This window comes from Cherax quadricarinatus, chromosome 72, assembly GCF_038502225.1.
Source record: "Cherax quadricarinatus isolate ZL_2023a chromosome 72, ASM3850222v1, whole genome shotgun sequence".
NCBI lineage: Eukaryota > Metazoa > Arthropoda > Malacostraca > Decapoda > Parastacidae > Cherax > Cherax quadricarinatus.
In genome coordinates, this window is record NC_091363.1 from 2,317,428 (window position 1) to 2,461,606 (window position 144,179).

The 144,179-nt window shown below is 40.6% G+C and overlaps 3 protein-coding genes across 13 annotated transcripts in view; 2 read left to right on the plus strand and 1 right to left on the minus strand.

The window, feature by feature from the left end:
• Nucleotides 1-18,262: 18,262 nt before the first annotated feature.
• Nucleotides 18,263-24,518, plus strand: LOC128701265 (phosphatidylinositol-glycan biosynthesis class X protein). 4 transcript variants are annotated; one of them, XM_053794897.2, is made up of 6 exons: nucleotides 18,263-18,307; nucleotides 18,472-18,633; nucleotides 18,801-18,954; nucleotides 20,838-20,968; nucleotides 21,276-21,450; nucleotides 22,301-24,518. In XM_053794897.2, exons 2-6 carry the CDS (start codon nucleotides 18,500-18,502, stop codon nucleotides 22,427-22,429), a joined length of 723 nt encoding a protein of 240 aa, XP_053650872.2. In that variant the 5' UTR covers nucleotides 18,263-18,307; nucleotides 18,472-18,499; the 3' UTR covers nucleotides 22,430-24,518. The 4 variants fall into 4 exon arrangements, with proteins under 4 accessions (XP_053650872.2, XP_053650870.2, XP_053650871.2 ...); XM_053794895.2 differs by having other exon boundaries at nucleotides 18,264-18,326; XM_053794896.2 differs by having other exon boundaries at nucleotides 18,266-18,348.
• Nucleotides 24,519-34,372: 9,854 nt separating this feature from the next.
• On the plus strand, nucleotides 34,373-109,925 carry LOC128705978 (eukaryotic translation initiation factor 4B). Of its 8 annotated transcripts, none has more exons than XM_070100288.1 (15): nucleotides 34,373-34,441; nucleotides 36,567-36,698; nucleotides 39,729-39,904; nucleotides 41,386-41,502; nucleotides 41,627-41,793; nucleotides 43,490-43,543; nucleotides 43,968-44,269; nucleotides 58,025-58,105; nucleotides 73,516-73,614; nucleotides 77,796-77,949; nucleotides 83,186-83,359; nucleotides 100,754-100,954; nucleotides 102,403-102,538; nucleotides 107,404-107,532; nucleotides 107,776-109,925. In XM_070100288.1, the coding sequence occupies exons 1-15, from the start codon at nucleotides 34,432-34,434 to the stop codon at nucleotides 107,827-107,829; spliced, it is 1,986 nt and encodes a 661-aa protein (XP_069956389.1). In that variant the 5' UTR covers nucleotides 34,373-34,431; the 3' UTR covers nucleotides 107,830-109,925. The 8 variants fall into 8 exon arrangements, with proteins under 8 accessions (XP_069956389.1, XP_069956391.1, XP_069956392.1 ...); XM_070100290.1 differs by having other exon boundaries at nucleotides 100,766-100,954; XM_070100291.1 differs by having other exon boundaries at nucleotides 100,778-100,954.
• Nucleotides 109,926-139,225: 29,300 nt separating this feature from the next.
• Nucleotides 139,226-144,179, minus strand: part of Glut1 (Glucose transporter 1) — a gene marked incomplete in the record, with an annotated part of 492,009 nt that continues 487,055 nt past the window's right edge. Inside the window, 1 exon segment of the mRNA XM_070100219.1 lies at nucleotides 139,226-144,179. This exon segment is cut by the window's right edge and continues 2,305 nt beyond it.

Below are 144,179 nucleotides of genomic sequence, written 5' to 3' on the forward strand. Positions count from 1 at the left end.
GATAGGCAAAAGTACCAGGACTTCATCCCCTACTTTAAAACTTCTCCTCTGACTTTTGGAATCAAAATAGGTTTTGTACTGGTCCATTGACAAGTGTAAGTTTTTCGAAACTATGTCAGAGGTCTCCTCAAGTTTGGATCTAAGGTCAAGGAGAAACTGGTAAGAAGACTGAACCTCAGCATTTACCTCCTAATTAGTCCATAAGTCATGAAGGATGGCCAATGGACCTCTGGCCTGTCTACCATAGAGAAGTTCAGAAGGTGAAAACCCCAGGGAGTCACTGGGAACTTCCCTCATGGCAAACAAAGCACAGGGTAGGTAACGATGCCACTCCTTAGGTTTAAGGCAGCAAAGTTTCCTTAAAATGGACTTGAGAATCGAATGCTGGCGCTCAATCCTCCCATTACAGCTGGGATGATAGGGTGTGGTGAAGAGAGGCTTCACTCCCAGAAGTTGGAAGGAACCTTCCTTGAGGGGGGGGGGAAGGTTCCTTCCCCTCAAGGAAGGTTCCTTGATGTTGGTGAAGGGCTCTTGATTTAGGGAATTGGATCTGTGCACCAGTTCCCCGAATTAAGCCTGAATGCCTTCCACATCCCCCCCCCCAGGCGCTGTATAATCCTCCGGGTTTAGCGCTTCCCCTTGATTATAATAATAATAATAATAATCCCAGAAGTTGGTATAGATGTTGCATTAAGTCAGATGTGAATTGTGTCCCACAGTCAGACAAGATTTCCCTAGGAATGCCCACTCTAGAGAAGATGGACAAAAGGGCTTCAGCCACCTCTGTAGTAGTTATGGTCTTTAAGGGTACGGCTTCAGGGAAACTCGAAGCATAATCAACTAATGTTAATATATATCTATGTCCCCCAGATGAAAGTGGAGATAAAGGACCAACGATGTCAATAGCTACTCTTTCAAAAGGTACCGTAAAGACTGGCATTTTGACCATAGGTACTCACCGGGTACCTCGGGAGGATGACAGTTGGCAAACTTTGCCCGATCTACAATAGGTAGTGACATCTGAGGACATTTTTGGCCAAAAATAGGTTTCCCTAATTTTATTTAAGGTTTTACGATGCGAGAAATGTCTGGCAGGTCATGAGCCATTTTAAGAACAGTCTCTCTGCATTGACTTGTAACAACTAAGATGGAATAGTCTATCTCATCTGAATTTAATTTGAATACTGACTTGTACAAGATACCTTTTATATATTCAAATTTATATGAAAAGTTTTTCCTTTGGGTAACTTGATTTTGTTTAACGGCATTATGGCAATTCTGAAGAGAAGGGCAATTACGTTGTAAATTGACAAAGGAGTCCTTCGATATATCTAAAGGCTTAAAGTCAGGGAAAATCAAAGTATGGACAGTAGGAGAAGCCTGGGCTTTGGTCTGAGCCCTAGTCAAGACATTTATGGTATAGGAGACGATATCTTCACTTTCATCTAACAAGTGAACCGGTGATCCTACTACCTCGCTTTCGAGAGTAGCATCACTGGTTTTTAATCCCACATGAATCTCACGAGACATTGTCTCATCTGAGCTTTCGAGGGGCTTCTCTGACTCTACAGGAAGAGGATCTGAAACACTTATGTCCATCTTTGGTGATGAAAGGTCAACCTCAGAAGGAAGAATGGCACCTTTTACATTACCTATTAGTACGGAGCAAGAAGTGATGGGAGCTAGTACGGCTTCAGACCAACCTGTGAACCATTTAGACCTAATGTAACAACGGATGGTAGGAAAAGCGTCCGTACGGCCCAAATAGTCTGAAAGAATAGCAGAGGAATGAGTTTCTTTAAGATTAGGGAACAGCTTATCAGAAATGACTATACATGTGCATCCAGTGTCTCGTAAAATGGTAGATACATTAAGTCCATTAACTGTTCCTGAACAGAAGGGTGCTTGGTCATTACAGTCTTTAAAACATCTTCCAACTTTTTGGACCTTCATTGAAGGACAATCTGGACGTTTATGTCCCTTAACACCACACAAATGACAAACAGGAATAAAAGAAGTCACTTTACTTTCCACTAGAGGCTTTGATTTCTTAAGGTCTGATGAACCCTTGCCCTTAGGGTTCGATCCCTTTAGGTCTTTATAGGAATTGTGAGCCTAGCATACAAGTCAGCGGCCTCAGCAACTTCCTCAGCTTTAATCAGGTTATGTTTTCTAATGAATGTTCTTATCTGGTGGGGAAGAGCTGTCAGGAACTGGTCAGCAACCACGAAGTCTCTAAGAGATTCATAACTGATCAATTCCTGAATTCTCTATCCAAAAGTCGAACAAACGAAACAGTGTTACTTGTAACTGCTGAAAGTTTTGGCCAGGCTGTAAGGTGGCATACCTGAAATCTTTCTTGTGAGAATTTGTGGTTTTTTGATATGCTCTAAGGATTGCCTCCTTCAGTAGGTTATAATTACATATATCCTGCGACAAAGTTGCATAGATATTCAAAGCTGTACCGGAAAATAACATTCCTAACCTGGTAGCCCAGGTGTCAGCAGGCCATTCACAGAGGGTAGCAGTATTTTCGAACCTGATAATGTATGAAGTTATGTCGTCCCCCTCTGTGAAGAGAGGTAAATTAGGTGTTGGAATATGTGCACTAGCTGCATGATGTTCAATTACTCCTTCCTCTAATTGTTGTTGTGTAAAAGTTAACTTTTTATTCTCTAATTCAAGGCGAGATTTTTCGAGCTCGCGATCCTTTTCTCTCTCTATTAACTCATGTTCTCTATCCTTTGCTCTTTCCTCAAGTTCTCTTAATTTAACTTGTTCCTCATGTATCTTAGCTTGTTCCTCACGTATTTTAGCTTGTTCCTCACGTTCTCTAGCTCTTTCCTCACAATCAAGTCTATCACGCTCTTTTTTGTCTTCTCGCTCTCTTTCTAACTGTCTTTCTTTGCTTTCTCTTTCAATTCTCTCTCTCTCCTTTTTCTCCTGTCTTTCCCTTTCTGTTTCTTTTCTCTCTCAATTCTCTCTCTTTCAATTCTTTCCTGGATCTTAGCACTAATGAAAGATTCTAAATTTTTCCCTGTTATTCCTAACTTGCTTCCAGCGTTCATCCAAAACTGGTATTCCTCCATACTTGCAAGAACTTAAACTACCAGGGGGGAAATGAAACGGGTCTCAAAGAAAACAGAGGGTTCAATTCCTGCTCCGCTCAAATGGTAAATAAACCAGAGGGCTCGATCCCTGCTTCAATTAAACAATATGTATTAATGAAAACGAAGGGTTCTATGCCGGCTCCGAGCAAACAGTAAGTAGAATGGGGTCACTTGACCATCCAATCTTCTCAACAATAGATCTACAGTGTCCCACGACAGTTCCCTTGATAAAATAAAGAGCTCAATGAAACAAATTGTCACTGGAAAATCTTGGGTCCCTAGAGTCTAATCCTCCAAAGTGTTTCAAGCTCGAACAAAAAGGTGGCAGAATTAAATATTATATCCTGCCTGACTTGACTTACAATAAACTGAGACTATAACAATCACCAAATCTTTTAAATACCTGTGCAGTAGTCCTACCATAGAGAATGATTACTCATGGCTGGTGGTAACCGTCTGTGGTATGCGGCATTGAAGTTCCAATGGTAGATTCGAGATGGAATTGAATCTTGATTCAGTAGAGTTGATCCTGGCAAGGTCGCCACTTGTGAAGGCTTACTCAGCCCTGTAGCAACTTCAGACAGAATTAACAAGGCTGGCTCCTCCTCAGGAAAATTAATGAATAGAAAAAGAAATAATAACAGACAAACATAAACACTTTATTATATAGAAAATATAAAATATAAAACACTTAAATATGAAATATTAATCCTACATTAAAGAAAATGAAAAATTAAAATATAAATGATAACTGAATTCAGAGCTAATATGTATATATAAAACTTGGGTGTCTGGTGTTGGTGACACTGCGTGTTATTGAAATCGTAGCCGTTGCTGATGATGGGGGACGGAGTCGCAGGTGTGGGTGACAACCCACCGGCTCATTCTTCACAGATTTTATAGCCGTCAATAATCCGTCCAGCTGACAGGAAAGCAGGTTCTTTACCACTGCAATGATGAGGGGTTATATCCTGCTACTTGCATACACAAACAGGTAAGTGGATCAAAAATTTGGGACGTCTCAGAACGTTAGTCCATCTCCTTCAGTTCTACTCGTTGATTAGCAGGTGACCCTCTCTGTCCTTTCAAGAGTAGTGTTGGGAGCTGCGAGTCGAGTGATTTACTTTTTGACCGGAGCCCCACATGTCTCCTTTCGGGGGGGGGGGGTGGAAGAGGGAGGGGAAGGGATAGCGGGAGCTAGACTGACCCTACCATAACAAGCAGCCGGCAATCAAACTATCACTTTCGGGGAGGGGGAAAAAGGGGGGGGGGGAAAAGTGGGAGCGGGACTTACCCTACCTTAACAAGTAGCCGGCAATGAAACTATTGTTACTATACACTGTATACATTGTATACATTGTATACTATACACTCCCTCGCTACTCCTATCTATTGAACTTTTCCCTCACAATAAACAATGGCTCTGTTGAAATCAACGAAAACATGGAACACCGGAAAGAGGGTGCCAAATACACAAAGCCCTCTTGTAAATTGTAAAATATGAAATGACTACTATATATTTCTAGTGATGTAACACTGTAGTCCTCTATAATCCTGATTTTTTGTGCTAACCATTCAGGATAAACTGCATGGGCACAATAAACTAGCCGTTCAGGTGGCACGACTAACTACATCATCTGTACCTCTCTATTACTGCTGCCTTGATATTTTCAACCTCTGTATTCGACTGATATAGCCAGCTGTGCAAGCGAAATGTTTAGGAACAGATACATAACTATTGCACATGCCTAATTTAGATGGTTTTATTGAGTTACTGAATACCTTCAATCAGGGCCAGATTTATAAGGGAGCAACTGCCCGGGTTACCCTGCCAGAGGGGCCCCCAGATGAAGGACTTCCTTTAAAACAAAATATAATAATAAAAAAATTAGTTTAATAAAAGGAATTAACAAATAGTGTGTGTTGGGGACAGAAAATAGAAAGAAAGGGTGCCTCCCACTCCCCTCTCCCTTTGAATAACTTGATTTAACTATTTCTGGTTAGTGTCAGTCTAGAGGTAAATGACCAGACCATAAAGTCAGAGGTGACCAGGGTGCGCTCGCATGTGTGTGTACTCACCTATTTGTACTCACCTATTTGTGGTTGCAGGGGTCGAGTCCTAGCTCCTGGCCCCGCCTCTTCACCGGTTGCTACTAGACCCTCTCTCTCCCCGCTCCATGAGCTTTATCAAACCTCGTCTTAAAACTGTGTATGGTTCCTGCCTCCACTACGTCATTTTCTAGGCTATTCCACTGCCTTACAACTCTATGACTGAAGAAATACTTCCTACTATCTCTCTGACTCATTTGTGTCTTCAACTTCCAATTGTGGCCTCTTGTTTCTGTGTCCCCTCCCTGGAACATCCTGTCCTTGTCCACCTTGTCTATTCCACGCAGTATTTTATATGTCGTTATCATGTCTCCCCTGACCCTCCTGTCCTCCAGTGTCGTCAGGCCGATTTCCCTTAATCTTTCTTCATAGGACATTCCCCTTAGCTCTGGAACTAACCTTGTTGCAAACCTTTGTACTTTCTCTAGTTTCTTGACGTGCTTTATCAAGTGCGGGTTCCAAACAGGTGCTGTGTGTGTCTGTGTCTGTGTGTACGAGGTAGCTATTGTGTGTATGGCTTTGATCGGCTATGACGACCTCAGAAGGGCTATTTCTGGTTAGTGTCATTATAGAGGTCAATGACCAATGAGTCAATTGGTGGCCTGGAGCTATGTGTGTGTCTGTGTGTGTTTGTCGACCGCTTTTAGCGATAGGCAATGGTGTGAGGCAGTGGTGTCCGTGTTTTAGATGTGTGTTGCTTGCAAAGGTTTGCGATATATCATCATTTTGCAGTTACATCTTACACACGCATACACATTTACAAACACACACACATGCACACACACACACACACACATACTGTTGAAATTTATTTGGTCCCTAAAGTTCCACAGGACAGATATGGAGTACGAAGGGGTCCCAGCATGGCCGTAATGGAACGGCTGAGCTGGGTGCCCCTTACACCCACCCATAAACAAAAACACATTCTCTCCCGGTTTGGCGTGGTTGGATGGTAAGCACTTATTAACTTATAGATTTACCCTTCAGGGAAGAAGTAGGTAGTTTACTGTTAGTACACTAATATTAGGATTATTGAGGCAACTGTAGATAATAATAATATAGACCTAAGACCTTAACATAGGTAGTAATAGGTCGATAATGTAGGCAAACACTAGGTTAAGTTAGCTAGGGAGAACTGGCAGCCCTAGTTCGAATGACGAGGCGTGGGTCTGGGAGGGATCAGCTCATTCTTCTATGACCATACACCACCTGGACAAGACGTGCCGTGATCAGCAGATGGCGCCCCCCACGTGTCTTCACATATGAGACCTGGGGAAATCTGGTAGAGGCACCTCGATGTACCGTAGATGACCTCCTCCATCAGGCCCATACAGTAAGACAAAACCTCCACTTTCTCTTAGGATTTCTGGCCAGTGTCTGGGGAAAATTGTGAGTGAGTTGATCTGTAGGCCTGTGTGTAGCTGGCAGTGCATGTCCAGTATGTACCAGCAACTTTTGTCAGTCTAGAAGCTAGTGTCCGTGTCTGCATAGTTATACTAGGGGATACACACCCCCTTGGATATAGGAATTTCTGAGGTGCAGGCAGGTCACTAATAACGATTGAATATTGCAGGAATTAAGGCTCCCGGTTGCATGTGGTTTCTGAGGGGAAGTCCAAAGGGGCTAAGCTTAGGAAGGTTGAAGATCAGGATATATGCTGCTAAACCAAGTAAGTTAGTCCTTTATACGTGCATGCAGGCGAGTTTCTTGCAACATCAATCATTTGTGAAAATCTGTCCTGTAAGCCACTTGTGAGGCTGGGGTACCGACCTCAGAGCTCGGTGTCAACAGAGTTTGCCAGGGTAGACGACTCACTTGGAGGCAGTCCAGACAAGTTTTCACACATACATATATGCAGAGTAACCACTGAGTTTAAGTTTAATATGTTTATTATGCACCCCATACCCATCCTGTGGGCGGTAGTCAAAAGATTACAGAGGTACATAATGGGTCCAGGGACTGGGCCTCAGTGTGTGTGTGTACTCACCTATTTGTACTCACCTATTTGTGGTTGCAGGGGTCGAGTCACAGCTCCTGGCCCCGCCTCTTCGCTGATTGCTACTAGGTCCTCTCTCTCCCTGCCCCATGAGCTCTATCATACCTCGCCTTAAAACTATGTATGGTTCCTGCCTCCACCACATCACTTTCTAGGCTATTCCATGGCCTGACTACTCTATGACTGAAGAAATACTTCCTAACATCCCTTTGATTCATCTGAGTCTTCAACTTCCAATTGTGACCTCTTGTGTCTGTGTTCCATCTCTGGAACATCCCGTCTTTGTCCACCTCGTCTATTCCGCGCAGTATTTTATATGTCGTTATCATGTCTCCCCTGACCCTCCTGGCCTCCAGTGTCGTCAGGCCGATTTCCCTCAACCTTTCTTCATAGGACAATCCCCGTAGCTCTGGGACTAGTCTTGTTGCAAACCTTTGCACTTTCTCTAATTTCTTGACGTGCTTGACTAGGTGTGGATTCCAAACTGGTGCTGCATACTCCAGTATGGGCCTGACGTAGATGGTGTACAGAGTCTTAAACGAATCCTTACTGAGGTATCGGAACGCTATCCGTAGGTTTGCCAGGCGCCCGTATGCTGCAGCAGTTATCTGATTGATGTGCGCCTCAGGAGATATGCTCGGTGTTATACTCACCCCCAGATCTTTTTCCTTTAGTGAGGTTTGCAGTCTTTGGCCATCTAAACTATATTGTGTCTGCGGTCTTCTTTGCCCTTCCCCAATCTTCATGACTTTGCATTTGGCAGGGTTAAATTCTAGGAGCCAGTTGCTGGACCAGGCTTGTAGCCTGTCCAGATCTCTTTGTAGTCCTGCCTGATCCTCGTCCGATTCGATTCTTCTCATTAACTTCACATCGTCTGCAAACAAGGACACTTCTGAGTCTATCCCTTCCGTTATGTCGTTCACGTATACCAAGAACAGCACAGGTCCTAGGACTGACCCCTGTGGAACCCCGCTTGTCACAGGCGCCCACTCTGACACCTCGTCGCGTACCATGACTCGTTGTTTCCTCCCTGTCAGATATTCTCTGATCCATTGCAGTGCCTTTCCTGTTATGTGTGCCTGGTCCTCTAGCTTTTGCAGTAACCTCTTGTGAGGAACTGTGTCGAAAGCCTTCTTGCAGTCCAAAAATACGCAGTCGATCCACCCCTCTCTCTCTTGTCTTACTTCTGTCACCTTGTCATAAAACTCTAGTAGGTTTGTGACACAGGATTTTCCTTCCCTGAAACCGTGCTGGTTGTCAATTATACACTTGTTTCTTTCCAGGTGCCCCACCACTCTCCTCCTGATGATCTTCTCCATGACCTTGCATACTATACACGTTAGAGATACAGGTCTGTAGTTTAGTGCCTCATGTCTGTCTCCCTTTTTAAAAATTGGGACTACATTTGCCATTTTCCATACCTCAGGGAGTTGCCCAGTTTCAAATGATGTGTTGAAGATCTTTGTTAATGGCTCACACAATATCTCTGCTCCCTCTTTAAGGACCCATGGAGAGATGTTGTCTGGTCCCACCGCCTTTGAGGTGTCAAGTTCGCATAGCAGCTTCTTCACCTCCTCCTTGGTTATATGTACCTCATCCAGCACTTGCTGGTGTGCCCCCCTGTTCTGATTTCTTGGAGTCCTACTGGTTTCCACTGTAAATACCTCTTTAAATCTTGTGTTGAGCTCCTGACATACCTCTCGGTCGTTTCTTGTGAATTCCCCATCACCCTTCCTCAGTCTGATTACCTGGTCCTTGACTGTTGTTTTCCTCCTGATGTGGCTGTACAACAGCTTCGGGTCAGTCTTTACTTTTGATGCTATGTCATTTTCATATTGTCTCTGAGCCTCCCTTCTTATCTGTGCATATTCGTTTCTGGCTCTTCGGCTGATTTCTTTATTTTCCTGAGTTCTCTGTCTTCTGTACCTTTTCCATTCTCTATTACACCTAGTTTTTGCCTCCCTACACCTTTGGGTGAACCAAGGACTCGTTCTGTTCTTCCCATTATTTCTGTTTCCCTTGGGAACAAACCTCTCCTCTGCCTCCTTGCATTTTGTTGCTACATAGTCCATCATTTCTTGTACTGGTTTTCCTGTTAGTTCCCTCTCCCACTGAATGTCTTGAAGGAAGTTCCTCATGCCTGAGTAGTTCCCCCTTTTGTAGTTTGGTTTTTCCCAGCCTATTTCTGCTACTCTCTCCACTTGGAGCTCAACTATGTAGTCGAAGCACAGAACCACATGATCACTAGCTCCCAGGGGCCTTTCATACATGATACCCTCGATGTCCGAACTACTCATGGTGAATACAAGGTCCAACCTTGCTGGTTCATCCTCTCCTCTCTCTCTGGTAGTGTCTCTAACATGTTGATGCATGAGGTTCTCCAGTACCACATCCATCATCTTGGCTCTCCATGTTTTGGGACCCCCATGGGGCTCCAGGTTTTCCCAGTCAATCTCCTTGTGATTGAAATCACCCATAACTAGTAACTTTGCTCCCCCCATGTGTGCTCTCCTGGCCACCTCGGCTAGTGTGTTGATCATTGCTCTGTTGCTCTCATCGTATTCTTCTCTTGGCCTCCTGCAGTTCTGTGGTGGGTTGTACATTACTGCAATTATCACCTTATGTCCCTCAGACTGGATTGTTCCTACTAAGTAGTCCCTTTCGCCCATGCCATCCATTCCTTCCATTTTCTCAAAACCCCACTGGTTTTTAATGAGCAGTGCAACTCCTCCTCCCCCTCTCCTCCCTCTGTCTTTCCTGAAGATTTGATATCCGGATGGAAAGATTGAATCTGTTATTATTCTGGTGAGTTTTGTTTCTGTGAGTGCTATTATGTCTGGGGATGTCTCTTTGATTCTTTCGTGCCACTCCTCATACTTGTTTGTTATTCCATCTGCATTTGTATACCACACCTTCAACTTCTTTTCTAAGACTGTGGTCTGGGAAGTATATTGGGGTTGGGGAAGTGGGAGACCTGGTAAGGAACTATGGGTTGTTGCTGTGGGGGTGAAGTTTGTAATGTAGTGGGTGGGGGCATTGGATGTGGCATGGGTGTTTTGATTTAGAGTGTTTGGTTGCACTGGGGTTGACCTGGTTGGGAGGCTTCTATAGAAAGTTGTGAGGGAGGCTGTATTAGATCTTCTTCCTGGGTCTGGGATCTCCTGTCTGTCTTCTCCATCCCCTCTCTTTCCTCCTTTCGCCTTTGTACCATCTCTCTCAGTTTCATCCTTTCTTCTTGTGTTCTGTCGCGGTCGAGATACACCCTCCTGTATGCCGTCATGTCCCTTAATCGTGCTTTCTCCTGCAGTATCCTGGTCCGAGTCGCTTCTGCCTTGAAGGTCACTCTCACTGGCCGGGTTCTTTTTTTTACAAACCCCCCTATTCTCCGAAAATTTTCCAGCTGGGTCATATCGTCTTCTCCTATTGCTTTCATGATGCTTTCAATTGCTTTTTTTTCCCCTTGTTTTCTTGCTTCATATGTTTCCCCTTCGACTTCCTGGAGCCCATACACAAAGACTGACCTCACCCTTTCATTCTCCCACTGCATATCCCTGTGTATCCCCTCATTTAATTTGGTTTCCTCCACTGCAGCTTTCCTTTCATCAGTTTCACTGGCTAATGTACTTGGGCTCAGTGGCCTGTCATTTTCCCTTCTCGGCTTTCCTTGGGCTCTGTTGTTGTCTGTTAGGGCCTCCACATAAAGCTTAGCTCTTTCATTTGCTACAGTCTCCTCTGATAGAGCATCTCCATGCAGTTGTGCCCCTTCTTTCCCTACAGTCCCCTTATTTGTGGCTGAGGTAGCAGTCTCTGATGTCAATCCCAAAATGTTCTTTAGTTCTTTATGCTGTTTCAGATTTTTCAGTTCCTCTTCTAAACTCTGTATCCTAGCTTCTGCTGTTTTGACATGCACCTCCCACTTCCTGCTTTCCATATCTATCCTCTCTTCCATTCTCATGCTAAGTTCTTCTAGTTTCTTTTCCCATTCATGATCCCTTTTTATGAGCTCTGCTGCCCAATCTTCCTTTGCATTTTCCTCCTCCTGTCCCTTGGTTTTTCTTGTTGCTCTCTGGCAACCCATTTTTGTTTTATCCTGATTGCCTCAGAGTGGGAAACCTATGTAGTTCTGTATGTTAGGTTAGTAGTGTGTGTGTCAGAGTGTGGGGGGGGGAAAGTAGTGGAGGAACTGTGGCTATTTGGGAGCTGAGTGGGGAGGGGTGGGGAGGGTTTGGGGTTAACGGGGGAGGGGAGGGTGATCGAGGGAGGTGATGGATCAGGGGAAGTAGTGAGATGTCGGTGGTGAGGGGGGAGTGTGTGTGTGTGTGTGTGTGTGTGTGTGTGTGTGTGTGTGTGTGTGTGTGTGTGTGTGTGTGTGTGTGTGTGTGAGTGTGTAATTTTGTGTGTAATTGTGTGTGGAATTATGTGTGGGTTTATTATGAACTGAAAGGTAGGTGGCTTGTGCGTTTAAGGTAAGTCTCAGTGGTCCTTGGCTGCCCACACCTTCTTGTGACCTGACCAACCTCCTGGGATTTACCGCACTTACAGTGTGTGTGTGTGTGTGTGTGTGTGTGTGTGTGTGTGTGTGTGTGTGTGTGTGTGTGTGTGTGTGTGTGTGTATGTGGGTGTGTGTATGTGTGTGTGTGTGTGTGTGGGGGGGGTGTATGTGGGTGTGTGTGTGTGTATATGTGTGTGTGTGTGTGTGTGTGTGTGTGTGTGTGTGTGTGTGTGTGTGTGTGTGTGTGTGTGTGTGTGTGTAATTATGTGTCGAATTATGTGTGGGTTTATTATGTGTCTGAAAAGTAGGTGGCTTGTGCTTGGAGTGTAATGTAGATTCTCAGTTGTCCTTGTGTCCACAACCTATGTGACCTGACTCCCTTGCAGTGTTGCCTATATCACCTGCTTATAGTGACTTAATCGCCTTGTTCAATGGATTACCATTTGCTAAACCTTATTGAATACTTGAGTGCCTATTCTTTATCGTGCTATGAGAGTTAGACCATTCACATTCAGCTTGGCGGTTAAATTGGAACCTGGACCCCACACCCAAACAACCACTCATAGGTGATACAGTACTTGTATTGCAGCTGTAGCAGTGTAGATTGTCCAGGTCGATGTGACGTCCTGGATAGATCCAGCTCGATGTACGTCCTGGCTAGATCCACCTCAATTTCTTCTCGTTAATAATGTACCCTGTTCACTGTATTTCTTTCACTGGTCACACTATTGTTTCACTTTATTAAAATCTTGGGTGACACTTGGCAACGCCGCCTTCACACTAGCCTGCGCCACAACGCTTTTATTTTCCAGATCACTTTCAAAATTGTGGCTCTCCCCACACTTGTGTGGCTCAGGCAATTAAAAAAAACACTTCTAGGATTGTTGACTACCCTGACACACTTAGCAACCCTTGCAGAACACTTGTAGCCCTCAAAAACACTTAAATCCCCGGAGCACCGACGGCGTGACTAGCCTGCTCGCTGTCCCTATGTGTGTGTGTGTGTGTGTGTGTGTGTTTATGTGTGTGTGTGTATGAATTTGTATGTGTGTGTGTGTGTGAGAGAGAGAGACTCAGCAATCAACATTTGCACCAATAACTCACTACAGTTGTGACCGGGTGTGGAAGTGTGAATTGCTCATTACTCTAAAATTTGTTCATGATTGCAGCCATGTATAAACGTAAATAACCATTCTTACAGTATTCATTACCTTTGTAACTTGTGAGTTCATTACCTTTGTAACTTGTGAGTTCATTACCTTGTACCTAGTTCAGCCATCAAAACTTTGGAGCCCGGTCCCTGGACCCATTGTGTACCTCTGTAACCACTGAATAACCAGAATAACCACTTAGTGAGAAGTCACGAAAGTGCTTGGAATTTCTCTATTTTTTATGTCACCTTGGTTGTTTAACATATTTATAGATGGGGTTGTAAAAGAAGTAAATGCTAGGGTGTTGGGGAGAGGGGTGAGATTAAATTATGGGGAATCAAATACAAAATGGGAGTTGACACAGTTACTTTTTGCTGATGATACTGTGCTTATGGGAGAGTCTAAAGAAAAGTTGCAAAGGTTAGTGGACAAGTTTCGGAGGGTGTGTAAAGGTAGAAAGTTGAAAGTGAACATAGATAAGAGTAAGGTGATGAGGGTATCAAATGATTTAGATAAAGAAAAAATGGATATCACATTGGAGAGAGGGAGTATTCAAGAAGTGAATGCCTCAAATGATGTAGTGGAAGTTTTAGCAGTAAAGGTCGAGAACCAAAACCTAGTCATTGTGGTAGTCTACAAGCCTCCGGATGCAACATCCCAGCAATTCCAGGAACAGCTGTTAAAAATTGATCACTGTCTGGAAAATCTTCCAGCGCGCATAACGGAGATAAAACACCTCAATTACTGGGAGCGCTTGAGGTTTCTAAACCTGTATTCCCTGGAACGCAGGAGGGAGAGATACATGATTATATACACCTGGAAAATCCTAGAGGGACTAGTACCGAACTTGCACACGAAAATCACTCACTACGAAAGCAAAAGACTTGGCAGACGATGCACCATCCCCCCAATGAAAAGCAGGGGTGTCACTAGCACGTTAAGAGACCATACAATAAGTGTCAGGGGCCCGAGACTGTTCAACTGCCTCCCAGCACACATAAGGGGGATTACCAACAGACCCCTGGCAGTCTTCAAGCTGGCACTGGACAAGCACCTAAAGTCAGTTCCTGATCAGCCGGGCTGTGGCTCGTACGTTGGTTTGCGTGCAGCCAGCAGCAACAGCCTGGTTGATCAGGCGCTGATCCACCAGGAGGCCTGGTCACAGACCGGGCCGCGGGGGCGTTGACCCCCGAAACTCTCTCCAGGTAAACTCCAGGTAAACTCCTACACCCAACATCTTGCTCCTGGGGGATTTCAACTTAAGGCACCTAAAATGGAGGAATATAACAAATAATATTGTTGCAGTGATAACACCAGGAGGCAGCTCTGATGAAAACTCACACTCACACGAGCTTTTAAATCTCTGCACAAAATTCAGTTTAAACCAGCAAATAATAGAGCCTACTAGACTGGAGAATACACTAGACCTCATCTTCACTAACAATGATGATCTGATAAGAAATGTCACCATATCAAAAACAATATACTCAGATCACAACATTATTGAGGTTTAGACATGTATGCGCAGAGCCCCAGACCGACATAATGAGATTAATCACGAGGGAGCATTCACCAAATTCAACTTCAATAACAAAAACATAAAGTGGGACCAAGTAAACCAAGTCCTAACCGATATAAGCTGGGAAGATATACTAAGCAACACAGACCCCAACTTATGCCTAGAACAGATTAACTTGGTGGCACTCGATGTATGCACAAGGCTTATTCCTCTAAGAAAAAGGAGGAGTAGATGTAAAATAGAAAGAGACAGGCGCTCCCTTTACAGGCGACGGAAAAGAATAACAGAGCGGCTAAAAGAGGTCAATATATCTGAAATGCGTAGGGAGACACTGGTCAGAGAAATAGCAAGCATCGAACTTAAGCTAAAGGAATCTTATAGGAGTCAGGAATCGCGGGAAGAACTAAAACCCATAAATGAAATCGAAAGACACCCAAAGTATTTCTTCTCCTATGCCAAATCAAAGTCGAGAACAACGTCCAGTATTGGGCCCCTACTTAAACAAGATGGGTCCTACACAGATGACAGCAAGGAAATGAGTGAGCTACTCAAGTCCCAATATGACTCAGTTTTTAGCAAGCCGCTAACCAGACTGAGAGTCGAAGATCAAAATGAATTTTTTATGAGAGAGACACAGAATTTGGTTAACACAAGCCTATCCGATGTTATCTTGACGCCAAATGACTTCGAACAGGCGATAAATGACATGCCCATGCACTCTGCCCCAGGGCCAGACTCATGGAACTCCGTGTTCATCAAGAACTGCAAGAAGCCCCTATCACGAGCCTTTACCATCCTATGGAAAGGGAGCATGGACACGGGGGTCGTCCCACAGTTACTAAAAACAACAGACATAGCCCCACTCCACAAAGGGGGCAGTAAAGCAACAGCAAAGAACTACAGACCGATAGCACTAACATCCCATATCATAAAAATCTTTGAAAGGGTCCTAAGAAGCAAGATCACCACCCATCTAGAAACCCATCAGTTACACAACCCAGGGCAACATGGGTTTAGAACAGGTCGCTCCTGTCTGTCTCAACTATTGGATCACTACGACAAGGTCCTAGATGCACTAGAAGACAAAAAGAATGCAGATGTAATATATACAGACTTTGCAAAAGCCTTCGACAAGTGTGACCATGGCGTAATAGCGCACAAAATGCGTGCTAAAGGAATAACAGGAAAAGTCGGTCGATGGATCTATAATTTCCTCACTAACAGAACACAGAGAGTAGTAGTCAACAGAGTAAAGTCCGAGGCAGCTACGGTGAAAAGCTCTGTTCCACAAGGCACAGTACTCGCTCCCATCTTGTTCCTCATCCTCATATCCGACATAGACAAGGATGCCAGCCACAGAACCGTGTCTTCCTTTGCAGATGACACCCGAATCTGCATGACAGTGTCTTCCATTGCAGACACTGCAACGCTCCAGGCGGACATCAACCAAATCTTTCAGTGGGCTGCAGAAAACAATATGAAGTTCAACGATGAGAAATTTCAATTACTCAGATATGGTAAACATGAGGAAATTAAATCTTCATCAGAGTACAAAACAAATTCTGGCGAAACACCAACGTCAAAGACCTGGGAGTGATCATGTCGGAGGATCTCACCTTCAAGGACCATAACATTGTATCAATCGCATCTGCTAGAAAAATGACAGGATGGATAATGAGAACCTTCAAAACTAGGGAGGCCAAGCCCATGATGACACTCTTCAGGTCACTTGTTCTATCTAGGCTGGAATATTGCTGCACACTAACATCACCTTTCAAGGCAGGTGAAATTGCCGACCTAGAAAATGTACAGAGAACTTTCACGGCGCGCATAACGGAGATAAAACACCTCAATTATTGGGAGCGCTTGAGGTTCCTAAACCTGTATTCCCTGGAACGCAGGAGGGAGAGATACATGATTATATACACCTGGAAAATCCTAGAGGGACTAGTACCGAACTTGCACACGAAAATCACTCACTACGAAAGCAAAAGACTTGGCAGACGATGCACCATCCCCCCAATGAAAAGCAGGGGTGTCACTAGCACGTTAAGAGACCATACAATAAGTGTCAGGGGCCCGAGACTGTTCAACTGCCTCCCAGCACACATAAGGGGGATTACCAACAGACCCCTGGCAGTCTTCAAGCTGGCACTGGACAAGCACCTAAAGTCAGTTCCGGATCAGCCGGGCTGTGGCTCGTACGTTGGTTTGCGTGCAGCCAGCAGCAACAGCCTGGTAGATCAGGCTCTGATCCACCAGGAGGCCTGGTCACAGACCGGGCCGCGGGGGCGTTGACCCCCGGAACTCTCTCCAGGTAACTCCAGGTAAACATCGTCTTCACATCTCTACTGTTCCTGCCTACTTTCTGTATTCGACTGAAGAAGCCTACTGTGTAGGCGAAACGTTTCGGAATAAAGTTGCCTAACTGTTGCCTATGTGTCTTACCTACCAACTAGTACCAAACTTACACTTGAAAATCACTTCCTATGAAAGCAAAAGACTCGGCAGACGATCAGGGCCGGATTTATGAGGGGGCAACTGCCCTGGGCCTCCCTGCCAGAGGGACTCCCAGACGAAGGACTTATAACAAAATGTAATAATAAAAAAAATAGTTTAATTAATTAACTGAAATAGTGTGTGGGGGCATTAGAAAATAAAGGGTGTCCCCCTTCTATCTTTGGTTAGCGTCAGCTTAGAGGTGAATGACCAGACCTCCCCTCAGGGGAGGTTCCTTGACTCTGGTGAGGGGCTCTTGATCTAGGGAATTGGATTTGTGCTCCGGTTCCCTGCAGTGAGCCTGAATACCTTCCATCACCCCCACAGGCGTTGTATAACCCTATGTGTTTATCGCTCCCACGTGATTATAATAATCTTCCCCGGACCCACAAGACAATGCTCGATACGACGTGAGCTGACAGTGACCCTATACACTAAGAGGAAGAAGGTAAGCAAATCAGTAAGTTTATATAGATACAAGTACACACAAATATAGTTACACAAGTTATGCCTAGGCACGCTAGTGGCTTTCTTTGTAATTAATATTTTATAATATGTAAACCACACATTATAAGCTTTGCAAGGATAACCCAAAATAGTCAAAGTGACTTATTTCCATTGGGGGTCCTTGTTATATTTTATTGTTTAATCTATAGTAAGTTTGTTTAGGTACAAGTACACATAAATACAGTTACATAAATTAGCATATGTGTAATCACCTAGGATAACCCAAAATGGCTAGACAAAGTGATTTATTTCCATTGCTGTCCATGTCGCATAGTGATATGGACCGTCACTGACACATTCTGCCTTCCCTCAGAGAATTTCACCTATCTGTTGCTGTCTTGCAACATTGCATAACTCCTGACGACGCACGAGAGTGCGAAAGATCTTGAGCTAAAGACTTCCATCCCCATGTGGCTTGTTCTGCATTGTTAAGATTGCCTGTTTGAAATCATATTGCAATGCCCATAGTGCTCTACATACAAGGGGCTTTTGGCATTTAAACCCAACTACTATAATATCCTTGTACAACTATGTATCATGTCCAAATAAAAATTATTATTTTGGCAAGGGCCTGGGTTCGATTCCCAGCCAGAGTAGAAACATTTGGCGTGTTTCTTTCTACCTGTTGTCTATGTTTCCCATCAGTAAAATGGGAACCTGGGTGTTAGTGGACTGGTGTGGGTCGCATCCTGGGACACTGACCTAATTTGCCCGACATGCGGAGCATAAGAAGGGGCTTTCTGTATAGTAGTATGTCATTGTTGTCAGCTAGGCTTGTATACCTTGTACATGTACTTGTAGTAAATAAAGATATTATTATGTTAGTATTTGTAAGTCACAGGAAACTGGGCTTAATAAAACCTACACTTTGGTAGTCCTTAACAACCCCAACAAGAGCCAGCCTGTCAGCTTGTTGTTATTGATGTTATACAAACATATTTCTGTCAGTGGCCTTATAAACCCCAGTAACAACAATTAAAAACACATTTACTGAGAAATAGTACCCAGCGTCTGCTTTATTACATAGGAATAGATGGACTTTGATGTATTGTCACAGTAATTAACTGTTTACTTAAATTTATTTACAGGCATTGTTGAATCACATCAGTGACTACAATGGCTGGTGTTTCATTGGTTGTGATTGTTGTAGTAGCATCACTTGTGGCAACAACTTTGAGCTTAACTTGCCCTCTAGTTCTCAGAACTAATGCTCAGGTGGAACGGCAGTTATTAAATGAAGGCTTTCACAGGTGATTATGCCTATTTTTTCACAAACTTCTCAACATTACAACTGCCATTTTTGTTTCCTTTTTTTATTATTGTGATTTTCCTCTTTATAAAATCATTTGTTGATATATCTATTACTATGTAAAGTTTTTAGCGGTCTAAAAATATTTTTGATTCGTCCTTTTGTCAGAGACTTGGAGACTACAGTATTTTTATCATCACCAGAGGACCTGCAGTCATGTGTAGTGCTCATTAAAGAAATCTTCCCTTCTGGCTCTTACGTTGACCCCAACCAGCTTCGTTTCCTCAAATCTCTTGGAGGTCCTGATTTTTATGTTCCACAGGTAACTATATTTCCACAAGTGTTTTGTTAATAATAGACTGAACCTGCCATACATTAGTTTCTACTGCTACCCTTACTGCTTCTATCACCATTATTTCTATTATCTCTCACAAAGCAATCAAGTCTTATTTATTCTTTAGCAAGTTATCACATATCAATTTAGACTTTTTATTTTCTCTTAAAATGCTTTTTCTTTTCTCATTGGAGTATAAAACAAATTCCAACCACACAGTAGAGTGAAAAACTAATGTAAAAGACCTGAGAGTGATCATGTGAAGAACCATAACATTGTATCAATCGCATCTGCTAGAAAAATGACAGGATGGATAATGAGAACCTTCAAAACTAGGGATGCCAAGCCCATGATGACACTCTTCGGGTCACTTGTTCTATCTAGGCTGGAATATTGCTGCACACTAACAGCACTTTTCAAGGCAGGTGAAATTGCTGACCTAGAAAATGTACAGAGAACCTTCATGGCACAAACAACTGTGATAAAACGCCTTGGTTACTGGGAACGCTTAAAGTTCCTCAACCTGTACTCCCTAGAACACAAGTGGGAGAGATACATGATTATATACACGTGGAAAATCCTAGAGGGATTAGTACCAAACTTGCACACAAAAATGATTCCCTAAGAAAGCAAAAGACTCAGCAGACGATGCAATGTCCCCCAATGAAAGGCAAGGGTGCCACTAGCACGATAAGAGACAACACAGTAAGTGTGAGGGGCCCAAGACTGTTCAACTGTCTCCCAGCATACATAAGGAGAATTACCAATAGACCCCTGGCTCTCTTCAAGTAGGCACTGGACAGGCGCCTAACGTCAGTACCTGACCAGCCGGGCTGTGAGTTGTATGTTGAACTGCGTGTGGCTAGCCGTAATAGCCTGATTGATCAGGCCCTGGTCCACCATGAGGCCTGGTCACAGACTGGGCCATGGGGGCATTGACCCCCAGCACTCTCTTCAGGTATACTGTATTCTTCTATTGTATCATGAGATCAGGTAGTTATTAGTGACTATTTTGCTACTGTATTTTTGATGAATGGTTTTGAAAACCGACAAGTTGAAGAATTGAGACACTTATGCAACACATGTGTTGCATAAGTGTCTACTGTATTTTAAAATAGGCTGAGGAATACACAAGCATGGAAAGGAAAATTTAAAATTTTTTGCTTTGTGTAAGCAGGAAGGGGTAGAAACTGTGACAAGAAACCTTATCAGTATGGAGTCTTACACCTGCCAGTAAGAGACAAGCAGAGTGGCAAGGACTCAGCCTGTATAAGGTGCCGCTGGCCAGTTAGAGGCAGGCAGGGTAGTTTGGAGTCAGCTTGTATAGGTTACTATGAGTCAGTAGAATTGTTGATATATAAGCTTTGCTTATATATCAACATGTTATATGCAAAAAGATGCCAATTTTCTGAGTGTAGAGAGGTATTTTTCTGTGCTGGCCAAGAATAGGGCTAAGGAAAAGTAACAACAGTGAAATGAAAGATTTTAGATACACATATATATTACTTGTGCAATAATTCTCTTTTATCTGAATATATGTTGTTGATAGTGGCCCACTAAGTTTAAATATACCTTGGAATGTGTAACTGTTTTGAATAATAATTAAAATATCATTAAAATTATTTGTGAGTTTTCTCTTATTTATATCATAAATAAAACATACATATGTATCTTCCCTAAGTGTTTAAGATCAAGTTGTTGCTCTGTCCAGTCTTAACTGTTGAAAACTGAGAAGATAGTATAATGTCTTATAGACAGAAACTTGCGTATTTCAAAACTAATTGTAGCCGAATATAATAATAATTTGTGAATACGTTCACACAGCTATTCTCAGGAACTATATATGAATAATTGATGAATCTTTAAAACAGGTTATCAATGTTGAGACCCCAGAGCACCTGTCACCTCGAATTCTTGCTTATTTTTATATGCTGCCAAGGCCATTCAGTGATGGGAGATGGGTGGTGAACATGACTGTCCCTGTCCACCTCCGCTATCACAGGTAGGTATGATGGAATGCAGTATAATTAGTGCTGTTCTGTGAATAAAATGGGAAGATATTGCAGAGAGCTGTGTAAGGCTTGTGCAAAACACCATAGACTGAGAAAAATCGTGAGATGATCACATTTATGTTATTACCAAGATTGGATAGCTTGATTAGTCATTTTAAACCCTAGTGGAGAACTACCAATGTGGTACCAAAAAAAAAAAAAATAGCAAAAGCATACCATAGCTGCTACATTTTTTAGTACACGTACCTTGGTTGTGTCATTGTATTTTATATGCACAAAGAATTGTCATGATTCCAGGGCTCGAAGTGGAGAGTCATACCCACTAGAAGTGGCAGTAAGACTTCAACACCCGGCTGTGTTTCTCCAGTGTGAAGACATAGGAGGAGATGCATGCAGGCCTTTGGTCCACTTGGAGCCATGCCCTCCTAATGGCATGCAGCAATGCGAGTGGCTTCCTGTACACACCTTCAGTGTAAGTTTCTAACCTGTATTTAGCTTTCTGATTCTGTGTAGTGGTCTCTCTCTCTCTCCCTCTCTCTTTTTTTCTCTCTCTTTTTTTTTCTCCTCCTCCCCCTTGGGCTAAACTCAAAAGGGTCCATGACCACAAGAGAAAAAATCCTAGGCAGCCCTGTCTTGGTATTCCTGTATGGCATCTTTGAAGCATGATTCCTCTGTGTGTTCAAATTATTTTCCCTTTCCAGAATGCTAGTTGGATTCCCATCAGCATAGTTCTTCTATCTCTTCTCGCAGTATTATAGTTGCTTCTCACATTTACAAACTGCTACAGTTTTTCTTATTTAATAAAGAACAAAATATAAGTTGTAAATATGGTGAAAGAATTCATGCACACAAATTATTCAAGAATTTATTTACAATAAGTAATGGAATACAAAGACATGTTAAAATCATATACATTGATTTGATTGAAAAAATTATGGTATGATGTAGAGTGAAAAAGAATAATCACTTAAGTGGTTGCTTGAATTGGTTTTATAATGAATAAAGTATTGTTTATGCATTTGTGTATAACAGGATGATGTTATAAAGGTTAAATGTTTAATTCATCACTGATTAGAATATGCCATATATACTGTAATTGTTATATGTTTCATATTTCTATACTTTGACCATCACTTTTGCTTCACTTATAAGTAAATACATGCAGTGTTATGTTAAGTACTCAAATACAATATTTAAAAAATGAAATTACTGTAATGTACAACATTTATGCTTAACACATTAATTACAATTTTTTTAGAATAACTTTGTTTTAATTTTTGTTATAATGGGTAGATTCTTTCATTTGGTACTGTGTTGTACAGACAAGTGAGGCAGTGCTGGGTGTGGTACCAGTAGGCAACACAGACCTGCTGGACACAGTGCTCCTCACCACCACCTGCATCACTGCTGGAGCAATGCTACTCATCCTTGCAACACTCAGGAAAAAATAAATCTAGGCATAAGAAAAAATCAAGAAAAAATAAATCTAGACAGGAATATTGGAAGGTCTATAACAAACATGAATGAAACTAAACTAGTCAAATTTCTAAACGAGTATGATAATGCTGGAATTGTAAACACTGTTGAGCCTAGTCACGGTTGTAACCTCAAAACCCAATTGACCCATGGATTTAGTGCCTTTGCAATGACAGTGATTATGTATGAGTGATGGTGAAAAGTGTTGAATGATGGTGAAAGTATTTTTCTTTCTTTTTGGGTCACCCTTCCTCGATGGGAAATGGCAAGTGTGCTAAGAAAAAAAATGTAAATATAATATGAAGATGCACTTTCTTACATCACTGTAAATAAGATTTGTTTATTATGCATTTAAGCAATATATAAGTGGCTTATATAATATAACAGTCTTTTGTCTAAATGTGAGTACAGTTTATAATAGCAGAACCTATAAAGAAATTTCTTGAATATATTATGATATTAAAAGTTTTTGAAAACTGTAGACTTTGGGAACTTCAAATTAATTTCATTGATGATATATGACATGACATATATGACATATTTGGAAATTCTTGTGTCATGCATGCGTGTATATGTGACATGACATTAAGCTAAGTTTTATGATCTATAATTCAGTCCTCTGTGATCTTACATTAATGAACTTACATAAAGTTCAAGCAGTACTCCTTGACACTGGAATCTAGAAAAAAACTAATCTTGAGTAATTAAATACATATCCAACTATATGAATATCAAAATGAATGGCAAAAACAGTTGGTAGGAAAAATAAATGAAAAAATTTCTAGGCTTAATCCAGATGGACTAGAAAATAAAATTTAATACAGTGGACCCCCGCTTAACGATCACCTCCAAATGCGACCAATTATGTAAGTGTATTTATGTAAGTGCGTTTGTACGTGTATGTTTGGGGGTCTGAAATGGACTAATCTACTTCACAATATTCCTTATGGGAAAAAATTCGGTCAGTACTGGCACCTGAACGTACTACTGGAATGAAAAAAGTTCGTTAACCGGGGGTCAACTGTACTCATATCCAACACAATGCATACTTTTAAATGTCCACTATTATGTACCTACCTCAACTCTGTTTATACTGCACTTTTACTGATCCATGTCTCATGTGATGTGTGTACTTGGATCAGCAACTACAACCACCTTAAATCAGTCATCATTCAACAAAAGGTAGCCATGGGAGTTATTTGAAAAGTTAGCGGTAGACAGCATATACCACCTCTATTCAAAGTCTTAAATTTACTAAATATATAAACCATTCATGCATTCTGCTACTCACTTTACATCTTCAGGACAATAAACAATAATATCAATACACAATTAAGATTCTTCCTAGAGAGAGCTGCAACAGAACCCACAGGTGTCAAACAAGAAATGAATTCCTATTTGATATTTCATGTTTATAATGGAGTCTGAGTAAATGCTGTGAAAATTAAAGGACCCAAAATCTGGAATGGTCTACCAAATAGGAATGGAGGCAAAAACCATTTGCCTCCACTCCTATCTAACACGCACATGCCTGCTGGATGTCCAAGCCCCTCACACACAAGACCTTTACCCCATCTCTTCAACCTTTCCTAGGGTAACCCCTACCCCACCTTCCCTTCACTGCAGATTTATACACCCTCCAGGTCATCCTATTTTGCTCCATCCTCTGTAAATATCCAAACCACCTCAATAAAAAACTACAGTGGTACCTCGAGTTACGAACTTAATTCGTTCCAGAAGGCTGTTCAAGGGCCGATAGCGAACGAATTTGTTCCCATAAGGAATAATGTAAATTAGATTAGTCTGTTTCAGACCCCCAAAAATACACTTACACAAGCACCTACAAAAATACACTTACATAATTGTTCAAGTTGGGAGCTGTTCGAAACTCGAGGTACCACTGTGTATACACGTATATATACACACACAGTATATGCATACATGTATATATATGTATATGATAAATGTGTTCATTAGCTCAAGTATTGCCATGTGAAATACTTTTCATTTGTATATGGTAATATGTATTTATGTATATTTATGCGTAATAAAATGTTGTTATTACTCCTAGTTTGTCTACCCAAAATATTTTACATAAGGTTTTCCATGTAAGACATCTTTGTAATAACTGCATCTTATTGGAAAATTAATTGTAGTATTTTGATTATGGTTTTGATTTTTATTATTATAATTAATTATTAGTGTATTTTTATTCCTCAGGTAGGCTGTTCCTTCAGATCTAACTGCTTACTCTCCCCTTCCACCATGTCAACAGAATAAGTGTGTGTGTGTGTGTGTGTGTGTGTGTATACACATGCTCACCTATTTGTGGTTGCAGGTGTCAATTAGCAGATCTGTGTGTGTGCACATGTGGGCATGTGGATACGTACTTACCCAACTATGGTTGCAGGGGTCGATTCATAGCTTCTAGCCCCAACTCTTTGCTGGTCGCTACTAGGTCCACACACTCCCTTCTCTATGAGCTTTATCAGACCTCTTCTTAAAGCTATGAATGGATCCTGCCTCCACTACATCACTCTCCAGATTGTTCCACTACCTGACAACTCTGCTACTGAAGAAATACTTCCTAATATCCTTGTGACTCCTCTGAGCTTTTAACTTCCAAATGTGACCCCTTGTTGCTGTGTCCCATCTCTGAAACATTGTCGCTGTCCACCTCATCAAATCCTCTCGGTATTTCATGTTATTGTGCACATATAAGTACGATAAGGCACCTAAATTACCAGGAACAGTTGAAGGTCCTTGATCTGTATTTCCTGGAATGCAGGCGAGAGAGAGATGCATGATAATATACACTTGGAAGGTCCTGGAGGGATTGGTAACAAACCGGCACACAAAAATCACTCCCTATGAAAGCAAAAAAACTCTGCAGGAAATGCAATAATTCCCCGATGAAAAGCAGGGGCGCCACGAGTACGTTGAGAGAAAACACAGTGTCTGGGGACCAAGACTGTTCAACTGCCTCCCAGCATACATAAGGGGGATTACCAATAGACCCCTGGCTGTCTTTAAGAAGGCACTGGACAGGTACCTAAAGTCAGTACCTGACCAACCGGGCTGTGGTTACTGCTGGCATGCGGCCAGCAGTAACAGCCTGGTTGATCAGACCCTAATCCACCATAAGGAATGGTCTCAGAGCCGCAGGGGCGTTGACCTCCGAAACACTCTCTAGGTAAACTCCAGGTATGCCCTCCAGTGTCAGCCTGATTTCCCTTAACCTCTCCTTATAGGGCATACCCCTTGGTTCTGGGACTAGTCTTGTTGCAAATCTTTGCACATTCTCTTAAATGACGTGCTTGACCAGGGGTGGGTTCCATTCTGGTGATGTGTACTCCAGTATGGGCCTGATATACACAGTGTCTTGAATGATTCCTTACATAGATGTCGAAACAGCCAGGCACCCATGTGCTTCGGCTGTTATTTGGCTGATGTGCACCTCAAGAGATGTGCTCGGTATGAAACCTCTTTCACATACATTAACTATTCTAGAGGAGGAGGAGGAGCATGGACACAGGGGTCATATCACAGTCACTAAAAACAACAGATATAGCCCCACTCCACAAGGGTGGCAGTAAAGCGAAGAACTACAGACTGATTATACTAACATCCCACATAAAAATCTTTGAAAGGGTTCTTAGAAGAAAGATCTTCAACCATTTGGATACCCATCAGTTGCACAACTCAAGGCAATGCAAGTTTAGAGCAGGTCGCTTCTGCCTGTCCCAACTACTGGATCACTATGACATGGTATTGGATGCACTGGAGAACAATCAAAATACAGATATAGTATTCACAGACTTTGCAAAAGCCTTCAACAAGTGAAATTATGGCACAACTGCAAACAAAATACAAAAAGGAATAACAGAAAAAGTAGGTAGGTGGATCAATAACTCCCTAACAAACAGAACAGAGTACAGTGGACCCCCGGTTAACGATATTTTTTCACTCCAGAAGTATGTTCAGGTGCCAGTACTGACCGAATTTGTTCCCATAAGGAATATTGTGAAGTAGATTAGTCCATTTCAGAGCCCCAAACATACACGTACAAACGCACTTACATAAATACACTTACATAATTGGTCGCATTCGGAGGTGATCATTATGCGGGGGTCCACTGTAATAGTAAACAGAGTAAAGTCAGATCCGGCTACAGTGAAATGCTCTGTTCCACAAGGTACAATACTCGCCCCCATCCTTTTCTTCATCCTCATATCTGACATAGACAGATGTAAGCCACAGCACTGTGTCGTCCTCTGCTGATAATACCAGAATTTGCATGACAGTGTTATCCATCGAGAACACTGCAAATCTCCAGGCGGACATTTACCAAGTCTTTAAATGGGTGTCAGAAAACAATATGAAGTTCAGTAAAGACAAATTTCAATTACTCTGCTATAGAAAACTCGAGGAAATAAAAGCTATCAGAGTATAAAACAAATTCCAATCACACAATAGTGAAAAACTGATGTGAAGGACCTGGGGGTGGTAATGTCAAAGAATCTCATGTTCAGAGATGACAATGTATCTACCACATCTGCTAGGATGGATAATGAGAACATTCAAAACGTCCCCTTTCAGGGCAAGTGAAATTGTAGACCTGGAGAGTGCTGGGAATGGTTGAAGGCTCTTGACCCCTCAAGGAAGGTTCCTTGATGTTGGTGAGGGGCTCTTGATTTAGGGAATTGGATCTGTGCTCCAGTTCCCCAAATTAAGCCTGAATGCCTTCCACATCCCCCCCCAGGCGCTGTATAATCCTCCGGGTTTAGCGCTTCCCCCTTGATTGTAATAATAAAAATGAAGGCTCTTGACCTGTACTCCTTGGAATGCAGGTAAGAAAGATGTGATAATATACACTTGGAAAATAATAAAGTCCCAAATCTACACAACAGAATCACTCCCTATGAAAGCAAAAGACTAGGCAGGCAGTGAAATATCCCTCCCCCCCAATGAAGAGCAGGGGTGCCATGAGTATGCAAAGAGAAAAACTAAGTGTTAGGGCCCAAGACTGTTCAACTGCCTCCCAGCATACATAAGGGGGTTACCAATAGACCCCTAGCTGTTTTCAAGTGGAAGCTGGACAGCAGTAACAGCCTGGTTGATCAGGCCCTAATCCACCACAAGGCCTGGTCATGGACCGGGCTGTGGGGGAGTTGACCCTCCAGGTATGATGCCCACCCCAAGATCCTTTTCTTTAAGTGAGTTTTGCAGGCTTTGACCTCCTAAGCTTTACTCGCTCTGCAGTCTTCTTTGCCATTCCCCAGACTTTGTGACTGCACTAGCTGGGGTTAACTCCAGGAGCCATTTGTCAGACCAGGCTTGCAGGCTGTCCAGATCCTGTAGGCTTATCTGATTCTTGCCCACTTGTATTCTCCTCATTAGTTTCACATCATTTACGAACAAGGACACCTCTGATTCTATCCCTTCTGTCAAGCCATTTACATACTAGAACCAGCACTGGACCTAGGAATGACCTTGTGGAACCCCACTTGAATGTTACATTCGCCCCCTCCGACACCTTGTCACATGCCAGCACCCTTTGTTTCCTTCCTGTTAGGTATTCCCTGATCCATTGCAGTACTTTCCCTGCTATTCCAGTCTGCTCTTCTAGCTTATTAACCAGTCTCTTGTGTGGTACTCTATCGAAAGCCTTCTTACAATCCAAAAAGATGCAGTCTACCCATCCCTCTCTTTCCTGTCTTACTTCTGTTACCTTATCACAGAACTCTCAGTAAGTTTGTGATGCAGGCTTTTCCTTCCCTGAAGCTGTGCTGTTGTCATTTATGAGCCATTTCCTTTCTAGGTGCTCCACCACTCTTCTGATAATATTCACCATAACGTTACATACTATACATGTTAGCAACACAGGTCTGTAGTTTAGTGCTGCCTGTCTGTCTCCTGGGACTACATTTGCTGACTTCCACACCTCAAGCAGTTGCCCTGTTTCAGTAGATTTATTGAAGATTATTGTTAGTAGCACATATAGCATCTCTCCTCCCTCTCTCAGGACCCACGGAGGGATGTTATCTGAGCCCACCACCTTCGAGGTATCTAGTTCACCTAGCGGTTTTCTCACCTCCACCTCAGTTGTGCACAGTATGTCCAGCACTTGCTTGTGCACTCTACTACCTCAGTTTGCTGGAAGCTTCTCTGTCTCCACTGTGAATGTCTCCCTGAATCTTCAGATGAGCTCTTGACATACTTCCTGGTCACTCCCTGTGAGCTCCCCTCCTTCCTTCCTCAGCCTGATTACCTGATCCTTGACTGTTATTTTCCTCCTGGTGTCTCTGTGTAACAATTTTGGGTGAGATTTGGCTTTTGATGCTATGTCATTCTCGTATTGTCGCTGGACCTCTCTCCTTATCCATGCATATTCATTTCTGGCTCTGGCTCAACTCCGTTCTTCTGAGTCCTTTGTCTTATATCATTTTTCCATGCTCTAGCACACCTGGCTTTGGCCTCTCCACACCTCTGGGTAAACTATGGGCTCACTCTGATCTTCCCATTGTTTCTGTTGCCCCTTGGCATTAACTTCTCTGTCTCCCTGCACTTTGTGGTCACATATTCCATCATTTTGTTTACTGTTTTCCCCTCTAGCTCTTTTACCCACTGCATCTTATGCAAGAACAGGGGCGTTTCTACAGCAAGCACTGAAATTGCACCCCTGTCCAGACATTTGATACCCATCTTTTAGATAACTATCATAAAATCAGCTCAAAAAATACAAGTCAAACTTGTTAATCTTTTAATTAATAATTTATGGCACTACATGAAAGTTATGACTGCACCTTCCTTGCTTTCACTGATGCAAATTGGTTTATGGAATATTGAAGTTAAAAGACATCAGAGACGAAAGAAAGGAATAGATGATGAGAACTCGAGAGATGCTGGGTTAACAGTCAAGGAGGAAATGAAGTCATTCAGTGTCCTCGATGGATAACACTCATGCAAATTTTGGTATCATTAGCAAATGAAGATATTGTGCTGTGACTTACAGCTCTCTCTATGTCAGATATGAGGATGAGGACAAGGATGGGAGCGAGTACTGTATCTTGTGAAACACACCCCTCAAGGAAGGTTCCTTGATGTTGGTGAGGGGCTCTTGATTTAGGGAATTGGATCTGTGCTCCAGTTCCCCGAATTAAGCCTGAATGCCTTCCACATCCCCCCCCCAGGCGCTGTATAATCCCCCTTGATTATAATAATAATAATTGTGAAACACAGCTTTTCACTGTAGCCACCTCTGACTTTCTCCTGAAGGGAGGTTCCTTGACGCTGGTGAGGGGCTCTTGATCTGGGGACTTGGATCTGTGCTCCAGTTCCCTGAACTGAGCCTGAATGCCTCCCATCCCCCCACATGCGCTGTATAATCCTACAGGTTTAGCGCTCCCCATGATTATAATAATAACCTCTGACTACTCTGTTTACTATTACTTTTTGTGTTCTGTTTATTTGGGAGTTACAAATCCATCTACCCACTTTTCCTGTTATTACTTTATCACGCATTTTGTGTGCTATTACACCATTGCCACACTTGTCAAAGGCTTTTCCAAAGTCTTTGTATACTACATCTGCATTTTGTTTGTCCTCCAGTGCATCCAGGGCCTTGTCATAGTGGTCCAGCAGTTCGGACAGACAGGAGCGACCTGCTCTCAGCCCATGCTGCCCTGGGTTGTGTGACTAATGGGTATCCAAGTGGTTGGAGATCTTGCTTCTTAGAACCCTTTCAAAGATTTTTATAATGTGGGACGTTGGTGCTATCGGCCTGTAATTCTTTGCAACTGCTTTACTGCCACCTTTGTGGAGTGGGGCTATATCTGTTGTTTTTAGTGACTGTGGGATGACCCCTGTGTCCATGCTCCCTCTCCATAGAATGCTAAAGGCATGTGAAAGGGGTTTCTTGTAGTTCCTGATGAATACAGAGTTCCACGAGTCTGGGCCTTGGGCAGAGTGCATGGGCATGTCATTTATTTTTTTAAAGTCCTGTGGTGTTATGATTACATCCAAAATTCATGAATTAACCATATTTTGAGTCTTGGGCATAAAAAAAATCACATTGGTTGTCGACCCTTAGTCTGATCAACGGCTCACTATACGCTGGGTCATGTTGGGACTTCAGTATCTCGTTCATTTCTTTTCTGTTATCTGTGTAAGTCCCATCTCGTTTAAGCAGGGGCCCCAACACTGGATGTGGTTTTTGCCCTAGATTTGGCATATAAGAAATATTTTGTTTTCGAGATCTTCCACCTCACCTTCAACAGTGGATGGTGAGTGTTGAAAGTGGGTGGTGACTGTTGGAAGTGGGTGGTGACTGTTGGAAGTGGGTGGTGAGTGTTGGAGGTGGGTGGTGAGTGTTGGAGGTGGGTGGTCAATGTTGGAGGGTGAGTGTTCGAGGTGGGTGGTGAGTGTTGAAAGTGGGCGGTGAGTGTTGTAGGTGGGTGGCCAGTGTTGAGGGGTGAGTGTTGGAGGTGGGTGGCGAGTGTTGGAGGTGGGTGGTCAGTGTTGGAAGATGGTGTCGGGGGTGAGTGTTAAGATTTCGTTCGGATTTTTAACCCCGGAGGGTTAGCCACCCAGGATAACCCAAGAAAGTCAGTGCGTCATCGAGGACTGTCTAACTTATTTCCATTGGGGTCCTTAATCTTGTCCCCCAGGATGCGACCCACACCAGTCGACTAACACCCAGGTACCTATTTGCTGCTAGGTGAACAGGACAACAGGTGTAAGGAAACGTGTCGAAATGTTTCCACCCGCCGGGAATCGAACCCGGGCCCTCCGTGTGTGAAGCGGGAGCTTTAGCCACCAGGCCACCGGGCCACCATTACCAGGCCACCGGGCGGGTTGGTGGGGGTGGGCTATGTTGGGTGAACGTTGGAGGTGGGTTATGATGGGTGGTGAGTAAGTTATGGTGTTGTAGGGGTGTGTTATGGTGGGGTGGGTGTTGAGTGTTGGAGATGGGTTATTGCAGGAGTGGGTTTTGGTGGGGGTGGGTTATGGTGGGGGGTTATGGTGGGGGTGTTATATTGGGGGTGGGTTATGATGGGGTGTGTTATATTGGAGGTGGGTTATGGTGGGGGTGGGTTGTGGTGGGGTGTTATATTGGGGTGGGTTATGGTGGGGGTTTTATATTGGGGTGGGTTATGGTGGGGGTGTTATATTGGGGTGGGTTATGGTGGGGTGGGTTGTGGTGGGGGGTGTTATGTTGGGGGTGGGTTATGATGGGGGTGGGTTATATTGGAGGTGGGTTATGGTGAGGGTGGGTTATGGTGGGGGTGGGTTATATGGGAGGTGGGTTACGGTGGGGGTGGGTTGTGGTGGGGGGTGTTATATTGGGGGTGGGTTGTGGTGGGGGGTGGGTTATATGGGAGGTGGGTTATGGTGGGGGTGGGTTTTGGTGGGGGTGGGTTTTGGTGGGGGTGGGTTATATTGGAGGTGGGTTATGGTGGGGGTGGGTTATATGGGAGTGGGGTTATGGTGGGGGTTGGTGATATGGGAGGTGGGTTATGGTGGGGGTGGGTTATGGTGGGGTGGGTTATATGGGAGGTGGGTTATGGTGGGGGTGGGTTATGGTGGGGGTGGGTTATGGTGGGGGTGGGTTATATGGGAGGTGGGTTATGGTGGGGGTGGGTTATGGTGGGGGTGGGTTATATTGGAGGTGGGTTATGGTGGGGGTGGGTTATATGGGAGGTGGGTTATATGGGAGGTGGGTTATGGTGGGGGTGGGTTTTGGTGGGGGTGGGATATATTGGAGGTGGGTTATGGTAGGGGTGGGTTATGGTGGGGGTGGGTTATATGGGAGGTGGGTTATGGTGGGGGTGGGTTATGGTGGGGTGGGTTATATGGGAGGTGGGTTATGGTGGGGGTGGGTTATGGTGGGGGTGGGTTATATGGGAGGTGGGTTATGGTGGGGTGGGTTATGGTGGGGGTGGGTTATATGGGAGGTGGGTTATGGTGGGGTGGGTTATGGTGGGGGTGGGTTATATGGGAGGTGGGTTATGGTGGGGGTGGGTTATATGGGAGGTGGGTTATGGTGGGGGTGGGTTATGGTGGGGGTAGGTTATATGGGAGGTGGGTTATGGTGGGGGTGGGTTATGGTGGGGGTGGGTTATGGTGGGGGTGGGTTATATGGGAGGTGGGTTATGGTGGGGGTGAGTGGGTTATGGTGGGGGTGGGTTATATGGGAGGTGGGTTATGGTGGGGGTGGGTTATATGGGAGGTGGGTTATGGTGGGGGTGGGTTATGGCGGGGGGGTGGGTTATGGTGGGGAGGTGGGTTATGGTGGGGGTGGGTTATGGGAGGTGGGTTATGGTGGGGTGGGTTATGGTGGGGGTGGGTTATATGGGAGGGAGGTGGGTTATGGTAGGGGTGGGTTATGGTGGGGGTGGGTTATGGTGGGGGTGGGTTATATGGGAGGTGGGTTATGGTGGGGGTGGGTTATGGTGGGGGTGGGTTTTGGGGGGGGGGGGTTATATGGGAGGTGGGTTATGGTGGAGGTGGGTTATGGTGGGGGTGGGTTATATGGGAGGTGGGTTATGGCGGGGGTGGGTTATGGTGGGGGTGGGTTATATGGTGGGGGTGGGGGTTATATGGGAGGTGGGTGGGGGTGGGTTATATGGGGGTGGGTTATGGTGGGGGTGGGTTATGGGAGGTGGGTTATGGTGGGGGTGGGTTATGGTGGGGGTGGGTTATGTGGGAGGTGGGTTATGGTGGGGGTGGGTTATATGGGAGGTGGGTTATGGTGGGGGTGGGTTATGGTGGGGGTGGGTTATATGGGAGGTGGGTTATGGTGGGGGTGGGTTATGGTGGGGGTGGGTTATATGGTGGTGGGTGGGTTATGGTGGGGGTGGGTTATGGTGGGGGTGGGTTATGGTGGGAGGTGGGTTATGGTGGGGGTGGGTTATATGGGAGGTGGGTTATGGTGGGGGTGGGTTATGGTGGGGGTGGGTTATGTGGGAGGTGGGTTATGGTGGGGGTGGGTTATATGGGAGGTGGGTTATGGTGGGGGTGGGTTATGGTGGGGGTGGGTTATATGGGAGGTGGGTTATGGTAGGGGTGGGTTATGGTAGGGGTGGGTTATGGTGGGGGTGGGTTATGGGAGGTGGGTTATGGTGGGTTTGGGTGGGTTATGGCGGGTTAGGGTGGGTTATGGCGGGTTAGGGTGGGTTATGGTGGGGGTGGGTTATATGGGAGGTGGGTTATGGTGGGGGTGGGTTATGGTGGGGGTGGGTTATATGGGAGGTGGGTTATGGTGGGGGTGGGTTATGGTGGGGGTGGGTTATATGGGAGGTGGGTTATGGTGGAGGGGGTTATGGTGGGGGTGGGTTATATGGGAGGTGGGTTATGGTGGGGGTGGGTTATGGTGGGGGTGGGTTATATGGGAGGTGGGTTATGGTGGGTTAGGGGGGGTGGGTTATGGTAGGGGTGGGTTATGGTGGGGGTGGGTTATATGGGAGGTGGGTTATGGTGGGGGTGGGTTATATGGTGGGGGTGGGGGTGGGTTATGGTGGGGGTGGGTTATATGGGGTGGGGGTGGGTTAGGTGGGTTATGGTGGGGGTGGGTTATGGTGGGGGTGGGTTATATGGGAGGTGGGTTATGGCGGGGGTTATGGTGGGGGTGGTTTATATGGGAGGTGGGTTATGGTGGGGGTGGGTTATGGTGGGGGTGGGTTATGGGGGGGTGGGTTATGGTGGGGGTGGGTTATGGTGGGGGTGGGTTATGGTGGGGGTGGGTTATATGGGAGGTGGGTTATGGCGGGGGTGGGTTATGGTGGGGGTGGGTTATATGGGTGGTGGGTTATGGTGGGAGTGGGTTATGGCGGAGGTGGGTTATGGTGGGGGTGGGTTATGGTGGGGGTGGGTTATATGGGAGGTGGGTTATGGCGGGGGTGGGTTATGGTGGGGGTGGGTTGCGCGTGGCGGCTTGCAGTTATTACTCTTCCTTCAGTCTTGTGGGTCCACCATCATGTCTTCTGGTGGGTCTCTCTGCCCCATGTGTTGTCCCATGTGCTGCCCCATGTGCCACTCCACCACCACATCATGGGGGGTGTGTTGCACGTAATGGTGGTGGTGTAATGGTAGTAGTACTGGTAGTAATGGTGGTAGTAGTGTAATAATAATAATAGTAGTAGTGGTGGTGGGAATCTTCCTCTCACTTCTCTTCAGACAAAATATTATTATGTATTGTGGCTATTAAATTTTAATTTACTGTAGGTTAAATAATTCCTGTATTGTGTTCCATATCATTTATTCATAGTAAAATAATTTGTGCATTTTTAACGATGAATTGTGGTCAGAATATCTCGTAATGTTTGATATTATCCATAACTTTTCAAAATATATGTATATGTAATATATAGATACAGGTACACATGTGTACAATTATCATACATAGTAATATATGTAAATTACCTAGGATAACTCCCAAAAATCAGTGATGTATTTCCATTAGGGTCCTTGATTATTTCCAGTGGAGTCCTTGATTATTTCTATTGGGGTCCTTGATTATTTCCATTGGGGTTCTTAGTAAGTTCATTTTGGCACACGTACACATAAGTTCAATTATGATACATGGTGTAAATTACCCAGGATAACCCCAAAATAAGGTCAAAGTGACTTTCCATTGGGATCCATTGGTCAGTTTCTATATACTATTACAATATTTAATTGCTAGTACCTTGGCTCTCAACTGAAGGACTTGGTCTTTAAACCCCATTGAAAATATCACAGTGACTATTGGGTTATCCTAGTTTAAATCTATGTAATGTGCCCATAACATATGTCTACCTTTAAGACCAATTTAAAAAATGAATTGTGTACCTACTGCCTGTTGGAATGAACTCTGGCACTGCTTTACATTTTACAATACATGAAAAATCTGTATATAACGGAATAGGACCCCAATGCAAGTGTCACCGTCTTTTTTTTTTTTTTTAGGTTATCCTAGGTAATTTACCCATGTACTATGATAATTGTACTTGTGTGTACCTGTACTTAAATGTACTGTAGGTAAGGATTTCTTGTGCAAATTACTGTTTTGATAGATACGAGTGAAAATGGTACGTACATTTCGGTTGCACAGCATGGCTAGGTAAATTAACACTTAATATTGAGTAGTGTCTGACTCTTTTGGGCTATTCTATCATATATAGTGTAAATTAGCTCATGACCTGGATAGCAAAGCTCTCGCTTCACACCTGGAGGGCCCGGGTTCGATTCCCGATGGGGTAGAAACATTTTGATGCATTTCCTTACACCTGTTGTCCTCTTCACCTAGCAGCAAATAGGTACCTGGGTGTTAGTCGCATCCTGGGGGACAAGATTAAGGATCTCAATGGAAATAAGTTACAGTCCTCGATGATGCACTGACTTTCTTGGGTTATCCTGGGTGGCTAACCCTCCAGGGATTAAAAATCCAAACGAAATCGTATCTTGCCTAGGATAACCCTAGAAATGTCAGGTAAAGTGACTTATTTCTGTTGGGATCCTATGCAAGAAACTGAATTAGCTTATTAAATTGTGTTCATCAAGGTAACTTGTAATTATTAAAACATTATTGATTTCAATAATTTGGCCATTGTGGAGGTTGTAGTCTTCAAGGAGTACCTTGATGCTTTTGAAGAGCTCTTGATCCAAGGTCTGGTTTTAATTTAAATGTTTAAAATTGTTGCTAGTAACTGTGATTTAAAGTTTTTCATTAAGTTCTTGAGAAATATATTTTTCTGAGATTCAGTTGGTATTAGCTATTTGGAAAAAAAAAAAAGGGAAACTTCATTATCAGTAAGCTGCCCTTGTGGATCTCTTCTTAATGGGAATCTTGATTTATCCTGCATTGTGTGACACAACTGACTGTGAACCATTCGTCGTCCTCCATGTCATCTCCATCCTTCTTGTGTACTGTGTTTTTTCTCTAATCCTTGACCTACCATTTCCCTCCTCCTCCTGTAAGGAATTTTTCCTCTTTCTCTTGTCCTTCTCTCCCCACTTCCTCCAACACCACCCCCATTCCTCATCTAACCTCCCTCATTTCTCCTGACAGAGTTTACATGTTTTGCTACTAGTTTCAATTTTGGTCAACACTGAAGTATGATATAATTACAGGTAAAAAAAGCAAAAAAAATAAGGGGAAGGCCCTTTCGTTGGGAGAATTCCTTGGAGCATCTACCCCTAGTGGTGGATCCGCTGTGGTTGTAAACAAAGGCAGCTGGGCTGAGGAAAGTGAAGATTATGAGGGTAAGTTAGCATGTAATTACACATTTCTTGTCATCCTTATTTTTTTTATGTAAGCTTTCAGAGACAGTGGTACCTTAAGTTTTGAACAGTTCCCAACTCAAACAGTTATGCAAGTGTATTTTTATAAGTGCTTTTGTAAGTGTTTTTTGGGGGGATCTGAAATGGACTAATCTAATTTACATCTTTCCTTAGGGTAACAAAATCGTTCGGTAACAGCACTCGAACAGCCGTCTGGAACGCATTAAGTTCATAACTAGAAGTACCACTGTATATTCTCCTCACTTAACAATGGAGTTCCACTCCAAATACCACATCAATAAACAAATTCATCGCTAAACGAGGAGCATACTATAATGGTAGTGGGTTTATGTCAACCATCTTTGATATTACTTTAATGTCACCTTTACACCATTTATAACATTTTTAGTATGTTTTAAATGTTTATACAGTAGTGTACTGTATATTGTAATACACAATAGAGGAAATCAGCTCTATTCATTATTTAGGTACGCATACTAGTCAGAGAGCCCATTGTAAGTCTGAGTTGTCGGTAAACGACTACAACACTAAGTGGGGAGAGGCTGTATATATAATCGGGCAGTAATAGCATATGCAGATGCATAAAATGAGGTAACTTATTCATCTTTAACTTGAACTAGTTATTAGTTTTTCAAGGATAATAAAGACATAGAGGTGTTATTCAAAGATGAACATTTTACTTTGGTGGCAAGCAGGATAGTTAACCCTTTCAGGGTCGACAGGCCCTCTCAGAGACTTGTTCTCAGGGTCGCCCAAATTTAAAAAAAAAAAAAAAAAAAAAAATTCTTGTGAAAAGATAGAGAATCTTTTCCCGATCATAATGACACCAAAAGTATGAAATTTGCTGAAAAACTTGGGGAATTATGCTCTCGCGAAGTTAGCGGTCTCGACGATGTTTATGCATCGGTAATTTTGCCCAATTTGAGCTCTGTTTTCTTCCAATTCCACTGTAATAGTCGACAAAAATCATGAATTTTGCTAGAACTCCATTTTTTCTATCAAATGAGTGCAAGAAGCCACCCATTTACCAATTTCAACTATCCAATACAGTGGTCAGAATTTAGCAATTTTGCCAATTTCACACAAATTTCAAAACATGCCAATTTCCAAATAGGGTCCAGAATAAACAAGAAAGACATTCCTGGCACTAAAATGACATTTCCTCTGTTCATTAGTCACGTCCCAACGCCCCTCTTACATTCTTTTGCTTTCCACTTTGAATTTTTATTCTCGCAAAAATTAGAAGATTTACTGTTATGCAGACTACTGCATTAGTGTAAAAAATGGTATAAATAATATCGGCACACTTGTGAAAGAATCTTAGACTTGCCTGTTGACGTGTATTGGATGCATAGCATGATTTGTTTACTTTTGAACTTTGGTAAAAATCAAACATTTCTGCTACTTTGAGCTCAATTTCAAGGTACTTTTCATTGTGAAATCAGTCAAAATCATCTCAATTTCTGTAATATGTCTTCCATTCTATAGAATGAGACCAGGAAAACGAGAATACAACACTAAATACCATACAAAAATACAATGCAAAGTCACTGTTTTAATCCAAAAACAGTCAAATTTTTTTTTTCTCATTACGCACTGTGTGCTGCAGGATTTTTTTTATGCTGCGCACACTGACCACATAGACCCATTCTTTCATATGTAGGCCTACCAGCTTTCTCTCACTAGATTTGAGGGCGGTAGAATTTAGGCGTACAGTGGACCCCCGGTTCGCGATGCTATCGGTATCCGATAAATCCGGTAACCGATGCATTATATCGCAGAAAATTCGCCTCGCTTCCCGATACAAAACCCGGTATGCGATGTGGTTCGTACGAGACGTGTCCATGTGTGACCTGAACTGCCCCGTGTGTGCCAGTGTTTACAAGCCAGCCAGTGTGCGCGCATCTAAGGATACATTCGGTACATTCCATATTATCACTGTTTTTGGTGCCTGTTTTTGCAAAATAAGTCACCATGGGCCCCAAGAAAGCTCCCAGTGCCAACCCTTCGAGACCAAGGGTGCTAATGACTGTTGAAATGAAGAAAGAGATAATTGCAAAGTACGAAAGTGGAGTACGTGTGTCGGAGCTGGTCAGGTTGTATAGTAAACCCCAATCAACCATCTCTACTATAGTGAGCAAGAAAACGGCAATCAAGGAAGCTGTTCTTGCAAAAGGTGCAACTGTGATTACGAAACAGTGACCGCAAGTGTTAGAAAATGTTGAGAGACTGTTATTGGTGTGGATAAATGAAAAACAGATAGCAGGAGATAGCATCTCTCAAGCAATCATTTTTGAAAAGGCTAGGCAGTTGCATGACGATTTGGTAAAAAAATTGCCTGCAACTAGTGGTGATGTGAGTGAATTTAAGGCCAGCAAAGGTTGGTTTGAAAGATTTAAGAATTGTAGTGGCATACATAGTGTGATTAGGCATGGTGAGGCTGCCAGTTATGTTGTGTGACAGAAGTCCAGTGACTCTCAAGCTGGTCCTAGTGGCATTAAAAGAAGGGAAGTAACCCCAGAAAAGGACTTGCTATCTCAAGTCCTAATGGGGGGGATTCCCCTTCTAAATGCTAACACCATCCACACTCTCCCCTCCTCCCATCCCATCAATCATCACCAGATGTTCATTAAAGGTAAGTGTCAATTATTCTTTCGTTATTTATTGTTATTGTTGTTATTGTAATTACTATTCTATTGCATTAAACTTAATATTTCATGTGGTAAAAGTTTTTTTTTCATACTTTTGGGTGTCTTGCACGGATTAATTTGATTTCCATTATTTCTTATGGGGAAAATTGATTCGCTTTCCGATATTTTTGGTTTATGATGAGCTCTCAGGAACAGATTAGTATCGCGAACCGGGGGTCCACTGTACTAGTACGTCAAAAACCCTGGTGCGTAAGCCGTGCTAGTACGGCTTATGCACCAGGGTTAATGAATTTCATTTTTAATAAATGTTGGAATGCTTGGCTCATAATTTTACTTCCAGAGGATCGTTTTGTCGCTCCGGAGCGCCTGGTGCTTCCGACAGCCCCACGCACTGCTCGTGAGCCAGATGTGGATCCAGAAAGAATTCCACGGGACCCTCCTTTCACTGCATATATTGCCAATCTCCCGTTTGAGGTTGATGATGATGATATTATTCGATTTTTCCAAGACCTTAAGGTTAGCCAAGTATTGATTCAGTATTTATTTAAAGATAGTATATTTAGAAATTAATTTGTAATTTCCCCTACCCCAATTGTTATCCCTTCAGCTTGTCTTTTTCAGTATCCCTTCTCTTCTTTTTACCCCCTCCCTTCTCTTTTCCCCACTTCCCTCCTCTTCATACCTCTCCCTTCTCTTTTTCCCCACTTCCCTTCTCCTTTTACCTCTCCCTTCACCTGTCTTCTCTTTTTCTCCCTCTTCTATCTCACAGGTTATAAGGAGACCTGAACAAGACAAACCACTGGGAGACCTGGAAAAGACATAGGTTATACTGGTGGTCTGATAGGGTGTTGCTGGAGATCAATATGAGTAAATGCTAGGTCATGAAGACCTGGAAAATCTAAAGATGGAGTACAACCTAAGAGGAGAAATTACAAGTGAAAGAAAATTATATGAATGATTTTTATCACACCCTACCTATTGTTGGAGATCCTCATCAAGACTTGACAAACCCTAGAAGAGCTTTCAGGGACCTAGACAATCAGTGATAACATTCCTGTCAGGCCCATTATAAAGTATGTGGCCTCAGTGTGGAGCCCCTTTGCCAAAAAACAAGAAACAAATAAAGACTTGTTCTAGAGCTAAGAGAAATGCACTATGGGAAGATACAAAAGTGATGGAACTGAACTTGAAGGCCTTGGAGGAGAGAAGAACCAGGGGAGACATGATTATAATGTGAAAATTATTAATGAATTAACAGGGCAGATAGAAGCTGAAGATATAGATGAGCCATAGGAACATTAGCAACTACTGGAGTGTAATGCTGGTAGAAAAACAAAAGGACCTGGATTTGGCAGTAGTTCAAAAAGTGGATATAAGGCCTCAAGAAGCCAGAAATTACTAATGCTGGTGATGTAGCTTTAGAGGTAGGGTTAAGAGCAAAGAATCAAACTACATAAGTTGGTGAGGACTTTTCTTTTTCCCTTTGCCCTTCTCTTTCTCCTTTTCTCCCCCTTCACTTCAGTCTTTTTTACAATTGTCATAAAAATTAGATTATTTGAGGTCTTGAAAACTGGTCAACAGTTATTATTGAAGTACGTATAGTATAGTATAGTACGTATAGTATAGTTTGGAGGGATATGTTGTGTATCTTTATACGTATATGCTTCTAAACTGTTGTGTTCTGAGCACCTCTGCAAAAACAGTGATTATGTGTGAGTGAGGTGAAAGTGTTGAATGATGATGAAAGTATTTTCTTTTTGGGGATTTTCTTTCTTTTTTGGGTCACCCTGCCTCGGTGGGAGACGACCGACTTGTTGAAAAAAAAAAAAAAAAAAAAAAAGTATAGTTCTTTTGCATTTCACATTTCTTATATTTTTCATTATATTGTGGATAGTGTCTTGTATATATGGTACCATGTATACTTTTTTATTACATTGAATCTGTAACTTTAACATCAAGGATTTATACTTCTTATTGACACCTCTTCTTGTCAACAGGTCAAATCCATCCGCCTCCCTAGGGAAGGTGGTGAAGGTGGACGGTTCAAGGGATTTGGATATGTAGAATTTGATACCAGAAATGACTTGATTGAGGCACTCTCTAAAAATGATGATGTAAGTAAATATTGGGTGAAACAAGTGTTAGTAAAGTGCCATGTCAAAAATTTTATTTGTAACTGAAAACTACTGTATTGTAATGGAAATTATAATAAAGTAATAAGAATTTGGTTTGTTTCAGATGATGAATAACCGGAAAATACGTGTGGACGTGGCTGAGGGAGAGGGAGGCAACCAGAGGCGAGGCTTTTCTGATCGTGGTGGTAGAGATGAAGAAAGATTAGATCGTAGTGAAGGAGTTTCTGACTGGAGAGCAGGTCCTAGGGATGCACCACTAAGAGATGGCAAGTACTCCACTATAGATATTTGCCATTACCTATTCTTAATACACAGCTGTAAGTTGGAATCATTATTGTATTGCTTTACCCAGTAGCTCATATTTAGAGATGGTAAACTGCCTAGGTGGGAAATGGGCAATGTGTTAAAAAAAAAATAAAACTTTTTAATTTTTTAGGGGGATAAAATGTGCTTGGTAAAATCTCGCTTCACACTGGTCATGTTCCTGAAAATCAGCATGCACTGTAAGGTCATGACAGAAATAATAACATTGGGAAAAACAGGACCAGGCTCTAAAACTCATAGCTCATCTCCCCCTCCTCTTAGATAGTCATATACAACTTGTTGGTGATGAACATTGTAGAATTCTCTCAGATTTCTTTAACTTAAATATAGTGCCTAATAACCATTATGGAATCAGTTATTACCAGATGGAAAATAATAGATGCTTTGACATTCATTCTAGATATATAATGTTCAAATGCAGTTTACTCATGAAAATCATAAAATTTTGCGAAGATATATGGGGAAGTGGAACAGTGGAATTCTTCCTCTGTAAGCTATTTGTGTTGTAAGAGGCGACTAAAATGCCGGGAGCAAGGGGCTAGTAACACCTTCTCCTGTATATATTACTAAATTTAAAAGGAGAAACTTGTTTTTCCTTTTGGGCCACCTCACCTCAGTGGGATACGGCTCGTGCGTTGAAAGAAAGAAAGAAAGATTATACTCGTATGTAGCCTAAACATTTAAACATTGATTCTGGTGAGGGGCTCATGATCTAAGGAATTGTAACTGTTGCTCTACTTGGATTGAACCTGAATGCCTTGCATTTCCCCAGGTGCTGTATGACCTCTGTGGGTTTAATGCTTGCCACAAATGTAATAAAAATAATTGGGGCCATATATATTCTGGAAAAACATTTAGATAAAGAAAAGCACATAAAACATCATCCTATGCAAACATGTGGAAGATAAAGCAACCACAAACTGAGAGAAAGAGTACAAGTAGTTAGGTGCAGGTTGATACTTCAGAAAAATATTGTTTTACACTTTAGAAATTGCATCGTGACAAAGCCAGTTACAAAGACTTCCACTCATAGAGGTAAATAGTAAGTGGTGTTTCTCTTTGATCAGTACCATCACTATATTTGTGTGCCTTTTTCTCTTACATATTCATTTTGTCCTTCTTTTATAAAAAAGTGCTCTGGCAAGACAGCGATGGAGTGAGTGATGATGAGGTGTGTCTTCTTTTTTTGGGTCACCCTGCCTCTGTGGGAAACTGCCGATGTGTTAAAAAAAAATTATACTCCTTTTCTAAAGAGAATATTTGTGTTTACCTTCTTTGAGTTTACCTTTCTATATACAGTATAGTATTTAGATACAGATTTTAGCCCAGGTGTTACTTGCACTTCTCATGATTCTGCTGGCACCAGTCATCTCAGATTGATTTTCATTCTTGGTTTTGTGTTGTAGTGAGTGGGCATTACTATTGAATTGCACACATTCACTGTTGCAACTTTCAATTCATAGCTGTTGACTTCTGAATTGATATAAAACTAGTTAATACATCTAATGAAAAGATTTTCCTAAACAAATGTATAACCATAAACCAATGTTTTAAACATATAGACCTATTTTTTGTTTTAAATCTTTATTTGCAGTGTTGTTTTTGCAGATATGATTCTTCATAGTTTTTCAATTTCAGGAAGAGATGACCGTAGTCCTGGTCGAGGGGGATTTGACAGGGACCGCCGTGATGAAGGGTACGGCTTCTTTTAATGGCTGCAAAAGTATGATAAATAACTTGGCTTTTCTCTATTGCTTGCAAGCCAATTTTTAGAAATTGCAGATGAAATGCCAGAAAACTTTACATAATAGAAGAGAAAGATTTAGAAAAGAAAGAGGATTTGTAGTATAAAGGAAATAATGGGACTGTTAGTTTTGAAGGTGATTGGACGTGCCAAACTTTTGTAGTTATGAAAGTAACAAGTAGTTCCAAGTGGTAGTATGAAGGTGATTGTAGTGCCAGGCTAGTTTAGAGGATAATTACGCATGTCTTATTAATCATTGCAATATTTTGACATGAGAGTTGTATGATACAAAGAGAGAGATAGAGGGATATAGTAAGTAGGAGATTGATTGATTTCACATAATGTTATACAATAAATGTTTGCATTTTATTTCCAGCCGTGGTGGTTTTAGTGACCGAGATAGAGGTTATGGAGACAGAGATAGAGGTGGCTTTGGTGACCGTGACCGTGACCGTGATCGAGGAGGCTATGGTGATCGTGACCGTGGTGGTTTTGGTGACCGTGATCGAGACCGTGGAGGTTTTGGTGACCGTGATCGAGACCGTGGAGGTTATGGTGACCGTGATCGAGATCGTGGTGGTTTTAGTGATCGCGATCGTGACCGTGGTGGCTTTGGCGATCGTGATAGAGGTGGTTTTGGGGATCGTGACCGTGGTGGATTTGGAGATAGGGAGAGAGGTAAGCATTACCACTAGCTTATATAAATTTAAATATTTTAATCCATTGATACAGAAATTTGTATAATTCCATCTACAAATACAGTTGTGTGCTGTCCTTTACAAGATTATAATTATTCCTAGGATGGCTTTTTTTAAATTGTGGACTTGTGGGTCACTGGTACAAACAGCTTGGTTGACCAGGTAATCAAGAGGGAAGCTTAGCCCCAGGCTGGACTATGAGGGTAGAAGAGCTCTCAATACTGGTCACAGATTCCAGATACAAGTCTAACCAAATGTCTGAGAACAAGTTAATGTTAAAAAAAATTGCTGTGTGGAGAAAGGACATGATGGAAACAGTGGTATATATAAGAATTACTAGAAAAAATCTAAAAGGTAAAAATCATTACATGATTATTCACCATTTACCTGAGCCAAAATGTACTCGAGAAGATTGTAGATTACAGGCTAAGGATTCCTGCCTTAAAAATGAAACAGATGGAGTAAGGAAGCTGTGCAACATTCACTCCAACCTAATTCATACTATGTTGTTATCAAACTATTGTTTCACCAGTCTAAACTTTTACTTGTTCATTAGTATTTGTAGGATTTTTTTTTTACTTGCTCTGTAGCTCCTGACCCATTCAGGGTCGGAGAAATATCAGAGCTGGAACAAATAGAGATCATTTACGGCCCAAATAGAGCCAGTAAAGTACTGTATTTAAATTACTAGGAATGCCTTAGTCTTAAATATGTACTCATTAGAGCAGAGGAGAGAGAGAGAGAGAGATACATGATAATATATACTACCTGGAAAGTACTTGAGGGCCTGGTCCCAATTCTGCACACTGCCAAAACAGCATACTGGAGCGAGAGAGATGGGAGAAAGTGCAAAATAAACCCAGTGAAAAGCAGGCATGCATTGGGCACAATAAGGTAACACTGTATCAACATCCATGGCCCCAGATTATTCAACATCTTACCAGAAGATATCAGAAACACTGCTGGAACAAATGTAGAAGTCTTCAAGAATAAACTGTACAAGTATCCTCACTAGGTGCCAGATCAACCAGGCTGTGATGTATATGTGGGGCAGCAGGCCTCCAGCAGCAACATCCTGGTTGACCAGGCTAGCACCAGACGAGCCAGGCCATGGGCCAGGCTCAGGGAGTAGAAAGACTTAGAACTCATCAAAGGTCTCGAAGCATTTTGTAGATTATTTTTTTTTGGTATGTAGTATTTTCAGTGAAAATACAGTATATTGTATATTTTTTTACTTGATCACTAGCATTTTGTAAAATTTTTTGTTAAGTATATTGAGCAAATAATACAGTATAGTGTCTAGAATTCATCAAGGTTGATGTTGAATGAGGCTACTTAAGTGTAGAAGAGAGAAGACTGGGGGGAAGGAGAAGGGGGTGCAATCTACCAAGTGAAAGGAATTCCCTTTTATTTACAGAGTAATGCTTCCATGTGTCTTCTGGTCTTAATAGTATCAGGATTTAATTATTGATTATCACTTTTAGTGAATAATTTTTGTTCTCTTGTGTACAGTATTAAGGTTTTTGTTCAGGATAACTTTATGGAAGTACGATGTTTCCTAGTAGGCCAGTTTGTGTCTCGTTGCAGATGGAAGCACTAAAGAGGGGAATGTAAGTGGAGGGTATCTTTTAACTTTTGTTTTGTGTGTATTTCATATTAAGTTCTTTTGCTAAGAGTGCTGAGTGTTATACCAAGTGAATAGCTCTTTCAAATCTCAAGACTAGTTTCCTATCATTTCATATGCAAGTTTTCCATCTGCTTATTCTTCCTTAGGCAGACCTCCATTATCTTCACATTCTTGTTTCCAAATGCAATCATATGGCAAGAGTGTCATTTGTGTACTAGCTACACAGACTTATAGATGTTCTTAACATTAATTTATAAGTGTTGAAATACCCTTCAAAGGTTCTACATGGGGATACCCCTCAAGGAAGGGAAGTTGTAAAGGTAATGCCATCAGAGATGAGATTTCCTGCATCCTAACTGGTCTCTAATATGTGTTGCTTGACTTGTAAATGATAGGTGCGTGGCTATTAAGCTACCTCAAGCACAGGACTGGAGTGTCCTGACAAAATAATGGCAGCAAGTCTATTATGACTAGAGATGCTTGTGCAGTGTACAGAATTCCTAGAATAGGCTCAAAATTACTTCATAACAGATACCACATAGTATTTACTTTAATAGTATGGTCATAGTTATCTTTTCAAAGCTGGCAGGTTAGACTTTAAAAGCTGCAGGCAGTTACTGAAAGTCTTGCTGGACCACAAAAGAAAAAAATTATCAAGAATTTTACTGTTGAATATAGTTACATTGCCTTTTAAAACAAGTGAGAGGTAGCTTCAGGGGTAATGCATCTTAGAAAGGGATGCTTTGTAATTTGTGTGTTTACTGTGATGTAAGGTCCCTGTTATGGCTGTTCATGTTATTGCTTCTGGATGAGGTTGTAAGGCTTCATTATTGTCTGAATAATAATCTTCGATGCAAATATAAAATACAGCAAAACGTCTCATTAACGGACTAATTGGGGGGGGGGAGTGTACGATAATGCCAATTGTCTTCAACTCTCAAATATGAAATTAATATTTCACAATCACCAAGTTATCTTCTGAAGCAGTTGACTAGGTTTGCTAATGCAGGAGGTAACAGGACACTAAGAATATGGGTATTGTAACCTGTAGTGCTACAGTACTGTACAGTATAGTAATTTTGCTTTACTCTATGTAATTTACAGTAATTTTACTTTTCTTGGTGAAGATGGGGTGTAAACCTGTTGTGACTTTTATTATGACTCAGAGGAACTGTAAAACTCTCCTAGTGAAAATAATGTTAATGGCTGAGATGATGTAGATGGCTGAGAAGACAGACTTTACATACCTGTGCCACTGAGATGCCAGACTCAACCCTCTTTATTAATTGAAGTTTCTTAATACAGAGAACCATACATTTTCTCTTGGCATAACCACTTGCTTTAGTAGCCGTTGTTAATTGCATTTTACTTCACATGTTAATCAAGCAACACAAAATTCTCTAAATCCAAGGAAAATTAGAGTCTGAATGATGAGTGTTTGTGTGTGAGTGAGTACAAACTGGCACAGGTGACCTGTGGCTCCCCATGCTGGACAGATCTTGCTACATGGACAGGTTTTGGACATGGATGTTTTGGCCTATACTGAATGAATGTTGGAGTTAACAGACTTCGTCTGATGCTTCAGAAGACACTTGGACACAATTGCTATAGATAAAATGTGGAATTATGGACTTTTGTCTATTTTGTCTGATAATTAGAGTGCTTGTCCAATCAATTTTTTCTCCAAAATTGCCAAAATTCAATAATGGGAGGTTGTACTGTACTTTAAAATAAAAAATTAAAAAAATATAAGATAAAATACATATTGCAAATTTACTGTAGACTGCATTTGTCTCTTCTTAATTCACTGTACTTTGTTTTATATCCTCCTGTGTTGCTTGCTGTTGCTTATTTCGTTATAGTATACTTGTTATTATCATTGATTCTATGTTAACTCCAAAACTTTAATTGTTAATTAAAAAAATAAGGAAGGAATTCACCAAGAAATTCTTAAAATGTCTTGTAGATGAAAATTTAAAATTTGCCACAGCACAAAATTAACATAGTGTAATATTGCATTTTTTGTATTTGTGTAATTATGAATTTTGGTGTTACTTGTAAATGTCGTCTACGTATTATGGAATCAACTTGTTCAAGTATGGAGAAGTTTGATCTTAATTAAACTGGCCCCCATAACTAAATCTGACAGGTTGATTGACGGGTTTCAATATTAGGCTGGTGTCCATTTCTGAGCTGCGTAGACGGTGACACGTGCAAGAAAATCTTGTTCGATTCTCTACTAAATTTACCTAGAACTGATATACATGTATATACGTCTTCAACTTACCATTATTACTGGAAATATAAGAAATATGTAATAAGTACACTTGGATATAATCTTCAATTTGTATTTAATCACTGAAAATATCTCTATCAAAGTATGGGACTGGGAGAACTTCTGTAAAATATCTTTATACTACTGTAACATTTAGTATTAATGAATTTAAGAAAAATGCCTGTACCCACTAAGAGAGGAGAGAAAGGGTGAAGATAAGTGAGAAAAAGTGAAAAAGTGACAGTGAAAGGGAAAATGAGAGCTGTGAGGGTGGGTGGATAGGTGTATGGGAGTGGATGGGTGTGTGTGGGGGTGGATGGATGTGGGTGTGCTCACCTAGTTGTGGTTGCAGGGGTTGAGTCACAGCTCCTGGCCCTGCCTCTTCACTGGTCACTACTAGGTCACTCTTCCTGCTCCATGAGCTTTGTCATACCTCTTCTTAAAGCTGTGTATGGATCCTGCCTCCACTACATCATGTCCCAGACTATTCCACTTCCTGACAACTCTGTGACTGAAGAAATATTTCCTAACATTCCTGTGATTCATCTGAGTCTTCAACTACTAACTGTGGCCCCTTGTTTCTGTGTCCCATCTCTGGAACATCCTGTCTCTGTCCACCTTGTTGATTCCCCTCAGTATTTTATGTCATTACCAACATACCCCCAACTCTACTGTCCTCCAGTGTTGTCAGGTCGATTTCCCTTAACCTCTCCTTGTAGGACATGCCCTTTAGCTCCAGGACTAGTGTTGTTGCAGACCTTTGCACTTTCTCTAATTTCCTTACGTGCTTGGCTAGGTGTGGGTTCCAAACTGGTGCTGCATACTCCATTATAGGCCTAATGTACACACTGTACAGGGCCCTGAACGATACCTTATTGAGATGTCGTAATGCTAATCTTAGGCTTGCTAGGCACCTGTATGCTACAGCAACTATCTGGTTGATATGCGCCTCAGGAGATGTGCCCAGTGTTATACTCGCCCCAAGATCCTTTTCCTTGAGTCAGGTTTGTAGTTTCTGGCCCCCTAGACTGTACTCTCTGTGGTCTTCTTTGTCCTTCCCCAAACTTCATGACTTTGCACTTGGTGGGGTTGAACTCCAGGAACCAGTTGCTGGACCAGGCCTGCAGCCTATCTAGATCCCTTTGTAATTCTGCCTGGTCCTCATCCAGTTGAATTATTCTTGTCAACTTAACTTCATCTGCAAACAGGGACACTTATGAATCTATTCCTTCTGTCATGTTGTTCACAAAAACCCGAGACAGCACCTGTCCTAGGACTGACCCCTGTGGAGCCCTGCTCTTCACAGGCGCCCACTCTGACACCTTGCCACGTACCATGACTCGCTGTTGTCTTCTTGATAGGTATTTCTTGTTATCCCTGCCTGGTCCTCCAACTTTTGCACTAATCTCTTGTGTGGAACTGTGTCAAACGCTTTCTTGCAGCCCAAGGAAACGCAATCTACCCATCCCTCTCTCTCTCTTGTCTTACTGCTGTCACCCTGTCATGGAACTCCAGTAGGTTTGTGACACAGGATTTCCCGTCCCGGAAACAGTGCTGGTTGTCGTTGATACGCTCATTTCTTTCTAGGTGCTCCACCACTCTTCTCCTGATAATCTTCTCCATGACTTTGCATACTATACATGTTAGTGACACTGGTCTGTAGTTTAATGCTTCTTGTCTGTCTCCTTTTTTAAAAATTGGGACTATATCTGCTGTCTTCCATGCCTTGAAAATTGTTGTTAGTGGTACACACAGCGCCTCTGCTCCCTCTCTCAGGATCCATGGAGAGAAGTTATCCGGCCCCATTGTCCTTGAGGTATCTAGCCCGCTTAGCAGCCTCTTCACTTCTTTCTCGGTTGTATGTATTGTGTCCAACACTTGATGGTGTACCCCACCTCTCCGTCTTTCTGGAGTCCCTTCTGTCTCCTCTGTGAACACTTCTTTGAATCTCATGTTGAACTCCTCACATACTTCACTGTCGTTTCGTGCGATCTCCCCTCCTTCCTTCCTCAGCCTGATAACCTGGTCCTTGACTGTTGTTTTCCTCCTGATGTGGCTGTACAAGAGCTTCGGGTCAGATTTGGCTTTCGCTGCTATGTCATTTTTGTATTATCATTGGGCCTCTTTTCTTACCTGTGCATGTTCATTTCTGGCTCTACGACTGCTCTCCTTATTCTCCAGAGTCCTTTGCCTTCTATACTTCTTCCATTCTCTATCACACTTGGTTTTGGCCTCTATACCTATGGGTGAACAAAGGGCTCATCCTGGCTTTCTCGTTATTTCTGTTACCCTTGGGTACAAATCTCTCCTCATCTTCCTTGCATATTGTTGTCACATATTCCATCATCTTGTTTACTGACTTCCCTGCCAATTCTCTGTCCCATTGAACCCCATGCAGTAAATTCTTCATGCCTGTGTAGTCCCCTCTCTTGTAGTTTGACTTTATTCGTCCTGCCCTTCCTGCTTCCCTCTTCACTTATAACTACTATATATTATCGAAGCTTAGAACCACGTGGTCACTAGCCCCAAGGGGTCTTTCATATGTGATGTCCTTAATATCTGCCCTACTCCAGGTGAATACTAGGTCCAGTCTTGCTGGTTCATCCTCTCCTCTCTCTCTGGTAGTGTCCCTTACATGTTGGTACATGAGGTTTTCCAGTACCACCCCCATCATCTTAGCCCTCCCTATTTCTGGGCCCCCCATGTGACTCCAGGTTCTTCCAGTCGATTTCCTTGTGATTGAAGTCAGCCACAAACAGCAGCTTTGCCCTGCTCACATGAGCCCTTCTGGCCACTTCACCCAGTGTGTCAACCATCACTCTATTACTCTCATCATACTCTTGCCTTGGCCTCCTGCTGTTCTGTGGTGGGTTATACATCACTGCATTTACCACCTTGGGAACTCCACACTGAAGTGGTCCTATTATATAGTCTCTTGCTTCTCCTCTGTCACCTCTCTCCAGTTCATCAAAATTCCATTGGTTTTTGATGAGCAGTGTCACTCCTCCACCCCCTCAGAATCTGATATCCCGTGTGTGTATTTTATATATACAGTGGACCCCCACGTAACGATCAGCTCCCAACTCGACCAATTATGTAAGTGTATTTTTGTAAGTGCTTTTGTAGGTGTATTTTTGGGGGTCTGAAACGGACTAATCTGATTCACAATATTTCTTATGGGAACAAATTCGGCCTATAACGGTACCCAAACAGACTTCTGGATTGAAATAATATCGTTATGCGGGGGTCCACTGTATATATATTCTTTCTTCTTTCAACAAAACCGGCCGTATCCCACCGAGGCAGGGTAGCCCAAAAAGAAAAACAAAAGTTTCTCTTTTTAAATTTAGTAATTTATACAGGAGAAGGGGTTACTAGCCCCTTGCTCCCGGCATTTTAGTCGCTCTTGCAACACGCATGGCTTATGGAGGAAAAATTCTGTTCCTCTTCCCCATGGAGATAAGAGGAAATAAACAAGAACAAGACCTAGAAAGAAAATAGCAGAAAACCCAGAGGGGTGTGTGTATATATGCTTGTACATGTATGTGTAGTGTGACCTAAGTGTAAGTAGAAGTAGCAAGACATACCTGAAATCTTGCATGTTTATTAGATAAAAAAAGGACACCAGCAATCCTACCATCAAGTAAAACAATTGCAGGCTTTCGTTTTACACTCACTTGGCAGGACGGTAGTACCTCCCTGGGCGGTTGCTGTCTACCAACCTACTACCTAGGATATAAATATAGTATATATAATGGTATATATATATATAGTATATATATATATACTATATGTATGTATGTAGGTAGTAGGTTGGTAGACAGCAACCACCCAGGGAGGTACTACCGTCCTGCCAAGTGAGTGTAAAACGAATGCCTGTGATTGTTTTACATGATGGTAGGATTGCTGATGTCTTTTGTCTGTCTCATAAATATGCAAGATTACAGGTATGTCTTGCTACTTCTACTTACACTTAGGTCACACTACACATACATGTACACATTCATTTATACACACTCATCTGAGTTTTCTTTGATTTTATCTTAATAGTTCTTGGTCTTATTACTTTTCCTTTTATATCCATGGGGAAGTGGAATAAGAATCTTTCCTCCGTAAGCCATGCGTGTTGTAAAAGTCAACTAGAATGCCGGGAACAATGGGCTAGTAACCCCTTTTCCTGTAAAGATCACTAAAAAGAATAAGAAGAAGAAAATTGTCAAAGTGGGAAGTCTGAATGTGCATGGATGTTGTGCAGATGATAAGAAAGAGATGATTGTGGATGTTATGAATGAGAAGAAGCTGGATGTCCTGGCTTTAAGTGAAACAAAGCTGAAGGGGGTGGGAGAGTTTCAGTGGAGAGGAATAAATGGGATTAGGTCAGGGGCTTCAAACACAGTTAGAGCTAAAGAAGGAGTAGCAATAATGTTGAAGGATAAGCTATGGCAGGAAAAGAGGGACTACAAATGTATTAATTCAAGGATTATGTGGAGTAAAATAAAGATTGGATGTGAAAAGTGGGTTATAATAAGCGTGTATGCACCTGGAGAAGAGAGAAGTGTAGAGGAGAGAGAGAGATTTTGGGAAATGTTGAGTGAATGCATGGGGAGTTTTGAATCAAGTGTGAGAGTAATGGTGGTTGGGGATTTCAATGCTAAAGTGGGTAAAAATGTTATGGAGGGAGTAGTAGGTAAATTTGGGGTGCCAGGGGTAAATGTAAATGGGGAGCCTTTAATTGAGCTATGTGTAGAAAGAGATTTGGTAATAAGTAATAGATATTTTATGAAAAAGAGGATAAATAAATATACAAGGTATGATGTAGCACGTAATGAAAGTAGTTTATTAGATTATGTATTGGTGGATAAAAGGTTGATGGGTAGGCTCCAGGATGTACATGTTTATAGAGGGGCAACTGATATATCGGATCATTATTTAGTTGTAGCTACAGTTAGAGTAAGAGGTAGATGGGAAAAGAGGAAGGTGGCAACAGCAAGTAAGAGGGAGGTGAGTGTATAAACTAAGGGAGGAGGAAGTTCGGGTGAGATATAAGCGACTATTGGCAGAAAGGTGGGCTAGTGCAAAGATGAGTAGTGGGGGGGGGAGGGGGGTGAAGAGGGTTGGAATAGTTTTAAAAATGCAGTATTAGAATGTGAGGCAGAAGTTTGTGGTTATGGGAGGGTGGGGGCAGGAGGAAAGAGGAGTGATTGGTGGAATGATGAAGTAAAGGGTGTGATAAAAGAGAAAAAGATAGCTTATGAGAGGTTTTTACAAAGAAGTGTTATAAGAAGAGCAGAGTATATGGAGAGTAAAAGAAAGGTAAAGAGAGTGGTGAGAGAGTGCAAAAGGAGAGCAGATGATAGAGTGGGAGAGGCACTGTCAAGAAATTTTAATGAAAATAAGAAAAAATTTGGAGTGAGTTAAACAAGTTAAGAAAGCCTAGGGAAAGTATGGATTTGTCAGTTAAAAACAGAGTAGGGGAGTTAGCAGATGGGGAGATGGAGGTATTAGGTAGATGGCAAGAATATTTTGAGGAACTTTTAAATGTTAAGGAAGAAACAGAAGCAGTAATTTCATGCACTGGTCAGGGAGGTATACCATCTTTTAGGAGTGAAGAAGAGCAGAATGTAAGTGTGGTGGAGGTACGTGAGGCATTACGTAAAATGAAAGGGGGTAAAGCAGCTGGAACTGATGGGATCATGACAGAAATGTTAAAAGCAGGGGGGGATATAATGTTGGCGTGGTTGGTACTTTTGTTTAATAAATGTATGAAGGAGGGGAAGGTACCTAGGGATTGGCGGAGAGCATGTATAGTCCCTTTATATAAAGGGAAAGGGGACAAAAGAGACTGTAAAAATTATAGAGGAATAAGTTTACTGAGTATACTAGGAAAAGTGTACGGTAGGGTTATACAGTGGACCCCCGCATAACGATCACCTCCGAATGCGACCAATTATGTAAGTGTATTTATGTAAGTGCGTTTGTACGTGTATGTTTGGGGGTCTGAAATGGACTAATCTACTTCACAATATTCCTTATGGGAACAAATTCGGTCAGTACTGGCACCTGAACATACTTCTGGAGTGAAAAAATATCGTTAACCGTGGGTCCACTGTAATTGAAAGAATTAGAGGTAAGACAGAATGTAGGATTGCGGATGAGCAAGGAGGTTTCAGAGTGGGTAGGGGATGTGTAGATCAAGTGTTTACATTGAAGCATATATGTTAACAGTATTTAGATAAAGGTAGGGAAGTTTTTATTGCATTTATGAATTTAGAAAAGGCATATGATAGAGTGGATAGAGGAGCAATGTGGCAGATGTTGCAAGTATATATGGAATAGGTGGTAAGTTATTAAATGCTGTAAAGAGTTTTTATGAGGATAGTGAGGCTCAGGTTAGGGTGTGTAGAAGAGAGGGAGACTACTTCCCGGTAAAAGTAGGTCTTAGACAGGGGTGTGTAATGTCACCATGGTTGTTTAATATATTTATAGATGGGGTTGTAAAGGAAGTAAATGCTAGGGTGTTTGGGAGAGGGGTGGGATTAAATTTTGGGGAACCAAATTCAAAATGGGAATTGACACAGTTACTTTTTGCTGATGATACTGTGCTTATGGGAGATTCTAAAGAAAAATTGCAAAGGTTAGTGGATGAGTTTGGGAATGTGTGTAAAGGTAGAAAGTTGAAAGTGAACATAGAAAAGAGTAAGGTGATGAGGGTATCAAATGATTTAGATAAAGAAAAATTGGATATCAAATTGGGGAGGAGGAGTATGGAAGAAGTGAATGTTTTCAGATACTTGGGAGTTGATGTGTCGGCGGATGGATTTATGAAGGATGAGGTTAATCATAGAATTGATGAGGGAAAAAAGGTGAGTGGTGCGTTGAGGTATATGTGGAGTCAAAAAACGTTATCTATGGAGGCAAAGAAGGGAATGTATGAAAGTATAGTAGTACCAACACTCTTATATGGGTGTGAAGCTTGGGTGGTAAATGCAGCAGCGAGGAGACGGTTGGAGGCAGTGGTGATGTCCTGTTTAAGGGCTATGTGTGTTTAAGGGCTATGTGTGGTGTAAATATTATGCAGAAAATTCGGAGTGTGGAAATTAGGAAAAGGTGTGGAGTTAATAAAAGTATTAGTCAGAGGGCAGAAGAGGGGTTGTTGAGGTGGTTTGGTCATTTAGAGAGAATGGATCAAAGTAGAATGACATGGAAAGCATATAAATCTATAGGAGAAGGAATGCGGGGTAGGGGTCATCCTCGAAAGGGTTGGAGGGAGGGGATAAAGGAGGTTTTGTGGGCAAGGGGCTTGGACTTCCAGCAAGCGTGCGTGAGCGTGTTAGATAGGAGTGAATGGAGACGAATGGTACTTGGGACCTGACGATCTGTTGGAGTTTGAGCAGGGTAATATTTAGTGAAGGGATTTCAGGGAAACTGGTTATTTTCATATAGTCGGACTTGAGTCCTGGAAATGGGAAGTACAATGCCTGCACTTTAAAGGAGGGGTTTGGGATATTGGCAGTTTGGAGGGATATGTTGTGTATCTCTATACGTATATGCTTCTAAACTGTTATATTCTGAGCACCTCTGCAAAAGCAGTGATAATGTGTGAGTGTGGTGAAAGTGTTGAATGATGATGAAAGTATTTTCTTTTTGGGGATTTTCTTTCTTTTTTGGGTCACCCTGCCTCGGTGGGAGACGACCGACTTGTTTAAAAAAAAAAAAAAAAAAAAAAAAAAAAATATATATATATATATATATATATATATTACTATTCATGTATAGTATAAATATATCCTAGGTAGTAGGTTGGTAGACAGCAACCACCCAGGGAGGTACTACCGTCCTGCCAAGTGAGTGTAAAACGAAATCCTGTAATTGTTTTACATGATGGTAGGATTGCTGGTGTCCATTTTTCTGTCTCATAAACATGCAAGGTTTCAGGTATGTCTTGTTACTTCTACTTACACTTAGGTCACACTACACATACATGTACAAGCATATATATACACACCCCTTTGGGTTTTCTAATATTTTTCTTACTAGTTCTTGTTCTTGTTTATTTCCTCTTACCTCCATGGGAAAGTGGAACAGAATTCTTCCTCCGTAAGCCATGATGTCGTAAGAGGCGACTAAAATGCCGGGAGCAAGGGGCTAGTAACCCCTTCTCCTGTGTGTATTACTAAATTTAAAAGGAGAAACTTTCGTTTTTCCTTTTGGGCCACCCCGCCTCAGTGGGATACGGCTAATGTGTTGAAAGAAAGAAGACACAATATTTTGATATTACAAAATAAGTTACATTGATAAAGGAGAGTAAACTGTAAGAGAGCATGATTGGCTTGTAGAAAATATTTTATTTCCAATTTATTAAAGAATGTATTGTGCGGCATGTATATTAAACTTTCTCCCAGACCCTCGATATTAATGTTGCTCCCTGTGTCTACTTCAAAAAAAAATTCTTCTGAAATGGTAGAGAATTTTTTTCTGGAGGTAATGACACCAAAAGTACAAAATTTGATGGAAACTCATGGAATTACGGACTCAAAGTTAGAGGTCTGGGTGCAATTTATGTATCAATGATTTCATTGAGTTTAAGTCCTATTTTAAGTTAATACCATTGCTCCTTTTGAACAAATTCTTAGCTATTTAGCTAGTATGCCTTCTGTTCTGTTGATTGAATACAAGAAACCACCCATTGAAGTATTAAAACTACCATATAAAGTGCATAAAGTTGGTAAATTGACCAATTTTACACACAAAAAATACTAATATAAAAATGGTGCAAAATAAACATTGTAGACATTCCTGGCACTAAAATATTTCATCTTCATTAATCATGTCCCCATGCCTCTCCTTTATTACACTTGCCTTCCATTTTGAATTCACACTCAAACAATAATAGAAGATTTACTATATTTTCCAGATAATAAAATATAACCAGGAATGATTGGTAATGGTTTACAGTGTTGCAATAGTTGAATCAAACCTAATAAAAACCCATAAAACAGGTATAGGGGGACCTTACCTGTCATCCTGGAAATTGGAAATCAATTTCTGCTACTTTGAACCCAATTTCAAGTTACTTCTGGTCCTGAAACCAATCAAAATGATCTTTATTTCTGTAGTATGTCTTCGATTCTATCAAATGACACAAAGAAACAGCCAGTAAAACCATAAAAACCATCCTAGTGCTTTAAACCAAACACTTTGTCAGTTTTGCTTTTCCCATCATGCACCACATGGGGCAGAATTTTTTTTTACTGTGCACACTCATCATGCAGAGTCGTTCTCTTATATCTAGGCCAGAATTTACCAATCACAACTTATCTGAGTGAGCCAAATTCATGACATATAACTATGCGAAGGACCCTGGTCTCAGTGATGTAGTTTTACGTGATGTCCAATGACAGGGTTAAAAAAGATAAGGATGACAATGTAGTGCAAGATATTAAGGTCAGTGATTGGCCTTATGCCTCCCCTGATTAACCCTTAATAAGTTGTTGGTCAGATCTTCATCTTCTGGGCTTTGTCCCATTTTAAAATTTGAATGCTAATTTTTTTTTTTTTTAGTTAGTATTACGTAGTATGTATATGCTGTACAGTACAAAATTTTCCAAATGCAGTAGCATATTATTTGTGACAGTGGTAGGTGTTTTCTTCTGTACATTAGAATAATGGATGGAAACTGAGATAGATGTTATTCACTGGTTAGGTTTTTAAGATATTGAGTTTTGTATACATTTTGTGAATCTTCTTATCGGCCAGTAGATTAATCATGTAGATTTGTATAATATACGACCAAGTTTTTTTTTTTTTTCTTTTTTTTTTTATTGCTGGTACAGGGTTCAGAGACAGGTATACAGACAGAGGCTATGACAGAGGCAGAGGCTATGACAGGGATAGAGGCTATGACAGGGATAGAGGTAAGCAAAACTCTAGATCAGTGCTCATGCATAGTTCATTCCAGAGCTTGCTCACTTCTTACTGTTTTGTAATTTTCTCTTACCTTCATTTGTAATATTCAGCTTGCATAAAGGCAGTATTCAGTTCTTAGTTCTCTTACTATGCTTCTCAGTTTGTCTAGGTGATACAGCGACTTTTTTGTGATAAGTTACAAGTACTGTATACCTGTATTATATCATGTAACCCAAAGCACTGTATATACCCAGATATAGCTTGTTTTAAATTGTTCACTTACAATGTGTTCTCATAAACCTTACACTATTTTAGGTGTATTTTTATTGTTTCTATCCCACCAACTGGAGGCTACCTAATGATGAAAACGTGTTTGCCATCATAATCCATTGTTAGCCCACTGGACCGCAACATTCCCATCCCACTTTCAAAAGTACAAGAGCTGAAGTCCAGCTAGTTGGCTTTCTCAAAACCCTACATGTATTTCCTTGCATTATAAGAGTACAATGGTACCTTGACTTATGAGTGCCCCAGCTTACGAGTTTTCTGAGTTACGAGCCATCCCTCGGTTGATTTTTTGCTTTGAGTTGCTAGCCAAAATTCGAGTTACAAGCGGGCTTCAGGTACACTGCCACTAGCTGGCGCAGTGAATGCCACAACATCCTCCCAGCATCCTGTGTCTCACTCGTTCAGTGCACGTGGTTACCATGCCGTGGAAGTATCTCACTTGTGTTGTGCTTGTGTTTTGTGCAGTTATTTTGCCAAATTTCTTTTTTCTAACCATGGGTCCTAAGTGCAGAGGACATTGCTGAGAAGAGGAGGAGGATGATGTCCATTGAATTAAAGCATGAAATCATAGAAAAACATGAGCGAGGTGTACATGTATTCGACTTGGCGAGGCAGTATGAGCGCAGTTCTTCTACGATATGTACCATACTGAAGTAGAAGGAGTCGATAAAGGCTATAATGCCAGCCAAGGGCGTTAAAATACGTAATTTCTAAGCTGCGGACCTCTGTCCATGAAAAGATGGAGAAGCTGCTGTTGATGTGGTTGATGGAGAAGCAGCTCGCAAGAAATACCGTGACAGAGGGTATCTTCTGCGAGAAGGCATGAGGCATTTATGCTTATTTGCTGCAGCAAACCCCAAGCACTTCAATGGACAAGACATTATCCATTGCTGTGCCTGATCCAAGGTAAATGCACTTTTATAAAACCAGTTTATTTCTTTACATTCTCTTTTATGATTTATTATGTTTTTATGCAATAATTCTTATTTATAAATACATTTTTCTTATTTAAAAACCCATAAAAAAAATTGGGTGTTTTTTGGGGGGCTGGAATGGATTAATGGTATTTCAGTAAGGAAAATTTATTTAATACATGAGCAAATTGAGTTACGAGCTCAGCCACGGAACAAATTAAACTCATAAGTCAAGGTACCATTGTACTTATAAATCCTATTCTCCACTCTTCTCCACTTTTCAACAAGGACCTTCACACCTGTCGATCCCAGTTAAATACTCTTTATTTATCAACTGATACCTTTCTAGTTTACCAAACATTCCTGACAATCCTTTGTTGACTCACTGAATTATGCTTTTTACAGTCACAAATAATTTCTTTATTCTTTGTTCTGTGGATAATATTTACATCACATGGTTAATCTTTGACATATTTCCATTACCTCCAACCTTCTGGTTGCAACATTCTGGGACCACACTTCATATTTGCTTGTAAATATTGGCACAGATTTTTTTTTTTTTTTTTAACACTGTGGCTATCTCCCACCAAAGTAGAGTGACTCAGTAAAGAAGACACTTTCACCCATCTAGAGTTCAGGTACTGTATTTCCCATCTTCAGAACTCCAGTCTGGCTAGCCAGTTTTCCTGACTATTTTTTCACACACACTAACAGCATGGCAAATCATAAAAATCACTTAAGAACACAAGAGAGGAGAAACACTGCAGCAGGCCTGATAGCCCATACTAGGCAGGTCCTTCACAATCCATCCCACTAACAAAATATTTGGCCTATACTAGGCAGGTCCTTCACTTGCATTCACTTACTCTTATCTAACATGCTCACACAAGCCTGTTCAGTATCCTAGCCCCACCCTTCAACCTTTCCTAGGATGACCCCTACCCCTCCTTCTCTCAACCCCAGATTTATACACCCATGGCCTAGTGGGCAACACTTGCCTCGCACACTGAGTGTCCGTGGTTCAATCCTCGGCAAGGATGGAAAGATTGGGCATATTTCTTTACACCTGCTGTCCTGGTCACCTAGCAAGCAAGTACCTGGGTGTTAGTCAACTGGTGTGGGTCACATCCTGGGGGACAAGATTTAAGGACCCCAATGGAAATAAGACGAACAGTCCTCGATGATGCACTGACTTTTGTGGATTATCCTGGGTGGCTAACCCCCTGGGGTTAAAAATCTGAACAGAATCTTATATCTTAGGAATTCTGTTTTTCCCTTAATGTCCCCTCCTCAGCCCTCGGTAATTTAATGCATCCCTCCTTTTTTGCCACAGGTTTTTCAATATTTATCCAGCTTTATACCCTTTTCCCTGTTATTTATCTCAATTTTCATAGAACCTTCTACTAATCTTAACACAATGATTTATGCCATTCTCCTTCCATTCTGACTTTGAATCCTGTATCATATTTCTCTTTGATATCCACCTCAGTACACTTGAGCCAACCATTTTTGCACCAAAGGATCATTAATAATAATAATACATGTACGTATACGTATTATTATTATTATTAATGATCATACAAGGTATACGTATCTGTATACCTTGTACATGTACAAGGTATACAGGCCTAGCTGATATCAGTGATATACTGCTGTATAGAAAGCCGCTTATTATGCAAAGCATTTCTGGCAAATTTGGTCAGTTTTGTCCCAGGATGTGACCCACACCAGTTGACTAACACCCAGGTACCCATTTTATACTGATGGGTGAACATGGACAGCAGGTGTCTCATGGAAACACATCCTAATGTTATCCAGCTGTACCAGGGATTTGAACTCCGGACCTCAGTGTGAGTCGAGTGCACTAGCAGTCGAGCTGCGGGAAACCATTCATTGTTTGAATTCCTTTGTATTTTGCCATATTCTAGCTACCACCATGTGGTTATCAGATGCTTAAGTCGCTTAACCCTTAAACGGTCCAAACAAATCGACGTTCAAATTCGCAGTGCTACAAAAGTAGATCTACTATTTTTTACATATTTTCATATATAACACAAAAAAAAAATGTAGATAAAAGTTTTTTTTACACATTTTCAAATGTAAAACAAAAAAGAAGATCTACATTTTTTTTACATACTTTCAGATGTTGAAAAAACATATATATACGTTTGGACCATTTAAGGGTTAAAATATGTACTGTGTATTGTCCACCTAAGAGCCTATCCCATAATGATATTCACTAGTTGAATATTAGGTTAGGAATAAATTCTGCTGAAAATTTCCTAGTGTATCATTGATATTGGTTTATTCTAATTATCTGTACTGTACATATTTTTCTCATATTAATGATGGCATGTATTCAGGACCCACAAACAGTACACATAGGCATGCAACTCAACACAAAAATTGTAATGAAAAATATCTCTTGTATCAGTGTTATTCTTCCCATAATCTTTTAGTTTATTCACAGTTTAAAAATCTTTAAGTTTATTCATAAAATAATTGTACTTCAAGGTACTCTTGAATAAATGTAAACTATGAAACTTTATGTAGATCTTTTAGTGTACAGTACTTAAAAGCCAAAATGTCCAGGAATAGGATCCAATTTTTTAATTTCCTTTAACCCTTCGACTGTCCAAACGTATGCTCGCATAGCGCTCCGAACGTAGATCTATGTTTTTTTTTTTTTTTTTACATTGTTTCTCATGGAGAAAATCAAGGCCGGAGTGCTACTCGCGCAAACGTAGATTTATGTTTGGACAGTTTAAGGGTTAAATATCAACAAATTATTTGTGTGTGCGCGTGTGTGCATGTGTGCACGTGTGCACGTGTGCACGTGTGCGTGCGTGTGTGTGCGCGCGCACAGATCTAGTTTATGGATGTGTTTTCTGTCTCTGCAAGGCTATCACTAGAATGTTACATTCAGAAAATAACTCCAGGTCCCTTCTCATCATGTTCAGTATTAAAACCAAGTTGGTTAGGGATCCAAAAATATTAACATATTTCGCAGCTTGTAAGACGCGGGCTTATATTTTTATTATAATAATCAAGGGGGAAGTGCTAAACCCATAGGATTATACAGCACCTGTGGGGGAGATGGAAGGTATTCAGGGAACTGGAGCACAGATCCAGTTCCCTAGATCAAGAGCCCCTCACCAGCATCAAGGAACCTTCCTTGAGGAGTACGCAGCTTATAGACTTCTTTTAGTTTCAATGGCTCAGCATCGGATGTAACTGGGAGAGTTACAGCCCACCCCACACCCCAAACTTATAGCTTCTGTCACTGACCTTCATTTTATAGGATGCAGGGTGGTTTTTTGGAGACATTTTATGGGAAAAAGCATGCATCTAATAAGCCGCGAAATACGGTATACTTCTTTGTTACTGATAAATTTTACTGAAACATTACTGGGTATCTTCATGTTGTTGGGTTATCTTGTCAAATTTCTTTGAGAGGAGCAACTTTTTTAAAAATTAACTTCGATATCCATATAAATTTAGGAGTGAAACGGTGTACAACTTGTTCAGCTCGATCACCAGTGTTGTGGTGAACCAGTATTTATGTGAACAAGAAAATAAATAAATTTGTAGGTATTGACTACTAATGTTTTTCAGAAATTCTTGTTCACATTTAGTGTGAATAACTTTATGCAGCTGTAATTGACCTATAAAATGCTCTTAATTAAATATAAATCTATTCTTACATACAGCATAAATATATGAAACATTCAAGAAGACTGCTTCATGTATTTATTTACTCTTTTATCCAATATCGTGATTCCAAACATAATTTGGAAGTTTTCATTTTTTCCTGCTTGCTGTTGCTCAAGCCTATGGCTGTGCTTTGTGATTTATAAGTATGAGGTTGTAATATACAGCAGTGATGGTGTATGATGATGGGTAAAATTTGGGTGTTTGACAATCTCTTGATTGGGTTATCAATTTCCCAAGGATTTTATAGATAAAATACTAACTGATTTTACTGACATTTTTTGTTATTATTTTGTAATGTAACCTTAAATAATTACCTTTCTTCCAGTATGAGTAATTCAGGAACTTTAAATATTTTCCTATTGTCTTCAAAATGCTGTATATTCACATTAGTTGTAGATTTTGGCATGAAACAAATGCAAGTAATGCAGCCCAATTCTAACAGCATCCAGGAATAGTTGGAGAGAGAGTTTTAGGGGCTTGAGCATCCACCAGGCTTGTGTGTACATGTTAGATAGGAGTGCATGGAGATACGTGGTAAGATTCTTAATGACTGTGCTGTTGGAATGTGAAAAGGATAACTTTTATGAAGTGACTCAGGGAAACTGATTAACTGGATTTAAGTCTTGGAAGTAGGCAGGACAGTGCCTGTACTCTGAAGGAGGATACTCTGTGTGACTATGTAGCACACTTCTGGAAAGATGGTGGTCGAGTAATGATGAATGTTTTTTCTTTGGGTCACCCTTCCTTAGTGGGAGATGGCCTTTGAGTTAAAAAAAAAAAGTACATATATAAATATACAATTATTTTTATTATTCTGTCTCCTTACTCCCCAGAGGAAGAATGGATTTTGGAAGCTATTCACATTTTTTGTGTGCCACAACATTTGACAAATCACATAGCACCCTCTTGTATTTATATACAAAATGTTAAAGAACAAAATTTATTGTGAATACCCTCCTAGCTAGTGCACACACAACTGCTGCTAGCACATAATCTACCAGACTGCTCTAGTTACCCTTCTGTCTCATATACTTGATTGTTTCTCAGAATGTGTATTGTATGTTACCAAATACATGCATGTCTAAGCCCATTACAGCTCAAACTGAGCTACAGGGTTTGGGCTTCTAATTCCAGAATTGATAGACTGGATATAAATCTCATTACTCTATTGAAAGGGTTACATTACACATAACACAACTTAACCCAACACACCAATTAGCCCACCTTGATTGTTTCAGTGATCAGTATTTTGATAAAATACTATATAAAAAGAATAAAATATTTATTTCTTTGCTAACGTTACAGTGTGTGTTTACATATAATATGATTGGAGCAAAGAAAACCACTATCATGCCAAGGCATTTTGGGCAGACTTAACCTAATACATGTAAAGTAAAAGGACACAAGTGCAACTAATGTGACATTTATTTTTTGTGGCAACGTTTCGCTCTCCAGGAGCTTTATCAAGCCATTACAAACAATACATGGACACAGAGGGTATATAAAGGCTCAGAGTGAGGTGTAATACTAGTGAGGTACCATTTCGATGTTCACTAGTGGTAGTAGTAGTATTAGTAGTAGTAGTAGTAGTAGTAGTAGTGGTGGTATTACACCTCACTCTGAGCCTTTATATACCCTCTGTGTCCATGTATTGTTTGTAATGGCTTGATAAAGCTCCTGGAGAGCGAAACGTTGCCACAATAAATGTCACATTAGTTGCACTTATGTCCTTTTACTTTACATATTGTCGGTAATTCTACCAACTTTATTACTAATACATGTACTTAGACTACTTAAGTCTAGATAGGTGAAGAGTGGTAGAATACAAATAGTCAGTATTCACATTACATATTTTAGTCAATACAGGCAGTTACCAGGTTATGAATGTGGGAGTTATGCAGATCCACACTTACACAAGGGCCATTTTGGAACCAACTAGTTTCTTATTGATTTCTGTCTGCAATTGAGAACATTGTAAGAATTAAAAAAAAAAAAAAGTATGTGCATTCTGTCAATTGCTTAGATTTTTTGTAATGCTTATTATATGCTTGTGTGGTTGGCTCGTATTTGTTTGGTAGAGATTGGTCAAGATCTGAAGATTTAAAAATTGAAATGGGTAGTGTGAATGAAGGGAGGCAGTCTCCTCTCTCGTGTGCCAACGCTGCTACTGCTGCCGTTGTCGCCGCCAGACTTGAGCAGCAACAGCAGCAGCTTCTCACATCACACGCCCAGGCATGTCCACAGTTCTGCCTTCCCCACATGATACACCCTTTCATGTGCTACCCTCACTTGCATCCTCCCATACTGTATGCCTAAGCACTCCTCCATCACCATTTGAGGGTATATGAAATAGTGCTGTCAGATATGATGGGAACAGGGAATGAAGAAAAAGGATTGAGGAAGAGAGGGGGGAAAAGAGAGGGACTCATTTCATGCGAGCACTAATTTAATTTCATTGTTTAAAAAAGATAAATTAGATCTGGATTATAATTGTCTCAGAATGCTTCTCCATTTATAATGGGTTTCTATGGGAAAACGAGGTCAGAGTACTAAACGCTCCCATTACAGATTATTTTTTTAGTACGGCATTTCATTTATTTTGGTACCTCCTGATGTTTTATAGTTTAGGCCTCTTCAAGGGGGGCTCCTTGGCATGGTGAAGAGGCTCTTGGTCTGAGGAATTAGACCTGTCGGTCTACTTCCTCAGACCGAACCTAATTACCCCCCAATCCCCCATTCCCTATCTCATCCTCCCCTTTTTCCTTTCCTCCTCCTCCTCCCCACCCCTCCCTTTTGCCCTTCCTTTTATTTTTTTTTTTTTTTTTTTTTTTTTTTTTTTTTTTTTTTTTTTTTTTTTTTTTTTTTTTTTTTTTTTTTTTTTCCACAGGCACGCTAGTTCCTAGGTAGGGGAAAGGGTACCGGGGTCCATCCCATTCCGTTGAGGTTCTTGGTGGTGGCGTAGTTTGCCGTGGAATCTGGATTGCCTGGGGATGTCCTGATCCCTCTCCGGTATCCCGGAGGGTGGCTTTGGGTGTCTCTCGAGCGACGGGTGTATCTCTGGAAGCCACCTTTCGGATTCCGGGGGTGGTGGCCGAAGGAGGTATGCTTTGTGGCGGATTTCCGGCCGCCCTCTCTTTTGTCCACCAAGGCAGCTCGGCAGATGTGAGGTTGCTATCCCGGATTGCCGGTTTACTGGCATGATGGGTAGGGTATGGCACGGGTTCCATGCTGCATCTGCACTACTTGGGGTGCTGAGGCCCTCTTGGGCGCGGAGGGAGATTTCTGGCCCTTTCATTCCTCCTAGGAACTATCCCTCCCCGGTCCCCCCTTTTTTTATTCTTTTTTTTTTTATTTTTTTTTCTTCTTTCTTTTTTTTTCCTTAAAAACAAAAAAGAAAGAAGTAACCTAACCATGGCAGCCCTAGTCCATGAACCTGCTACCCCCGGGCCCCTTCTTGATACCGCACCCCATTCTGACCCCGCCTCGTCTTTGGACCACTCTTCGGACACTCCTCATGCCTCTGTACCTCTTGCCGGTGCTGTTTCCTCACCCGCTTCAGGTACTGAGGCCTCGACTGACTCCTTCGATTTATCTGACCTTCACTCTCCTCTGACTATGCTTCCGGCCTCTCCCTCTACGGTGCGGCAATTTTCGAATCGCCGGCCTGTTCCACGTCGGACCAACTCTGGTCCCACGCCTAAACGACAACGACAGTTACCTGCTGATGATACTTCTCCACCTTCTCGTTCTTCTCAGAAAAGATCGACACGTCCTTCACTACCTTTCCACGCTCAGTTTCAGACTGCACAATGGACTAAATTCTTCACTTTACGACCGACTTCCTCTACTGCCTATCTTTCTGACCACAGTATGTATTGGCAAGGCACTCCTACGCCATGTTGGTAAATATATTTCCTTTCATGCTCTTAAGAGCGGTACGCGCATCGTCACCGTACAAAATGCTACCCAGGCTCATGAGCTTTCTCATCTTTCCCATATCGATACTGTTCCTGTAACTATTGAAAAGCATCATTCCCTCAATTCTTGTAGTGGTACCGTCATTCTGCCCCATACCATAGTTCAACAAAATTTCCAGACATGTGGCACTGACATTCTTGAACAGCTGGAACTCCAAGATCTCCCAATCCTCAAGGTAGACACTTACGTTCTTCCTGCCCGCGGGCGGAGACAATACCCTAGCAATGTGGCTCGTTTAACTTTTGACAGCCGTGAACTCCCATCCTCAGTTTATGTAGCAGGACATCGGTTACAAGTTCGAAAGGTGATCCCTACACCGCAACTGTAGAAATTGCTGGCGATTTGGCCATCCAGCGAAATATTGCAGATCTATCGCCGAATGCCCAGTCTGTGGTGCAGATGACCATTCTAATACGTCTTGCAATGGACCTCCCTCTTGTCTTAATTGTCATGAGGCTCACCCTTCGTACTCTCGCCGTTATCATGTCTACTTAAACGAGCGGGAAATCCGTTACCTCAGAGGCAGAAGGTCTCCCTTATGCCATGGCAGTTTCTCATCTCCGCCTCCAAGGGAGACTACCTTGTGTTTCTTATTCCCATGTTTCAAAACGTCCCCCCACTTCTGGTATCCCATCTTCTGCACCCACCTCTGTGGTTACCTCTCCCATAGTCACTCCTGTAGCTAATTCTTTTGCTGTCCTCGGCTCAGACGTCCCTACTTCAACGTCTCAGTCTGATCCTGCTTCTTCGTGTTCTCTCTCACAAGCCTCAGTAGCGACGAGATCTCGTATGACACCTCCTCCCAATCGTCCCTCTACTTCTCAAAAGTCAAAAAAAGGTCCGTTAACACCTCCTACCCATCTTCCACCTCCTCATTTTCCCTTCCCTGTCTCTGTACCTGGTTCTCCCCCTCTCACTGGCTCTGTTACAAGTGTAGAGGTTCACCCTCCTCCTTGTACTGTACCTTCCTCCCCTGTTCCCTCCCAAGTTTCTTCCTCTTCTGCCACCTCGCAGGTTTCTGCCTCTTCTGTCCCCTTCCACGCTTCTACAGTTCCCTCCACCCTTTCGCCCCCCCCCCTACCTTGGTACAGTCCATTACAGTTCCAATCTTTACTCATCCTCCCCCTACTATTTCCAATATTGTCTCCCATACGAAATCTCTGAATTCTGAAACACTTGAAGCAATCTCTGAATATATTGCAGAGACCAAACCATCAATGGACACTGATCCACCCTCCGCTCCTTCTCTCTCCTCTACTCCATCTGCGCAACTCCTTTCTTCACAGCGCACCGTTCCTTCGCTGCTTGAACGTTTTCCACTGCCTACGCATGTGGACTTTTCTAACCCCTCTAGTCCGTAGGAACCCTTACCTGCGGATTTCAGGTATCTTTATCATTGCCAATCATGGCCTATTTACAGTGGAATATACGCGGCCTCAGGGGTAATCGGGGTGAGCTTCAGATGTTACTCTCCCAGTTTTCTCCTGTTGGTGTTTGCTTACAGGAACCAAAATTACACTCTGCTGTTATCTCTCCCATCTCAGATCCTTTTCCTGATGGGACCTTTAATGAAAGTGCCCTTCTTCTACGCACTGATATTATGTACCATCAGCTATTTGTTCGTACTTCGCTGCATTACACAGCAGCCCGTATCCACTTGCATAGGTGGTATACGATCTGTTCTTTATATCTCTCTCCTTCTCGGGCATTATCTATTCCGGATATTGCCTTTCTTGTTTCGTCATTACCACCACCGATTCTGTTACTTGGTGATTTTAACGCCCACCATTTCCTCTGGGGGGGGTCTCACTGTGATTCCTGTGGCATTCAGTTAGAGGCTTTTCTTGCCACCCACCCCCTCCATGTTTTAAATACAGGTACTCACACCCATTTTGATTCTCGGACTCACACTCTCTCTTGCATCGATCTCTCAGTCTGCTCTTCCTCCGCCGCATTAGACTTCACTTGGTCTGTTCTTCCGGACTTACATGACAGCGATCATTTCCCAATCATTCTTACTTCCCCTTCATATTCACCACCTCTTCGCATCCCACGCTGGCAATTTGATCAGGCAAATTGGAACCTTTACTCACACCTAACTGTTTTTAGAGAGGTTCCTTCTTCGTCCTCCATCGATGAGCTTTTACACCTCTTCTCATCCTCCGTTTTAACCGCAGCTTCTCATTCTATACCCCAAACTTCGGGCAGGCATTCTCAGAAATGCGTGCCTTGGTGGTCTCCTGCTTGTGCTTGTGCAGTACGTTTGAAACGCGCTGCATGGGGCAGGTACCGGTACAATAGAACCACAGAGAGACTTCTTGAATTTAAGCAGAAGCGTGCAATTGCTCGCCGTGTCATCCGTGACGCTAAACGCACTTGCTGGCGAGATTATGTCTCCACCATCACCTCTGCTTCCTCTATGAGTGCAGTCTGGAAAAAAGTACGAAAACTGAGTGGTAAATATTCTCCTGACCCGGCTCCTGTTCTGCGGGTTGCCGGTGTTGATATAGCAAATCCACTAGATGTTGCCAATGAAATTGGCAATCATCTGGTCCGTATTTCTCAGGGACTCCATCTATGCCCCTCATTTCTTTCCTCAAAGTCTGCCAGAGAGTTAGCACCCTTGGACTTTTCGTCTCTCAGAGAAGAACAGTATAATGTGCCTTTTACACTTCAAGAACTGGAGGCAACACTCTCAGCTTGCCGATCATCGGCAGCTGGGCCCGACGACATTCATATTCGTATGCTACAACATTTACATCAGTCAGCCCTTGCAGTCCTATTACGCCTTTACAATCTTATTTGGTCACAAGGAGTTCTTCCACAGCTGTGGAAATCCGCCATTGTTCTCCCTTTCCGCAAACCAGGCACTACGGGACATGAAACCTCCCACTATCGTCCCATTGCTCTTACCAGTGCAGTTTGCAAAGTGATGGAACGCCTAGTAAATAGACGTTTAGTGTGGTATTTAGAGACACACAACAGTGTCTCCACTCGTCAATATGGCTTTCGTAAGGGACGTTCTACCATAGACCCCTTACTACGCTTGGATACGTATGTTCGTAATGCCTTTGCGAATAACCACTCAGTTATTGCCATATTTTTTGACCTTGAGAAGGCATATGACACAACTTGGAGGTATAATATTTTAGCCCAAGCCTTCGAGGCAATCTACCATCCTTCCTTAAGAACTTTTTAACTGACTGGCATTTCCGTGTTCGGGTTAATAATGTGCTCTCCCCGGACTTTATCCAAGCTGAAGATGTCCCCCAGGGATGTGTTCTGAGCACAACACTTTTTCTCCTTGCTATTAATGATTTGGCCTCTAGTCTTCCATCAAATATTTGGTCATCAATCTATGTTGATGACTTCGCTATTGCCAGTACAGGCGCTGACTGTCACCTTATTACAGTTTCTCTCCAGCATGCAGTCGACCGTGTTTCCAATTGGGCCACCACATGTGGGTTTAAATTTTCAAGCACTAAAACCCACCAAATTACTTTCACTAGACGCTCTGTCATCTCCGATCATCCTTTGTACCTCTATGGCTCCCGTATCCCTGAACGTGATACAGTTAAGTTTCTGGGCCTCCTCTTTGATCATAGGTTATCCTGGAAACCTCACATTACCTCTCTGAAGGCAACTTGTCACAGCCGGCTGAACCTTCTTAAAACCCTTGCTCATCTTTCATGGGGAGCTGATCGTCGAACCCTCCTTCGCCTACATTTCACCCTTATCTTATCGAAACTTGATTATGGTGACCAGATCTATTCAGCGGCATCTCCTGCTACTCTCTCTAGCCTTAACCCCATTCATCACCAAGGATTACGTTTATGCCTTGGTGCTTTTCGCTCTTCCCCTGTCGAGAGCCTCTATGCAGAAGCGAACGTTCCATCCTTATCCGATCGCCGTGATGCCCATTGCCTTCGCTACTGTATACGCTCTTATGATCTCCACAATCCTTCCATTTATAGAATGGTCACTGATATTAGTAGACATTCTTTATTTGTTCGCCGCCCCTGTTTACTCCATCCCTTCTCTCTTCGCCTTCATTCGCTCTTGTCTTCTCTTCAATTACCACCTTTCTATGTACATGTAGCATCTCACTTTTCCCTACCCCCCTGGGAAGTTCCAGCTGTTCGAGTCTGTTCTTTCTCTCTCCCTTGCTCGAAAGCCCAACTGTCTACAGTCGCTTCCCGCTCTCTTTTTCTTGACCACTTTCACTCTCATTCTCATACCATTGCTGTGTACACAGATGGCTCTAAGTCTTCTGACGGCCTAGGATTCGCAGCAGTGTTTCCGGACAGCGTCGTACAAGGGCATTTACTATCTTCGGCTAGTATTTTTACTGCTGAATTGTATGCCATCCTTACAGCACTTATCCGTATTGCATCTATGCCTGTGTCATCATTTGTGGTTGTCTCAGACTCCCTTAGTGCTTTACAGGCTATACAGAAATTTGATACACCTCACCTCTTAGTCCTCCGTATCCAACTTTGGCTACGCCGCATCTTTACCAAGCATAAAGATATTGTTTTTTGTTGGGTCTCTGGTCATGTTGACGTACAGGGCAATGAACAGGCAGACACTGCTGCGCGGTCAGCAGTACATGACCTACCAGTTTCATGTAGAGGTATTCCATTTACGGACTATTTTGCTGCAATATCTTCCCAACTTCACACCCGTTGGCAACAACGTTGGCCTACTATGCTCGGCAACAAACTTCAATCTATTAAACCGAGTATAGGTTACTGGCCGTCTTCTTATTACCAGTGTCGAGGGTGGGAGACTACTCTCTCCCGTCTTCGCATTGGCCATACTCGTCTTACTCATGGATATCTTGTGGAGAGGCGCCCTGCTCCTCTCTGTGAGAATTGCCAAGTTCCATTATCAGTCAACCACATTCTGTTGGACTGCCCACTTTATCAACGAGCACGCAGAATTTACCTCTGTCGTCATCTTCGCTCCGCTGCTCTCTCTTTACCTTCCCTTCTCGCTGATGGACCCACCTTTCATCCGGACTCTCTCATTGACTTTTTGGCAACAACTGACTGACTTCACAAATTCTGATACCTTCAGCCCTTTCTACTTCAATCTCTTGCTACCCTCTACCCCCGTACTATCCCCTGCCCCGCTGTTTTCTGTAACCTACTGATCATCCCTCCTCCTTTCTGCCATCCAATACCCTCGCTTCCTTCCCTACCCTGCAGCGCTGTATAGCCCTTGTGGCTTAGCGCTTCTTTTTGATTATAATAATAATGTAATCAGGACACTTGGGTAGTAATGACATTAATGTCTGCCACTGTTAAAATAAACATGGCAAATAAAAATTTGGTTGCCCAGCAATGAAAAAAACACTCAATATGATGGACTGTATAATGAATTTTGGACATACAAAATTTTTGGCCAAACAAATATTTGATACACTAGATTCAATCTGGTTTATTGAGATTTTTGTCCATTAACAGCAGTGTACATGTCTGGTAGGCTCTCCATACACTGGACCATGTCCTTAGTATCGAACATTTTGATACAGTGGATTTTCAGTTAAATGGACACTCCTTGTTTCTTATTAGTCCATTATACTAAGGTTTCATTGCTGTTTCAATTATATTTTGGCAGGTAAACAGTATATTTAAAACCATTATTAATACAGGTATTTTTTTAATATTAGCCTGTAAGATAGGAGTGAGTGGAGACAAGTGGTTTTTATGATGATGTGCTGTTGGAGTTTGAGCAAAATGACATTTATGAATGAATTCGGGGAAACCAGTTAGCCTGATTTCAATCCAGGAGGTGGGAAGTACAGTGCCTGCTCTCTGTAGGGAAGGGGGGTTAGGGATATCGTAGTTTGGAGGGGCATCTGAGCTGTAATGTTGGCATACCTCTGGCAAGACAGTGACCAAGTGATGGTGAAGGTGTTTCTTTTTTTTGGATCACCTTACCTTAGTGGGAGATGGCCGGTGTGCTAAAAAAAAAAAAAACTTTTTTTTTTTCCTCTGGGGCAAAAGAAAATTAATCTAAAAACACTAACCTCTAAAATGGCATGTGTTCGAACAAGTGGTCATGTCTAGATTGGAAAATGTTCACTTTACCTAGGAATTGGGCTTATCAGGTTTGTATTTATTTTGTGAAGCACTAAACCCTTGTGGGTCATTCAGTGGAAGGACTGGTGGAGGCTTGATTCTCTGTGAGAGCTAATCAAGATTCAGGCCACTACCTACCTACCTTCTGACTAAGCATCTACTGTGTGTACTGCTTAAGGTAATTTCTAAATAAATATGTTCTTGTGAAACGACCACTTGGTATTATAAGAAAGTTAAATACTCTATAGTAATTTTTTATTCAAAATTACACGTGAAAATTTTGTGGATGGGTTAACTAAATTCCAGTGCATTTATGCAAAGCTAGAATTTAAATGCCAAGATTTTTGTATATTGGCTTCTCTTTGGATTTAATTTATGAGTAGTTTAAAAGTGAGATATACAATATTACTTACTTTTGTTTAATAATTGCTGGTGCAGGGCTGAGGGACAGGTATGGAGACAGAGGCTATGACAGAGACAGAGGATATGACAGGGATAGAGGCTATGACAGAGACAGAGGCTATGACAGGGATAGAGGTAAGCAAACTCAGATCAAGGCTCATGCATAATACATTCCAGTGCTTGCTCTTGTCTTCATGCTTGTCTCTTTTTTCTTACGCTAATTTAGGTTGCAAGTTTAGAGGTGCCTGCATCCTATTCTAAGTACATTAATGATTTGAAATTTATATTGACTATTAAAAGTTAAAAAGGTTTGAATTAGATACTGCAGTGATTGTTGTAGCTATGCATGGAGTAGTTCCCCTGCCACTAATAGGCCTTGTATCATATGCATGGAGCTAATGCTGTGATTTTTTTGGTATACCTCTGCTTGTGTGTTTGAGGTGAGAGGTTTAATTATTGTTTAATAACTGTATTTGTAAGAGCTGAGCTCTTAGTATCTCTTCAATGTTTAATTTTTAATATAATATTTGAAGTTTACAGTTTAAGTGCCTCATTCCTGATCCTTTTCTGGTGTTCTGTCACTATATATAAGAACAGCTTTGCAGTGTTCTTTCAACCCCTTGTGCCTTTAATTGCTGTTAGAAAAGTTCATATTTCTTGTATTTTTTTTTTTTTCATCTTATGTGGTTGTCTTCTCTTTTTTGATTTTTGAATTTTATATTCCATTTTTGATATATGTACATTGTAAAAAGACTTTTTTTTTTATCTTTCACAATCATGTCTTAGTGTCTAAAGGCCACTTTGAAGTTTGTTAATATAGCATGAGCATTTTTCACTTCTTTTTTTTTTGTCCATTTTTGCACATAGGTTTTATCACATTTTATATTTATATTGCTCTTCTTTTTAATATAGTTAAGTCCCATTAAATGGCACTTAACTACATTAAATTCCATTGCCCTTATCATTTCATTTGGTCATTTTATCTTGTGCATAAAATTTGTAAGTCCTCTTGGTAGAATTGTTATATGAATTACAAAGATTGAGGCAGTGTTAAGCTTGAGTCTCACTGGTGATACACTGGAACCTCAGTACTCAAACCTAATTCATTCTAGAAGGCTGTTCGAGCCCCGATCCGTTCAAGTCTCGAGCAAATAATTCCCAACCAATTTTCTTTTTGGTTGGTTGTTATCACTAATCTTCGTAGTCCCCATGGTGACTTATTTATACAAATAACATAAAAAGAAAATGCAAAGAATCATGAAATAGTTTAGAGCAAAGTTCTGGCAGGTTGTGCTTGTTTGGTCGAGTGTTGAGCTTTGTTCGAGTAGGGAGCTGTTTGAGTACCGAGGTTCCACTGTATTTTCATTTCAAACAGAAAATTTCTGTTGTATTGTATTTTATTCCCCTTATGTTTTGTAGTTTCCATACTAGTATTTCGGGGGGAACTTTTTGAAATCTTAAATAACTGCAATCTGCTGGTCTGTCTTCACTAAGTTGTCATTGGTGTAGTAGTACTACACCAGTACAGAGCATAACTTCTACAACCTATTTGCTAACCTCTGGCCCAAATCTTGGTCATGACCTACTTCCACTAGTGGGTCCCGCCTGTGACAGTGCCTTCAACTTCTGCACCTTGTTTGTCTCCAGTGAATAAGTGTCCATCCTTTGCCCCTGCTTCAGATTCATCAAGACTAAGGCACTGAACACTTTCTAAAGGCTGAGGGACTGATTACCCTATCTTCTGTATATAATCTCAGCTTTGAATTAAAAAGTCACTGGTTGCCAATATATTTTCAGAATAAAGATACCGAGGTTTTTGCACACGTCTATTTCACCAACATTATCATTAGTATGACAATTTTTTTTTTTTCTGGAATTATGCTTGATGGAATCCCCCAGACTGAAAATACTTTTTAGTTCTATTTTTAAGTCAGTAATAATGAAGTAGGTGATTGATTTTTATAGAAAAATTATTCTGGCATCCTCCTGTTTTAGGCTAGATTTACAATACAACATTCCACTTTTCATTTACCGAAGGTTTGCAGATAGAAACATCGGCATCCAGGCATAATGTATGCTGGTAGCAGCCGAGTTCATTAAAGATGATTGAGCATAATCTTCAAATTTGTGGCAAGAAAGAATGCCAGAACAAAGGTACAACTTTGTCATTTCCTGAAATGAGTGTCAAATAAGCAGGTTGTGATGATTAAGTAGGCTTGCATGCCAGTGGTAGCAACATTCTGGTTGATCAACTAGTCACTTATAAAGTTTGGCCGTAGGTTGATCTCTGGGAATAGAACAAATCTTGAAAATAGTCATAGATGTATCACAGTATTTATTTTTTTTTTACCCATTTAATGAATATTCTTTAGTGCTACATAAAGTACAAACCCTTAAATATAATAATCCCTTACACCCATGGCTGGGCATAAAGGATTATTATATTTGAGGTCCCAGAAAATTGCATAAAAATTGGGATCTAGTATGCTTAAACTCATGACTTGAGACGTTACTGAAAAATCAGAAGTTCTTGCTACCCTTGTCTCAAGTTTATATAATCTCTTGTACCGTGTATTTGGATTTAAGGTATTGACACTTACTTTACACCATATTGCACATTACGTTGTTTTTAATTTTACCGAATAACTTGGAAGGTGCAAGCAGTAAATTTTCCACTATGAAAAAAATTATTCAGTGGTTACATAAAGAAAACATGAATATTGTACTGTGATCTGGCCTCTTTTCAAGACTTTTTCCTGTATTAAGTTGACTTGTTAGGTTTATGGCAATAATTACACATGTGGTTGGTGTTTATCATACAATTGAAAATTTGTATAATTTTGGGGGGAGACTTAGCACCCTGGAATTATGACTTAAATGACTTAAGTTAAGGTCATTAAGTGTTGTAGCAAATCTTAAAAATGTAATATGTTTGTAGCTAGTGTAAATTCAGGCAGATTCTACCTTAGAGGAAGGAACCTGTGTCTTGACACTCCAACTTGCTCAAGTTTCTGGACAGCTTGAGAGGTGGACAGCTAGTATAGAGTAAGTTGTAAGATAACAAAAAGGCACCTAGGCATGTCTATTCCTGTATGTTATGGCTCTTATTTTTTTCCCCACTGCCATAGTAAAGTGCTATGTAAATTGTGTAAGGTTTTAGTAATTTTTAGTAGAGTATGTAATATACACAAATGTGAATTAACCTGTTTTCCTTAATTTTGGATAATTTTCTAATGTACTCCTTGAAATGTTAATATAGGTAAGATTATCTTCCTGTAAGCTTCTCTCTCTCTCTCTCTCTCGTTCTCTCTCTCTCTCTCTCTCGTTCTCTCTCTCTCTCTCTCTCTCGTTCTCTCTCTCTCTCTCTCTCGTTCTCTCTCTCTCTCTCTCTCTCTGTCTCTCTCTCTCTCTCTCTCTCTGTCTCTCTCTCTCTCTCTCTCTCTCTCTCTCTCTCTCTCTCTCTCTCTCTCTCGCTCTCTCTCTCTCTCTCTCTCTCTCTCTCTCTCTCTCTCTCTCTCTCTCTCTCTCTCTCTCTCTCTCTCTCTCTCTCTCTCTCTCTCGTTCTCTCTCTCTCTCTCTCTCTCTCTCTCTCTCTCTCTCTCTCTCTCTGTCTCTCTCTCTCTCGTCTCTCTCTCTCTCTCTCTCTCTCTCGTTCTTTCTCTCTCGTTCTCTCTCTCTCTATCTCTCTCGATCTCTCTCTCTCTCTCTCTCTCTCTCTCTCTCTCTCTCTCTCTCTCTCTCTCTCTCTCTCTCTCTCTCTCGATCTCTCTCTCTCTCTCTCTCGATCTCTCTCTCTCTCGATCTCTCTCTCTCTCGATCTCTCTCTCTCTCTCTCGATCTCTCTCTCTCTCTCTCGATCTCTCTCTCTCTCTCTCTCGATCTCTCTCTCTCGATCTCTCGATCTCTCTCTCTCTCTCTCTCGATCTCTCTCTCTCTCTCTCTCTCTCTCTCTCTCTCTCTCTCTCTCTCTCTCTCTCTCTCTCTCTCTCTCATATATATATATATATATATATTACCATCTACTCTTTCTCTTCCCCCTCTTTCTTGTCTCTTTTGTTCCTCTCCTTTTTACAGTGCATATTGAACATTATAGTGATAGGCATTTTATACTTCCATACATCCTATGTGACATTGTTTTTCCTCTCCCTATATTCTGCAGACTCCTTGATGGAGAGATGTGGTATGAAATATGGACACTATGATAAAGACAAATGCAGTATAATGTGAAAGGCTTACATTATACTGCATTTGTGTCTTTATCCACATTCATTCCTTAATAATGTATATATATATATAGAGATCTATATGTATTATAGGTGGACGATTTGGAAGTGGAGGAAGTCGCTACGATGATGATCGCAGAGGTGGCAGTGGGGGTGGTGGTTTCCGTGAGGATAATCCTTGGAGACGGGAGCGTGATGGGCCAAGAGCACCATCTGGGGAAAACTCTCTGCCAAGGGAGCGTCCTAAGTTAGTACAGTATATTTTTTCGAAGATGCTATATTTTATGTCTGTGTGAGAAGTTAATACAGACATTTATTTTTATATTGTATTAGGGGCAGATTTTGACCTTCTGAGGCCCTATGCTATGTAAAATTTGAAGCTCCAAAAAAAATTTGGAAGGTGAACACGATAGTAATATATTACGAGGGGAGGCAGGGGCAAAAATTTGAGCCCCTAATCTATAGCTGAGTTAGTTTATGCATAAATCCAGTCATGCAGTATACACTGGCTGATATAATTCCTCTGTGCATCAGCTCTTGGAATCACTTCAGAGATCATTTTTGTGCTTTTATCTGAAGCTTTTATCTTTGATTTACTGTGGTGTTGGTTTTTGCATGGCTGATTAGTTTCTAATTTTTTATACAATTTCATCAAGAAATTTTATTTTAGTCGTATATTTAGTATGGTGTTTCATGCCATGTTATCTGACATTGGTTTTTAAGTAAGTTTTCATAATTTATGGGTGAATTTCATGCATTTACATTTAAAAAATACTAAGGAGCAACAAAAATGAGACTAGTGTGTTATAAGAGAAAGGAAGCTTAAATCAGTCTTTCCTAAACTAAGCTGATGCAAATACCATTGATATCTTTTGATATCAAGTGAAATATTTTTTTTTTTTTCAGAATATGCCTAACCAAATGCATTGGGGTTTAGTATATGGTCATCTAGTGTAGGCACGATGAAGGGTTCCTATTTGTTTAGTGCACTTTTATATGTGAATTTTTATGTTAGGATTTGTTTAGGTGAGAAATGCGTATTGATTTTTTCTATCTTTTTGGTTGAGGTGCAATGATGTTCAGTTTGAATATCACTTGTGTGTGTGAAGAATTGAGACACTTGTGCAACTTGCAATGATGTGATTTATTTAATTTGAAAAAAACAAAAACAAAAAAATTGCAGTCATAAGCTGGTTATCGGATATGTCTGTTCTGTTATCCAGCCATGTTTGGATTGGTCCTTTGACAGTGAAGTCCTGATAATAGTAAGAGAGCACAGAAGTTACTACATGAGTAAAATAATTCTCATGATTCTCACTTTAAGTGGGAAATACTTCTATGAAGTGTTGACTTTAACCTTCCCTATGTATCAATGTATCATGTAAAATGTCATTAAGATAGTTCAAAATTACTACATAATGCAGTACATAATTATATGGGTGACGGCACTCTTGGAATAAACTAAGAAGCTGCTCTGGTATAATTTGGGCACTTATTGAAGTCAGCAGAAAGAGGAATTTGCAAGATTCTCTTGGTTTCTGCCCTTATGACAGGTTTTTCACATCCAACATCACAGGCCAGGGTGTCCCATGCCTTCGTCAAAAGAATCCTGTGGTCTCCGTTTAAGAGGTATGACTGAGTGATTGTGTCGTGTGGGGTTCGGTAGGAGATTGATGGATAAGGTAAACTCGCTTGTTGGATGGTAACGCTATATTGTCAGACTGTGGTAATGGGAGATGGAGCCCAGCCTGCCATGTTCCGCCTTCTTCTATGCCTATGCGTCAACTGAGAGGGAGGCAGCTCGTCTCACTGACTCGTGCTGTATCCCGTGATGTCATACAGTCACAGGCCTAGGGAGCTTCTATATAAAGCACATGGATGGTACTATGATACTCAACTAATCTATACATACAACACATGTAAAGGAGGATCAGCAACTATGATAGCTCGGTCATGTTACGTATGTCGTCTCGACATACACTACTATGCTATATGCTATAGGCTGAACAGGCAGGTGGTTCTGGGCTGATTCTATACAATAACAAATTCATATACAGTGGAACCTCAAATATCGAACTTTCTTCGGTCCAGAAGGCTGTTCGAGTGCCACTACCGAACGAATTTATTCCCATCAGGAATAATGTAAATTAGATTAGACCATTTAAGACCCTCAAAAATACACTTATAAAAGCACTTACAAAAATACACTTGCATAATTGGTTGAGTTGGGAGCAGTTCGATTTTTGAGGTTCCACTGTATATATAACTTAGAACTAATGGATGGTATCATAATGGATGTTAACAAAATGAGTTTTACGTAATGGGTGTTAACGTAATCAGTTTTAACGTAATGCATTACAAACTATAAGAACAAATCATGGTACAATATGGATGGAATTGATCGATCGATCTGTATTCATGCACTCTACAGATTCTGAGGAAGAATAAATATATATATACAAGGTGAAATTAACAGCAAGGCATTTGGTGCACTCAGATCATTACTGTCAAATTCTCAGAATACGGAGGGAACGTGAACACGAAAAAAAATTTCTGAAAAACTGATCAGTTAATAACAAAGCACACAGTTGACAATTTCCTTCATCTCGGACATCTAATTATACAGGCTGTGTACATTTAAACCCAATTCTGCAAGAGTAAGGTTTACATAGGCAGAATGGTTATCATCTTTGGGTGGATCGAACTCTTCTGTGATGGCTAACACATGCCTTGACTGAGGACAGTCTGAACGAGTATCTACAAAAGATAAAGCTACATGGACGATCTGAATGAGTATCTACAAAAGATACAGCTACATTCACCTCCTTTACATGTGTTGTATGTATAGATTAGCTGAGTATCATAGTACCATCCATGTGCTTTATATAGAAGCTCCCTAGGCCTGTGACTGTATGACGTCATGGGATACAGCATGAGTCAGTGAGACGAGCTGCCTCCCTCTCAGTCGACGCATAGGCGTGGAAGAAGGCGGAACACGGCAGGCTGGGCTCCATCTCCCATTACCACAGTCTGACATATAGCATTACCATCCAACAAGTGAGTTTACCTTATCCATCAATCTCCTACCTAACCCCACACGACACAACTATGCTGACAATTGAAGTTATCCACAGGATCACTTCTTTGCAGAAGACAGGTGTCAGACCTTTTGGCAGCTTTAACTCTGTGGTGGCTGTTAAGAGGTTGTAGATATATCTGACATAGGCATGACACTGCCTGATAGTAAATTTCTCTGGCATGTCACTTGCTATAAGGGTATGGCGCTATTTATACTTAAGTCGTGGTAGGGCAAGCTGCAGGGGCATGGTATGTTGCCAGACATTTGCACAATTTTTGTACTCTGCCAGTCACAATGGCTCTTTTCTGTTTCAAAGACAAGTGCACTAACTGATTTATCAAAATATTGAAACGAGAAATTGCACTTTTTTGTCGCAGTGCAGGTTTTCACTCATGAGTGAGCTTATCAAGTTATGTACATCATAAAGCCCACTTGTGGGTGAAACGTCAATATAGATCTCACTGTTTTGTCTTTTTGCCATTTGTTAGCTTTACATCTTTTAATACACCCTAAAATTACCCTTGTTTTGGTTACACCATTAAAATTTCAAAATACAGTGGACCCTCAAATTTAGTAGTGCCTTTTCTGTATGCAAAACTATTTTTATTATCTGTAAAATGTATTGTTTGTTAATATTTTTGGGTGTCTGGAATGGTTTAATTGGATTTACATTATTTCCTATGGGAAATGTTAACAAAACATACATTTTATAGATAAAAATAGTTTTGCATACAGAAAAGGCACTACTAAATTCGAGGGTCCACTGTAATTGAAATTAACTTGCAAAATATTTTTGTGTACATTTAGATAAAATGCAGATGTATTTTTCATTCAGATTATTCTTTCACAAGAAAACCCTTCATTTTATTCAGGGAAAACCTTTCACTAAAAACCTGTTAATTGTTAAACTTCAAGAACAAGGATGCAGGGAGTCAGTGAAAGTGGTAGGCCTGTGTCTCATTTCAAACATGCCATTCATTAAACTACACTTACATGTAGATATTTGGGATAGGAATGGGTATATTATCAGTATATGACATGATATACTTATCATACTTAGGAGGTAGGTTACTGAAAGCAGTGAAGAGTTTTTACGAGGATAGTGAGGCTCAAGTTAGAGTATGTAGGAAAGAGGGAGATTATTTCCCAGTAAAAGTAGACCTTAGACAAGGATGTGTAATGTCACCGTGGTTGTTTAATATATTTATAGATGGGGTTGTAAGAGAAGTAAATACGAAGGTCTTGGCAAGAGGCGTGGAGTTAAAAGATAAAGAATCACACATAAAGTGGGAGTTGTCACAGTTGCTCTTTGCTGATGACACTGTGCTCTTGGGAGATTCTGAAGAGAAGTTGCAGAGGTTGGTGGATGAATTTGGTAGGGTATGTAAAAGAAGAAAATTAAAAGTGAATACAGGAAAGAGTAAGGTTATGAGGATAGCAAAAACATTAGGTGATGAAGGATTGGATATCAGATTGGAGGGAGAGAGTATGGAGGAGGTGAATGTATTCAGATATTTGGGAGTGGACGTGTCAGCAGATGGGTCTATGAAAGATGAGGTGAATCATAGAATTGATGAGGGGAAAAGGGTGAGCAGTGCACTTAGGAGTCTGTGGAGACAAAGAACTTTGTCCTTGGAGGCAAAGAGGGGAATGTATGAGAGTATAGTTTTACCAACGCTCTTATATGGGTGTGAAGCATGGGTGATGAATGTTGCAGCGAGGAGAAGACTGGAGGGAGTGGAGATGTCATGTCTGAGGGGAATGTGTGGTGTGAATATAATGCAGAGAATTCGTAGTTTGGAAGTTAGGAGGAGGTGCAGGATTACCAAAACTGTTGTCCAGAGGGCTGAGGAAGGGTTGTTGAGGTGGTTCGGACATGTAGAGAGAATGGAGCGAAACAGAATGACTTCAAGAGTGTATCAGTCTGTAGTGGAAGGAAGGCGGGGTAGGGGTCGGCCTAGGAAAGGTTGGAGAGAGGGGGTAAAGGAGGTTTTGTGTGCGAGGGGCTTGGACTTCCAGCAGGCATACGTGAGCGTGTTTGATAGGAGTGAATGGAGACAAATGGTTTTTAATACTTGACGTGCTGTTGGAGTGTGAGCAAAGTAACATTTATGAAGGGGTTCAGGGAAACCAGCAGGCCGGACTTGAGTCCTGGAGATTGGAAGTACAGTGCCTGCACTCTGAAGGAGGGGTGTTAATGTTGCAGTTTAAAAACTGTAGTGTAAAGCACCCTTCTGGCAAGACAGTGCTGGAGTGAATGATGGTGAAAGTTTTTCTTTTTCGGGCCACCCTGCCTTGGTGGGAATCTGCCAGTGTGTTAATAATAATAAATAATACTTAACATAACCTCTTCAGCAATATATACTGTAGTCCTATGTAACAATCTTTTCTTTTTCAAATGTAGATTAAATTTAATACCAAGAGGTGCTACTGGAGGTGAGGAGAAAAAAGAACAGAGCAGTAGTAGCAGTAGTGGCGGCGGCAGCAGCATCTTTGGATCAGCTAGACCTGTAGATACTGCAGCACGTGAGAAGGAAATTGAAGAAAAATTAACTGTGAAAGAACATCCTGTAAAACGGTCAGTATGGGATACTGTACTTCAGCATCTCTCTCTTAACAGTGTTACTAATGTCTTTGATAATTTTACTTTAAATTAAAAAATTGGTTTATTATGAAATAAGAAGCATTTTTTGTAAGGATAAACTTTTTAAATTTTTCCCTCTATAATGGTGAAGAAATGCTTGCAAGCTAAAAAAAAAAAAAAAAAAAAAAAATTCCAAGCTTCATTAAATCTGGTGATATTTAAAGAGGATCATTTATAATGCTTGACGATTTAAGTGTTTTTATGAATATCAAGTGCATGTGAAGTTGCTTTGTGTAGAGCTTATACAGTGGAACCTCGGCTTATGAATTTAATCCGTTCCGTGACCTTGTTCGTATCCTGATTTGTTTGTATGCTCAATCAATTTTCCTCATTTAAATTAATTGAAATGCAATTAATCTGTTCCAGCCTCTCAGGAGGCATGACAAAATAATGCTAATATCAACTGTATGGCTTAGTTATCTATCACAATTTATCTAATATGACATAATAAACAGTATTAACCCTTTCAGGATTGACAGGCGCTCTCAGAGACTTGTTCTCAGGGTCGGCCAAATTTAAAAAAAAAAATTATTTTTTCTCATGAAAAGATAGAAAATCTTTTCCCGATCATAATGACACCAAAAGTATGAAATTTGATAGAAAACTTAGGGAATTATGCTCTCGCAAAGTTAGCAGTCTCGATGTTTACGCATCGGCGATTTTGCCCACTTTGAGCCCTCTTTTCGGCCAATTCCAGTGTACTTGTCGACAAAAATCATAACTATTTTGCTAGAACTCCATTTTTTCTATCGAATGAGCACAAGAAACCACCCATTTACCGATTTCAGCTATCCAATACAGTGGGCAGAATTTAGCAATTCTGCCAATTTTACACAAATTTCAAAAGATGCCAATTTCCGAATAGGGTCCAGAATAAACAAGAAAGACATTCCTGGCACTAAAATAACATTTCCTCTGTTCAGTAGTCACGTCCCAATGCCCCCTCTTACATTCTTTTGCTTTCCACTTTGAATTTTTATTCTCACAAAAAAATAGAAGATTTACTGTTATGCAGAGTACTGCATTAGTGTAGAAATGGTATAAATAATATCAGCGCATTTGTGAAAGAATATTAGACTCACCAGTTGACGTGTATTGGACTCATAGCATGATTTGTTTACTTTTGAACTTTGGTAAAATCGAACATTTCTGCTACTTTGAGCTCAATTTCAAGGCACTTTTCTTTGTAAAACCAGTCAAAATCATCTCAATTTCTGTAAAATGTCTTCCATTCCATAAAATGAGACCAGGAAAACTAAAATACAAAAATAAATATCATAGGAAAATACTGGAAAGTCGCTGTTTTAATCCAAAAACACAGTCAAAGTTTTTTTTTTCTCATTACGCACTGTGTGCTGCAGGATTTTTTTTATACTGTGCACACTGACCACATAGACCCATTCTTTCATATGTAGGCCTAACAGCTTTCTCTCACTAGATTTGAGGGCGCTAGAATTTAGGTGTACTAGTACTTCAAAAACCTTGGTGCGTAAGCTGTACTAGTACGGCTGAAACCCTGAAAGGGTTAATAACATAGAAACAATACGTATATACTCTAGACTGAATAAAATAGGCCATAATATGGGAAGTGATGGCGACCCTGGCAGTGCTAGAAAGCATCCGCCATTTACTCTCCCACTCTAGTATCTTCCCAGTCCATAACCCCACACCTAGCTTGTGTTTATCTATGATTAGTGGTGAGGTTGTCACATATGTAACCACAGGTGTGGTCAAGACAGATGTATACACCTACCATCCGACTTACGACCTGCTCAACTTACGACCACTTGACTTACGACCGTGTTTTTTTATGCCAAATTTCTGGGAAATAAACAACTATTTGTGTTGTACACAGTGTTTATCCTAAACCTTACAGTATAAAATACAGTACTAACAGCATAAAAAGTAAAGTAAAACATGAAATACCAAAATAAAACAATAAAATAGTCATTACAAAAATGTTTTGTAGATATTCAGTAGTAAAGTTCGACTTACGACCATTTCGACTTACGACCGGTTTCTCGGAACCGAACTCGGTCATAAGTCAGATGGTAGGTGTATATAGGTGAAGACATGATCATTGTGGCTACAGTGGTGGTGGCATCCACGGCGGTGGCAGCGGCGGCGGCCACAGTGGCGGTGGTGGTGGCTGCCAGCTGCCCAACTCTGTTACTGCCTTCTTTGTTTCTCTAGCTTTTTTCATAGTTTCTAATCGCTTCTTGCTGATTGTATGCAAATACTGTCTCTTTGGGCAAGGCATTGTGTAAGAAATTTGTACAATATAAGACAAAATTATGCATTCCAAGGGTCTGCTGTGGTCACTCAGAGCAGCACACCTCTTCTTCCTTTGACTCTTGGTCAGCACTGAGATAGCCGTGGTCATAGCAGCTGTACCTACAGCCACCCAAAGGGTTACCAGTTTCTATTTTGAAGTATTTGGAACAAAAATATGAAAAAAAAATTACTAAAATGTCTAAAAATGACAACATATTATTATTACTATTGTATTATTAATATTATTATTATTAGTACATATTATTATTATTATTATTATTATTATTATTATTATTATTATTATTATTATTATTATTATTATTAATTTAGAGAACTGGAGCACAGATTCAATTCCCTAGATCAAGAGCCCATCACCACGTACGAACTAATAATATTTATTTTAACTAAGAATAATAATAATAATGCAATGTAATAGCAATAATAATAATAATAATAATAGGTTGGTAGACAGCAACCACCCAGGGAGGTACTACCGTCCTGCCAAGTGAGTGTAAAACGAAAGCCTGTAATTGTTTTACATGATGGTAGGATTGCTGGTGTCTTTTGTCTGTCTCATAAATATGCAAGATTACAGGTATGTCTTGCTACTTCTACTTACACTTAGGTCACACTACACATACGTGTACACGTTTATTTATACACACTCATCTGAATTTTCTTTGATTTTATCTTAATAGTTCTTGGTCTTATTACTTTTCCTTTTATATCCATAGGGAAGTGGAATAAGAATCTTTCCTCCGTAAGCCATGCGTGTTGTAAAAGTCAACTAAAATGCCGGGAACAATGGGCTAGTAACCCCTTTTCCTGTAAAGATTACTAAAAAGAATAAGAAGAAAATTGTCAAAGTGGGAAGTCTGAATGTGTGTGGATGTTGTGCAAATGATAAGAAAGAGATGATTGTGGATGTTATGAATGAGAAGAAACTGGATGTCCTGGCTTTAAGTGAAACAAAGCTGAAGGGGGTGGGAGAATTTCAATGGAGAGGAATAAATGGGATTAGGTCAGGGGTTTCAAATAGAGTTAGAGCTAAAGAAGGAGTAGCAATGATGTTGAAGGATAAGCTATGGCAGGAAAAGAGGGACTACAAATGTATAAATTCAAGGATTATGTGGAGTAAAATAAAGATTGGATGTGAAAAGTGGGTTATAGTAAGCGTGTATGCACCTGGAGAATAGAGAAGTGTAGAGGAGAGAGAGAGAGAGAGATTCTGGGAAATGTTGAGTGAATGCGTGGGGAGTTTTGAATCAAGTGTGAGAGTAATGGTGGTTGGGGATTTCAATGCTAAAGTGGGTAAAAATGTTATGGAGGGAGTAGTAGGTAAATTTGGGGTGCCAGGGGTAAATGTAAATGGGGAGCCTTTAATTGAGCTATGTGTAGAAAGAAATTTGGTAATAAGTAATACATGTTTTATGAAAAAGAGGATAAATAAATATACAAGGTATGATGTAGCACGTAATGAAAGTAATTTATTAGATTATGTATTGGTGGATAAAAGGTTGATGGGTAGGCTCCAGGATGTATATGTTTATAGAGGGGCAACTGATATATCGGATCATTATTTAGTTGTAGCTACAGTTAGAGTAAGAGGTAGATGGGAAAAGAGGAAGGTGGCAACAACAAGTAAGAGGGAGGTGAAAGTGTATAAACTAAGGGAGGAGGAAGTTCGGGCGAGATATAAGCGACTATTGGCAGAAAGGTGGGCTAGTGCAAAGATGAGTAGTGGGGGGTTGAAGAGGGTTGGAATAGTTTTAAAAATGCAGTATTAGAATGTGGGGCAGAAGTTTGTGGTTATAGGAGGGTGGGGGCAGGAGGAAAGAGGAGTGATTGGTGGAATGATGAAGTAAAGGGTGTGATAAAAGGGAAAAAGGTAGCTTATGAGAGGTTTTTACAAAGCAGAAGTGTTATAAGAAGAGCAGAGTATATGGAGAGTAAAAGAAAGGCGAAGAGAGTGGTGAGAGAGTGCAAAAGGAGAGCAGATGATAGAGTGGGAGAGGCACTGTCAAGAAATTTTAATGAAAATAAGAAAAAATTTTGGAGTGAGTTAAACAAGTTAAGAAAGCCTAGGGAAAGTATGGATTTGTCAGTTAAAAACAGAGTAGGGGAGTTAGTAGATGGGGAGAGGGAGGTATTAGGTAGATGGCAAGAATATTTTGAGGAACTTTTAAATGTTGAGGAAGAAAGGGAGGCGGTAATTTCATGCACTGGACAGGGAGGTATATCATCTTTTAGAAGTGAAGAAGAGCAGAATGTAAGTGTGGTGGAGGTACGTGAGGCATTACGTAGAATGAAAGGGGGTAAAGCAGCTGGAACTGATGGGATCATGACAGAAATGTTAAGAGCAGGGGGGGATATAGTGTTGGAGTGGTTGGTACTTTTGTTTAATAAATGTATGAAAGAGGGGAAGGTACCTAGGGATTGGCAGAGAGCATGTATAGTCCCTTTATATAAAGGGAAAGGGGACAAAAGAGACTGTAAAAATTATAGAGGAATAAATTTACTGAGTATACCAGGAAAAGTATACTGTAGGGTTATAATTGAAAGAATTAGAGGTAAGACAGAATGTAGGATTGCGGATGAGCAGGGAGGCTTCAGAGTGGGTAGGGGATGTGTAGATCAAGTGTTTACATTGAAGCATATATGTGAACAGTATTTAGATAAAGGTAGGGAAGTTTTTATTGCATTTATGGATTTAGAAAAGGCATATGATAGAGTGGATAGAGGAGCAATGTGGCAGATGTTGCAAGTATATGGAATAGGTGGTAAGTTACTAAATGCTGTAAAGAGCTTTTATGAGGATAGTGAGGCTCAGGTTAGGGTGTGTAGAAGAGAGGGAGAATACTTCCCGGTAAAAGTAGGTCTTAGACTGGGATGTGTAATGTCACCATGGTTGTTCAATATATTTATAGATGGGGTTGTAAAAGAAGTAAATGCTAGGGTGTTCGGGAGAGGGGTGGGATTAAGTTATGGGGAATCATATTCAAAATGGGAATTGACACAGTTACTTTTTGCTGATGATACTGTGCTTATGGGAGATTCTAAAGAAAAATTGCAAAGGTTAGTGGATGAGTTTGAGAATGTGTGTAAAGGTAGAAAGTTGAAAGTGAACATAGAAAAGAGTAAGGTGATGAGGGTATCAAATGATTTAGATAAAGAAAAATTGGATATCAAATTGGGGAGGAGGAGTATGGAAGAAAATGTTTTCAGATACTTCGGAGTTGACGTGTCGGTGGATGGATTTTGAAGGATGAGGTTAATCATAGAATTGATGAGGGAAAAAAGGTGAGTGGTGCGTTGAGGTATATGTGGAGTCAAAAAACGTTATCTATGGAGGCAAAGAAGGGAATGTATGAAAGTATAGTAGTACCAACACTCTTATATGGATGTGAAGCTTGGGTGGTAAATGCAGCAGCGAGGAGATGGTTGAGGCAGTGGAGATGTCCTGTCTAAGGGCAATGTGTGGTGTAAATATTTTTTATTATTTTTATTATCACACTGGCCGATTCCCACCTAAATATTATGCAGAAAATTCGGAGTGTGGAAATTAGGAGAAGGTGTGGACAGGGCCGGATTAAGAAGTCTCCGGGCCCTAGGCTATTCAGATTGGCGGGGCCCCTTTGAGTTACGGGTAAGCGATGCGACCCCTTCCAGCTTATGGGTGGGGGGGGGGGTCGGTGTGAGCCTGTTTAAGGTCTAATTAAATACATTCTGGCTATTTAGATTAAATTTAATAGGGAAAGTACATCAAGACAACCAAAACCATTTACCAACAGCCATTATAACTATCTTGTTAAATCATGCATTTTAAAGAGAATAAACTCAAGACAGCATAGTATTACTAGATTAGGCTATTAAAGTAGTGACATCATGTACCTATTATATTCAGCATAACCACTACAGCACTATTATTCCCTTTATAAATCACTGACCACTGACCATTTCCTCTTCCTTGACCGCTGATGATCAGCCCGGTAACTGTAGTCTTTCACCAGCAGTTTAGCTTTCTCTTCAAACATTTCAAAAGCTTCATCATTGCGAAGTGAGCTTACAAATTCCACTAAGCCTGCATAGAGGTTAGCACAAGTAGCCATTTCAATTTCAATTTTCTGAAGTGTCTTGTTCGTGGCATTTAACCGTTTCAGTATACAGTCCCAAAGCACACAGAGTAAGGCCAATTCAAAATCTTCCAATTTTGATGCTAAGCTGGCTGCTTCGCTTCTTGTAGTTGCTGTCTGGTCTTCATCCTCTGCTATTTGGATCAAAGCAGAACGTATTTCAGCAAAGCTGTCTTTCAAAGCATGTGTTGCATCATGCTGTGCTGACCACCTTGTTGTTGATAATGATTTGATGACATCTCCATGAATGGTTGACTTGAGTATACTCCACCGATGCGTTGAAGCAGAGAAAAAATTAGAGTGCTTGTTAAAGTCCAAAAAATGAAACTGCAGCGACACAACACTCCGCAGCACATGACCCAACAAGATTAAGAGAATGTGCTGAGCAGGGCACATATTCAGCAAGTGGGTTGATTTGCTTGATACGGGCTTGCAATCCATTATATTTACCCGACATGTTACTTGCATTGTCGTAGCTCTGGCCACGGCAATCCATAATAGAGAGATCATGTTCAAGCAGAGTATCCAGTACTACATTCATCATTGTTTCTCCATCATGGCCTGAAAGAGGAATGAATTTTATAAAGCGCTCTACAGGCTTACCACTGGAGTCGACAAAGCGAACAATGAATGTCAATTGATCTGTATGTGAAATATCTGGTGTTGAATCTACACTTATTGCAAAGTATTTTGCAGTTTTTGCAGCTGCTATGATGTTATTGAGGACCTTCTTAGTCATCAGTTCAATAAATTCATTACATATAGTAGATGACATGTAAGATACAGTGCCTCTTCCTGCATTCCCAAGGCGTGACACATGATTTGCTAAGAATGGATCGAATTGTGCTAACAGTTCTATGATCCCTAGGCAATTGCCATTGTTTTCCAAACCAAAAACCTCATTTTCTCCATGGAAAGCAAGTCCTCTTAGAGCTAAGAATTTTACAACAGCAACAACTCTTTCTAGAACTTTTCTCCAATAAGTGCGCTGTTTTTCAGTTTGATTTTCCAAATGAGAATCCAATAAGCCTTTTTTCTGTGCATGAAATACACTGGTTAAAATGCAGCTCCTGTGAGTGGTGCTGTTTTCATGTTCCTCGAAATGCTTGGAATTTTTCCAGTCATTGAACCCTTGTGTGAAGGTATTTTCTTTGGTAGAAAATAGCTTGCATGCTGAACAGTACACTTTTCCTGAGCTTTCAGAGTATACCATCCATGATCTTTTCACAGTTTCTGAATTTGCAAGCTTCCTATAAAACGTAGATGACTTTAAACAACGACGACTTCCATCATCATTACGTAGAGAATCTGGGATTACATTTGGCCATGAGGCAGGATCTTTTAAGACAAATCCTGTGGATGAAATGTCCATTGAGACATTGAGAGGAGACACAAAAGAAGTAGATGCTGGCTGAGAAATAATGGAGGGAGGGCTTCCTGTATGATCTGACGTATCTGCAGATTCAACTGTACTGGTAACATCAGAAACTGTTTTCGTGAGCATGTCTGTGATCTTTCTGTAGCTTCCTACATCTTTCTTTTTCTGTTCTTCTTGAATTTTCTTCTTTCTTTTCTGTGACCCACTCGCATAAGAACGTCCAACATCACGTTCACGAGATGCCATAATGAGGATGTATCACTGTCTGTAATCATGCAAATACAAATTTTTCATTATCAATTATTATTAATTTTTTAATTATTATTAAATTTTTTTTTTCTGTCAATTGGGGGGATATGGCCCTTGTAGCCCCCTTTCCTCTGGCTGCGCATCTAAAAATTCAAAATGTTACCAGAAAGGAGTCATATACAGAACTTTTACCATAGATTAGGTTAGCGATTTGGGCTACGAATATTTTACTAATTCATCCTCCTTGATCTCCAATTTACTTAAACCGAAATCATACAGAGTCCAAGAACAATGCACAATCGTATTTATATTACCATTTTCATAACTAAACTAATCATTATGTCTTGCATGATACGTATATGGCCTACCACCATAGATAAGGACATGAGAATTAAAGAATGCAGGGACAATTTTCAGTTTCACCCAACCAACGATTTTCTGATGTGGCTTGTGTGTTTCTGGGGAAATATGTAGTAAATTAATTGATGTTCTACATCACTTCCGTCGCAACTTGAAAACTAAGCATTTGCGACGGAAGTGATGTAGAACATCAATCAATTGAGATCTGTTACTGAAATGATAAAGACTTAACCCCTTCAGGGTCCAAGGCCAAAATCTGAAGTGGTGCTCCAGTGTCCAAGAAATTTTGAAAAAAAAAAAAAAATTATTTTTTCTCACAGAATTAAAGAGCATATTTTTGTGAAGGTAATAAGACAAAAAAAAAATTCTGATCAGTACTTACCGAGATACAGTGCCAAGAAGTTTGTCAAAAATGATGTGGTGGCGGCAACATAGACAAATTCCACATACGCGCATTACATTATTTAGCGGGTTTTTTTTAAGTTTTTTCTTTTCTTTTCCAATTTTTTTCTATTCCTACTAACATTTGGGGCCTGAGAGACCAATACTGTATATAATGTATATATATAAACTCACTGTATTGAACACAATAACCGCACTAAAGTTATTATCATGTTATTGTTTACCACTGTTGTTTATTACAATAAACATGCACAAATCTTGTATAATACTAATGTTCTATCATATATTTACATATTTACAATCACTGGACATGGTTTTAGAACTGCTGGAGCTTGTGGAACTCCTTGAAACAAGGCACCATGCACAGAGGCACCTTACATTCCTCACACATAAACCGAGTGTCTTTGCGTCTTTGTTGCCGTTGTTTTGTTTGTGCACAGACGATGCATCTCTTCTGAGCAAATTTCTTCTGAGTTGAAGGAAGCTGTATTATAAAATGATCACATCCCCTCCCCAAACGCTTGGGTATATTCTGAGTAATTCGAGGACCTTGTTGTATAGCAGGTGTTCTTACCTGGTACTTCATTATGAGTTGTCTGACAACAGACAAGCAAAATTCACCATACGGTGGTCTGTTGCCAGTCTTTATTTGGTACATATTATATGCATTGAGCATAGAAATGTCCATGAGATGGAAGTAAAGTTTCATGTACCACTTGTAACTCTTACGAACACAGTCAACAAAACCAATCTGCATGTCACACTTGTCAACCAAGCGCATGTTTTGTGTATAATCAATCACTGTCACTGGTTTTCGAATACGTTCATTAGTCACTCGATCAACTTTGCCACTGTCTTGCATTTCATTACGGTGAATGGTTGTCAACAATGTGACATCTCGTTTGTCATACCACCGTAATGCCATGATGTCATTGGCAGTAAACACCTGCATGTCATCACCACGAGCACCTGCGTTGAGCCTGGGCATATGTTTACGATTAGAACGCACTGTGCCACACACATCTGTCTTGTTCACTCGCATGAAATCACTGAGTAATGGGCTTGTGTACCAGTTATCGGTATATAATGTATGCCCCTTACCAAGATAAGGTGCCATCATGTTTCTCACTACGTCACCTGAGATACCCAATAACATCTTCGTATCTTTCAATGTTTTACTTCCCGTGTATACAACAATATCCAACACCAGGCCACTGTCACAGTCACAGAGTACAAACAGTTTTATACCAAAGCGTTTCCTCTTGCTCGGTATATACTGCTTGAATGACAGTCTACCTTTGAACAAAATCAAAGACTCATCAATTACAAGATTCTTGAATGGATAAAAGTATATGCTGAACTTTTGTTTGAGATACATGAAAACATTTCTAATCTTGTACAACCTGTCACTTCTGTCAGGCCTGGTTTTGTCAGAGAAGTGCAACATACGTAAGAGTAAGATAAACCTGTTCACTGGTATGATTTCACTGAAGACCTGGGCAGAAATTAGCCAATCTGTGGACCAGTATGCTTTTACATTATGCTTATAGACATGAGGCATAAGCATTATTGTGGCAAAAAGCAAATACATTTCTGCAACAGTCGTCTCTTTCCACCTGTGTAGTCTTGACTGTGGTGATAAGATCGTATTTGCCATGGTGTACTCAAAATACTTATTACTTTCCCTGACAATAATTTCCATCAATGGCTGGTCAAAGAATAATTCAAAGAATTCCAGTTCATTGGCCGTGGTTCCAAGGGGACAAGTAGGTAGAATTCCACTTTGAGAGTCATCAAAGTGGTGAGGCTTGGGAACAAAATTGGGATTTTGCTGCCAATCCCACATACGGTTTGCTGGTGGATACTGGACATCATAGGCTGGTTGTGCGGGTGGTTGTGGTTGTGGTGGGCTGGTGGCTGACGCTCCGCTTTGTCCTTGAACTGACGAGTCAGCAGCGTGGGCTGGTGAGTCACGCATGGCGGTGCCACTACCATCACCACTACCACCATCCACTGATGCCTGTGGTCTATCCATGCCAAGTGTAGCCACATCATCCTCACTATCACTACCTAAAACTGGTGTAGGGCCACGGGATGTACTCTGTCCCCTGGGCACAGCATAGGGTACACTACCTGAGCGCATGCGGCGGCGAACATACCGACGCTTCACTGGTGAATATGATTCCTCACTATCACTACTCGAATGATCGTCGAGCGCAATAAAATCACAATCCACGTCACTATCATCATCATTACTGAAGTCAGAGGCCTGGCCACGCGAAAATATTAGCTTTCTCTTGCGTTGAGGAACAACCGACTGTGAGTCATGAGTGCCCACACCAGAGGTAGAAGGTTGAGGATCGTCAGGGTTTTCTGCACTATTATCGATATCCTGGTCATTCTTTTCGGTCACTAACTGATCAAAGCCGTAGAATTCGTCTTCATTTCCACTTCCATCAGTGTCAGAACTATCAGATAGGAAGAGGAGAGTCCCAATTTTCTGGGGAGTGAGAGCTGACTTGCGACGAGGCATGGTGAACAAGGGTAACTGAGCCGGTGTTCCCACAAAGCTATGCGGGGGCCTAGATTTTTTGTTTATGGCGCACACCCACCACGCAGACCCTTTCTCTCACGTGTAGGCCTATGAGCGCTTTCGCGCTAAATTTGACAGCGCTAGAATTTTGCCGTAGATCTACAGTTTGGACACTCAACGTGAAGCCGTAGATCTACGGGATGCACCCTGAAAGGGTTAAAGACAGGACAAAGTGCTTTTAAAACCTACGAAGGGAAGTCAGTTTGCGTTTTTAGGTTTTTCTTTATAGTATTTTTACCAAAAATACGTCTTTACTGGTCAAGTAACCCTATCAGGTACCTCCCTTAACATTTAGAGGCGAAAACAAACATTTATCCATACACATCAATGTCTATCAACAACACTTCAGTTAATTTGTCACAGTACAAGTCTAGATAACGTATAATTACTACAGAAAATTGGAGAGGAATCTCCTATACTCACCCATTAGCGGGATGTAAACAAAGGCGTGTTGAGTGTTGCCATCTATGGTTAGGTTTATTTATTTTTATTTTATTTTATTTCATTATTTATTTTTGTTTTGATTAATTTTTAAAAATCAATTTTACTCTCCAAACACTTGAACTTTTTAGGTAGGGACCCCTTTGCACTTGCACCATGTGCACAGTCTTGGATGAGCCCCTGAACCCTTTGAACCGCAGGGCCCCCAAATGCGCGGGGCCCTAGGCAAATGCCTAGTTTGCCTATGCGGTAATCCGGCCCTGGGTGTGGAGTTAATAAAAGCATTAGTCAGAGGGCAGAAGAGGGGTTGTTGAGGTGGTTTGGTCATTTAGAGAGAATGAATCAAAGTAGAATGACATGGAAAACATATAAATCTATAGGGGAAGGAAGGAGGGGTAGGGGTCGTCCTCAAAAGGGTTGGAAAGAGGGGGTAAAGGAGGTTTTGTGGGTGAGGGGCTTGGACTTCCAGCAAGTGTGCATGAGCGTGTAGATAGGAGTGAATGGAGACGAATGATACTTGGGACCTGACGATCTGTTGGAGTGTGAGCAGGGTAATATTTAGTGAAGGGATTCAGGGAAACCGGTTATTTTCATATAGTTGGACTTGAGTCCTGGAAATGGGAAGTACAATGCCTGCACTTTAAAGGAGGGGTTTGGGATATTGGCAGTTTGGAGGGATATGTTGTGTATCTTTATACGTATATGCTTCTAAACTGTTGTATTCTGAGCACCTCTGCAAAAGCAGTGATAATGTGTGAGTGTGGTGAAAGTGTTGAATGATGATGAAAGTATTTTCTTTTTGGGGATTTTCTTTCTTTTTTTGGGTCACCCTCTCTCGGTGGGAGACGGCCGACTTGTTAAAAAAAAAAAAAACAATAACAGTAAGGAAAAACTTCAGAAGGCTGCCAGTATGACTCACGAAATCGTAATGACACGATTGCAAACAAACCATACCACGGGTGGGAATAGAACCTGCTATCAGAGTCTCAAAACTCCAGACCATCATGTTAGCCACTGGACCAGCTGGTCCAGTGGCTAACGCGACGGTCTGGAGTTTTGAGACTCTCTGATCGCGGGTTCTATCCCCACCCATGGTATGGTTTGGCTACCAGTAGTTGGCGCCATCATCAGCAAAACATTGGTAACCACTTCTAGTACACTTTTCACCTGTCTATTAGTATTAGGTTAAGTCTCTGCAAAATGCCTCAGCATGATAGTGGTTTTCTTTGCTCCAATCATATTATATGTACACACACATTGTAACCTTTGCAAAGAAATAAATATTTTATTTATTTATTTAAGGTTACACACACATTGTAACCTTTGCAAAGAAATAAATATTTTATTTATTTATTTAAGGAACCTTCCTTGAGGGGGAAGTTCACATCTTGAAATTTCGTTCGTATCCAGAAGCCAAATATCAACCAAACGATGGTTCGTATCCTGAAAAATTCGCATGGTGGGGAGTTCGTAAGCCAAGGTTCCACTTTATATGTATATTAATTGATTATTTCATGATTATGCTGTATATTATGAGGAACACACGATATTATAGCAGTTTCATTCTGTTATGCCAAAATTGCTTGGATGGGCATGTGCGAGCATGTTAGATAGGAGTAGAGGCAAGTGGCTTTTATGACTTGTTGTGCTGTTGGAGTGTGATCAAGGTAACATTTATGGAGGGTTAGCTGAATTTGAGTCCTGTAGGTAGAAAGTACAGTACCTGCACTCTGGGGGAGAGGTGGGAATATCACAGTTTGGAGAGGCATCTGAGCTGGAATGCTAGTATGCCTCTGGCAAGACAGTGATATAGCAAGTGATGGTGAAAGTTTTTCTTTTTTTGGGTCACCCTTCCTTGGTGGGAGACAGCCGGTGTGTTAAAAATTGTGCATTAGCTGTGCATATCATATTGTACTATCCTAGAAAGATCAATTTTATAAATTCTTCAGACTTGTCTAATATGACTGAAGAACAAAAAAAATATATCAAAGCATAAATTTTATGAATCAGTTAAGGCTTTATACAAGTGGTTTAGAGTGAGATGCTGGTGTCTAATTTGTGATGTAATAGTGCAAAGGTGTTTGGCGAAATGCAGCTTCAGCTAAAAGATATCAGGATATGTTTGATTCAGCAGCAACAGTGTACAGTAGCATAGCAGCAGGATTTTGGTAAATCATCATCATCTTTCAACAAACTGGTTGTATCCCACCAAGGCGAGGTGGCTCAAAAGAAAAAACGAAATTTTCTCCTTTTAAATTCAGTAATATATACAGGAGAAGGGGTTACTAGTCCCTTGCTCCCGGCATTTTAGTTGCCTCTTACGACATGCATAGCTTACAGAGGAAGAATTCTATTCCACTTTCCCATGGAGAATTTTGGTAAATGTTGTTTGTTAATGTCTAGATCATTATGGCAAGTTGTTTTAAATCAGGAGCTGTCTGTGCTTTATAGCCATACTGTGGTGAGTGTATCATAATTATTTGTAAACTGGTTTTTAATTCAATATTTTTTTTCTTTGGTTTAGAAAAATTCCTATAGGAAATCACTGAATTTTTTAAAATTCTGAATATGGTAGAATTTCTGTTAAGATTATAGTTTGTGCTTAATGTTTGAAGGTAACTTCTATAGTGTAAAATTTATAATGCTTGAAATCACTCAGATTTTTTTTTTTTTTTTAAATCCTGATATTTATTTTTTTTTAATACATCAACTGTTTCCTGAATATGGTAGAATTTTCATTAATCCTTTCACTGTCTCTTGCATAGATCTGCATCACTGATGCCAGAAATGCTGACGAAGATCTAGGTTTTAAGCTAAGCTGTGAACAGTAAATTTTGGCCTAGACACAAGAGAATGAGTCTATGCAATGAGTGTGCAGTTTGTGGTTGGAATGGAAGAAATACTAGTGAAATTAAAATAATTTTGGCTAATTTCAGATTGAAAGTAGCTTGAAATAGGGCTCAAAGTGTTGAAAATACAGTGGTACCCTGAGTTTCATACTGCTTCCAACTTGAACAATTATGTAAGTGTATTATTGTAAGTGCTTTTGTGAGTGCATTTTTGGGGTTCTGAAACGGACTAATCTAATTTTCATTATTCCTTATGGGAACAAATTCGTTCGGTAACGGCACTCAAACAGCCTTCTGGAATGAATTACGAAACTCAGGGTACCACTGTAGTTAATTTTGAACTTTTTTTTTTTTTTTTCATGAAGATGGGTAGGGACCCCCAGTCTGTCTTATAGATTTTTACTAGGTCTACTTCAATTTTTAGGACAGCCCAAACCATGACCACTCTTTCTTGTTTTTTTTTTTTTCGACAAGTCAGCCGTCTCCCACCAAGGCAGGGTGACCCAAAAAGAAAGAAAATCCCCAAAAAGAAAATACTTTCATCATCATTCAACACTTTCACCTTACTCATATATAATCACTGTTTTTGCAGAGGTGCTCGGATACATCAGTTTAGAAGTATATATAAAGATATACAGTGGTACCTCGGGATACGAACTTATTTCGTTTCAGAAGGCTGTTCGAGTGCTGATACCAAATGAATTTGTTCTCATAAGGAATAATGTAAAAGATTAATCCATTTTAGACCCCCCAAAAATACACTTACAAAAGCACTTGCATAATTGTTCCCGTTTTGAGCTATTCGTATCCCGAGGTACCACTGTAGAACATATCCCTCCAAACTGCCAATATCCCAAACCCCTCATTTAAAGTGCAGGCATTGTACTTCCCATTTCCAGGACTCGAGTCTGGCTAAATCTATAATGACCAGTTTCCCTGAATCCCTTCACTAAATGTTACCCTGCTCACACTCCAACAGCTAGTCAGGTCCCAAAAAGCATTCGTCTCCATTTACTCCTATCTAACACGCTCGCACACACTTGCTGGAAGTTCAAGCCCCTTGCCCACAAAACCTCCTTTTTCCCCTCCCTCCAACTTTTTCGAGGACGACCCCTACCCCCTCCTTCCTTCCCCTACAGATTTATGCGCTCTCCAAGTCATTCTACTTTGACCCATTCTCTCTAAATGACCAAACCACCTCAACAACCCCTCTTCAGCCCTCTGACTAATACTTTTAGTAACTCCACACCTTCTAATTTTCACACTCCAAATTCTCTGCATAATATTTACACTACACCTTGCCCTTAGACAGGACATCTCCACTGCCTCCAGCCGCTTCCTCGCTGCAGTATTTACAACCGAAGCTTCACACCCATATAAGAGTGTTGGTACCACTATACTTTCATACATTCCCTTCTTTGCCTTCATAGATAACGTTTTTTTTGTTTCCACAGATACCCCAACGCACCACTCACCTTTTTTTCTTTATCAATTCTAACCTCATCCTTCATAAACTCATCCACTGACAAGTCATCTCCCAAATATCTGAAAACATTCACTTCTCCATACTCCCTCTCCAATGTGATATCCAATTTTTCTTTAAAGCATTTGATACCCTCATCACCTTACTCTTATCTATGTTCACTTTCAACTTTCTACCTTTACACGCCCAAACTCGTCCACTAACCTTGCAACTTTTCTTTAGAATCTCCCATAAGCACAGTATCATCAGCAAAAAGTAACTGTGTCAACTCCCATTTTGTATTTGATTCCCCATAATTTAATCCCACCCCTCTCCCCAACACCCTAGCATTTACTTCTTTTACAACCCCATCTATAAATATATTAAACAACCATGGTGGCATTACAGTAACATCCCTGTGTAAGACCCACTTTTACCGGGAAGTAATCTCCCTCTCTTCTACACACCCTAACTTGAGCCTCACTACCCTCATAAAAACTCTTCACAGCATTCCATATACTTGCAACATCTGCCACATTGCTTCCCTATCCACTCTATCATATGCCTTTTCCAAATCCATAATGCAATGAAAACTTCCCTACCTCTAAATACTGTTAACATATATGCTTCAATGTAAACACTTGATCTACACATTCCCTACCCACTCGAAAGCCTCCTTGCTCATCTGCAATCCTACTCTCTGTCTTACCTCTAATTATTTCGATAATAACCCTACTGTACACTTTTCCTGGTATACTCGGTAAACTTATTCCCCTATAATTTTTACAGTCTCTTTTGTCCCCCTTTCCTTTATGTAAAGGAACTACACATGCTCTCTGCCAATCCCTAGGTACCTTCCCCTCTTTCATACATTTATTAAACAAAAATGCCAACCACTCCAATACTATATACCCCTCTGCTTTTAACATTTCAGTCATAATTACTTTCAGAAAAAAATTCTCTGCCATTGCATAATATATTTTTTAAGCACTACTGTATGAGCCCTTTTAATTTGGTGGCTATGACAGTAAAATGGTTAAGATTATAGTATGTGCTTAATGTTTTAAAATATAATCTTCTATGTAAAATAAGTATGTTTCTTATAGGACAGTTTGTGAGTTTTTTCTAAACAATATTACTGATTACACTGCAATAGTTTTATTGTTTGTCTCTATGAATTAAGGCAGACTAACTTTCAGGGAAATTGGCAGTAGTGGTGGTGGCAGCAGTAGCAGTGGTAGTGGTTCTACTGGTGGTGGTAGTGTTGGCGGTGGCAGCGGTGGTGGTGGAGGTGGTGGTGGTGGCATCTTTGGTAACGCCAGGCCTGTGGATACAGCTGCTCGGGAACGCCAGATTGAAGAAAAACTACGAAAATTGGATGGAGTAAAGTGAGTATTGTAATAAAGTTGGTAGAATTACCGACAATATGTAAAGTAAAAGGACACAAGTGCAACTAATGTGACATTTATTGTGGCAGAGCGAAACGTTGCCACAATAAATGTCACATTAGTTGCACTTGTGTCCTTTTACTTTACAAAGTGAGTATTGTAGAGAACAGGTTTAGTAAATGACACTGATGCAGTGATTATCTTTATTAATGACAACATTTTGGGCTTCTCATTAGAGAATACAAGAGAAATTTTTTTTATATGTACAGGTACACAAAGGAAGGTAAGGTGTGTGGGAGTATCCTGGAACAAGGGATCACCTGACTATTATGTTGCTTCCTGGACATAGAAAACTTTTAAGCATGGCATAAGCAGGTTATTTGCATACTACCGTGGTTCTGTGTAATAGTGTTAGAAGTGCTGATAAGGGCAGATTCTAAACATCACTCTTGTTTAGTTCTCTGATAACTAGCTAGCATCTGTCCATTTTCTCCAAGCTATGTTTACCTTCCTTCTTAATTCATATATGACTGTAGGAAAGAACACTTAAAATTATGACAACACCTTACAGAAAAAAAAAAGATACAAATTGAGAGGCATGGTATATTATTTTTCTCACCTGTAGTGTTTCTCCAACCTTGCCAACACAGTGTTCAGAAGCAACAACAATATCACTGTCATCACTTCCACTACCATCAGGGACCTTTCTAGAGCCAAACATCGTCACTGTGATGCAGAAAAAAGCAAGTCTACATCATTCCTTATAGTGGAGGTGGCAAAAGTTAGTACAGGTGGCAAAAGTTGTGTAAGGGAAACTTCACAGGACATTGTCACATGGGCCAAGAACACCAGTATGCCTGTATGTAGAATGCATAATACCAACAGTGCAATACACGTGTTATTCATTGAGACAGACAAATACTTGAATTAGACAGATGTGTAGAACCAGTGTTAAGCTAATTTAATCCTGTTAAAAGTTTGCTTATCAGTTTGAGGCAATGTATTATTCCATGCTGCTTCATAGACAAGAAAAAATATTACATTTCTGGTCCCTAAAATTGTGGACAGCAGTTGGACTGTTTTTGCGCTACAGTACTTTGTGCCGTTCACTTAATATAGAGTATTAAAATAGAGCTGCAATGAAAGTTAAGTTGTTTCAGAAAGAGTTGCCTTGGCAGCTTAATTACCTACATAAATTTTATTTTTAGGCATGTACTAATTTTGAAAAGTAGATGAACATGCCACTATGTAGGCTGTGCAAGCACAGCCTACATATTGGATGTGAAGAATGTCCAGGGTTCATACAAATAAAGATGCTCTTCACATTAATTGTAAACTGACTTGAGTTGACCTATCCTGGGTTTTCTCTTGCTGGTAATTTGTCTCTAGTTTTTCTCAGGTGCATTTATAAAGATAAATTTCCTACAGTTTTACCTCTTTCTCTTAAGAGATGAACCTCGTCGATTTGAACGTCGTGACGATAGAAGAGAGGAGGCGCGGGAAGACCGCCGAGACTTCCGGAGAGAGAACTACAATAGTGACACTCAGAACGACCGGCAGGTTGATCAAAGGGATGGTAGAATGGTAAGCCAGTAATAGCTTAATCTTTTGTCAGATGTGCAATCGTCCATACGGTTGTGCCAGAAGTGTTGAAGCTTTTCATTAACATCTGCATGACACCTATGGGTTTAGCTCTTCACTATGATAATGATAACATTCAACAGTGTTTCCAGAAGTGTGTTGGCATCACGGTCAAATGACCTTCGAACTTACAGCATCCTTGCCTGTTCTTCAAAGTGCAGTGACTGCTTCACTAGATTCCAGCTAACTGGTTTTCCTTAATCTTTTCATAAATGTTGCCTTGCTCGCACAGATACACCCACACATACTTACTGGATGCGTACAAGGCAGTGTTTTTATATGTACACTGTGCTCTATTACATTGAAGGATGCATTTATCTAAGGCAATATATGTGTACAGTATTTATGTATTTTGGTTGCTTTCCAATACATTTAAGATGTCTTAGATATCCAGCAGTTAAGAGTAGGATCTTCATCTTTCATCCATTGTTGCCTTTGTGAAGATATTATTCCATGGGATATTTTAGAATCCAAAATTTTTGCTGTTGTGGATAATGGAACAGAATTCTTCCTCTATAAGCCATGCGTGTCGTAAAAGGTAACTAAAATGCCGGGAGCAAGGGGCTAGTTACCCCTTCTGTATATTTCTAAATTTAAAAGGAGAAACTTTAATTTTATTTTTTTTTGGGGCCACCCTGCCTCAGTGGGAGACAGCCGATTTATTGAAAGAAGAAAGATAGAGTACCAAGAGTTAGTACATGGCTTGTTGTTAACGGCGTGCTCAGAGTCTAGTGGAGTAAGGAGGTGATATCTGATATGTTAACCATGTACTTTTCTTTATGAAAAATTCATTTGGGCTAATCTACTAATTTCTGCCTTAGCATCAGTGAATGTTCCATCTCTAAACAAAGGAAAAGTTAAGATACTTTATTTTAGGGTTAGTTTAGAAGTAGAGTACATTGTGTTTGTCTCATTTTAACTTTACCCTGCATCTCTTGAACTGGAGAGAGGGGGTAAAGGAGGTTTTGTGGGCAAGGGGCTTGGACTTCCAGCAAGCGTGCGTGAGCGTGTTAGATAGGAGTGAATGGAGACGAATGGTACTTGGGACCTGACGATCTGTTGGAGTGTGAGCAGGGTAATATTTAGTGAAGGGATTCAGGGAAACAGGTTATTTTCATATAGTCGGACTTGAGTCCTGGAAATGGGAAGTACAATGCCTGCACTTTAAAGGAGGGGTTTGGGATATTGGCAGTTTGGAGGGATATGTTGTGTATCTTTATATGTGTATGCTTCTAAACTGTTGTATTCTGAGCACCTCTGCAAAAACAGTGATAATGTGTGAGTGTGGTGAAAGTGTTGAATGATGATGAAAGTATTTTCTTTTTGGGGATTTTCTTTCTTTTTTGGGTCACCCTGCCTCGGTGGGAGATGGCCGACTTGTTAAAAAAAAAAAAAAAATAAAAGAAGAAAATTAAAAGTGAATATAGGAAAGAGTAAGGTGATGAGAATAAAAAAAATTAGGTAACAGAAGATTGGATATCAAATTGGAGGGAGAGAGTATGGAGGAAGTGAATGTATTCAGATATTTGGGAGTGGACGTGTCAGCAGATGGGTCTACGAAAGATGAGGTGAATGATAGAATTGATGAGGGTAAAAAAGGTGAGTGGTGCACTGAAGAATCTGTGGAGACAGAGAACTTTATCCATGAAAGCAAAGAGAGTAATGTATGAGTATAGTTATGCCAATGCTCTTGTATGGGTGTGAGGCATAGGTAATGAATTTTGCAACAAGGAGAAGGCTGGAGGCACTGAAGATGTCGTGTCTGAGGACAATGTGTGGTGTGAATATAATGCAGAGAATCTGTAGTTTGGAGATTAGGAGGTAGTGTGGGATTACCAAAACAATTATCCAGAGAGCTGAGGAGGGGTTATTGAGATGGTTTGGACATGTAGAGAGGATGGAACAAAATAGAATGACTTTGAGAGTGTATAAATCTGTAGTGGAGGGAAGGCGGGGTAGGGGTCAGCCTAGGAAAGGTTGGAGGGAGGGGGTAAAAGAGGTCTTGTGTGCGAGGGGCTTGGACTTCCAGCAAGCATGCGTGAGCGTGTTAGATAGGAGCAAATGGTTTTTAGGACTTAATGTGCTGTTGGAGTGTAAGCAAGGTAACATTTATGAAGGGATTCAGGGAAACCGGCAGTCCGGACTTGATTCTTGGAGATGGGAAGTACAGTGGATCCTCAACCAGCGATATTAATCCGTTCCTGAGAGCTCATCGTTAATCAAAATAATCATTAGTCAAGTTAATTTTCCCCATAAGAAATAATAGAAATCAAATTAATCCATGCAAGACACCCCAAAGTATTGAAAAAAAAAAATTTTACCACATGAAATCTTAATTTTAATACACACAAACTGAAGAAGACATGCACAGTTACATGACGCTTACCTTTATTGAAGATCTGGTGGTGATTGATGGGATGGGAGGAGGGGAGACCACTGATCTTCTTAGTGTTCAGAAGGGGAATCCCCTTCCATTAGCACTTGAGGTAGCAAGTCTTTTTCTGGGGTTACTTACCTTGTTCTTTAATGCCACTAGGACCAGCTTCAGAGTCACTGGACTTCTGTCGCACAACATATCTGTCCATAGATACCTGTACCTCTCGTTCCTTTATGACTTTCCTAAAGTGGTTCACAACATTGTCAGTGTACAGGTTGCCAACACGGCTTGCAGTAGCTGTGTCAGGGTGATTTTCATCAAAAAAGGTTTGCACTTCAAGCCACTTTGCACACATTTCCTTAATCTTAGAAGTAGGCAACTTCTTCAATTTCTCTATCCCCTTCTCCGAAGCAGTTTCCTCAGGTCTGCCCTCTTGCTGTTCAAAATGATCTAGCAGCTCGTCAGTGGTTAGTTCTTCATTGTCCTCCTCCACCAGCTCTTCCACATCCTCCCCACTAACCTCAAACCCCAAGGACTTCCCCAATGCCACAATGGATTCCTCAACTGGCATAGGATTCTCAGGGTTAGCCTCAAACCCTTCAAAATCCCTTTTGTCTACACATTCTGGCAACAGTTTTTTCCAAGCAGAGTTCAAGGTCCTCTTAGTCACTTCCTCCCAAGCCTTACCTATAATGTTTACACAATTGAGGATGGTAAAATGATCTTTCCAAAACTCTCTTAGAGTCACTTGAGTTTCTAAGGTCACTACAAAGCACCTTTCAAACATAGCTTTTGTGTACAGTTTCTTGAAGTTGGAAATGACCTGCTGGTCCATGGGCTGCAGGAGAGGAGTGGTATTAGGAGGCAAAAACTTCACCTTAATGAAGCTCATGTCCCTAGAAAGTCGCTCTGCCAAGTCTGAAGGATGACCAGGAGCATTGTCTAATACCAGAAGGCACTTAAGGACTAATTTCTTTTCAATTAGGTAATTTTTCACATTGGGGGCAAATGCATGGTGTAACCAGTCATAGAAAAAGTCCCTAGTGACCCATGCCTTACTGTTTTCCCTCCACAGCACACACAAATTAGCCTTGACGACATTGTTTTTCCTGAACACTCTGGGAGTTTCAGAGTGATTCACCAATAAAGACTTCACTTTGCAATCACCACTAGCATTGGCACACATCAACAGAGTAAGCCTGTCTTTCATAGGCTTATGTCCTGGGAGTGCCTTTTCCTCCTGAGTAATGTAGGTCCTGCTTGGCATTTTCTTCCAAAACAGGCCTGTTTCGTCACAATTAAACACTTGTTCAGGTTTCAGTCCTTCACTGTCTATGTACTCCTTGAATTCCTGCACATATTTTTCAGCCGCTTTGTGGTCCAAACTGGCAGCCTCACCATGCCTTATCACACTATGAATGCCACTACCCTTTTTAAATCTCTCAAACCAACCTTTGCTGGCCTTAAATTCACTCGCATCACTAGTTGCTGGCATTTTTTTAATTAAATCGTCATGCAACTTCCTAGCCTTTTCACATATGATCGCTTGAGAGATGCTATCTCCTGCTATCTGTTTCTCATTTATCCACACCAATAAGAGTCTCTCAACATCTTCTACCACTTGCGATCTCAGTTTCGAAAACATAGTTGCACCTTTGGCAAGAACAGCTTCCTTGATTGCCGTTTTCTTGCCCACAATAGTAGCGATGGTTGATTGGGGTTTATTATACAACCTGACCAGCTCAGAGACATGCACTCCACCTTCATACTTAGGAATGATCTCTTTCTTCATCTCCATAGTAATTCTCACCCTTTTTGCTGTAGGGTTGGCACTAGAAGCTTTCTTTGGGCCCATGGTGACTTATTTTGCAGGTGCAATCACTACAAAGGCTGTGATAATATGAAATGTTCCAGTTGTATGTTTGGAAGCGACCGCAGTGGCTGGCTTGTAAACACTGGCACCCACGGGACAAGTGAGGCATGCTCAGGCCAAAGTGGACGCGTCTCGTACAGAACGAATAGCGCTGGTCGGGTTTTTAAGCGCTAGTCGAGGCAAAATTTTTGCGTTAAAATGTATCGCTAGTCAGATTTATCGTTAATCGATGCCATCGCTGGTTGAGGGTCCACTGTACAGTGCCAGCACTCTGAAGGAGGGGTGTTAATATTGCAGTTTTATAACTGTAGTGTAAGCATGCCTCTGGCAAGACAGTGATGGAGTGAATGGTGATGGAAGTTTTTCTTTTTTGGGCCACCCTGCCTTGGTGGGAAATGGCTGATGTGTTAATAAAAAAAATATGCATATGGTAGTTGGTACCTAATATTCCTTTATACAGTGAATTTTCTTGTTATCAAAAATATTTAAACTTCATTTTTACTTTAATTGTAGTTTTTTGTTACTGCATACAGTTTTAACATTTATTTTTTTCTAAAGGAAAGAAAACCAAATATTGCCAATTCGAGGGAGAGAAAGAGTGATGACGATTACGGTAATGGATGCCGAGGTACTGAAAACCATGACCTACCACCACGTCGTGGGAAACTGATTAAGGAAGATGAACCTGTTAGTAATGTATACTTTCATTATACATAATCATTCATTTTAGAGTTTTTGAAATATTGGAATAGTATTTCTTTTGGTAATACTACACTAATTGTTATACTGCTGGTTGAAATGTTCATTCAGGTAACAGTAATTAGTAATCATTTATTATAATAAATGCAAACTGTGACTAATACTGTATTATTAACTTCATCTGTACTCATTCATAAACTTTAATTAAATAATTTTCTTTCTTTATTTTAGATTCTAGATACAACCAATAAGTTTGCCGGTTTGGATTTGGAAGCTGAAGATTAGTGGTGCACTGGTGTAATGCGGAGGGTCGTAGTTTTTATGGCCTTGTGATCCCCTGTGCTGGCTAGACTGCCTGTTCGTACGTCTCAGCTATGTGGGGCTACCTTCATAATGTGCACACACTGTCCTCCATGACTATCATGGATGCTAATAGCGAACCTGTGTATAATGGCAGAGTTGTGTGCTCAGTTTCACTTGCACTGTTCTCGCTGCCTCAGGTTGAGGTGTTAGCAGTATGTGATTCATATGCGATGAATTGGCCTTTAGTTGCACACTGCGACCAATACTGTGAGCATAGTTGGTGTATTGCCTGGTATACAGATCATTGTTACTTAGAAAGTGACAATCACTGTACTTGCCCTGCTCTAGATTTTCAGAGGTCTTATGAGGTAGATCTACATGGATATCTGAGATTAATGAATACAGGTAATCATGTTTGCCAACAGAACACAAATGTTTGTCTTCGATTCTGTGCCCCAGCATGGGATTTTTGCATTTCATAATCTTTTACTTTAACATTGATATTGTGTGTTTAGTCCTCTTTTTTTTTTTTTAATGTATTGTAATTTAATCTTGTTTGTGGGAGGTGGGGATGTGATTGGTGGTGTGCTTGTTTTTTTAGCCAGAACTTGTGGTGTTTATATATAAAGCAACAATAATTTTTGCCAAACATGCAGAGTGTAAATTTATTGTTGCAGTACTTTCAGAAAAATTAATCTGACCCTCACAAAATATATTCTTTCATATTAAATAATACGTACTTTCATTCTAGATTCAGATTGATCTAAATAAGGATAAAATAAAGCTAAATTATATTATGTCTATTTTAGCAGTCTTAGATTTAGATTTGACAAGTTGGTTTGGTGGAAAATTAGTATGTAAGATAAAATTTGGAAGATATATTTTTAGGGTAGTTCTGCTGTTACTGACTGCTTGTTAAGCACAACATACATACATGTACATATGTGCAAGCTTGCATGCATACAGTATTTGGTTATATATTCACAAATAGGTAAACGCAATCACACATGCACACCCACACTTGCACACGTGCACACACACACTCCCACTCAGATACTGACAGAGAGAGAGTATTTTAAACTTTTTTAATAGGAAGATTATGGTGTTTGATTTCATGCTGGGGCACAGTGATAGGTTGAGCATTAAATGTTGTGCAAATTTGAGCTTCCTTGGTGTGATAATATTGACCTTGAGCTGTGATTATATGCTCTTGAGCTGCCCTTTGTTTTTATTTTGAGGCAGTATTAAAGACCTCTGAAACTGTGATTCTTTGAGCTCCATGTGCCCAGGCCAGCCAGTCATCTCTCGTTCAAGTCTGTATTTCTTGTGGGAAACGTGTGCAGCATAGAGGTTCCAGGTTATATATGGACATTTTCGGAGTACTAGTATTCGGATGTGTCACTTGAGACATCTTACTTGGTGCTTTGATGTCGAGCACACACTTGCCAATGTGTGGAAGTGAGCAGAGAAACACGAGGTTTATAAGTGACATTGTAGCATTGGTGGACAAGGTGTGACACAGCAGGGAGGTAAGCCAAGGCTAGCCAGGGATGGAGCCACTTAGTAATATATTAATTAGGTTAAGTACTTGTCAATAGTCTTGTATCTGCTAATAGCTGTGAGAATATGAATATGATAGCATAAGTTTAATAAGCTTTTATATGAGTTTTTATGCCTCTAAGAAATTAAGAGCAGAATATATGAGCATGGCTCCAGTGTGTTTTTATTCAGATGGGAATATTTCCATACATCTTAAATGTAATGCATTATATTATATGCACATATTTAGACTATTGATATGCCACTAATACCTAGTCTCAATATTGTAGCCATTTATAAATGTGATTCTTTAGGAATTTACTTTTTCTACTTCAAAAGATTGACATGCTCTTGTGAGGTTTTATTGAGAGAATAGGCTCAAAAATTATAGCTTTTATTTTTTCCCATTTACAATAATGTTTATTACAGTTGATAATAGCATTGTCTATGCACCCAGGCTTGCCAGGTTATATTGCTAATTATGTAATGGGAAAAATAATAAATGTTAACCTTTTTGCATAATAAATAATATAATCATAGTGGTAATTTTTTATCACTTTTATTTTTCTATGACACTATTCTTTTGTCTTATAAATTCACCTTCCAAAAAATTCCCTATTGCTCATGTATGTTCTTCAGTATTTTATTCCTTGTCTTCAGCCTTCCATCCATATGTAGTATTTATTCTTTTACCAGTCATCCTCAATTTTTTTTTCCTAAGAATGTAAGACTTGTAGCAGAGCAAGCTTTTTTCTTTGTTGGTAGAGAGCAACCAGCCAGGGAGGTACTACTGTCCAGCCAAATGAGTGAGAAACAGGAACCTGTAATTGTTTTACATAACAGAAGGATAGATTTAGAGAGACTGAGAGAGTTGGGAAGGGTAGGGCAGTGCCTGCATTCTGGGAAAGTTGCTGTATAAAGAGTAATCATATTATGATATCAGCACACTTCTGGAAAGAATGTGATTGAGTAAATGTTAGCGAGTGTGTTTTCTTTGGGTCACCCCCTGCCTTGGTGGGAGACGTCTGTGATTAAAAAATATATATAATTTTGTCTAGTACACATTGTGACGTGCTCATAAAACAGTTTTGTACACCAAATAGAATGAGAAGCCAGTATGTAAATGGAAGAAAAACTATTGGGTGATTCCAAAAGTGATCAGATAATGCAACATAAATCCCAGTTTTTACATATAACTATAGTCTCAAGGAGGGTGTCATGATGCTGGTGAAAGGCTCTTGATCCAAGAAATTTGAGTTACCTCTTTCCTCAGATCAAACCTGATTATTTTACCTCCCACTCCTCCCATTTTCTCAAGTGCTGTATGACCCTTTTGGGTTTAGTACTTCCCCATGAATATTACTGCCACACTGTGAGCTAGATAAAGCACTTTATAAGATTTGAAATTTTATGCTGGCTGGTTTGAGAACTAAGAAGCACAGCAAAGAGGAGAGTGGGGCAAGGAATCAAGACTACCCCTGCAGCCACATGTAGGTGAGTACAAGCAAAGAGGTTGTATGGAATGCTTGCCTACTTTGTCACTCAACTAGATCATCGGTCACAGGTGACTGTGTCAGTGAGACTCCATTTCTGCCCCCTTCCCTCCAGTCTAGGCATTTCAAACTTTAGTGACCATGACAGCATAGGCTAATCCACTCCTGCACATGTAATGAACATTTAGGTGCTCTGGGTAGGCAGATCAAACCTGGAGGCCTAGGAATATGGATTCTTTGAACCAGGCTCTCTCATCCTAACCTTCCTCCATTTAATAATGAAGACAGATGAAGCTTGGTATCGTCATCCTCTTTGTGAACTCCATGTTATGCATTGGGGTTTCACCTGGTAACTCCTGGACAAATTCACTGTATAGCCCTTGTGGCTTAGCGCTTCTTTTTGATTATAATAATAATAATCCTGGACAAATTGGTGGCAGTGGTCATCCATCCTCTGCCCAATATGCTTACACCAACCCCACTTGTTTAGAATCTTCATGTACTACAAGTGATGCCACCCAGAATGTGAGACAAGTTATAAGCTTTTTAGTCATCCAGTTGCCAAGTGATTTCATAGTTCAAAGTGTTCTTCAAATCTCCCAACTTCTTTCCTAGTACTGTGTAATAAAGTAGGGTGAGGAGTTAACTTTGATGTACTTGAAACATAATCAAATTTTTCACATTTTATTTTGCAAGTTAATTTTCAGTAACAATCCCTGTTTTAAGTCCACTGCACCTGGTTATCCAGAGCTATCTGTAACTTCAGTATGAAGGACAAATCCACTATAGACAATTTACTCCATATTGTTGTATAACAGTTTCAACTTAATATCATATATCAGCCTTCACATCTCATAGTTCCTTGAATTCAATGCTGGTTATGTTGCATTCTTAACAGAGGGTTTCTCTTACTGGATCCTGGTTATTTTGGTGTTTAGAGTAATGATTTTGTAATCTTGAATTATACAGTTCAGGAATTTTGAAACTACAGAAGGTAGCTGAAATGCTATTGTATTTTTCATTGTTGTCTTAGCTCTTGTGAAATAGTTGGCAATGTCACTTGCTCTAATGACCATCAAACTGTTTTTCATCTAACCACCACCTCACTTCAGAAGTGCCTTGATTCCAATGAGGAGCTCTTGATCTTAAGAATTTGACCTGTCCTCCTGCCCTGAAACTCTTTCTTGATAGTTGCAACAGAACTCATAGGCATAACACTAGACATAAATCTCTGATATTCCGTGTCCAACTCAGTATTTGTAAAAACTCAGTGTTCATAAAAGGATCTAAAATCTGGAAATCACTACCTGAAAATTCCAGTCTCTCTCTGTTTACCAGCTGCTTCAGAGCTACTGTTAAAAAGCACCTTTCTTTAATGTGATCCTGACAACAATAAATTATTATGCTGACTAATTCTTGAATCTTACATTGTCACTGTTCTTGTTTATTGTGCCTTCAACTGGTGTACCTAGCTTCATCCTTAATAAAAACTATATACAGTGGACCCCCGACTAACGATCAGCTCCCAACTCGACCAATTATGTAAGTGTATTTTTGTAAGTGCTTTTGTAGGTGTTATTTTGGGGGTCTGAAACGGACTAATCTAATTCACAATATTCCTTATGGGAACAAATTTGGTCTATAACTGCACCCGAACAGACTTCTGGATTGAAATAATATCGTTAGTCGGGGGTCCACTGTATTCTTATTCTAATATACTAGTAATCATAATTTAAAGCTGCTCAAAATGCCTTGCATAATAAAGGACTTTTTAAAGTAGTTTATATATGTCAGTTACCCTAATTGCATCATATACTATAATCCACGTTATAGAAATTGTCTCTTTCTTTGGGTCCACCAAGTGTTGTACGATCTCTATGGTTTCAGCATTCCTCCCGTGAATAATTATAATAATTAATCAAAGTTCGGCTGGGGTTTTGGCTGTCTCTTTATTACTGTTGATGCAGGGAAAGTATATTTCTGAGCCTTTGTATTGGTTATACATCATCTTGCCTGGAGGGTATTCGAAGGGTCAGTACCCCAGCAACCTGGTTGTGGATCAGAGCCTGATCATCCAGGCTGTTTTTGTCGGCTGAGTTAAACTCACTTCAACAACTTTTAGTCAGTCAGCCACTTCATTAAGTTTCAAGACACTACTCTCAACACCCAGATGTGTTTGTGCCCATCCTCCTTTAAGGTCGATTCCTTTTAAAATTTCTTAATACACTGATTTGCTACGATGAGCCTTCCTCCTTCCCCCCTTTTTTATTTTTTTTGCATTGTCTTCCCTCAAAACTTTACCTCTTCCTCTGCTGTTTCCCTTTTATAGTGCTGGAAGTGTATTTGCATTTTCAGTTTTTTTTTTAATCCTTTTATTTTTCCTCATTTGCTGTATGACCCTTACAGTTTTAATGCTTACCTTGATGATGATTTTTTTTTTTGCTTTTTACATGTTTTCCTTTAACTCTTGCAACTTTTAAGGAATTGATTCATGAACTACTAGTTTTCCTATTTTATCATGTTCATTTTAATAGTTACTTTTCAGTGGTGTAAATTTTTTTTTTTTTTTCTGCTTCTTTAACATGTTTCGTATGCTTAACCATATAATACTTTTGTATCATAAGTGTTTGTGCCTGTGAAAGAGAAACTGGTTCTAGCAACAGGTGAATGACACAATTTCTTTCCTACTTTTTTTTTCTCTCCAGTTGCTGTATGACCTGCAATGATCATACAACACCTGATGAATGGGAAATATTCAGGTTTGATCTGAGGAGGAGGGTAGGTCCAGCTACTTTGATTAAAAGCCTTTCAACATTAAGGCACTCTTTACCCCCACCTTCCCCCATTCATTAAAATGGCTTTCCTTATTATTATTGAAAAATGCCAAACCTGCGTGGGTCATAGAGCACTGAGTTGGTTTCAACTGTAGGGGGCAGGCATTAGTAAAGGTGTAAAATTAGCATCACAGTTGGTGCAATAGGTCAAGCTTCTATTTAAAAAAGCTATAGGAGGAATCTTTGTCAAAAGTTTGACTTTACTCTCAGTGAGGAGGGCAGTTAAAATATACATGTTAGGGTGTTGAATTATTATATTTGGAAACCATCACCAAAAGCTGTATGGGTCTTACAGCCAAGTCAGGGTGGTGAAGATGTCAGAAGTAAATACTAAGTACACTCTAGTAAGACTGTTAATATATGTTGAACTGTTAGAGCCACCTGGTAGTCATTGCAGAGAGGTGCCAGGCAACTTTCCATATAAAGATCTTTATTTTTTAAGAATATATTAAGGTTACATTGGATAGCTTTACAGTTTCAGGAAGACGTATTTCATATTCCAAGGAAAGCCTGTTGTTATGCAAAGCATTTTAGTCTGAATAATTCTAGACCATAAAAAATTACTTGGTTCTAAAATGTTTAATTGGGCTTTGTGTGACAAATCAGGATGGATAATTTTATGCATGCTTTAAAAGTTAGGAAATTGCTTAAAATTAACAAAGTATAATTTATGTAAGACACATATGCAACAGTTAGGTATCTTGATTTCGAAACGTTTCGCCTACACAGTAGGCTTCTTCAGTCGAGTACTGTACTCGACTGAAGAAGCCTACTGTGTAGGCGAAACGTTTCAAAATAAAGATACCTAACTGTTGCATATGTGTCTTACCTAACAACCTGTCGGTATTTTATACCATTTTATTGTTCAAAGTATAATTTAACTGAGTAAGGACTAACATTTAGGAGAGGGTTGTCTGAGGAAGGATCATGATACAATGGCTTCTTTTAAGTATTAAGATTTGCCACAAAGTGTTTTAAAGGAGAGGTGGTAGGAGATAGGAGTGTAGCATATGATTGCAAGTAGGTAGCTGGACAGTTTCTTGAATTATATTACATTAAGGGGTATTTTTTGACATTATTTTTGCAGCAGTAGGCAAACAGAGGAGTTTAAGAACCCTCTGGAAGGAAGTTTCCTATCAATATATAAATGTTTCATATATTCAATAGCAAGGGTGTGTATTGTCTAGAACCCAATTGAATGATCATTCTAATGACAGAATTTTGTTGTATTATGACAGGTTTGAGGTGATTAGCCATTGTAGATCCCCGTGAACATATACCGTAAGAGGGGTAAGGATTTATTAATTAGTAGTACAGAGTAAGCAAAGTTTGAGGCACCTCATAGCATATTTTTGAGTGGGTGCCCAATGTTTTGACTATTTTGTTAGAAATATGCTGAATGTGTTTTAATTTTTAGTTTGCTGTCAAGGTATACCCAGGAATTTTCCCTCATCTTGTCTTTCAATGCATATATTATTTACCATTATGTTCAGTGAAGTAATTTTAGCTTTGTTTTCAAACAAAGCTAATATAGTGGTAACTCGAGTTACGAACTTAATTCTTTCCAGAAGGCTGTTCGAGCGCCGTTACCGAACGAATTTGTTACCATAAGGAATAATGTAAATTAGATTAGTCTGTTTCAGACCCCCAAAAATACACTTACATAATTGTTCGAGCTGGGAGCTGTTCAAAACTCGAGGTACCACTGTATAATAATAATCATGAAAGTGGAGGTTAAGAGATGACTAGCATTAACTGTATTTGTGCCTTATCAATTTGTTACTTAGGTCATTAGTTGGTAAGCAAACTGTATTCAAGCATCTAAATGCAGTGAGAAGTGTAGGTGTCTCCTTGGAGGGATAAAAAGTGGAATTTATGGCCACTTTTTCTTTATCATAAATACGAGTATCCTAAAAGGGAGGGTTCTTGAATCAAACATGATCATCTCCCATTCCTCCAAGTATTGTATGACAGCCTCCTACAAGTTTAGCACTTCCCATGAATGTATAATAATAGAGAATGCAGCAGTTGTATTGGATAGTGCTTATGGTGACATATGGGCCATCCATTCATATTTTAGAATGATAATATCTAGCATGCATGAACAGTGAAATGTATTTTGGCAGGAAGATGAGATTTTTTTTTTTTTTTATACTGCTGAATATACAGGCTAAGAACTATTGGTCTACCTCTTCTCATTTCAAAAGTCAAGGTGTATCTGAGGTGTACTTCCAACCACAGCCCCTGGAGAAGTGTTTTTATGATAAATGGCTCTTGGTTCAAGGAATTAGTGCTGCCTTCTCTTTCCTCAAATCAAACCTGACTGCCTTCCATTTCCTGAGTGCTGTATGACTCCTACTGGTTTAGTGCTACCCCATTAATATACAGTAATAATAGTATCACCCTCAGGATGTGAACACCCACAGTCTGCAAACATCTGGATACCTATTTACTGCTAAGTAAACAGGAGCAACTTGTGTAAGAAAACATCCCCAACATCTCTTCTTGCCCCAGGATTGAACCGAGGCTCTTTGGTTGTGAACTGAGGGTGCAACCACTTAACCACAAGTCACCTATTAACATGAATCATCCTTTAAAGAGGCAGCTTTGTGTTAAAAGACCCAAGGTTAGTAATAATTTAAGTTCTTGTAGGCTAGGTAAATATAATGCAACATTTTATACAGCTTCTTTTAAAGACTAAATAGTTTAATTCATAATTATAAGCAGCAATACCTTCCTGTATCAAACGTGATTACCTCCTTGTCTCCAGGCGCTGGATGACTTTTATGAATTTTGAAGATTACCACTGATTTGGATGCAAATTATCATGTTGAAATTGAGCTGTCCTTCAGATATGCAGTATTAAAATTTGGAACTTACACAAGAATTATCAGGATTAAAAACGATAAACACTGGTGTTTAACCCCTTCAGGGTTTCGGACGTACTAGTACGGCTTACGCACCAAGGTTTTTGATGTGCTAGTACGCCTAAATTCTAGTGCCCTCAAATCTAGTGAGAAAAAGCTGGTAGGCCTACATATGAAAGAATGGGTCTATGTGGTCAGTGTGCACAGTATAAAAAAAATCCTGCAGCACACAGGGCGTAATGAGAAAAAAAAACTTTGACCGTGTTTTTGGATTAAAACAGCGAATTTGCACTGTATTTTCGTATGGTATTTATTGTTGTATTCTAGTTTTCCTGGTCTCATTTTATAGAATGGAAGACATATTACAGAAATTGAGATGATTTTGACTGGTTTTACAATTAAAAGTACCTTGAAATTGAGCTCAAAGTAGCAGAAATGTTCGATTTTTACCAAAGTTCAAAAGTAAACAAATCATGCTATGCATCCAATACACGTCAACTGGTGAGTCTAATATTCTTTCACAAGTGCGTCGATATTATTTATACCATTTCTACACTAATGCAGTAGTCTGCATAATAGTAAATCTTCTATTTTTTGTGAGAATAAAAATTCAAAGTGGAAAGCAAAAGAATGTAAGAGGGGCACGGGGATGTGACTAATGAACAGAGGAAATGTTATTTTAGTGCCAGGAATGTCTTTCTTGTTTATTCTGGACCATATTTGGAAATTGGCATCTTTTGAAATTTGTATGAAATTGGCAAAATTGCTAAATTCTGACCACTGTATTGGATAGTTGAAATCGGTAAATGGGTGGTTTCTTGTGCTCATTCGATAGAAAAAATGGAGTTCTAGCGAAATAGCTATGATTTTTGTCAACTAGTACAGTGGAATTGGCCGAAAATAAGGCTCAAAGTGGGCAAAATCGTCGATGCGTAAACACCATCGAGACCGCTAACTTCATGAGAGTATAATTCCGTAAGTTTTTCATCAAATTTCAAACTTTTGGTGTCATTATGATCGGGAAAAGATTCTCTATCTTTTCATAAGAAAAAATATATTTTTTTTTTTGAAATTTGGGTGACCCTGAGAACAAGTCTGGGAGAGGGCCTGGGGACCCTGAAAGGGTTAAGATGAAAAAGAAGTGTTGAACACCAGGATGTCTGACGAGACGTTTGTAAGCGCAGCAGGCTTTTTTAAATAATCAATTAATGACTATTATGTTGGAGACTGGAAGACATGTAGAGGTACTTTTAAGGTATTTAGTCCCATAACCTTAACCTGGGAGACCCAGAAAAAAAGTACTGTTTATATGTGTCATAACATTTTGAAAAAAGAAAAAAATTCTTACCATTTTAAAGAGTTAAGTTTTCAAAGTATATTATAAAAAAATGGATGAAAACTTGCTGATTTATGGAGAGTCGAAGTTGGCAAAAAATAATCATATGTTGGCAACATTGACAAAATACACATAGTGGGATTTGTTTTTCCATTTATTTATGCCAAATTTTGAGATTTGCATTTTTTTTTTTTAGTTTTCAATTTTTAACACTATGTACAATAATGTGTTTCAAAGTGTCTTAGCATTCAAAACATGGGGAGACACACAGACCCATGTGAAATATATAATACATGTATACAGTGGAACCTCAAAATTCGAACGTATCACATATCGAACGTTTAAAAAATAGAACCCGTTTTTTGAACCAACTTTGTCCCTATTATTGAACGTGCCCCTATTTTCGGACCGCCAGGTACCGGACCTGTCCGCCAGCCCACTCTATCCACGTCCCCGTGCAGGCGCTGTGAGCCAGTCTGGCTTTGTTTACTGCTTGAGTGAACACTAACCTGCGCTCTCATTCAAACATTTTAGGTTTATTTCATTGTGTTTAGTGCTTGTGGGACTGTGAAATAAGCTACCATGGGCCAAAAAAAACTTGCTAGTGGTACCCCTGTGGTAAAGAAAGTGAGAAACACTATAGATGTGAAGAAGGAAATAATACAGAAGTGGAATGATGTCCAAATGTTTGTGGAGAAGTACCACCCTGAGCAAGCTGAAATAAGCCATCTTTGCAACAAGTTCAGTGACAGAACCATGTCCCATTTTAGGGAAATCTTAAAGAGGCACCAGAAACAGAGGACTGTGGACAGTTATTTTGTGAGACAGGGGTTCAGTGACTCTCAAGCTGGTCCTAGTGGCATGAAAAGACAGAGAAGGGAGGTAACCCCAGAGAGGGCTTTACCTGAAGTCCTCATAGAGGGGGATTCTCCTTCCAAACACTAACCCCAACTCGCTCTCTCCTCCTCCCTATCTTCCAGATGCCATCACCAATCTTCAATAAAGGTAAGTAAAAATGTTATTTTATATTTATATACATAATTGAACACTATAGTACAGTGGACCCCCGCATAACGATCACCTCCCAATGCGACCAATTATGTAAGTGTATTTATGTAAGTGCGTTTGTACGTGTATGTTTGGGGGTCTGAAATGGACTAATCTACTTCACAATATTCCTTATGGGAACAAATTCAGTCAGTACTGGCACCTGAACATACTTCTGGAATGAAAAAATATCGTTAACCGGGGGTCCACTGTATTTGTTGTGTGTATGTAAAACTGTAATTAATCTCTATAAAATGTATTTTTTTGTGAATATTTTTGGGTTTCTGGAACGGATTAATTGTATTTCCATTATTTCTTATGGGAAATATTGCTTCAATTTTCAGACTTTTCGAATTTAAAACTAGCTCCTGGAACGGATTAAGTTTGAAATTTGAGGTTCCACTGTACACTGGTACAAAAAGAAGGCTGAAGGCACTGGAAATGTCGTCTGAGAGCAATGTGTGGTGTGAATATAATGCAGAGAATTCATAGTTTGGAAATTGGGTGGTGTCGGATTACCAAAACTATTATCCAGAGGGCTGAGGAGGGGTTGTTGAGGTGGTTTGGACATGCAGAGAGGATGGAAGGAAATAGAATGACTTCGAAAGTGTATAAATCTGTAGTGGAGGTAAGGGTCGGCCTAGGAAAGGTTGGAGGGAAGGGGTAAAAGAGGCTTTGTGTGCAAGGGGCTTGGACTTCCAGCAAGCATGTGTGAGCATGTTAGATAGCGAATGGAGACAAATGGTTTTTAGGATTTGGCGTGCTGTTGGAGCGTGAGCATAGTGACATTTGTGAAGGGATTCAGGAAAACTGGCAGGCTGGACTCGAGTCCTGGAGATGGGAGGTACAGTGTCTGCACTCTGAAGGAGAGGTGTTAATGTTGCAGTTTTATAATTGTAGTGTAAGCGTGCCTCTGGCAAGACAGTGATGATGAAAGTTTTTCTTTTTTTTTGGAACACCCTGCCTTGGTGGGAGACAGCCAGTGTTAATAAAATAAATATTGGTACATTTATGGATTTAGAAAAGGCATATGATAGAGTGGATAGGGGAGCAATGTGGCAGATGTTGCAAGTATATGGAATAGGTGGTAAGTTACTAAATGCTGTAAAGAGTTTTTATGAGGATAGTGAGGCTCAGGTTAGGGTGTGTAGAAGAGAGGGAGAATACTTCCCAGTAAAAGTAGGTCTTAGACAGGGATGTGTAATGTCACCATGGTTGTTTAATATATTTATAGATGGGGTTGTAAAAGAAGTAAATGCTAGGGTGTTCGGGAGAGGGGTGGGATTAAATTATGGGGAATCAAATTCAAAATGGGAATTAACACAGTTACTTTTTGCTGATGATACTGTGCTTATGGGAGATTCTAAAGAAAAATTGCAAAGGTTAGTGGATGAGTTTGGGAATGTGTGTAAAGGTAGAAAGTTGAAAGTGAACATAGAAAAGAGTAAGGTGATGAGGGTATCAAATGATTTAGATAAAGAAAAATTGGATATCAAATTGGGGAGGAGGAGTATGGAAGAAGTGAATGTTTTCAGATACTTGGGAGTTGACGTGTCAGTGAATGGATTTATGAAGGATGAGGTTAATCATAGAATTGATGAGGGAAAAAAGGTGAGTGGTGCATTGAGGTGTATGTGGAGTCAAAAAACGTTATCTATGGAGGCAAAGAAGGGAATGTATGAAAGTATAGTAGTACCAACACACTTATATGGGTGTGAAGCTTGGGTGGTAAATGCAGCAGTGAGGAGACGGTTGGAAGCAGTAGAGATGTCCTGTCTAAGGGCAATGTGTGGTGTAAATATTATGCAGAAAATTCGGAGTGTGGAAATTAGGAAAAGGTGTGGAGTTAATGAAAGTATTAGTCAGAGGGCAGAAGAGGGGTTGTTGAGGTGGTTTTGTCATTTAGAGAGAATGGATCAAAGTAGAATGACATGGAAATCATATAAATCTATAGGGGAAGGAAGGCGAGGTAGGGGTCGACCTCGAAAGGGGGTAAAGGAGGTTTTGTGGGCAAGGGGCTTGGACTTCCAGCAAGCGTGCGTGAGCGTGTTAGATAGGAGTGAATGGAGACGAATGGTACTTGGGACCTGACGATCTGTTGGAGTGTGAGCAGGGTAATATTTAGTGAAGGGATTCAGGGAAACCGGTTATTTTCATATAGTCGGACTTGAGTCCTGGAAATGGGAAGTACAGTGCCTGCACTTTAAAGGAGGGGTTTGGGATATTGGCAGTTTGGAGGGATATGTTGTGTATCTTTATACGTATATGCTTCTAAACTGTTGTATTCTGAGCACCTCTGCAAAAACAGTGATTATGTGTGAGTGTGGTGCAAGTGTTGAATGATGATGAAAGCATTTTCTTTTTGGGGATTTTTTCTTTTTTGGGTCACCCTGCCTCAGTGGGAGATGGCTGACTTGTTGAAAAAAAAGAAAATTGGTACAAATAATTGTTTCTTGTTTCTTTAGAGTACCTTTTTCTTCTTACACTATATACTAGGAAGTCTTATGATATTACCCCTGGAAACATGGGAATAAGTCACAGTACAGTGGACCCCTGCTTAACGATCACCTCCCAATGCTACCAATTACGTAAGTGCGTTTGTACGTGTATGTTTGGGGGTCTGAAATGGACTAATCTACTTCACAATATTCCTTATGGGAACAAATTCGGTCAGTACTGGCACCTGAACATACTTCTGGAATGAAAAAATATCGTTAACCGGGGGTCCACTGTATTTGATTTTCTTGGATTATTCTTAGTAAAAAAAAAAAAAACATAGGTTGTAATGTACTTTGTGTGTGCCCTCAAGACCATTCTAAAAAAAAAAAAATGCTATTTACATATGTCTAAATAAAAACAATTTGCATAGATGCACATCACACAGGTCATTGATATATAATGCCGAGTGATTGTTACTTACATGTATTGTGCTTTGTGGGAACCCACCTTGCCTTACAATTTTTAACTAGGCATAAGAAGGTGGTAGGACAATTAAGCAATTGAGCTGAGATATAAAATGTTGACTGGTATTAAAGTTGAGCCCACGGAAATTTGACGGAGACGAAGTTTAAGAAACCATATTACGGGTGGGGGTTGAACTTGTGACAAGTAAATCGTAAAACTCCAGGCTAGTGTGTAATTCTAGCTGCAAGGTCTATCCTCACCCATACCATGGTTTGTTTGCAATTGTGTCATTACGATTTTGCGAGTCACAAAATTTAAGGGTTAAAACTGCCCCTCCACTTCTTCCATTGTCTCCAATATAATAGTCCCCTTGGTATGAAATTGGAAAAAGTCCCTGCTGCACAGGCAAAATGCCTTGTCACTAAAGATACCCAGGTGACTATGAATGTCTTATTTATCAACTTATCAGTAATGTTTATTATTAATGTAATTAATACTGGTATTTATGTAATGAAGTGTATTAAATAATCAAATCTTGTTGTAAACTTCAATACATCTGAAGAAAAATTCAATTTCTGGATCTACAACTCCGTCAGATTAATGGTTAGGTCATACATTGTAGGGACTGTTAACTTACAGCCTTATTTATTCCAGATGAAGAGGCTGTGGTGTGGCAATTTGCACCTTGCAAGTGTCTAAAGTGTCAGTACATACAAAATTAATTCTATAACAAGATAAGTGAAAGTAAATAGTATTATATTTCAATAGCATACTGTAATTCTCAATTATTTAATTCCTTATATAATAACACAAACATTGAAATTAGCATTTTATTAACCCTTTCACTGTCCCCTATGTCAATCTATAGTATTGATGGCAGAGTTATTCTCATGGATCTATGCACAGTGCTTTCAAATATGCTGTGAGTGGTAAATTTTGGCCTAGACGTGAAAGAATTAGTCTGTGATGAATGTGCACAGTATAAAAAAAAAAATCATGCCCTACACTACATTAAAAAAAAAAAAAACTCTGATCTAGTGTTTGGTGTAAAATAGTGATTTTGAGGTATTTTCTAGGGTAGATAATTTTTTGGTTTTTGCTATTTCTTCATATGGAAGTTGCTTGAAATAAGCCTCAAAGTGGCAGAAATATTTGATTTTTGGCAGTTATCCTGAGGAAGGGTAGGGGCCCCTAATCTATTTTAAAGGTTTTCACTAGGTCTGCATCAATTATGAGATGGCTTAAACCATGATCAATTATTCTTGTTTTTTTTTTTTTTTATCTGAGAAATTGGATAAAATGTAAATTTTTTGTGATAATGGAAGGGAAAGTATTACATAGAAGACATCTGGGAATGTGATTAATGAACAGAAGAAAGGTTGCTTTAGTGCCTTGTGTGTTTATTTTGAACTTTTTTGTATAAAACTGGCCAAATTACTAACCTCTGTACACTGTAGAGGGTAATTCAGTTTTGCATTTTTGGTATCATTAGATTCAGAAAAAGGTTCTCTATCATTGAAATTTTTTAATTGCAACACTGTCAGTATTTAATTTTGGAGTCACAAGAGTGTTCAGTAGAAGTTTGTGGGTGCAGGAGGGAAGATTGGTGGAATGATGATGTAAAGAGAGTAGTAAGGGAGAAAAAGTTAGCATATGAGAAGTTTTTACAAAGTAGAAGTGATGCAAGGAGGGAAGAGTATATGGAGAAAAAGAGAGTGGTGAAGCAATGTAAAAAGAGAGCAAATGAGAGAGTGGGTGAGATGTTATCAACAAATTTTGTTGAAAATAAGAAAAAGTTTTGGAGTGAGATTAACAAGTTAAGGAAGCCTAGAGAACAAATGGATTTGTCAGTTAAAAATAGGAGAGGAGAGTTAGAGATGGAGGGAATATTTTGAGGAATTGTTGAATGTTGATGAAGATAGGGAAGCTGTAATTTCATGTATAGGGCAAGGAAGAATAACATCTTGTAGGAGTGAGGAAGAGCCAGTTGTGAGTGTGGGGGAAGTTCGTGAGGCAGTAGGTAAAATGAAAGGGGGTAAGGCAGCCGGGATTGATGGGATAAAGATAGAAATGTTAAAAGCAGGTGGGGATATAGTTTTGGAGTGGTTGGTGCAATTACAGTGGACCCCTGCATAACGATTACCTCCGAATGCGACCAATTATGTAAGTGCGTTTGTACGTGTATGTTTGGGGGTCTGAAATGGACTAATCTACTTCACAATATTCCTTATGGGAATAAATTCGGTCAGTACTGGCACCTGAACATACTTATGGAGTGAAAAAATATCGTTAACCAGGGGTCCACTGTATTTAATAAATGTATGGAAGAGGATAAGGTACCTAGGGATTGGCAGAGAGCATGCATAGCTCCTTTGTATAAAGGCAAAGGGGAGTGCAAAAATTATAGGGGGATGAGTCTGTTGAGTATACCTGGTAAAGTGTATGGTAGAGTTATTATTGAAAGAATTAAGAGTAAGACAGAGAATAGGATATTATTATTATTATTATAATCAAGGGGGAAGCGCTAAACCCAGAGGATTATACAGCGCCTGGGGGGGGGATGTGGAAGGCATTCAGGCTTAATTCGGGGAACTGGAGCACAGATCCAATTCCCTAAATCAAGAGCCCCTCACCAACATCAAGGAACCTTCCTTGAGGGGGGAGAATAGGATAGCAGATGAACAAGGAGGCTTTAGGAAAGGTAGGGGGTGTGTGGACCAGGTGTTTACAATGAAACATATAAGTGAACAGTATTTAGATAAGGCTAAAGAGGTTTTTGTGGCATTTATGGATTTGGAAAAGGCATATGACAGGGTGGCAGATGTTTGGTATAGGAGGTAGGTTACTGAAAGCAGTGAAGAGTTTTTATGAGGATAGTGAGGCTCAAGTTAGATTATGTAGGAAAGAGGGAGATTATTTCCCAGTAAAAGTAGGCCTTAGACAAGGATGTGTGATGTCACCATGGTTGTTCAATATATTTATAGATGGGGTTTTAAGAGAAGTAAATGCGAGGGTCTTGGCAAGAGGTGTGGAGTTAAAAGATAAAGAATCACATAAAGTGTGAGTTGTCACAGTTGCTCTTTGCTGATGACATTGTGCTCTTGGGTGATTCTGAAGAGAAGCTGTAGAGGTTGGTGGATGAATTTGGTAGGGTATGTAAAAGAAGAAAATTGAAAGTGAATACAGGAAAGAGTAAGGTTATGAGGATAACAAAAAGATTAGGTGATGAAAGATGGGAGAGAGTATGGAGGAGGTGAATGTATTCAGATATTTGGGAGTGGACGTGTCAGCGGATGGGTCTATGAAAGATGAGGTGAATCATAGAATTGATGAGGGGAAAAGGGTGAGCAGTGCACTTAGGAGTCTGTGGAGACAAAGAACTTTGTCCTTGGAAGCAAAGAGGGGAATGTATGAGAGTAGTATAGTTTTACCAACGCTCCTGTATGGGTGATGAATGTTGCAGTGAGGAGAAGGCTGGAGGCAGTGGAGATGTCATGTCTGAGGGCAATGTGTGGTGTGAATATAATGCAGAGAATTCGTAGTTTAGAAGTTAGGAGGAGGTGCGGGATTGCCAAAACTGTTGTCCAGAGGGCTGAGGAAGGGTTGTTGAGGTGGTTCGGACATGTAGAGAGAATGGAGCGAAACAGAATGACTTCAAGAGTGTATCAGTCTGTAGTGGAAGGAAGGCGGGGTAGGGGTCGGCCTAGGAAAGGTTGGAGGGAGGGGGTAAAGGAGGTTTTGTGTGCGAGGGGCTTGGACTTCCAGCGGGCATGCGTGAGCGTCTTTGATAGTGAATGGAGACAAATTGTTTTTAATACTTGACGTGCTGTTGGAGTGTGAGCAAAGTAACATTTATGAAGGGAAACCGGCAGGCCGGACTCGAGTCCTGGAGATGGGAAGTACAGTGCCTGCACTCTGAAGGAGGGGTGTTAATGTTGTAGTGTAAAGCACCCTTCTGGCAAGACAATGATGGAGTGAATGATGGTAAAAGTTTTTCTTTTTTGGGCCACCCTGCCTTGGTGAGAATCGGCCAGCGTGTTAAAAAAAAAAAAAAAATTGAAAAGATGAAGCTATTTTTCTATTACAGATATCTATCAAGTTATAATTTTTAAAGCATTTTACATGTTTTTGACACTTTCAGCAAGGAAATTAATAAAAACAAACATTTTATGAAAGAAGAACATACAATGTTTATTCAGTAACAGGTTACAAACTGTGGGTAGTGTAGCCTTTAAACAGGGCGCAGTATCAGTACTATGAGGTTTGGTAAGCATGCCAAGTTACATACTACCACCATTCTGGCAGTGAGTAGCCTAGCATGCCTCCACTGCGCTAGTGAGCAAGGGCAGGGCCGCGCCGCCCCCGCCGCCACGCTGCCCTGCTGCTTGTGGCACTCCAGTGATGATGATCATGAAAGGTGATGGTGGCTGTGAGATGGAATCAGTGAAGCTGGCTCACCTGCCACTAGTGACAAAATGTAACAGCATAGAAGCTGTACCAGCAATCGAGCATTTTACTCTCCAGTCTGACTGGTGCCCTGACACAACCACCACCACCTGCCCACCACACACCCCTTTACTTTGCTGGTATGCACCAGCATTGTTATGGGCCTGTGGACCTTTATAAATCACCATTGACCACATGAGATGGCTTCAAGTGATGTACCAATGCCGGTGGGCAGATCATCCCTGGCGGGGGCGAGCGCAGGGAACCAAACAGTTTCATTCACACTGTCAACATTCGAATGTCTTATAGAAAGACAATATAACCACTTATAAGAAACATTAATAATACTTTGGATCATAGGTGTTCCATGGAGCATTAGTCTTGGCAAGATTACTACATTCTTCTGGGTGTAAGGCATTGGCAGAACAAACCCACACCAAAGTCATCCACATCACATATTGGTTCATACAGTCACCTACTGCCAGGCACTTGGTGCAATACAACCCACACCCAGTAACAGGCTTTATAACAAACAGAGCATGGGTTGTAGTGCTCACATCTGCCAAACCTTGCCCCAGCAGTGCCTGGATAGAGATGGCAGAATTATTACAAATTTACAGCATTACCAGCACAATGAGGCACAATATCACAATTTTACCTGGGCAGTGTATATTTTTCACATTAGTTACAGGTGTTACAATATTACACTTGCAGGAAGTCGTGGATCTTCTCACAAATGTGTATTACCTCAATGATTCCACTACATACAGTATAACCTTTTTATTATAATTTCCTAATTGTCATCACATTACAATACATAAAGTATGACTACTCATCGTACAAGCATAATCAATTTCAATATCTGCATATTTTTTTGTGTGGATTCAAATGTGATTATAGCAGTTGCCCATGTTCCCAGGAATACTTCAGATCATTCAAACATAAATTATACTTGGGTGTTGTGTGCACAACTACACGTACAGTTGAAAGACTATTTTCACTTAAGTATGTACATAAGCAAAGAGAGAGAGAGAAGTCTGGATAAGGATAATTTATCACTTTTTCTAAGTTCTGTATAGCATTTATGACTTTTTTAAAGCTACCAACACCATCCAGGCACATATTAATTTATAATAGATTATAACTGGATAAGCATTGTTCTGAAACCCATCACATGTTCCAGCTGTTAGTACCTGCTATATACCCTGCAAGGAGGGGTAACAATTCTGCAATAACCCATGCCCTTAAACATTGCATGTGTTATATGTCATGGTGTTGGTTGCATTGCTACCAAACACCTGGGATGGGAAGCAGTGACATCTACACCTTCAGATGAGTTGTTCTGCCAACCACATCCAGGCACTGAGATGACAGTGCTCCATAACAGAGGGACCTCACCCACTGCCGCCACCACCACCAATACAACTGCCTTCTGGCTTATCTTGTAAGTCCCCACATAAATAGAATCACATGTTTAATGAAACAAAAAACAGTCATACTATCATATGCCTCACCCCAATACAGCCACCTCCCTTCTTTTTCCCAAAATACCTTATGACCCTTTAATAAATTTAGGCTGAAAAACCTGCATGGGTTAAAATGATAGTAATTATTTTTAATAGCTATACATGTTGAAAAATAAGTTAGTGAACAAAAATAATGTTAAATGTATTTCTGATTACAGTACTGTAACTGAAGAAGACTGGACACCACAAGCATATTATTATAATCAAAAAGAAGCGCTAAGCCACAAGGGCTATACAGCACCACAAGCATAGCTGTACTCCGGTAGCTACAATTGTTAGTTATAAACTCAGTAGGTTAAAGTTACAACAATTTAAGAGTGCAAGAAGGCTATTTCTTTAGACATCAGTTGACTAGTGAACTTATGAGATCCAGGAGAATTGTTTGATAGTACAGTAGGCCCCCATCCTATTGCTAATGCACTTCCACCAGTTTGCAATACATCTTTTGAAACCTATTTTCATCTTTCACTCCAAAGTGGCCAGCTGTTATGCCTGTGCAGGTGAGAGCTTAACTAATTCTCTAATATAAGCACTTGCCATACCTGTGTTTATCACTCCATTTTCAATGTTTTATCACCTTGTCTTGTCTCTGGATATAAACCTTGGTACCAAAAAGGAATACATATTTACTAGAATGCTGGAGGTACTAAGAAAGTCTTGGTGTTCAAAAAAAAAAGTAGAGAATGGCAGTGATTGGTTGATGCAGTGGTGCCAGGTAATTTCCTTGCACTTTTGTGGAGAAAGCTACATTAACCATCTCCAGACACTTCTATAGCAACAAGGGTTGCTTTTCAGCATATTCTAAGGAATAAATTGTGTAGGGAAAGGTGGAGTTCATCATGTGATATAGGAGCACCAAAAATTTTCCTGGCATGTTTGTGGAGAAGTAAGGCCACATTAGCCATCTCCCTACACTTCTATAGCCATAAGCAAAGAAAAACAAGGACTTTAGGGTAGAGTAAAAAAAAATTTTTTTTTTTTTTTTTTTTTTTTTGGGGGGGGGGGGGAGGGGGAGGTATCAGTCTAATTCTAAAGGAGAAAATTGTGTATGAAAGTTATGAATGACTGGAATGAAGTTATAATATTCACTAGAGCATATTGAGCCTGCCCATCATCTCTAGAAGGAACTCCCATTGCTTATGGAAGAGATAAATTACATCAACCACCACCTTACCCTAGGCCTTAAAAAAAATTATTTACCAAGTAAATTTTTATTTACATTTTATGTAATGTATTTGTGTTGAGTACATGTTTGTCCCTTGACTTTGTTTTATATATATATTTTATGGATCTGAACACTGGGTGACACATGCAGTAAAAGTTCTCCGTAAATGTCATAACTACTACTGCATTTTTTATATGTAACATACGAATTTTTGTGCAATGGTTTTGACAGTGCACACATTACGGGCATATAACATTTTGTAGATTTACCTTAAGATAACCCAGTCAAGTCAAACACTGACTTAGTGCACTTGTTTATGAGTATCCAACTTGGCCTAGTAGGGCAACATTGAACCCTCTCTAGATGAACACAGAACAACTTTTTAGTGTCAGGCACAAAAACTTTATTAACTTTGACAAAGTAAGAATTTAAAAAACAGTTTGGCTTTTTTCAAGGTCTTAGGGAAAAAATTTCACTACATTCCCCAAGTTCTTCACCCCCCTACTGCAATGTCATGTAGAGCTCTGATTTCAAGAACTTAACCCTTCCAAAAGGTGGGGGGCCAACTGTATTACAAAGCTTAAAATCCTGTGCTTAGAGTGAAAAGAAATCAGGATATTGCTGTAGTTTCACTTCTGTAATGACAGCAGAGATGTAATATTTGAGAGCAAGGTGTGGTGTAAATATCATGCAGAGAATTCAGAGCATAGAAATTAAAAGGAGTTATGAGGTGACCAAGGGTATAATGTAGAGAGCTGTGGTGGTTTGACAAAAAGGGTGTGAAAATCTGGGGTGGAAGGTAGGAGAGTAAGGGGTCATCTCAGAAATGGCTGATGTGAGGGGTTAAAAGATCCTTTTGAGTTTTAGAGGCTTGTGTCAGATAGGAGTGCATGAAGACAGGCCATTTTTAATGGACATGTTGGAGTGTGAGCAGGGTAACTTTTATGAAGAGATTCAGGGAAACCGGTTAACTGGATTTAAGTCCTGGGGGTGAAAAGGGCAGTGCCTACACTCTGAATTAGGTGTAGGGATGTTACAGTCAGGGTAATCTGACTGTAATGTCAGTACACTTCTGGAAAGATGGCAACTGAGTGAATGTGTTATAAAACACACACACACTTTTTTTTAATGCAACAGCCATCTCCCATCAAGGCAGGTTGGCCCAAAGAATAAAAAACATTCATTCAATCACTGCCTTTCCAGAAGTGTGCTGACATCATAGTTTGGAGGTGAATGCAAGTGAAGTCAGATATAATTTATAAAAGTGGCCATAATAACTGTTTAAGAGAAAAAATAGACAATTATTGAAAAAAGCAGAGATAACTCTAAGAAAATGGAATAGTGGAAAAATATTGTTAAACAGAGAAGAGAAACAAAAAACTACAGAAGGAATTAATTATAATAATCCAGTTAAACATATTGCAGCTATAGAAGAATAGGTAAGTAATGGGCAAGAACATGTCTTCTGAAGGTCACATATATTATGAATGTCCTTAAAGGTCTAGTGCTTCTCCATGAACGTAATCTTTGAATGTTAACCGCAGGGATGAAGTGTATTAATAAAGTTCTGTTGAAAGATCCTCTGTTTTGCAATTACCTGACGGAGGACTGAGCCATGACCCACATGGGATTAGCACTTGACAAATATACTTTAATAATTATAATGTTTAAAGAAGATAGACTCAGAGAAAACATCTAATTACCTAAAGATATGAATGAATAATAATAAGCTAGGTGCTAAACCTGAAGGGGTCATACAGTGATAATGAATGAAGAAATGTGATAGATACTTTTTTTTCTACAAAGTCTCAAGAAATTTGTAAAGAAAACCTCTGGATGTCAACAGAAAATAAAAAGAAAGCTAGTCAGCTGCTATAGGCATGGAACACACTTCCCACATAAAGCAAGGGATACCTGTACACACACCTAAAGCAGTACTTTGAAGAAATTGCATCGATCAAGGTATTACAGAAGACTGACCCCTCAAGAAAAGTTACTTGATGTTGATGAGGGGTTTATGATCCAAAGAATTGTACCTGCCCTTCCCTTCCTTGGATTGAATCTGAATGCCTCCCATTCTTCCAAGTGCTGTATGACCTCTACGGGCTTAGCACTACCTATGAATGTTATAACAGGGAAATAATAAATGAGGTTAATAAACAAAAAGTATTGAAAAACTATACAAAGGCAAGAAAGGGCATGAATTCAATGTCAAAAATGTTTTAACACCAGTCGCTGATGAGCACAACCTCTTCAAGGGGGGCTCCTTGGCGTGGTGAAGAGGCTCTTGGTCTGAGGAATTAGACCTATCGGTCTTCTTCCTCAGACCGAACCTAATTACCCCCCAATCTCCCCTCCCCTATCCCATCCTCCCCATCCTCCCCTTTTTCCTTTCCTCCTCCTCCTCCCCACTCCTCCCTTTTGCCCTTCCTCTTTTTGTCCTTTGGGATTTCTCCCACAGGCACGCTAGTTCCTAGGTAGAGGAAAGGACACCGGGGTCGATCCCATTCCGTTGAGGTTTCTTGGCGGTGGCGTAGTTTGCCGTGGAATCTGGATTGCCTAGGGATGTCCCGATCCCTCTCCGGTATCCCGGAGTAGCTTTGGGTGTCTTTTGGGCGACGGGTGTATCTCTGGAAGCCACCTTTCGGATTCCGGGGGTGGTGGCTGAAGGAGGTATGCTTTGTGGCGGATATCCGGCCGCCCTCTCTTTTGTCCACCGAGGTAGCTCGGCAGATGTGAGGTTGCTATCCCAGATTGCTGGTTTACTGGCATGAAGGGTAGGGTATGGCACGGGTTCCATGCTGCATCTGCGCTACTAGCGGTGTCGAGTCCTCTTGGGCGCGGAGGGAGATTTCTGGCCCTTTCATTCCTCCTAGGAACTATCCCTCCCCGGTCCCCCCTTTTTTTTTCTTTTTTTTATTTTTATTTTCTTTTCTTCTTTCTTTTTTTTTCTTAAAAACAAAAAGAAAGAAGTAACCTAACCATGGCAGCCCTAGTCCATGAACCTGGTACCCCCGGGCCCCTTCTTGATACCGCACCCCGTTCTGACCCCGCCTCGTCTTTGGACCACTCTTCAGACATTCCTCATGCCTCTGTACCTATTGCCGGTGCTGTTTCCTCACCTGCTTCAGGTACTGAGGCCTCGACTGACTCCTTCGATTTACCAGACCTTCGCTCTCCTCTGACTATGCTTCCGGCCTCTCCCTCTACGGTGCGGCAATTTTCAAATCGCCGACCCGTTCCACGTCGGACCAACTCTGGTCCCACGCCTAAACGTCAACGACAATTACCTGCTGATGATACTTCTCCACCTTCACCTTCTCGTTCTTCTCAGAAAAGATCGACACGTCCTTCACTACCTTTCCACGCTCAGTTTCAGACTGAACAGTGGACTAAATTCTTCACTTTACGACCAACTTCCTCTACTGCCTATCTTTCTGACCATAGTATTGGCAAGGCACTCCTACGCCATGTTGGTAAAGATATTTCTTTTCATGCTCTTAAGAGCGGTACGCGCATCATTACCGTACAGAATGCTACCCAGGCTCGTGAGCTCTCTCGTCTTTCCCATATAGATACTGTTCCTGTCACCCTTGAAAAACATCATTCCCTCAATTCTTGTAGTGGTACCGTTATTCTGCCCCATACCATAGTTCAACAAAATTTCCAGACATGTGGCACCGACATTCTAGAACAGCTGGAACTCCAAGATCTCCCAATCCTCAAGGTAGACACTTACGTTCTTCCTGCCCGTGGGCGGAGACGATACCCTAGCAATGTGGCTCGTTTAACTTTTGACAGCCGAGAACTCCCATCCTCAGTTTATATAGCAGGACATCGGTTACAAGTTCGAAAGGTGATCCCTACACCACAACAGTGTAGAAATTGCTGGCGATTTGGCCATCCAGCGAAATATTGCAGATCTATCGCCGAATGCCCAGTCTGTGGTGCCGATGACCATTCTAATACGTCTTGCAATCGATCTCCCTCTTGCCTTAACTGTCATGAGGCTCACCCTTCGTACTCTCGCCGTTGTCAGGTCTATTTAAACGAGCGGGAAATCCGTTACCTCAAAGAGACAGAAGGTCTCCCTTATGCCATGGCAGTTTCTCATCTCCGCCTCCAAGGGAGACTCCCACGTGTTTCTTATTCCCGTGTTTCAAAACGTCCCCCCACTTCTGGTATCCCATCTTCTACACCCACCTCTGTGGTTACCTCTCCCATAATCACTCCTGTATCTAATCCTTTTGCTGTCCTCGGCTCAGACGTCCCTACTTCAACGCCTCAGTCTAATCTCGCTTCTTCGAGTTCTCTCTTACAAGCCTCAGTATCGACGAGACCTCGTACGACACCTCTTCCCAATCGTCCCTCTACTTCTCAAAAGTCAAAAAAAGGTCCGGTAACACCTCCTACCCATCTTCCACCTCCTCATTTTACCCTCCCTGTCTCTGTCCCTAGTTCTTCCCCTCTCACTGGCTCAGTTACAAGTGCAGAGGTTCACCCTCCTCCTCGTAATGTACCTTCCTCCCCTGTTCCCTCCCAAGTTTCTTCCTCTTCTGCTACCTCCCAGGTTCCTGTCTCTTCTGTCCCCTGCCACGCTTCTCCAGTTCCCTCCACCCTTTCGCCCCCCCCTACCTTGGTACAGTCCAATACAGTTCCAATCTTTACTCATCCTCCCCCTACCATTCCCAATATTGTCTCCCATACAACATCTCTGAATTCTGAAACACTTGAAGCAATCTCTGAATATATTGCAGAGACCAAACCATCAATGGACACTGATCCACCTTCCGCTCTTTCTCTCTCCTCTGCTCCATCTGCGCAACTCCTTTCTTCACAGCGCACCGTTCCTTCGCTGCTTGAACATTTTCCACTGCCTCCGCATGTGGACTTTTCTAACCCTCCTAGTCCGTAGGAACCCTTACCTGCGGATTTCAAGTATCTTTATCATTGCCATTCATGGCCTTTTTACAGTGGAATATACGTGGCCTCAGGGGTAATCGGGGTGAGCTTCAGATGTTACTCTCCCAGTTTGCCCCTGTTGGTGTTTGCTTACAGGAACCAAAATTACACTCTGCTGTTATTTCTCACATCTCAGGCTATAATTTATTGTATTCTTCAGATCCTTTTCCTGATGGGACCTTTAATGAAAGTGCCCTTCTTCTCCGCACTGATATTCCGTACCATCAGCTATTTGTTCATACTTCGCTGCATTACACAGCAGCCCGTATCCACTTACATAGGTGGTATACGCTCTGTTCTTTATATCTCTCTCCTTCTCGGGCATTATCTATTCCGGATTTTGCCTTCCTTGTTTCGTCATTACCGCCACCAATTCTGTTACTTGGTGATTTTAATGCCCACCATTTCCTCTGGGGAGGGTCTCACTGTGATTCCCGTGGAATTCAGTTAGAGGCTTTTCTTGCCACCCACCCCCTCCATGTTTTAAATACAGGTACTCACACCCATTTTGATCCTCGGACTCATACTCTCTCTTGCATCGATCTCTCAGTTTGCTCTTCCTCCGCCGCATTAGACTTTACTTGGTCTGTTCTCCCGGACTTACATGACAGTGATCATTTCCCAATCATTCTTACTTCCCCTTCATATTCGCCACCTCTTCGCACCCCACGCTGGCAATTTAATCGGGCAAATTGGAACCTTTACTCACACCTGACTGTTTTTAAAGAGGTTCCTTCTTCGTCCTCCATCGATGAGCTTTTACACCTCTTCTCATCCTCCGTTTTCACCGCAGCTTCTCATTCTATACCCCAAACTTCGAGCAGGCATTCTCAGAAATGCGTGCCTTGGTGGTCTCCTGCTTGTGCTCGTGCAGTACGTTTGAAACGCGCTGCATGGGGCAGGTACCGGTACAATAGAACCACAGAGCGACTCCTTGATTTTAAACAGAAGCGTGCGATCGCTCGCCGTGTCATCCGTGACGCTAAACGCACTTGCTGGCGAGATTATGTCTCCACCATCACCTCTGCTTCCTCTATGAGTGCAGTCTGGAAAAAAGTACGAAAACTGAGTGGTAAATATTCTCCTGACCCGGCTCCTGTTCTGCGGGTTGCCGGTGTTGATATAGCAAACCCACTAGATGTTGCCAATGAAATTGGCAATCATCTGGTCCGTATTTCTCAGGGACTCCATCTATGCCCCTCATTTCTTTCCTCAAAGTCTGCCAGAGAGTTAGCACCCTTGGACTTTTCTTCTCTCAGAGAAGAACAGTATAATGTGCCTTTTACACTTCAAGAACTGGAGGCAACACTCTCAGCTTGTCGATCATCGGCAGCTGGGCCCGACGACATTCATATTCGTATGCTACAACATTTACATCAGTCAGCCCTTGCAGTCCTATTACGCCTTTACAATCTTATTTGGTCACAAGGAGTTCTTCCACAGCTGTGGAAATCCGCCATTGTTCTCCCTTTCCGCAAACCAGGCACTACGGGACATGAAACCTCCCACTATCGTCCCATTGCTCTTACCAGTGCAGTTTGCAAAGTAATGGAACGTCTAGTAAATAGACGTTTAGTGTGGTATTTAGAGACACACAACAGTCTCTCCACTCGACAATATGGCTTTCGTAAGGGACGTTCTACCATAGACCCCTTACTGCGCTTGGATACGTATGTTCGTAATGCCTTTGCGAATAACCACTCAGTTATTGCCATATTTTTTGATCTTGAGAAGGCATATGACACAACTTGGAGGTATAATATTTTAGCCCAAGCCCACTCCTTAGGCCTTCGAGGCAATCTACCATCCTTCCTTAAGAACTTTTTAACTGACAGGCATTTCCGTGTTCGGGTTAATAATGTGCTCTCCCCGGACTTTATCCAAGCTGAAGGTGTCCCCCAGGGATGTGTTCTGAGCACAACACTTTTTCTCCTTGCTATTAATGATTTGGCCTCTAGTCTTCCATCAAATATTTGGTCATCACTCTATGTTGATGACTTCGCTATTGCCTGTGCAGGCGCTGACTGTCACCTCCTTACAGTTTCTCTCCAGCATGCAGTCGACCGTGTTTCCAATTGGGCCACCACACATGGGTTTAAATTTTCCAGCACTAAAACCCACCAAATCACTTTCACTAGACGCTCTGTCATCTCTGATCATCCTTTGTACCTCTATGGCTCACGTATCCCTGAACGTGATACAGTCAAGTTTCTGGGCCTCCTCTTTGATCGTAGGTTATCCTGGAAACCTCACATTACCTCTCTGAAGGCAACTTGTCACAGCCGGCTGAACCTTCTTAAAACCCTTGCTCATCTTTCGTGGGGAGCTGATCGTCGAACCCTCCTTCACCTACATTCCACCCTTATTTTATCGAAACTTGATTATGGTGACCAGATCTATTCAGCGGCATCTCCTGCTACTCTCTCTAGCCTTAACCCCATTCATCACCAAGGATTACGTTTATGCCTTGGTGCTTTTCGCTCTTCCCCTGTCGAAAGCCTCTATGCAGAAGCGAACGTTCCATCCTTATCCGATCGCCGTGATGCCCATTGCCTGCGCTACTATGTACGCTCTCATGATCTCCGCAATCCTTCCATTTATAGAATGGTCACTGATATTAGTAGACATTCTTTATTTGTTCGCCGCCCCTGCTTACTCCGTCCCTTCTCTCTTCGCCTTCATTCGCTCTTGTCTTCTCTTCAACTACCACCTTTCTATGTACATGTAGCATCACACTTTTCCCTACCCCCCTGGGAAGTTCCAGCTGTTCGAGTCTGTTCTTTCTCCCTCCCTTGCTCGAAAGCCCAACTGTCTACGGTCGCTTCCCGCTCTCTTTTTCTTGACCACTTTCACTCTCATTCTCATGCCATTGCTGTGTACACAGATGGCTCTAAGTCTTCTGACGGCGTAGGATTCGCAGCAGTGTTTCCGGACAGCGTCGTACAAGGGCATTTACTATCTTCAGCTAGTATTTTTACTGCTGAATTATATGCCATCCTTACAGCACTTATCCGTATTGCATCTATGCCTGTGTCATCATTTGTGGTTGTCTCAGACTCCCTTAGTGCTTTACAGGCTATACAAAAATTTGATACACCTCACCCCTTAGTCCTCCGTATCCAACTTTGGCTACGCCGCATCTTTACTAAGCATAAAGATATTGTTTTTTGTTGGGTCCCTGGTCATGTTGACGTACAGGGCAATGAACAGGCAGACACTGCTGCGCGGTCAGCAGTACATGACCTACCAGTTTCTTATAGAGGTATTCCATGTACGGACTATTTTGCTGTAATATCTTCCCACCTTCACACCCGTTGGCAACAACGTTGGTCTACTATGCTCGGCAACAAACTTCAGTCTATTAAACCGAGTATAGGTTACTGGCCGTCTTCTTATCACCAGTGTCGAGGTTGGGAGACTACTCTCTCCCGTCTTCGCATTGGCCATACTCGTCTTACTCATGGATATCTCATGGAGAGGCGTCTTGCTCCTCTCTGTGAGAATTGCCAAGCTCCATTATCAGTCAGCCACATTCTGTTGGACTGCCCACTTTATCAACGAGCACGCAGAATTTACCTCTGTCGTCGTCTTCGCCCCGCTGCTCTCTCTTTACCTTCCCTTCTCGCTGATGGACCCACCTTTCATCCGGACTCTCTCATTGACTTTTTGACAACGACTGACTTACTCCACAAATTTTGATACGTTCAGCCCTTTCTACTTGTATCTCTTGCTACCCTCTACCCCCGTACTATCCCCTGCCCCGCTGTTTTCTGTAACCTGCTGATCATCCCCCCTCCCTTCTGCCATCCAATTCCCTTGCTTCCTTCCCTACCCTGCAGCGCTGTATAGCCCTTGTGGCTTAGCGCTTCTTTTTGATTATAATAATAATAATGATGAGCACAAGAAGATAACATTGTATCAACATCCGTGGACCCAGACTATTCAAGATCTTGCCAAAAGATATCAGAAACACTACTGGAAAAATATTTCTACCAAGCGCCATATCAACCAGGCTGTGTTGGATATGTGGGCCAGCAGCAACAGCGTAGTTGAAGAGACTAATAGAAAAACTCAGCAAAGGTAAAAGGTATATATCCACTGAACATAAGTTAACTTGTTGCAGGCCCAAACAGCAAATTTTAAGATACGGCAGGAACCTGACTTCTAAGGTTTCTGCACTTATGGCACTGGCATTTTGGAACTGATTATTTATTTACGAGCAATGACATACTCTTTCAATATATTTTTCTTGATTAGTTCTTTACTATATTCATTTAAACTTTGTGCTTGTTTTATGCATATATAGAGAACTCATATCTATTTGGTAAACATTGGTCAAGAGCTAAAGATGTAACATTCATGTTACTGTATCACTGGTTAGTGGGTGGGTGGTGAAGTAGGGAGGGAGGTGAAACCCTGGTTTGGCATGTTGGTTGTGCTGTGGGCGTGTTCGGTAAACATTTGTACTGAGATCAATGACAACACCTGCCCGCATTCCAACCCCTCACCCCCATGCTTACACCATCCACCCAACCACACCATGTTTGCACCACCCTCTCACCTCCCACATGTAAGTGCAAAGAAACAGCACAGAATGTAAAATAGTGGATAGAAATTCTTTGGGAAATTAAATTAACCAAATTCAGATAAGGAAAATAGAGTCCATATGCTGAAAAACCAAGGAATATTCTGGAACACATTAACATCGTAAGTTGGAGCCCTGCTGTACTAGCTATTTGTAGATATATGGGAGAATGCTAAATAAATTGTTTATGAAATGTTATGCACTATAATAAGAGAAAAGGTTCAAAGATGTGCAACAAAATATCCTAGAATATAACTTATAAATAATAACTGAAAACTTTGGAAATGCCCGAATTGCAATGGCATACTGTAATATTAATATCTTTATTTCTGCAAGTACATGTACAAGGTATACAATACAGACCATAGCTGACATCAGTGACATACTACTATATAGAAAGCCCCTTGTTATGCATAACATTTCGGGCAAATTAGGTCAATTTTGTCCGAGGATGTGACCCACACCAATCGACTAACACCCAAGTACCCATTTTACTGATAGGTGGACATGGACAGCAGGTGTCTTATGGAAACACGTCCTAATGTTTTTCAGCCATACCAGGGATCGATCCTCAGTGTGTGAGCTAAGTGTGCTAGAAATCGAGCATGCAAATCTATACATATGAGGATGTGAAAAACAAAATTGGAACCAGCAATAGGGAGAATAAGAGGCCACAAAGATAATTTACAACTCCTCTTCAAAAAATGAAGAAAAGATATTAGAAAATATTTATTTTCAAAAAGTATTAGATTTCTAGAATGGGCTTCAAGATGTGGTTAATATATTTGAAGAAAAGTGCTAAACCATATGGGCCATACAGCTCAGGATTATATAGTATTAGAGCTACTGAAAATTTAAAAAAATGTTATGCAAAAAAGAAGGACACCAGATGTATAGCTAAGCTATAATGTTGGGGAGGGGGATGAATGGATGTTGGCTATTTTAACTTGATATAATTTATTTATGTTGAGTGTTTGTTGCTTTTATCCATGTTTTTTATTATGCATTTTTTATGGCTGCAAGTGCTGAGTGACCTACACGGTCAAAGGACTCCCTAACTGTCACAAGTACAACATACACAGGTGTACAAGTCCTGCAATCTGAAGTAGGGATGGGGATATTACAGTCAGAGAGTAATCTGATTGTGGTGTCAGCACACTTCTGGAAAACAGCAATGGAACGAATGATAGTGTGTTTGCTTCTACAGGTTACCCTGCCTTGGCAGTGGATGGCTGTTAAGTATACCTTTCACAGATAAGGGTGTTCCTTCCAGAGAACATAGGAATAGCTAATACAACATCAGGGAGGGACTACTATATCTTCAACACACAATTCCTCTTCTTAGCACCTCCAGCATTATATCTTGGATCATGGTTAATATTTAGAGACGAGATATAATAAAAAGACAAGTAAACACACTTCATGTTGGTGGTGGGTATGGGGTGAAAGAGTTTGGCAGGCTGGAGTCACTGCCATGTGTCTCCAGACATTATGTGCTCAACATCTAGTATTCTAGTCAGTCGTGGTTTCCAGTTATGTATTAAATCTGTAGTTATTGACCAATCTCTACCAAATAAATGAGAGCTCTTTATACATACATAAACTGATCATACAGTGTATGAATGGATTTAGTTAAAAACCAACAAAGGAAAAAATACTAATATTTCAACCTCAATTAAAATGTAAATATGAAAATCTATGGTTCTTGACCAATTTCTGTCAAACAAATGTGAGCTCTTTATATATACATAAAATAAGCACACACACACAGTATAAATGCACTTGCTAAATAATTCAATGCTCAAAACTGGACTAATAAAATGATCACGTCGGCATGAAGCTGGGTAGGTTTACACTGAAAGTTGAAGGAAGAAGAAAATGTGAATCTCAAAATGAAAATGCAGTAGGTGGATGCACAACAGGCAGGGGTTTACCAGTACATTATGAATTGAGGAGAAATCCACATGTATACAAATTTAGTGTAAAAAAAAAAACTCGATATCTGTCCGAGATCTTCAGTAGTACAGGGAATGTAGTCTAGTGATCAAATTCATATATAAACCTACTCTCTCCTTTCCTCTGCTGAACATCTCAGATTTAGATTAAAATACTCTTCATATTGTTTCCATCTATATGAGAGTTTTCCTCAACCTGCTGACATGTATCCTCTGCACTTTGATATTGTACAGTGTGCATAAATAAATACACACACCTACCTACCTCTCTTTCATTTTTAATATAACTGGCCATCTACCAACAAGGTTGGGTGACCCAAAGAAGGAAACCCATTCATCATCATTCACTCAACTGCTGTGTTGCCAGAAGTGTGCTGACATCATAAATCAGATTGTCCTCTAACTGCAACATTCCCATCCCTCCTTCAGAATGTAGGTAATGCCCTTCCCACCTCCAGGACTCAAGTCTGGCTAACTGGTTTCCCTGAATCCCTTCATGTTACATTATTCACATTCCAAGAGCACTTCCATTAAAAACAACTGGTTGTCTATTCACTATCTAGCATGCTCACACATGCTGGATTTTCAAAGCCTCCTGTTTTTCTCCAGCATTTCTAAATGTCTGAACCACCTCAACAACCCATCCTCAGCCCTCTACGAATTCTCCACATAATATTCACTCTACAAATTGCCCTCAGACACATCTGTGTGTGAATATTATGCAGAGAATTTATAGTCTGGGGTATGTGTCGGTTATAAAAAGCATATTATTTAAGTGACTAAGGAAGAGTTGTTGAGGTAGTTTGGACATTTAGAGATGATGGGGCAATATAAAATTAAATAAATACTCTAATCTCCCCCTCTACCCCAGAAGGAGGGGTTGGGATATTTGCAGTTTGGAGGGGAATCTGATTTGTAGTATCGAAGGGCCTCTGGCAATATAATGATGGAGATAGTGTTTCTTCTTTTTCGAGTCACTCTACCTTGGTGGGAGACAGCTGATGATATATATATATATTATATATATGTATGTATATATATTTATTTATTTAGCAGTACAAGGTCTGTAGACTGAAAATATTTTCAGTCTACAGACCTTCCTCAGTCAGATGATGGATGGCATTGCTTTTTTAGGGATGTAAGGTATGGATGGCTTTTAAAAGTTGTGAGGAAGAGACTGGCACTAAGATCATTGTAAGGTTTTAACATTATTTGGAGAATAAGAAATTAAAAGATTATATAGTGGTACAAAATGTATACCTCAGGGAAATGAAGTGGAGTTAAGATATAGCAGTTTGCTTATTTAGAGCACAATAAGTTAAAATGGGTTTAAGATCTGGGTTGGATGGAAAGTGGTGTAAGGAATGTTTCAGTAAGACATGGAAGGAGGGCATGAAGGTTTATAGAGGTAGGGACTTGAGCAACCAGCAAGCATGTGTGTGTGTGCTAGATTGGCAAGTGGTTAGTGGGACTTGGCCTGCTGCTGGAGTATGAACAATTGAGCATGGTAATATCTATAAAGGGATTCAGGAAAACTGGTTAGCCAGAATGGAGTTCTAGAGGGAGAAAGTACCATGCCTGCACTTCCGATATGGATGGGATGTTGTGGTTCAGCAAGACATTTGAATCATAATGTCCATGTGCCCCTGGAAAGACAGCTAGGGAGTGAATGATGGCGAGTGTTTTTTCTTTTAGTTCTCTGAATCATACTGCCTTAGAGGAAGCTGGCTGATTATGACTAATGCAAATGAAGATATAAGATGGTTTTATTTTTAACAGGATGAAAGTTAAAAAAACAGTATAATACATACATTTAAATACAGTGCAGTACTGTCCAATTACGAATGTTTTCTTCATTATTGCCTGAATATCGATCACTTCCCAGCAAGTACTTTCTCCTCGTCACTTGCATACCATGTATGCTTGGCGGCAGTGGTGAGGGTTTAGGTAAAGGGACTCTGCATAAATCTGAAATCTTTTGAAATTCATAAACCCTATAAAAATTATTTTAACTATCCCAATATTCTATGGCACTATAAACAAACCAGAGGGGAGAGAATCAATGGAGAGTGGATGACACATTTCACATCGTTCATTGTTATCAACTATACAGGGCATCTCTCTCATACAATGTCATCATATTGGGCTGTACACTTAATCATCTTTTTCTGTAAATTTAGACAGCAATGATCATACAAAGCAATAAAAAATGTAGCAAACTTTCAAGAATAACAACTTTTCTGTATCACATGTCGAGCAACTCTGTAAAAACTGGTGAGCGTAATCTACAACTGTGTAAAGAGTAAAGATAAATTTTAAAATTCCCTAACTATTTTAAACCCCAACTTTCATTCATATTAAAATTGGCTCAGTATATATTACTATAATGCAAAAGCTAAGTTATATAACTTTTTATATATTATATGTATGTGCTACTCATACTTAATTGCCAAACACTCAAGTTATTATGGAAAGTTTTAGTAATAAAAAATATCTAAAAACTAAAAAAAAGAAAAAAAAAATAATCTTAACATGCAAACTAACTTGATATGGTGGTACTGTTTGTGGCTTAATGAGAATCTAAATGATTTACTTTCCTGGCAGTCTCAAAGTGATAAAAACTTATTTTTCAATAATTAAATAAATAAATTTGTCTATGCATTTTTACATAATCAAATAAATCCATAAATTCTTACAAATCCAGAGATGGCGAGTGCAAGAATATTAGGAACGCAACTGTTTCTTATAAGAAATTTAAAATATGTACCAACAAGTAAAATATCAAGTGTATTTTGCATATTGCTTACCTAGCATGCTTACTGGAGCTTTAGATTTGATAAGACTAACTAATAATTACATTTTTAGGCCTAAAACTTATAAGTAATGACTAAACATTATTTCATACTAAACATGTTGCTTTCTTTTCAGAGATTATTCTGGTTTAATTTTGATTTTTCTGAATTTGTAAGAATTTTTTAATACAATCCTTTTCAATTAAAATAAATAAATTCAATAGAGCATGATATGTTATGAAATGCAGTTAAGTGCTCACATTCTATTCTCGAATAGTACTCTGCAAATAGTACTCTGCAAATCACTAATTCCCTCCCCTAATATCTAATAGCTGAATGTACATAATGAAACCTATTTAAAGATTTACAAATGTAGGAATGATTGACGCTGAGCCTACATAGCAGTGTGCGCCAGGCCACCTAACAGGAGGTCACTGGGCTACCACATGTGCAGCTGCCACACATTACATCAACATATGATGATAATCATCGTGGTGATGATGATTAGGATGAAGATGCTCTCCACCAAGATACAGCAAAGCCATATTATTAGAGTACATGTTATTGTAGTTGTTAATATGAAATTAAATATTAATCCAGATTCATTGTCATTAACGTGTATTGCATTGATTATATACTAAATTTTCTTGTAGAACAAAGCATACTAACTAACAAGATCTGAGTGTACACATAGAAGGCAGCCAAGTAACTGTAAGGGCAACCAGTGCCCCTCTGTTAGGAACAACCCAGCCACCGAGCACCAAATGGGGAAGGTGGCACCTGTGCCTCCACCCACAACTGGCTAGAGATTGGAGGGGATGGTGGTGGCAGCTGATCCTCTCTCTATGTCAGCTGTGGTGGGCCAAGCAGGGCAGCGCTTA

Excerpts from the sequence above, each read along its gene's own strand:
- LOC128701265 (XM_053794897.2), top strand. The coding sequence starts at position 18,500 with ATGGCTGGTGTTTCATTGGTTGTGATTGTTGTAGTAGCATCACTTGTG. Across the intron at positions 18,955-20,837 it reads CTGATTTTTATGTTCCACAG|GTTATCAATGTTGAGACCCC; the intron begins GTAACTATATTT and ends TCTTTAAAACAG. Across the intron at positions 20,969-21,275 it reads GTCCACCTCCGCTATCACAG|GGCTCGAAGTGGAGAGTCAT; the intron begins GTAGGTATGATG and ends TCATGATTCCAG.
- LOC128705978 (XM_070100288.1), top strand. Across the intron at positions 41,794-43,489 it reads GCACCACTAAGAGATGGCAA|AGATGACCGTAGTCCTGGTC; the intron begins GTACTCCACTAT and ends AATTTCAGGAAG. Across the intron at positions 58,106-73,515 it reads AGGCTATGACAGGGATAGAG|GGCTGAGGGACAGGTATGGA; the intron begins GTAAGCAAAACT and ends TTGCTGGTGCAG.